The 142,537-nt window shown below is 37.3% G+C and overlaps 6 protein-coding genes, 2 long non-coding RNA genes and 3 pseudogenes across 10 annotated transcripts; 1 reads left to right on the plus strand and 10 right to left on the minus strand.

The window, feature by feature from the left end:
• Nucleotides 1–15,573: 15,573 nt before the first annotated feature.
• LOC127517778 (phosphatidate cytidylyltransferase 2-like) lies at nucleotides 15,574–17,700 on the minus strand. Its single transcript, XM_051903868.1, has 2 exons — nucleotides 17,692–17,700; nucleotides 15,574–16,474 (listed from the first exon to the last, which is right to left on the minus strand). Exons 1-2 carry the CDS (start codon nucleotides 17,698–17,700, stop codon nucleotides 15,731–15,733), a joined length of 753 nt encoding a protein of 250 aa, XP_051759828.1. The 3' UTR covers nucleotides 15,574–15,730.
• Nucleotides 17,701–21,511: 3,811 nt separating this feature from the next.
• On the minus strand, nucleotides 21,512–23,042 carry LOC127518159 (uncharacterized). Its single transcript, XR_007931471.1, has 3 exons — nucleotides 22,887–23,042; nucleotides 22,645–22,746; nucleotides 21,512–21,590 (listed from the first exon to the last, which is right to left on the minus strand). It is a non-coding gene; the product is annotated as an uncharacterized LOC127518159 (long non-coding RNA).
• A 5,214-nt stretch (nucleotides 23,043–28,256) lies between these two features.
• On the minus strand, nucleotides 28,257–30,801 carry LOC127517779 (phosphatidate cytidylyltransferase 2-like; annotated as a pseudogene).
• A 4,155-nt stretch (nucleotides 30,802–34,956) lies between these two features.
• On the minus strand, nucleotides 34,957–38,034 carry LOC127518158 (uncharacterized). 2 transcript variants are annotated; one of them, XR_007931470.1, is made up of 4 exons: nucleotides 38,008–38,034; nucleotides 36,344–36,380; nucleotides 36,104–36,205; nucleotides 34,957–35,035 (listed from the first exon to the last, which is right to left on the minus strand). It is a non-coding gene; the product is annotated as an uncharacterized LOC127518158 (long non-coding RNA). The 2 variants fall into 2 exon arrangements; XR_007931469.1 differs by lacking the exon at nucleotides 38,008–38,034 and adding an exon at nucleotides 36,702–37,205.
• A 4,605-nt stretch (nucleotides 38,035–42,639) lies between these two features.
• Nucleotides 42,640–48,718, minus strand: LOC127517780 (phosphatidate cytidylyltransferase 2-like; annotated as a pseudogene).
• A 4,952-nt stretch (nucleotides 48,719–53,670) lies between these two features.
• LOC127517781 (odorant receptor 131-2-like) lies at nucleotides 53,671–54,600 on the minus strand. Its single transcript, XM_051903869.1, has one exon. It carries the CDS (start codon nucleotides 54,598–54,600, stop codon nucleotides 53,671–53,673), a length of 930 nt encoding a protein of 309 aa, XP_051759829.1.
• Nucleotides 54,601–59,679: 5,079 nt separating this feature from the next.
• Nucleotides 59,680–60,651, minus strand: LOC127517862 (odorant receptor 131-2-like). Its single transcript, XM_051904015.1, has one exon. It carries the CDS (start codon nucleotides 60,649–60,651, stop codon nucleotides 59,722–59,724), a length of 930 nt encoding a protein of 309 aa, XP_051759975.1. The 3' UTR covers nucleotides 59,680–59,721.
• Nucleotides 60,652–64,354: 3,703 nt separating this feature from the next.
• On the minus strand, nucleotides 64,355–71,844 carry fmodb (fibromodulin b). Its single transcript, XM_051904073.1, has 4 exons — nucleotides 71,079–71,844; nucleotides 70,843–70,902; nucleotides 66,778–67,730; nucleotides 64,355–66,449 (listed from the first exon to the last, which is right to left on the minus strand). Exons 3-4 carry the CDS (start codon nucleotides 67,712–67,714, stop codon nucleotides 66,298–66,300), a joined length of 1,089 nt encoding a protein of 362 aa, XP_051760033.1. The 5' UTR covers nucleotides 67,715–67,730; nucleotides 70,843–70,902; nucleotides 71,079–71,844; the 3' UTR covers nucleotides 64,355–66,297.
• A 130-nt stretch (nucleotides 71,845–71,974) lies between these two features.
• LOC127517896 (MAP kinase-activated protein kinase 2-like) lies at nucleotides 71,975–79,349 on the minus strand. The gene is made up of 10 exons (XM_051904072.1): nucleotides 79,105–79,349; nucleotides 77,553–77,692; nucleotides 77,386–77,450; nucleotides 77,175–77,254; nucleotides 75,984–76,110; nucleotides 75,832–75,907; nucleotides 73,685–73,809; nucleotides 73,514–73,599; nucleotides 73,186–73,266; nucleotides 71,975–72,755 (listed from the first exon to the last, which is right to left on the minus strand). Exons 1-10 carry the CDS (start codon nucleotides 79,339–79,341, stop codon nucleotides 72,612–72,614), a joined length of 1,161 nt encoding a protein of 386 aa, XP_051760032.1. The 5' UTR covers nucleotides 79,342–79,349; the 3' UTR covers nucleotides 71,975–72,611.
• eif2d (eukaryotic translation initiation factor 2D) lies at nucleotides 79,335–98,050 on the plus strand. 2 transcript variants are annotated; one of them, XM_051904071.1, is made up of 15 exons: nucleotides 79,335–79,496; nucleotides 80,731–80,921; nucleotides 80,999–81,082; nucleotides 81,153–81,243; nucleotides 81,482–81,589; nucleotides 88,881–89,143; nucleotides 89,226–89,343; nucleotides 91,731–91,776; nucleotides 91,873–91,979; nucleotides 92,145–92,300; nucleotides 92,391–92,480; nucleotides 92,597–92,692; nucleotides 93,732–93,852; nucleotides 97,611–97,785; nucleotides 97,877–98,050. In XM_051904071.1, exons 3-15 carry the CDS (start codon nucleotides 81,025–81,027, stop codon nucleotides 97,945–97,947), a joined length of 1,500 nt encoding a protein of 499 aa, XP_051760031.1. In that variant the 5' UTR covers nucleotides 79,335–79,496; nucleotides 80,731–80,921; nucleotides 80,999–81,024; the 3' UTR covers nucleotides 97,948–98,050. The 2 variants fall into 2 exon arrangements, with proteins under 2 accessions (XP_051760031.1, XP_051760030.1); XM_051904070.1 differs by lacking the exon at nucleotides 79,335–79,496 and adding an exon at nucleotides 79,898–80,110.
• Nucleotides 98,051–99,237: 1,187 nt separating this feature from the next.
• LOC127517782 (transmembrane and immunoglobulin domain-containing protein 1-like) lies at nucleotides 99,238–113,514 on the minus strand (annotated as a pseudogene).
• Between the last annotated feature and the right edge of the window lie 29,023 nt (nucleotides 113,515–142,537).

Consider the following 142,537-nt stretch of genomic DNA (forward strand, 5'->3'; position numbering starts at 1 on the left):
CATAGCAATTGACTTAGGGATCCGCCATGCCTTATCTGAAATGCTGGGTAGCTTTTTCAGTGCCTCATTCAGAGTTTGTTAGCCACTGTATCAAATAAATACCTAGGGTTGTGTTTATTTTCTTCTGAAAGTTTTGAAAAATAAGCAGATCTAGCAGATTTTAAGGCCTTTCTGTACTCAATCATTCTCTCTCTCCACGAAATGCGAAATACTTCTAGTTTTGTTTTCTTCTAGCTGCGCTCCATTTTTCTGGCTGCTAACTTTAGGGCCCGAGTGTGCTCATTGTACCATGGCATTGGATTAATTTCCTTAATCTTTTTTAAGCGCAAAGGAGCAACTGAGTCTAATGTGCTGGAAAAGACAGAGGCAATAGTTTCTGTTACAACATCGAGGTCTTCTAAGCTTTCTGGTATGCTAAGGCGATGAAACTGATCAGGAAGATTATTTGTAAAGCGATCTTTAGTGGTAGAAGTGATGGTTCTACCATATTTATGGCATGGAGGCAGTTTAGCCGCCTTGACTAAATGTAGTATACACGAGACTAGATAATGATCTGAGATGTCGTCACTCTGCTGCAGAATTTCAACTGCATCAATATCGATTCCATGTGACAATATTAGATCTAAAGTATGATTACGACAATGAGTGGGTCCTGACACATGTTGTCTAACACCAATAGAGTTTAGAATATCTGCAAATGCCAATCCTAATGTGTCTTTTTTATTATCTACATGGATATTAAAATCACCAACAACAAGGACTTTATCTGCAGCCAATACTAACTCCGACAGAAAATCAGCAAATTCTTTGATAAAGTCTGTATGGTGTCCTGGTGGCCTGTATACAGTAGCCAGCACAAATGTCAACCTACATAATGTTACGTAAAGTACCATCACTTCGAAGGAATTATATTTGAAAGACTTTTGACTAATACTGTAAATATTACTATAGATTACAGCAACACCTCCCCCTTTGCCTTTCTGACGGGCATTGTGTCGATAATCATAACCTTGAGGACTAGACTCATTTAAAGTAATGTAATCGTCCGGTTTTAGCCAAGTTTCTGTCAAACACAGCACATCTAGATTATTATCTTTGATAATATCATTAACAATAAGTGATTTTGAAGAAAGGGATCTAATATTTAACAACCCGAGTTTTATCATTTGTTTAGCATTATTATCTCTATTTTTTATTTGTTGAACATCAATTAAATTTTTACCATTAAATGGGTTTGGAAGTTTTTTGTTTTTACTAATTCGGGGTACAGACACAGTCTCTATTTGAAAATATCTAGGTGTAAGAGTTTCTATGTGTTGGGAGTTATCTGAATTTTCTGACTTCTGTAACGTGAGGCAGCTAGCAGACGGTCGGTTTAGCCAGTCTGTCTGCTTCCTGACTTGGGCCCCAGTTTGTCATGTTTCAGTTCTAAGACTATGTGCCATATTACTAGAGAGAAGAGCAGCACCATCCCGGGAGGGATGAATACCATATCTTTTCAACAGGTCAGGTCTGCCCCAAAAGCTTTTCCAATTGTCTATGAAACCTATATTATTTTGCGGACACCACTTAGACAGCCAGCCATTGATAATCTGCTAACTATCTCATCACTCCGACGAACAGGAAGGGGGCCAGAGCAAATTACTTATCCTGACATTGTACTTGCGAGTTCACACACCTCTTTAATGTTAATTTTAGTGATCTCCGACTGGCGAAGTCAAACATCATTAGTGCCGACGTGAATAATAATCTTAGAGTATTTACGATTAGCATTAGCCAGCACTTTTAAATTTGCTTTGCTTTTGACTATGGTGGCTGGTGTCTCTATTTTCACGTTCCGTGTAATAGAATCGCCAATAACTAGGGCACTTTCAACAGGATTCTCAGTGGGTGTATCACTGAGTGGGGAGAACCTGTTTGATGTTCTTATTGGAACGGAAGAGTGGTGTTTTCCGCGGCTAGGCCGCCTCACCGTTACCCAAGTGCCCTGCTGCGCGGGCTCTACAGCCGGAACCAAACAATGTACAGAGTTCACTAAGCTAGTCGCATCCAAAACAGTATCTGAAGCCCTTGCATTCTTACTATCCTCGATTAAAGTTTGGATGCGTGTCTCTAATTCTGAGATTCTCTCTGTCAGCCTGACTATTTCCCTACATTTATGACATGTAAATCCCTCGTCGCTGACAGAGAGAGCTATGGTAAACATGTGGCAGATGGAACAGGTAGCAATGCTGGGAGAGGATGACATGACTCACCGTGTTTGTAGACTGATCCGACTTACCACAGCTGTTTGATGAACGCGTTGAAAAAGGAGCGCGCGAGACTAACAAGTTAACAAGCTAAGCTAGCGCTGTGAACGCAAAAACGCGTTGTAACAGCGATTTAGATTCAAAGATTACAAGCTAGCGACATCAGATTAGTGTGGTAGGCAATATTACATATAAGGTAATAAAAAAATAAGCAACAATGAATAAAAGTAAGAGATTCAAAACAAAGCTATACGGAGTTACAGACGCAAACCAATCTAAGTAAATAAAGCATTCTGGGGTGCATTTCCCGAAAGCATCGTTAGTCAACCATGGTCGTAAGTCCCATTGAACTCTATTGGTAATGACGGAACTTGCGACCATGGTTCGCTTTGGGAAATGCAGTCTAGACTAGTTAAAAGAACCCACAATCTACAGAATCTAATTCAACATAAGAAAGATCAAGCAGTGGTAAGAAGAACGATAAGACAAGCAAAGAGGTCAAGTTGGAGAAGTTTTTGTAATGAGACATATAGGGAATGATAAAGTGGATGGGAGGACACAGGAGGCTATGGGAATAACCAGTTTTAACATTCGAGGAAGAAATCGCTGTATCTGATAGGGAAAAGACAGAGGTCATGGTAAAATCATTCACAAAGGTTTACAGCTCAGAAAATCTGTCAGAAGAAGAGAGAAGAATAAGGACAATAACTTCAGTCAGTGTGGCACTAGGGTAAAGAAAAGTCATTTAAAAGGAAGACCCCCATTTAAAATTTGAGTTTTATATATTTCTATACTGAAGTGGTAATCTATCCAGACTAAATTTCTGATAATGCTCGAAGTGTGTCTTGGACTCCTGTTACTTTAATAGAGATCTGCAAGAATGTTATCTATTCATGTGTATACAGCGATGTAAATTATCCAAACCACTAGGGAGAGCTCTCGCCAAGGTCTGCTCAAATACAGCAGTTAATGCAGAGATGAGCAGGTAGATAATACAGAATTGAGACGTTCCACTTGTGATTGACTTTATACTGTCATATCTTTTCTTGCAGGTAAGAATAATTAAGTATATTTCAATTAAGGGGTCCATGTACAGTTCTAATTGTTATTTTGATGCTTTAAGTAGGTTTTGAATTACTCGTAGATGGAATGCGATCAGAAACAACGGTAGTGGAAGTTTGTATATGAACCAAAGATTGGTATTATACACAGAATTGATAATCTGTGGTAAAAAAAATAAGTGATATTTTGTTATTTTGATGGTTCAAACGGACCATTGAAGTGTAACGTGAGTTAAGTGGCGCACATGGAGTTCGCTGGTGTCCGCCATCTTATGTAAATTGTCTGCCGCTGTGGTTTAGAGAACCAACAACTCAAACAAGGTGATATGCTTGCCTATGAAACCAAATAGTCGTAAAATGTGACATGAGAAAACAGAGAATATACGTACCCTGAAAAGTGGTTAAACAGACAAAGAATAATGTATAGGTTCAAATTAAGTTTAAGATGGTTTATTTTTGATGTTATTGAGCCAAATTTGTGTTCATATGCGTGATATGCAAACTGTATTTGCAAATGAATACTTCTGCTCGTGAACAACAGAAAATGTTACACTGAGTTTGTGATAGTAATACTGCAATTAATGCAGAGAGAAGATAGATAACCCAGAATTGAGACGCTCCACTTGTTGTTTACTTTATACTGTCATATCTTTTCTTGCAGATTTGTATGCAAAACAGTCTTATTAAATGTGTTTCACCAGAAACGATGCCTGCTCCTTTCAATATGTGTAACATCAGCATTTACAGATGTTGGACAGAAAGGAAGAGTCAGGAGAAGCAATAGATGAACCATTCACTCTGGCAGAGATGGTAAGAGCAATTAAGAGAGCAAAACATATCTCCATAACATATCTCCAGAGAAAGATCGAATATGTTATGTAATGTTAAAACATCTAGGGAAAAGATCACTCTTAAAGTTGCTTGAGATATCCAATAAAGTTTGGAAGGAGGGAAAATTACCAAGTGAATGGAAAGAAGCAGTAGTGATTCCAATCAGGAAACATGGCAAGGATCCAACTAATCCCATGAGTTATAGGCCAATAGCTCTTACATCTAACTTGTGTAAGACAATGGATAAAATAACAGATAGATTGTCATATGAACTTTATAACAATAAAGAGCTTGTCATAAAGAAGCTTAATGACAAGCTGTCAGAGTGGTTTTAGAAAGGGAAGGAATACAATGGATTGGTTTTAAGATTAGAGACTGAGATAAGAAAAGCACAAGCAAATAAAGTGAGTGTAGTTGCAGTATTTTTTGAAATAGAAAAGGCCTACGACATGATGTGGAAGGAGGGATTATTAATTAAGATGAATAAGATGGGGGTAGGTGGGAGAGTGTTTAACTGGATAAAAGACTTTGTTTGGAAGGAAAATTCAAGTGAGAACTGGAGCAGATACGTCAAATCAGTATATGGTTGAAAACGGCACACCTCAAGGCAGTGTGATAAGCCCGTTGCTGTTTATCATTTTGATTAATGATGTATTTGTACAGGGTCCAGAAGACATAAGAAAGGTCTTTGTTTGCAGACGATGGGGCGGTGTGTAAAAAAGAGGAAGGAATGTGGAATATGTTATTAGGAAGGTACAGGAGGAAATTGATAAGGTGGTAGATTGGGAATATGAATGGGGGTTTAGGTTTTCAGTAGAAAAGACGAAGTCAGTCTTTTTACCAGGAAAATAATTCATGAAGGTAAGAGGTTAAGGATGTGTGGGAAAGAGTTAGAGAGGGTAGGCACATTAAAATTTTTGGGAGTGACATTTGATGCCAGGTTGACATTTGCAGAGCATATTAAAGGGTTAGTCTACTTTCAAATAAACTTCTCCTGATAATTTACTCACCCCCATGTCATCCAAGATGTTCATGTCTTTCTTTCTTCAGTCAAAAATAAATTAAGGTTTTTGAACATTCCAGGATTATTCTCCTTATAATGGACTTCAGTGGCCTCCAAACGGTTGAAGGTCAAAATTACAGTTTCAGTGCGGCTTCAAAGGGCTTTAAACGATACCAGACAAGGAATAAGGGTCTTATCTAGCGAAACGATCGGTCATTTTCGAAAAAAATGTAAATGTATATACTTTATATAAACAAATGTTCGCCTTCTAAGTGCTTCCACCAAAACCGCATTTCCGTATTCTCCAAAAAGTTTACGCTGTATGTCCTACGCCTTCTCTATTCTACTTACGGAAAAAATGACGCTGCGTTCGTTCCGTAAGTTGAATAGGGAAGGCGTAGGACATACAGCGTAAGTGTTTTGAAGAATGCGGAAAGCGGAAGCACGCGCAAGGCGATCATCTGTTTATATAAAACATATACAGTTGTGTTTTTTTCGAAAATGACCGATCGTTTCGCTAGATAAGACCCTTATTCCTCGTCTGGTATCGTTTAAAGGGTTAGTTCACCCAAAAATGAAAATAATGTCATTTATTACTCACCCTCATGGCATTCCACACCCGTAAGACATTCGTTAATCTTCGGAACACAAATTAAGATATTTTTGATTAAATCCGATGGCTCAATGAGGCCTCCATAACCAGCAATGACATTTCCTCTCTCAAGATCCATTAATGTACTAAAAACATATTTAAATCAGTTCATGTGAGTACAGTGGCTCAATATTAATATTATAAAGCGATGAGAATATTTTTGGTGCGGCAAAAAAAAAATCAGAGTGTCGAATCAGCGGTTCGGAGCGCCAAAGTCACGTGATTTCAGCAGTTTGGCGGTTTGACATGCAATCCGAATCATGATTCCATACGCTGATTCATAACGCTCAGAAGCTTCCTGACGCAGTGTTTTGAAATCGGCCATCATTATATAAGTCGTTACTTAGGTTTTTTTTGGCGCACCAAAAATATTCTCGTCGCATTATAATATTAATATTGAGCCACTGTACTCACATGAACTGATTTAAATATGTAATTTAATTTACAGAATTTTACTGTAATCGAGAATACATTAAAATTCTGTAAATTAAATTACAGAAACACTACTGTAAAAATTACAGTAACTGGCTGGCAACCCTGCTGCCAGTATTTTACTGTAAAATTTACAGTAACTTATATATTTTGTATACTGCATTTTTACAAAAAAATATATTGTATACTGCATTTAACATACTTTAAATAGCAAATACACACATTCAAGTAGTTTACTGTGAAAAATACAGCATTTTTTTTTTTTTTTTAAAAGCTGTATTTTTCACAGTAATCTACTTGAATGTGTGTATTTGCTATATTTAAAGAATGTAAGATGCAGTATACAATATATTTTCCCTATTGCTCACTTAATGACTGGCAGCTGAATTTTAAATTTAAACTATTAACTGCATAAGCTTTAAACAAATTTTAACTGCATAAAGTGTTGTATAATGCATAACTTAATTCACCCAAAAAAAATAAAAAAAATAATGCTTCTTAATCTTGAAAAACAGGTAAAAATGTAATATATAACTTTCAAATTTACATGAAAAATGCCATAAAAAGTGTATTATTTTGAATTTATTTTTTATTTAGAAAATCATTTTATTTTTTAAATGGACATAAAATTGTCATGAAAATGTTTTTAAATTACTTATTGGCCATCATGGCCCTTCACACAAAGAAATATGCAAACTGCGTTATAACTTGACCAGCATGGTAATATAAAAACCTTTCTTAAAACCCAGATCACTTTCATCACTTCATGAACAGACAAACATAGCCAAACAACAAGTCCAACAAACTTACGATCAAAAAAGAACAATTCTGCTCCAGTCTGTTCTGTTCTGTTCCATCCCAGGATTCAAAGAGAGGCTAGAAATATTGAAAGGAACAAAGAGGACAATACATTAGATATATTACAAAACATAATAATACTTTCAGAGACTGATAGAGGGATGACAGATACAGTCAGTGACAGAGAGGGATGATAGATACAGTCAGATACAGATATAGAATAATAAAAGTATATAATAAAAGGAAAAATAGATCTCCGTGTGTGTATTTCTTACATTTCAGAAATTCCACTGAAAATCCATCACTTTGCACAGAAGAGTGGCAACATGTAGGTTGACCGCAACCCGTTTCTTCTGAACTGTCTGGCCTGTTGTTTTAGATGGCACTTTTCCCTTTGTCTTTGTTCCTCTCTCCAGATAAATACCTACAAAGTGCCTAAAGGGTCAGGAAACAGACAATTCAGATTGGTTTTAGCTTTTGTGGCATGTAATCATGTTTTTGACATTGCACCATTAGGACCTCCCAGAATGTTTTAGATGTCCCACTAATCAAAACACCTTATTTAACTAATTTTTTTTTTGCCAGCGTCAAACAGAGAGACATCTAAAACATTCAACGTAAAAAATAAATGTCTAATCTAGTTGCGAAACATTGTGTTAAAGGCCTCAATAGATATAAAATGTATATCTAAAAGGCAAGTATACACGATGATCAGTTTCAAACCTGCAATAGAACTCATTCAGTTCGTCTGCCAGTTGTTGATTCACCACAGTGCTGGGGGATGGTGTCTTGTAGTTGGTGATGTCTTTCAGACCTTTCCACACTGATGAAGAGTCACAATTGGTTTCTTAATTTTTCGGAATAATTCATATTTGGCCTGTTTATACAAGACTCTGTCCCCATTCCTGTAAGAATCTTTGGCCTGACGGAGCTGTCTGAGTTTTGCAGTGAACCGCGGTTTGTCATTGTTGTAAGTTAGATGAGTCCTGGCAGGAATGCACAAATCTTCACAGAAACTGATATATGAAGTTACAGACTCTGTGAGCTTGTCTAGATCGGTGGCAGCAGCTTCAAAAACACTCTAATCAGTCCATTCGAAACAGACTTGTAAAGCCCGGTCTGTTTCATTGGTCCATCTCTTTACAGTCTTTGCTACAGGTTTAGCAGATTTAAGTTTTTGCCTGTAGGTTGGTATAAGATGAACCAGGCAGTGATCAGAGAGCCCCAAAGCTGCCAGTGGAACAGAGTGATATGCATTTCTTGTTGCTGTGTAACAGTGGTCCAGTATATTACTGTCTCTGGTGGGACATGTAACATGCATTTGTATATTATTTAAAGATAATATACAAATGCAAATTAATATTAGCAAAGCAGAGGTTAAAAGCATAATATGGGAGAAAATAAATCAAAGGTGGCAAGAAAGGTGGGATAGAGGAGAAAGGGAGACAGTTAAATCAAATTCAAAGAAATGTTAAAGGAGATAGGGTGGGAAGTGGGAACCAGAAAGAAGAAATAGTGATGATGAGGTTAAGGTTGGAACGTTGTACACTAAATAAAACATTTAAGATGATAGGAAAACACCAGACAGGATTGTGTGAAGGATGTCAAAAAGAGGAAACAGTAGAGCATATAATCATGACTTGTGGGAAATATGAAGCTCAGAGAGAGATGATGAGGAATAAACTGAGGGTGATAGGGGAGCAGGAGTTCACGGTAAAAAAGTTACTAAGCACGAAAGATAGGGCACAGATTAGAGTACTGATGACTTTTTTTAAGAGAATCAGGGGTATTCAGTAGGATTTGAAGTAAAATTATTAGAATGTGAGGATATTATAGGATATTAGTAGTGTACAGAAATACATAACTAGTTATTTTGGAGAATTAAATATAGTTTAAAGAGGTGGGAAATTTTTTGTGTGGGTAAAAATTAGTGGGGAATAGAGGGAATTAGACTAAACCTATTATTTAATCCACACTCCGGAGCAGAAGGAGGCGGTAATTAGGGTTGCAAAATTCCGGGAATTTTCAAAGCTGGAAACTTTCAATGGGAATTAACAGGAATAAATGGGAATTAACAGGAATTAATGGGAATAAACAGGGAATTTGCAAAATTGCAGGTTAGCCTATAACAGTAAGGTACTTAAATGTAGTTGAAAAAAAAAAACATCTTGCAGCATAATTTTAGTTAAAACAACCAGATTTCAGTTGAATTTTTACCCTGACATTCACACAGCACACTACTTACTGCAGGGCTATTGAGGCCACACCCCCTGCATGCACTGTGCATTCCCCCAGTCCATAACACACATTTGATCAAAAATACAGAAAAAACAGTAATATTGTGAAATATAACCACAATTTAAAATAATGGTTTTCTATTTTAATATACATTAAAATATAATTTATTTCTGTGATGCAAAGCTGAATTTTCAGCATCATTACTCCAGTCTTCAGTGTCACATGATCCTTCAGAAGTTATTCTAATATGCTAATTTGATACTCAATTATCAATGTTGGAAACAGTTGTGCTGCTTAATATTTTGTATAACCTGTGATACTTTTTTTCAGGATTCTTTGATTAAAAATTTAAAGAACAGCATTTATTTAAAATAGAAATCTTTTGTAACAATATACAATACCGGTCAATATTTTGGGGTCAGTAATTTTTTCCTTTTTTTTTTTTTTCTTTTTTTTGAAAGAAATTAATACTTTTATTCAGCAAGGATGTGTGAAATTGATAAAAAGTGATATTAAAGTGATATTGTTAGAAAAGATTTCTATTTTGAATAAATGCTATTCTTTTTAACTTTTTATTCATCAATGAATCCTGAAAAAAGTATTACAGGTTCCAAAAAAAGTATTAAGCAGCACAACTGTTTCCAACATTGACAATAACAGAGTATCAAATCAGCATATTAGAATGATTTCTGAAGGATCATGTGACACTGAAATAAATAACACATAATTGCGGCAATAAAAATATTTATTTTTACATATTTACTAAATTAGAATTAATTGAATGTGAAAAAAATTTCATGTTATGACTAAACAAAATGTTTATATTTATGTTTGTATATGATACATTTTATATAAATATTATGCATTTATATAAATTTCCCAAAATTTCCAATTAATTCCCATAAATTCCTGTAAATTCCTGTTAAGTTCCCAAATTGGAATATTTCCAAAATTCCCCAGGTTAAGTTCCCGTGGAAAGTTTAAAAAAAAACTTTGAAACTTTCCGCCCCTTTGCAACCCTAGCGGTAATGCACCAATAAGTTGGATGCCAACCGCCATATATAAAAGCAAGCATGAAAGAAGAGGCAGAAGAATGTGACTTTGTCATGTATTGGATTAATGTAACCCTGCTGTTGGTGAGTGTTTTTGTCAAGTCTGCTCATCGTCAAGTCTGCTTATGTTCAAGTCAAGTGGTTGCTTTGTTTGCTCACTCACTTTTGGATTATAAATACACTGCACATGGGTTCATCAACTCACCTTCAGTGGACTTAAATGTAACAGAATACACGACCAACAATATGGACCAAGCAGTTTCTCGGCTCTTGAATCTTCGTCAAGAGGGAAGGAAAGAGCTATTGAGGATTATGTCAAGGTGATTTTTTTTTTTTTTTTGTGTTTCATGGATCATGTACCCTGGGACGAGACTTATTTAAAATAGTACTTTCAATGTGGATTGGACAATGAATTCGCTGATTTAATGCCCTCGGTTGAGCACCCCTCTATGCTATGCCAGCAAATGGACTTTATTTTGTTTTTAAGTGGATCAAGTTTCACAGTAAGTGAGGCTGAGGCATATACCAAGCCTGAGCCTCTTAATGTCATGTCTGCCATGCCAGAGTTTGTTCACGTTATGCCTGCCACGCCAGGGCCTGTTCTGTAATGTCTTGTTTTGGGTGTTATGGTTCATTGTTCTTGTTTTCATGTTCATGTTTTATGTTTATGATTTCATGTCTTTTATTTTGTCATTTTGTTCATTTTGCTTCCCTTGCTCCTCTTGTGCTTCTTTAGTCTGTGTCATGTTCTGGTTCATTGTCTTGTCATGTGTTCCTGAGTTCTGTTTGTTCATTGGTTCCCTTGTTCCTTGTGTCACTAAATACATTTTCATTGCATAGTGATTATAAAATGTTATAAAAAAGTTTTCAGAAAGATATTTATTCCCTTTCTAAACAATACATTTTAGTTAATGAGAAAAGTCTTTTTATAATAATGAAATTACTGCAAATGTATTAGTTTTGTTTTTTATTACTTTGATTACATTATAGCAGCATGCTGTAGTGTATACATATATTCATTCATGGTAAATACACTGTCCCGAAAGCCATCGCATCAGCATTCTTCTTTATATAACATTATATACTTCTTTTCAGGAGTACTGCAATTCTGGAGGCAATGCTGGGATAGATGTTAGACGGTTCATCCCCCTTGAACGGCAGGAACAGCCTAGTGACGTTCATCCCTTAACTACCCAGTTGTAGAGCAGTTTAGTAAAGTGACAAGGCAGAACTAAACAATCCTCCATATAGGTTAGACCATCCCATTTAACAACGCACAGTCCGACCTTCGCTGCCTTCCAAGGATGCAGCCTCTGAAGTCTGAGTCCTTCGAAGGATGCAGCTTCTGAATTGGGACACAGCTATAGTCACTTTGAAACACTGCAGTAAAGATGGATGCCCTGCTAAGCATTCAGGAAGAAATTGGCAAGAGACTGTGTACATTATCAAGAGAAAAGTTAATTGAACTGAGTCAATTCCTTGAAATCCATGCAGAGGATGTAGCAAACATCACACACCTGTTCCTAGTCAGTCTTGTAATCATCTGTTACAAAGGGAACTAGTGACAGAAATGTTCACGAGTCTTTTATCTGGAGTCCGAGTCAAGTCTAAAGTCTTTAAGCTGGAGTCTGAGTCAAGTCTGGAGTCTTTTGTCACGAGTCCGAGTCGAGTCTCGAGTCATTAAAAAAAAAAAACAAATCTCATACTCAAATCCTATTTTTTATCCTAGTTGTATTATATAGACAAAAAAATATGATCTTTCTATCATCTGGTTTGTTTGTAATAAAGGTCCTAAGATGTAAGGGATAATGTACATCTAGCTTGTTACTTTATAATCCATTACAATGTACAAAACAATCGCCCTGGCAACACGAGTAGTCATTTTCAATAGTCGCTAAGCAGACGCAAGATGGCGCCAGTGAGTCGCTTTGTTATACAGCAGTTTGTTATACAGCTTCGTTGTTATTGACGATAGTCATTATCAGAAAATATCAAACCTCTGAATGTTTAAGAATGTCAATAGAAAACTGTATGCATGCTGTTTGTGATACCTTAAAATATGAGCTTTAAGTAATAAAATGATTAACATCTCTTTCTATCTCTTATGGACACATTAAGAAAGAGAAAAGCTGCATATACTACGAAAAGATTAATAAAACGTTAGGTTTAAAAGCTAGATTTTTATTTATTTTTATTTTTGTTCATATTTTAACAGGCTGGCAATCCAAATTAGCCATGCAGCTTCACCACAGTATATAGCTAGCTGTTTGAAATAATGTGACTACCTTTGTGGATGCGATGTCTCATAAAATTTGATGTTGTCGTTCCGGTGTCTCTAATTGGTTTCCCACATTCTGTGCATCTAGCCGATCTGACATGATGATAAACCCAAACGAAAGAACATAAGGCACAGTGGCTCCCGTCATGTTTCATTGGACTCATGACAATTCAGAGTTTACGCGCAATACACGGACATACGTAATCAAATTCTATGACAAGAGTCCAATCTACCACGACACGTAGGGAAATATCTGTGATGCAGGTATTATAAAACCATTCAAACACAACACAATTTTTTTTATTTATTATATCAGTAGTTAAGGGCAAAAGACTTGTCTTTTGTGTCAAGTCAAGTCTGAAGTCATTTCAGGTCGAGTCCAAGTCAAGTCTGAAGTCGTTTAAAAATGCGACTGGAGTCCGAGTCACTAACTTGAGTGCCCATCTCTGACTAGTGGAGCTGGAGGATAGAGGTGGTTACCTAGAGCAAGAGAGTGTCCATTAGGGCTATTACACCAGGCCTTCAATTATGTAGCTATTTAGAAGGAAAGACAGACTTGACCTTATCAATGTTGAGATGATTCCTCCGTTCCCATTACCAAGAGGAACATGCCACTGAGTTGAACAAGTAGCTGGCTGCAGAATCACAAATTGCAAAAGAAACACCCCAAAGTTTCCTCATGTGTGCTTGACTTGAGGCAGAAAATTCTCTTTGTGTCACAAGAAGGTGAGTCAGAGTTGAAACATGACCCAGCACTTGTGCAGAATATGTTCCTTCACACTGTGTTAACCGCTTTACAAAATGAAGTCAGAATTGCGAGGGAAAAAAAAAAGTAAAATTGTGTGTTTATATCTTGCCTTTCTGACTTCATATAAACTTACAATTGTTAGTTATAAAGTCAGAACTGTGTGATTTTGAGAAAAGAAAATGTGAGATTTAAACTTGCAATTCTGAGAAATAAAGTCAGAATTGCAGTTTATAGTTTATATCTCGCAACTCTGACATTTTCTTGCAATTTTAAGACAATGTCAGAATTGTGAGCTGACTTTTTTTCCCTCAGAATTGGACTTTATAACTTGCAATTGCGTGTTTATCTCATAATTCTGAGAAAATAAGTCAGAATTGCAAGATGTGCTCTAAATTCGCAATTGCAAGAAAAAAGTCTGAATTGTGTGATGTAAACTCACAATTGTGAGAAAAAGTCAGAGTTGTGAGATTTACACAACTCGGAATTCCAAGAAAAAAATCAGCATTGCGAGTTTATATCCCGCAATTCTGACTTTATTAACTCACAATTATGAGTTTTTATCCCGCAATTCTGACATTAGCCCTAAAGCTCACAATTGTGAGTTTATATCATGCAATTCTGTGAAAAAAGGTCAGAATCGCAAGATGTAAACTGTGACTGTGAGAAATGTGAGAAGTTAGTTATCGCGGTTCTTTTAAATTGTTTTTGTTCCATGGCAGAAACAGGCTTCAGTAGTCTAGGACCAGCACTGTTTTGATTATAAAGGGAGCACTCTCTGAACACTTTCTAGGCTCTATATAATCTATACAGAATTTGAATAAAAGTTTGCTTTTGCTTAAAAGTCATGCTTCTAAGAGGCCTTTTTTTCTGAAACGTTTGTGTGACATTCATCTAACATCATAAATGTTCCTACTTGTTTCAGAATGTCCATAGAACATTCAAAAGTAACATTCCCATAATGTTTGCATTGCAAAAAATATAAATTGGAATGTTCCCTTAACATTTGTATAACCAAGAAATTAAAAATAAATAAATAAATAAAATTAAAATAAAAAACTGGACATTTTGAGTGTTCAGAAATAGTTTTAATAATTTAATGGGAACATTAGCAAAATCTAAAAAATAATAACAAATAATTACTGTAACAACAACGCTGCAGTTACTGCAATGTATAGTATACTGCAAGCAGTATTGCTCTAACTTTGTATAACATACTTGCAAATGCATTTTTTTTTTTCTTGTAGAGCATCCTGGAATCTTTGCCCTTTTCAAAGATGGAGGCCATGAAAAGAGGCTCATCTTACAGCTCAAGTTCAAGCCCAAGTTCCAATGAACTGTGTCTTCCTGCATACTCAGAAATGGTTAGAAAAGACCTTATAATAATCACAGTTTTATAATTGGTAGGTCACATTTTATATTAGGTGGCCTTAACTACTATATATTTAACCAACTGATACAATTTACTTACTATGTACTGTACATACATGTTATACGTTGCAATTACATTTAAAGTCCATAATAGTCTGCAGTACAGATGGTAGGCTGTAGTCCTGAAGCTGGAAGAGATCAGATGGCTCACAGTTCACTGTGGAAGTGTTGAGAGTGGCTATTTTAACTCCAGTTAAAACACACAGAGTAAGAGTAAACTGTAGCCATGCAGGACAGTAGTATTACAACACAACTGTAACACAGTTAGTAGAACAGGGAAGGAGGAGGCGGGAACCAGCGAACATTCAACAACTTTTTAATCGTATAAAATTAACAAACAACAAAACGAAGTAAAAAAGTAAAAGCGGGGGTAAGGACAGACGAGGTGAGAGAAAAGAAGACGGAAGCATCAGGAGCGACAGAGACGAGAGAGGGAAAAAAAACTCTAAAAATAAATAGTCCAGGCCTGGTCCTCTCTCATCCTTCACTGTTGTCGCTCCTCCATTTATGCTTCCGGAGCTCCTCCGTGAGAAACTCGAGACGTACGGCGCGCAGGTGGCGCTCATCATCGATCACGCCACTGGCCTTGCCCCGTTCTCACGGCTCTCGCCCTCGTCCTGCTTGCCACATACCCCCATCGCCCCTCAAGAGCTGGGGAGGACTCCCAAGACTGCGCCGTACTCCCCCCTTCCGGGGGGACCTATCATGGCAGCCGCAGCACCTGGGGGTATGGACAGACGAGGTGAGAGAAAAGGAGACGGAAGCATCAGGAGCGACAGAGATGAGAGAGGAAAAAAAAACTCCAGGCCTGGTCCTCTCTCGTCCTTCACTGTCGTCGCTCCTCCTTTTATGCTCCGTGAGAAACTAGATGGTGCGGCTCGCAGGTGGCGCTCATCATCAATCATGCCACCGGCCTCGCCCTGTTCTCACGGCTCTCGCTATGTCTTATTAAGAGACAACTTAAAGGCTGCGACTGAGAATGAATCCAAACATGCAATCGATTATGTTATTACAAATAATACTGGAGATTGGCGCAATAAACCAGATCATCTCCTCAAAAAGGTTTTGAATGATTAAGTCCGAGTGAATCGCCACAATCAGCACGGTCAAATGAGTCCAGATGAACATGCAGAATGGCAGGCGATAGAGTTTCTTCACCAGACTCAAAACAATCATGCAGAATCCTACGAGGTACAGGGCAAAGGGAATGAAATGATGGTATTTGCTGAGCATGTGTACACACTCCTCCCTCTGCACCAGGGTGAAAAAATAATCTGTGATCTTTTCCTCATAGAAGAAGTAGCTCACGCACAGCAGGAAGTACAAGCTTAGGGTTCTGAACCATGGCATGTGGTAACAGTGATAGACTCTGTAACCAGTTGTGATGATCTGATGGAAGCACTTGATCAGAAACGGCATCATCATCAGAGCCATCGGACCCAGATAAACAATAAAGATGAAGAAGAACGAGGAGATCATAGCTGGAGTGAGAATCTCCCATGTGTATCTCTCCCACCAGTTCTTCAATCGTAAGGAAAGGCCTGAGAGGATTTTGTTGAGAACCTCTGGTGTGTCATCGGCAGGAACGGGAACTTCAGGAACCTCGGAGTCTGATTTAGTCTCATTGTCCGAGGCTCCATCTCTCTCCTTATCCTCCGAGTGCTGATGTTGCAGCTCCAATTGAAGAGGTTCAGAATAACCCTCCTAGAAGAAAGACAATTCTGATGATGGTTAGATGGAGACAGACATGTCAGTTTTCATAAATTAAATTCTAAGCATGTAAAGCAGGGGTGTCCAATCCTGCTCCTGGAGGGCCTCTCCAACACATCTGCCTGGAAGTTTTTAATGATCCTAAAGATTATTAAAAACTTATATTATAATTATAATTAGCTGGTTCAGGTGTGTTTAATTAGGACTAGAGCTAAACTCTGCTAGATAATGGTTGATTGCACACCCCTAATGTAGAGCATGTCTGATGGGTCAAGTGTTCTAAATTGTTAACATACAGTACGTATAAGAATATACAAATATAAGACAGGGAAAATAATTTACTATACAAATAATTTAAGTAAAAAAGAACTCACCTTTAGGCCATCATCCAAGCGAATCCCTGAATAAATGGTTCCAAAGCCGCCTTCAGTTAGCTGAATGCTGATTTTGTCGCTGCAAGCGTTGATGTCTGTTCAAAGAAAAATAAGAGTTGTTGACGTGAAATGTCAAGCGGTGTCCTGCAGAGTGACATAATTCTAAAACTTTTAAAACAACATTTATCTAATTCATACATTAATTGAGATACTACATTGGATAGTTATGCTTTTAGAAAATAATTTGTCACATTACAGGACTATTTATGTAATAAAAATATTTTTCTCAGTGTAAAATACAACTTCACTTCATACATACATACAAATTGAAATTAAATCTTGTTGAATGTTAAAAAAAGTTTATTTAATTCAATTCAATTGTATCAATTCTTGTATCAAACGTGTGTTGAGTTATGTTAGGGTTGTGGTAGCAAACTGACCCATTATTGTTTCCTCATCATCCTTCAGCTGGCTTGACTGAGGTGCCACAGTGTCCACTGCTGGATTATCCGAAGCTTGTGGGACGTCGACTCTACAGTCTGACACAGCAGAGACTGGAACCTGGGGGATGTCGATTGATTTGACATTAAACTCACACATGACACTGTTGAGAGCATGGAGGACCTCAGCACTCCATTCAGATGCATCACCAACAAAATCATAAAAGGCGTCATCATCATCAATTTTAGGGGGACTGGTGGGTTCTTCTTCAGTATGGAGGACTTCTGGGCCACTGGTGGTATGCTGAGAAGTCTGACCTAAAGAGGGTAATGACATCAACATAACCATATAAATAAATACTGCCGCTAAGCTTGCTATAAATTGTGGCATTCTCACAGGACACATTCTTGCTTTTCACTAAAAACAGTTAAACATGCCTTGAGGCCCCTATATTAAGTTCCATTAGTGAATTCTGTAGTAAAATTTCAGTTTTTAATTCATGCTTGTGCATATACATTGATTGTATTGTTTCAAATTAAGTTACAGATTAACTTACAGACTTCGACTGTGGCCCTAAATTTTTTACTGTCTTCCAAAACATAAAAATGTAAAGCCCTGTGCAGACACTAAGTGTTACATATTCTCATAACATGTACATTTATTTCATTTAGGCCTACCATCAGTACTACCCACGGGTAGTAGATCACTCTGGTCAACTTTTTCATCCTGAACTGAGTAGGTGTTCTTGACTTCTCTCCTTTCTCTCAGAAGTAAAGCAGTTAGTCCCAGTAAGGTAAATAGTACCATTTTGAATGTGGTAACTACCGTAAGCTGCCAGATGTGCAAATGAGTATCACTTTACTGAGCAACTAGCAACAAGATGTGCAAAGTGAGAATCCACGTATGAAGCTGCAAGATATGCAAAGTGAGATTCCACGTATGAAGCTGCAAGATCTGCAAAGTAACACTAGAACTAGAACACTAGAACTGATGCAGATTGAGTGTGAGTCTGTTTATGTCAGCATATTGCTGTGACGTCACATTTGAGCAAAGTGAGTCTGTTTATGTCAGCATATTGCTGTGACGTCACATTCTAAATGACATTCCAAAGCTGCTGCAAGAGCGCTGTTGGTGAGTCCCTACCTGATTGGTCCGTTTTGCAATATGGGCGGGGCGTCTGCGTTTATTTAGGAAAATCATCATACCGCTGTCTGTTTGGTGAATCAATGCTTATTTATTAATTGGTGCCGATTTCAGTCGTCCTCAGGTAAGAATTATGGTCTAATATTGTCTTTTGCGTTGTAAATTATTTATGTGGTGTAACTTTGGAGAGCGTCAAAGGTTTTTATTTACAACGTGTTTTTACAGCGTTGAACAACGTAAACAAAATGTAGACGATGTACATTAGTCGAAGTAAGACATTCGTTGTGCAGTGTAAACAGCTTCACTGATTATTACGGAAATGTGTGTGAGATCGCGATGAACTTAGATGTGTGACAGCTTTTTACAGCAGGCAGTGCCAAGTTGCGTGGGTCTCCCTTGCTCTCAGAGGATTAGCCTATCTATGTGTAATGTAAACATGACGGTAATTTACTGTCTTTAAATATTTTTACAACATGCAAATGTGAATGCGGATTCAACATTTGATGAGTTATGTGGATTTTGTTGTAATAACGTTAGTTAATGGTTTAATTTTTTTAAATTAATGTTTCGGCTCAGGCATCATGCCGTGCGACAGCAGAAAACAGAAAAAGCGCCAAGAACGTGAAGTAAAAGAGCAAGAAGTTAGCCTATGTATTTTTGTAATATTTTAAGTTCTCATTCAGTCTTAAGAAACCATGGAAAATAACAAAAACAATACTCCATATTCAAAATTACTCCACTGTTTCGTTAGAAATGCCCATGATTAAATTTAATTTTCAAGTTGTCAGTACACATCAATAGCTTAATCTAAACAATACGTGTTTTATAGGTAGAAGAAATAAACATGCCTATTTAGTCGTGTAAGCTGTCGTCTGACTTCTGTCAGTGCTTTAAAAACAATGTCCATTAGTCTAAAGTTTGCATATTTAGAGAATTATTGATGCATTTTATTGAGAAAACTATATTTGTCATGCTTTAGGTTTGTAAATCGCGCATTTGGATAATCATTTCAGCTGTACGTGTTATAACTTTTTCTGACAGCTAGATGGTGCCAGAGCATTACTTTCAGCTATCTGTCAACCAAAATTTGGACTTAATCTTCCTTAATTGCTCACTGCCAGTTTGATGTTTTGTTTGTCAGTCTTTATTCATTTATACTTGTTAAATGATTAATATACTGAAAATCATTGTAATAAATACTAATATTATTTGAAATCAACTGACACTGTATGTTGTTTGTTGACTGCGAAACTGTACTGAAAGAACAGGGATGGGGTCAGTCATTTTGGGGGTTTTATGAGCGTTTTATTAAGGCCTTTTTCCAAATTAATTGTTATTTATGAATCTGTATGATATGAAAGTATTTTTATAACATCTGCCAAATAGGACTGAAGCATAGGGACTAAAGGCGTTACACAGTGCTTAGAGGTGTTGCAGGTGTGCCTACAAGTAACCTTTGTGTTTCAGATGTCAGAATACCATGGCCACTCTCATCACCACCTACAACTAACCCTCGCTGTGCCGAAGTTAGACTATGGCTCCCAAAACACCACCTTCAAGAAATCTTTTTAAGATGTTTGAAAACATTCCTGATCATACTTTTCAGGAGTACTGCAATTCTGGAGGCAATGCTGGGATAGATGTTAGACGGTTCATCCCCCTTGATCAGCAGGAACTGCCTAGCGACATTCATCCCTTAACTACCCAGTTGTAGAGCAGTTTAGTAAAGTGACAAGGCAGAACTAAACAACCCTCCGTAGGTAGCTAGACCGTCCCATTTAACAACGCTCAATCCGACCTTCACGGGCTTCTTATAAGAAATGTGTAGAAAAATTACACAATGTGTAACACTCTAATTTTGTGTCAGTATTAACTAAAAATGTGTAGAAAAAAATAACCTCTTTTACACATATCCATGTGTAGTTTAAAAATTAACACAACTTGGGAATTTACTCGCAGCATTTAATACAATAGGTGTAGACTGATGTGCTTAACAAACTTAGTGGGTTTTTTTGTTTTTGTTTTTTTATAACATGTCCGTTTATTAGGTAATTGAACTGAACCAATAGCAACTAGGGACTTCGACTGAATAGAATCCAGTCAGCCGATAGTCTTTTAATGACAGCGACCATTTAGTTTTTACATCTATATTGTAATATACCATATCACTTAATTATGTTAATCTATTAATGGATTTCGCACGCAAAATTTCGCCAAGCAATGGTAACGTTAAATGTGACCGCTCCTGTGTATTGCACTCGGTTTACACAAAATGTCACCTGTAATGGCGTATTAAAAATGGTCTACTCCTTAGTGATTGTCTTAAGTAGTTGTAGTGGATTTGAAAGTTTGCTGAAATGATTGGCAATATGTGATAAGTGCTATGGAGCCATTGGTGCAGTGCAGGCTAGGTAACGTTAGCATACAATATATAAATATGCTAACTTTATAAGTGACTTTTGCATTATGTCTACAGTAAATGAACTAATCAGAAGATGGACCATTTTCTATTCAGTGAGTCTCACCAGATTGAATTTATTCAGGTAAGCATTGCAGTAAAACTCACTAATCATTAATTCATACCAAATCAATCATTCTAAACAACTGTAGTTTTTATTTTTGAATTCCATACGGTAAAAAATATTTTTTTTAAATATATTTCAAAATATACAAAAAAAAATGGCCAAATAATCGCTAAAATATATTTCTAAAAATATTTTCAAATATATTTACATAAATTTCTAAAAATATTTTTCAAAAGCATTTAAAAATATACTTTGCCCTACATTTTCAACCAAAGAAAATACATTCACATGTGACATTTGAAAAACTTTTATTTGTTGTCTATAACACGTGAACATTTGAATAAAAATCAGCAAGGAACATACTTTACAATGTTCAAAAAATATACAATATTACAATATATTCAAACAAATATAACTTTTTTGCTTTCAAGAAGTCTCCGTTTCCCCAGTTCAAATCCTCAAAGCCTCCTTGGACACATTTGGAAATCAGTTTTTGTTTTTTAGTTAACTAAATGTTTCTAGTAAATTTTCCTTTCACCAAGTATTGACTTACCTATATGGCTGCCATGGTTTCCTCGTCAAGGGCACTTCTTCTCTCTCCACCACTGTCAGTTTTGCTCTTAGCTCCTACAAAAGACAAAACAGAACATCTGTACAGGTATAGAGGACATGCACTTTATCTTCTGACTAGTTATGGATTTCCTGATATTTTTGTTTACACTGGAACTAAAACAATTACAGGTATACTGGATTTTAAAGATATTTAATGGGCATATTTTTGGACAGTACAGTAAAGAAACTGATGATTGCGGAGAGGTTGAATTAGCCTTTCTTTACACTTCTGCATTGCATTTTCACTTTTACAAATGAAGGGATAGTGGAATATCACAAAGGCACATTCATTTAAGCTAACTTAACTTAAAAGGGATAATCCACCCAAAAACAGAAATGATCTCATCATTTACTTGCCCTCATATGCTGTTCCACATGATTATGACATTCTCTTTTTCTGTGGAACACAAACAGATATTTTAAGAAAAATAATCCATCTCTGTGAGCTCACACAAGAAGGTCAAAAACCAAACAAAGTGAACATGATGGTAATCCATATGACATCAGTTGACGAATCAATGTCTTCTGAAGTGAAACAATAGGTATATTTGAGAAATACTATTATGGTAAATTTGTTGCCAACTGTCAAATTTGGGCTCAAACTCGGCATGTTGTAATTTGTGATGTGTGTTTTAAAGCTTGAGGAGTCATTTGGAAGCACAGACTTTAAAATATTAGTATTTTTCTAACACGCACCTATTGTTTCACTTCAACAAGGGTCATATTGACTACTGTTGTTTTTTTACTCTGTGGTTTTTGAAGCGTCGACTTTACACTTGCACTTACAGAGATGGATTATTTTCTAAAAATCATCATTTGAAAGTCATATTCTGAGAGTATTTTCATTTTTGGGTGAAGTATCCCTTTTTTTTAGTATTATCAGAAACAAAAACTTTATTTTTCTTCGCCAAAAAAAAAAAATCTGTAATTTGGCCTTTATATTTAAATACAACTTTTGAATTTCTACAGTCTTTTGAATTCTGTTTCTTCCATGTTTATTACCATGCAGCTGTTTTGTATAAAGTGTTACAGAAATGAAGATGATTTGACTATAAACACTATCCTGTACCTATGACTTGTGGTCAGAGGCTCTCCAGCGCAATCGTTGGGCTGGTGGGGCAGCCCGCATGTGGACAAAGAAGCGTCTTGACAGATGGGTTTGGACCCGCACCTGTTCCAGACAGACAGAAACAGATATTAACAAAGACACAAGTGCAGAGAACATATCAATTCATAAATTACACAAATAAAATAATTAAATACTTTTAAAAAATTATTCTACTTCTTAAAGTGTCTCATGATCATTCTCACCTTGTTGCTGTTGCACAAACTATCTCCACTTCTGCTTCTGAAAATAAAAAGTACATACAGTAATGAATGACACATGTAAACCTGTAGGTGGTGACAAATACGCATCTTTTGTTACAATCGACTTATTGAATCACTGGCTCAACTGGTTCATCGAAAACAGCTTGTCATTCAGCAAAAAGTGAGCAAAAACTACGGTATTATATAACCTAGGCTATATTAAAAAAAAAATTATAGAAAATTTGAGACAATGAAACGCCATTAATGCCAAACCAGCGTATGCCTGAAATCTAATAAGGAGCGAATAACGTGTGCCAAATTAACAAGTTTAGCAAAACATTTAAATTTAGCAAATAACTTACAGGCTCCACTATCAGTGACAGGATCACGTGAGCATCGTCGTTCAACAAGAGTACCCCGGGGATGAAGTGTTTTTGTAGGCCAACCCGGAAGTTAGCGGCGCACGGGTTCCCTCGATCGAAAGCCTATGCGTTTTTCCCATAGACTTTTGGAAAATCGCAAAAAATAAGCTCTGTGTTTAACAAAGGGATATGACACACGTTTTGTCTATCAAGATAATCTTTACAAGTTAACACAACATTTATACATTTTGAAGCCTAAATAAAGTCGTCAGATATAAAAAGCTAACAGTAGGCTATAAACGGACTACAGCACACCATGGTCGCGGATCAACGTCACCACCACCAAGCTTCCTCAAACTTTATTTAAAAAACAACTTTATTTAAAAACATGCTTGCTGATTATGATCTGCGCTGTGTATGAATACTTATCCACTTTTTCCATAAGAAATGCTGTCCAAATGTCCTGTTTGTCATGATGACGTCTAAAGTCCCCGCCAAAGGAAGTAGTCCCTTTTGGCAATTTCTTAGCAACCGCTGTTTTTAAGACACAATAAAGGTTTAAAAAATCACAAGCGGGTTATAACTGGTGTGTTTTATATCATAGATCAAAACGTGAAAATATTTAGAGGCTTTGTTAACCACAGACCTTATTTCAGGCGATTTAGCAAATACCCATTCAAAAAACCCATAGACTTTGGGGCGATGGAACCGGAAGTCCTAAAATGCTAACTCGCTTCCGGGTTTTGCCTACAAAAACACGTCATCCCTGAGGTACTCTATAGAGCTTGGCAAACTACGTCACTGCGCGTTGCATTTTGGGTAGTCGCCGCCATGTTTTAGGTCACGCTCAGGAGCGTACAATGACAACAAATACAAATCACCAAGTGAAAAAACGACTGTATTTACGTTAATTTTTTAAAGAGCTGCTTGTACTTGCTTAGAATAAATGGACTAATATTTGAATCTCTTGTGTTTCTCAGTCGAATCTCAGTCGTGTGGCCAGGAGACGATATACACACGCATAGAAATCATACTGCCGCCTTCTATCGTACCACACACAGGAGTGATTTCTCTATTGCAGTTTTTAATAACTAAGTGGTACCGATATATCTGCCAGATAAAATAATAAACACAATATAGATTGATCTCAGCCAGCATATCATCAAATCGCCCTTATTTCTTAATGTTAAAGCATTAAGGGATAACATAACAGCATGACCCTCTGTAATGCAGCTCTGAAATGAATTACATTGTGGAGTCGCTAGTAAGTTTTACTGGACTTAAATGGAACAAATGCATGATCTTACTGAGAGAAGCTGAACAATGAATCAAAGGTGTGCTGCTTTATGAACACGGAGAGTGATCGCAAGTGTTATTAACAAACAAAACGTAGTAAACACCAAACTAATAAAGCATGTACAGAAAAGCAGATGAGCAACGCAACACATTTAATTACACAAGCATTTTCCTCCCATAAAGAAAACGCTTAATGGACAGTGGAATAAAGACCAAACACTATACTAAAGCGTACTATACAGAAAAATTGGTGTGTGCAGAATTTGATCTTTTAATATCACTTATAGGCTACATTATGCGACGTTAAGCATTTTCTTTATAACGGTTTTATACGGATGAAAACGTTTTGTTCATATTCTGGGCTTTTGCTGTACATAGTTTCTATGCGAGGAAAACGTTTAACGTGAAATTAAACGCGTTGCGTTCAAATTCTGGGCTCAACTGCTTTTCTGCACATATTATGGTTTATTAGTATGATGTTTACTTACATTAAGCCACGTTAAGCGTTTTAGAATGTCCCGAAAATGGGATAAAATGGCGCTCCATTTCACATCCGTTTTCCACGCTGGTCAGTATATGCAGATAGTTTATAACACAGCCAGCGTTCACCATTCTAATATGTTTTTAACTGTAATATAAATTTTAACATCTACCTCTACTGTACTGTCGGTGACCTAAAGTCCCAGAATGCATTGCGTTGCTGACGTCACGTTCACAGACTCTATAGCAAGCGGCACGGTCTCCCAAACACTCTACAGCTGAAATTTTAAAAAATATTAAACATTTTGTGTGTAACGTTAGTTTTCGCTAGTGTCCAAATTAAAAACAACTAACGTTAAAACGGAAATCTAAACATCTCAGATGCGTCTCATGTGAGCAAATGAAACCAACAGGACATTAAATTGACAAATAAAGTTAAAAAAAAACCTTGACAATACAAAACATTATGCATCCAAAGTAGCAATTAACATTACATATGTGAAAAATGATGACTAAAAATACATTTATAACTCACCTTTTCCTCCGAGAACTCCCGATTACCGACCGTTACAGATCAAAGTGACGCGCATGCGCAGTACTCAAAGTCCGTGAACGCTGCTAGTGGTTTCCAATTCAAATTACATCAAAGTTATTAACATCGTACATCTAACGATTTTATTCATCTATTCGTTTTTTTGACGTGCATTTAAATGCTATATTATACTGACATTAAATTACAAATAATTAATTAAATAAATAAAGTAATTAATGAATAATAGATTAAAATACACATTTGTTAGGGTGTTTCTAATAAAGGCTGGGGATCAAGTGTCATGATCACCCTGTATTTTTTGGGAAGATCATGTGAACAAAATTGGTCAATGTGGAAAATATGGGGAAATTCATGTGTTTTTTTTTTTTTTTCTGTAAGTGTTTAAAATTCTTCTAACATTTAATGGAATGTAGTTTTGATCGCAATTCTTTCTTCCACCCACATTTGCATTGTCGACTGTAAGATTGGAAATGTATTTTCTTGCGCCCTGAAATATATTTTTAAATATAAATGCATTTTCTTGCCCCTGAAATATATTTTTAAATATATTTTAAGTATATGAAGGTTGAAACAATATATATTTTCAGTTTCAAAAATATATTTCATTGAACTTCACTGTTCACAACATATTATTACCATATATATATATATATATATATATATATATATATATATTATTATTATTATTATTATATATTTTTATTATTATTATTTTTTTTTTTTTTACCGTATTTTGATATAGGTTCAAGAGTCCCACCTGACCAGGAAGATGCCTAATATGATTTCAGCATATCAGCGCACAGGTGGGTTAACTACTGAGGGAAAGAAAAATCATCACATGGTGACTTCTTGCATGTGTCCTACTGTGCATTTATCTCAAACAGCTATCCCTTCACTGCAGACAAGCTGAAATGGGCCAAATTTCTTGATTACAGTCTTTACGTCTATGAATCATTTGAAGAGAAATAAAGCGATGTAAGTATTAAAATGTAATTGGCATAATTTACCATATTTTACCATGACTAATATCGATCTAGCTTACTGCAGTGTGCAACAAGTGTCTCATAGCAGCCGCCGAGTGAACGCACGAGTAGCACTATAACAACTTTCAACACACAAATGTATCTAATATGATAAACAGCGCCGCTTTACCCTATGATCTTCATAGATGAATTGGGACACAGCTATAGTCACTTTGAAACACTGCGGTAAAGATGGATGCTCTGCGAAGCATTCAGGAAGAAATTGACAGAGGATGTAGCAAACATCTAGTCAGTCTTGTAATCATCTGTTACAAAGGGAACTAGTGGAGCTGGAGGATAGAGGCGGGTACCCAGAGCAAGAGATTGTTGATTCAGTTATTCAAGCCATTACACCAGGCCTTCAATTACGTAGCTATTTAGAAGGAAAGACCGATTTGACCTTACCAATGTTGCCAACATGCAAAAGAAACACCCCAAAGTTTCCTCATATGTGTGCTTGACTTGAGGCAGAAAATTTTCTTTGTCTCACAAGAAGACGAGTCAGGGTTGAAACATGACCCAGCACTTGTTCTGCATATGTTCCTTCACACTGTGTTCACCAGTTTACAAAATTAAGTCATAGACTCCTAGAATTGCGAGGGGAAAAAAAGGAAAATTTCGTGTTCATGTTTTTTTTCTTGTAGAGCGTCGTGGGATTTTTGCCCCTTTCAAAGATGGAAGCCATGAAAAGAGGCTCATCTTACAGCTCAAGTTCACGCCCAAGTTCCAATTAACTGTCTTCCTGCATCCTCAGAAATGGTTAGAAAAGACCTTATAATAATCACAATTTTATAGTTGGTAGGTCACATTTTATATTAGGTGGCCTTAACTACTATATATTTAACCAACTGATACAATTTACTTACTATGTACTGTACATACATGTTATACGTTGCAATTACATTTAAAGTATTTGCATTTAAATAACATTTGTAGTTACACAGTTAAATGTACCCCTATCATTAAATGTCACAGGACCAGTTGCACTCTCACAAGGTCAGAAGATATGTTTCCATCCACCTATTTTTATGCGCATTTTGGGATATTGCATAAAAACAATGCTGGATGGAAATGCCAAGATGCGCATAAATTCTAAAAATGTGCATAAAAAAGTTAGGCGCTCAATTGAGATGGATACATTTTTTTTTTTTTTTTTAAGTGATAAGACATGCATAAACACATTTACAAATAAATCCCTTGATGCGCAACAAAAAACTCATGTGACTTTGCCTCAACAGTGGTTATATAACTGGACTAACCAGCGTATTAGTTTCATTGCACAACATCTCAAATGTTGTTTTAGATATTTTGGAAAGTCTGTCATCAAAATGATTTGGTATAATTCCCTTAATAATTCCCCTTATAAATTATTTAAGAGTGCTTTATTTAAGGTATCCTAACCTAGTTAGGAGTAACAAAATGGCAGCAGAGAGGAGGAGACCACACACTTTCCAACACAGATATAATGTATTGAAGTTATGTATATGTATTATGTTATGTAGCATATATTATGAAATAATGACAGGGAGTTGATAAAACGATACAGGCTTGATCGTAAAGGTATTCTTTTTGTAACTGACCTTGTGAGAAATGTAATAACTTCTCCCACTCTACAAATCAGTGCTCTGACTGCAGTAATGAAAGTAATTATGAAATTGCTCTAGACCAGCAAACTGCCAAAATTTCTGCTTTTATAGAGTTGGTACCCCATAATAGTCCAGCCCATAATAGTCTGCAGTACAGATGGTAGGCTGTAGTCCTGAAGCTGGAAGAGATCAGATGGCTCACAGTTCACTGTGGAAGTGTTGAGAGTGGCTATTTTAACTCCAGTGGACACACAGAGGAAGAGTAAACTGTAGCCATGCAGGACAGTAGTATTACAACACAACTGTAACACAGTTCGTAGAACAGGGAAGGAGGAGGCGAGAACCAGCGAACATTCAACAACTTTTTAATCGTATAAAATTAACAAACAACAAAACGAAGTAAAAAAGTAAAAGCGGGGGTAAGGACAGATGAGGTGAGAGAAAAGAACACGGAAGCATCAGGAGCGACAGAGAGACGAGAGAGGGAAAAAAACCTCTAAAGATAAATAGTCCAGGCCTGGTCCTCTCTCATCCTTCACTGTTGTCGCTCCTCCATTTATGCTTCCGGAGCTCCTCCGTGAGAAACTCGAGACGTACGGCGCGCAGGTGGCGCTCATCATCAATCACGCCACCGGCCTCGCCCAATTCTCACGGCTCTCGCCCTCGTCCTGCTTGCCACATACCCCCATCGCCCCTCAAGAGCTGGGGAGGACTCCCAAGACTGCGCTCTACTCCCCCCCTCCAGGGGGACCTGTCAAGGCAGCCGCAGCACCTGGGGGTATGGACAGACGAGGTGAGAGAAAAGGAGACGGAAGCATCAGGAGCGACAGAGATGAGAGAGGGAAAAAAAGTCCAGGCCTGGTCCTCTCTCGTCCTTCACTGTCGTCGCTCCTCCTTTTATGCTCTCTGAGCTCATCCGTGAGAAACTCGAGACTGGTGCGGCGCACAGGTGGCGCTCATCATCAGTCACGCCACCGGCCTCGCCCTGTTCTCACGGCTCTCGCCCTCGTCCTGCTTGCCACAACAACACTGGAGTGGAAGCCGCCGATAAACCTTTCCCATGTCTTAAGAGACAACTTAAAGGCTGTGACTGAGAATGAATCCAAACATGCAATCGATTATGCTATTACAAATAATATTGGAGATTGGTGCAATAAACCAGATGATCTCCTCTAAAAGGTTTTGAATGATTAAGTCCGAGTGAATCGCCACAATCAGCACGGTCAAATGAGTCCAGATGAACATGCAGAATGGCAGGCGATAGAGTTTCTTCACCACACTCAAAACAACCATGCAGAACCCTACGAGGTACAGGGCAAAGGGAATGAAGTGATGGTATTTGCTGAGCATGTGTACACACTCCTCCCTCTGCACCAGGGTGAAAAAATAATCTGTGATCTTTTCCTCATAGAAGAAGTAGCTCACGCACAGCAGGAAGTACAAGCTTAGGGTTCTGAACCATGGCATGTGGTAACAGTGATAGACTCTGTAACCAGTTGTGATGATCTGATGGAAGAACTTGATCAGAAACGGCATCATCATCAGAGCCATCGGACCCAGATAAACAATAAAGATGAAGAAGAAGGAGGAGATCATAGCCGGAGTGAGAATCTCCCATGTGTATCTCTCCCACCAGATCTTCAATCGTAAGGAAAGGCCTGAGGGGACTTCATTGAGAACCTCTGGTGTGTCATCGGCAGGAACGGGAACTTCAGGAACCTCGGAGTCTGATTTAGTCTCATTGTCCGAGGCTCCATCTCTCTCCTTATCCTCCGAGTGCTGATGTTGCAGCTCCAATTGAAGAGGTTCAGAATAACCCTCCTAGAAGAAAGACAATTCTGATGATGGTTAGATGGAGACAGACATGTCAGTTTTCATAAATTAAATTCTAAGCATGTAAAGCAGGGGTGTCCAATCCTGCTCCTGGGGGGCCTCTCCAACACACCTGCCTGGAAGTTTTTAATGATCCTAAAGACCTTTATTAGCTGGTTCAGGTGTGTTTAATTAGGACTAGAGCTAAACTCTGCTAGATAATGGTTGATTGCACACCCCTAATGTAGAGCATGTCTGATGGGTCAAGTGTTCTAAATTGTTAACATACAGTACGTATAAGAATATACAAATATAAGACAGGGAAAATAATTTACTATACAAATAATTTAAGTAAAAAAGAACTCACCTTTAGGCCATCATCCAAGCGAATCCCTGAATAAATGGTTCCAAAGCCGCCTTCAGTTAGCTGAATGCTGATTTTGTCGCTGCAAGCGTTGATGTCTGTTCAAAGAAAAATAAGAGTTGTTGACGTGAAATGTCAAGCGGTGTCCTGCAGAGTGACATAATTCTAAAACTTTTAAAACAACATTTATCTAATTCATACATTAATTGAGATACTACATTAAATAGTTATGCTTTTAGAAATTAATTTGTCACATTACAGGACTATTTATGTAATAAAAATATTTTTCTCAGTGTAAAATACAACTTCACTTCATACATACATACAAATTGAAATTAAATCTTGTTGTTAAAAAAAGTTTATTTAATTCAATTCAATTGTATCAATTCTTGTATCAAACGTGTGTTGAGTTATGTTAGGGTTGTGGTAGCAAACTGACCCATTATTGTTTCCTCATCATCCTTCAGCTGGCTTGACTGAGGTGCCACAGTGTCCACTGCTGGATTATCCGAAGCTTGTGGGACGTCGACTCTACAGTCTGACACAGCAGAGACTGGAACCTGGGGGATGTCGATTGATTTGACATTAAACTCACACATGACACTGTTGAGAGCATGGAGGACCTCAGCACTCCATTCAGATGCATCACCAACAAAATCATAAAAGGCGTCATCATCATCAATTTTAGGGGGACTGGTGGGTTCTTCTTCAGTATGGAGGACTTCTGGGCCACTGGTGGTATGCTGAGAAGTCTGACCTAAAGAGGGTAATGACATCAACATAACCATATAAATAAATACTGCCGCTAAGCTTGCTATAAATTGTGGCATTCTCACAGGACACATTCTTGCTTTTCACTAAAAACAGTTAAACATGCCTTGAGTCCCCTATATTAAGTTCCATTAGTGAATTCTGTAGTAAAATTTCAGTTTTTAATTCATGCTTGTGCATATACATTGATTGTATTGTTTCAAATTAAGTTACAGATTAACTTACAGACTTCGACTGTGGCCCTAAATTTTTTACTGTCTTCCAAAACATAAAAATGTAAAGCCCTGTGCAGACACTAAGTGTTACATATTCTCATAACATGTACATTTATTTCATTTAGGCCTACCATCAGTACTACCCACAGGTAGTAGATCACTCTGGTCAACTTTTTCATCCTGAACTGAGTAGGTGTTCTTGACTTCTCTCCTTTCTCTCAGAAGTAAAGCAGTTAGTCCCAGTAAGGTAAGCAGTACCATTTTGAATGTGGTAACTACCGTAAGCTGCCAGATGTGCAAATGAGTATCACTTTACTGAGCAACTAGCAACAAGATGTGCAAAGTGAGAATCCACGTATGAAGCTGCAAGATATGCAAAGTGAGATTCCACGTATGAAGCTGCAAGATCTGCAAAGTAACACTAGAACTAGAACACTAGAACTGATGCAGATTGAGTGTGAGTCTGTTTATGTCAGCATATTGCTGTGACGTCACATTCTAAATGACATTCCAAAGCTGCTGCAAGAGCGCTGTTGGTGAGTCCCTACCTGATTGGTCCGTTTTGCAATATGGGCGGGGCGTCTGCGTTTATTTAGGAAAATCATCATACCGCTGTCTGTTTGGTGAATCAATGCTTATTTATTAATTGGTGCCGATTTCAGTCGTCCTCAGGTAAGAATTATGGTCTAATATTGTCTTTTGCGTTGTAAATTATTTATGTGGTGTAACTTTGGAGAGCGTCAAAGGTTTTTATTTACAACGTGTTTTTACAGCGTTGAACAACGTAAACAAAATGTAGACGATGTACATTAGTCGAAGTAAGACATTCGTTGTGCAGTGTAAACAGCTTCACTGATTATTACGGAAATGTGTGTGAGATCGCGATGAACTTAGATGTGTGACAGCTTTTTACAGCAGGCAGTGCCAAGTTGCGTGGGTCTCCCTTGCTCTCAGAGGATTAGCCTATCTATGTGTAATGTAAACATGACGGTAATTTACTGTCTTTAAATATTTTTACAACATGCAAATGTGAATGCGGATTCAACATTTGATGAGTTATGTGGATTTTGTTGTAATAACGTTAGTTAATGGTTTATTTTTTTTAAATTAATGTTTCGGCTCAGGCATCATGCCGTGCGACAGCAGAAAACAGAAAAAGCGCCAAGAACGTGAAGTAAAAGAGCAAGAAGTTAGCCTATGTATTTTTGTAATATTTTAAGTTCTTATTCAGTCTTAAGAAACCATGGAAAATAACAAAAACAATACTCCATATTCAAAATTACTCCACTGTTTCGTTAGAAATGCCCATGATTAAATTTAATTTTCAAGTTGTCAGTACACATCAATAGCTTAATCTAAACAATACGTGTTTTATAGGTAGAAGAAATAAACATGCCTATTTAGTCGTGTAAGCTGTCGTCTGACTTCTGTCAGTGCTTTAAAAACAATGTCCATTAGTCTAAAGTTTTCATATTTAGAGAATTATTGATGCATTTTATTGAGAAAACTATATTTGTCATGCTTTAGGTTTGTAAATCGCGCATTTGGATAATCATTTCAGCTGTACGTGTTATAACTTTTTCTGACAGCTAGATGGTGCCAGAGCATTACTTTCAGCCATCTGTCAACCAAAATTTGGACTTAATCTTCCTTAATTGCTCACTGCCAGTTTGATGTTTTGTTTGTCAGTCTTTATTCATTTATACTTGTTAAATGATTAATATACTGAAAATCATTGTAATAAATACTAATATTATTTGAAATCAACTGACACTGTATGTTGTTTGTTGACTGCGAAACTGCACTGAAAGAACAGGGATGGGGTCAGTCATTTTGGGGGTTTTATGAGCGTTTTATTAAGGCCTTTTTCCAAATTAATTGTTATTTATGAATCTGTATGATATGAAAGTATTTTTATAACATCTGCCAAATAGGACTGAAGCATAGGGACTAAAGGCGTTACACAGTGCTTAGAGGTGTTGCAGGTGTGCCTACAAGTAACCTTTGTGTTTCAGATGTCAGAATACCATGGCCACTCTCATCACCACCTACAACTAACCCTCGCTGTGCCGAAGTTAGACTATGGCTCCCAAAACACCACCTTCAAGAAATCTTTTTAAGATGTTTGAAAACATTCCTGATCATACTTTTCAGGAGTACTGCAATTCTGGAGGCAATGCTGGGATAGATGTTAGACGGTTCATCCCCCTTGATCAGCAGGAACTGCCTAGCGACATTCATCCCTTAACTACCCAGTTGTAGAGCAGTTTAGTAAAGTGACAAGGCAGAACTAAACAACCCTCCGTAGGTAGCTAGACCGTCCCATTTAACAACGCTCAATCCGACCTTCACGGGCTTCTTATAAGAAATGTGTAGAAAAATTACACAATGTGTAACACTCTAATTTTGTGTCAGTATTAACTAAAAATGTGTAGAAAAAAATAACCTCTTTTACACACATCCATGTGTAGTTTAAAAATTAACACAACTTGGGAATTTACTCGCAGCATTTAATACAATAGGTGTAGACTGATGTGCTTAACAAACTTAGTGGGTTTTTGTTTTTTTATAACATGTCCGTTTATTAGATAATTGAACTGAACCAATAGCAACTAGGGACTTCGACTGATTAGAATCCAGTCAGCCGATAGTCTTTTAATGACAGCGACCATTTAGTTTTTACATCTATATTGTAATATACCATATCACTTAATTATGTTAATCTATTAATGGATTTCGCACGCAAAATTTCGCCAAGCAATGGTAACGTTAAATGTGACCGCTCCTGTGTATTGCACTCGGTTTACACAAAATGTCACCTGTAATGGCGTATTAAAAATGGTCTACTCCTTAGTGATTGTCTTAAGTAGTTGTAGTGGATTTGAAAGTTTGCTGAAATGATTGGCAATATGTGATAAGTGCTATGGAGCCATTGGTGCAGTGCAGGCTAGGTAACGTTAGCATACAATATATAAATATGCTAACTTTATAAGTGACTTTTGCATTATGTCTACAGTAAATGAACTAATCAGAAGATGGACCATTTTCTATTCAGTGAGTCTCACCAGATTGAATTTATTCAGGTAAGCATTGCAGTAAAACTCACTAATCATTAATTCATACCAAATCAATCATTCTAAACAACTGTAGTTTTTATTTTTGAATTCCATACTGTAAAAAATATTTTTTTTTAAATATATTTCAAAATATACAAAAAAATGGCCAAATAATCGCTAAAATATATTTCTAAAAATATTTTCAAATATATTTACATAAATTTCTAAAAATATTTTTCAAAAGCATTTAAAAATATACTTTGCCCTACATTTTCAACCAAAGAAAATACATTCACATGTGACATTTGAAAAACTTTTATTTGTTGTCTATAACACGTGAACATTTGAATAAAAATCAGCAAGGAACATACTTTACAATGTTCAAAAAATATACAATATTACAATATATTCAAACAAATATAACTTTTTTGCTTTCAAGAAGTCTCCGTTTCCCCAGTTCAAATCCTCAAAGCCTCCTTGGACACATTTGGAAATCAGTTTTTGTTTTTTAGTTAACTAAATGTTTCTAGTAAATTTTCCTTTCACCAAGTATTGACTTACCTATATGGCTGCCATGGTTTCCTCGTCAAGGGCACTTCTTCTCTCTCCACCACTGTCAGTTTTGCTCTTAGCTCCTACAAAAGACAAAACAGAACATCTGTACAGGTATAGAGGACATGCACTTTATCTTCTGACTAGTTATGGATTTCCTGATATTTTTGTTTACACTGGAACTAAAACAATTACAGGTATACTGGATTTTAAAGATATTTAATGGGCATATTTTTGGACAGTACAGTAAAGAAACTGATGATTGCGGAGAGGTTGAATTAGCCTTTCTTTACACTTCTGCATTGCATTTTCACTTTTACAAATGAAGGGATAGTGGAATATCACAAAGGCACATTCATTTAAGCTAACTTAACTTAAAAGGGATAATCCACCCAAAAACAGAAATGATCTCATCATTTACTTGCCCTCATATGCTGTTCCACATGATTATGACATTCTCTTTTTCTGTGGAACACAAACAGATATTTTAAGAAAAATAATCCATCTCTGTGAGCTCACACAAGAAGGTCAAAAACCAAACAAAGTGAACATGATGGTAATCCATATGACATCAGTTGACGAATCAATGTCTTCTGAAGTGAAACAATAGGTATATTTGAGAAATACTATTATGGTAAATTTGTTACACTACAAATTTGCCAACTGTCAAATTTGGGCTCAAACTCGGCATGTTGTAATTTGTGATGTGTGTTTTAAAGCTTGAGGAGTCATTTGGAAGCACAGACTTTAAAATATTAGTATTTTTCTAACACGCACCTATTGTTTCACTTCAACAAGGGTCATATTGACTACTGTTGTTTTTTTTACTCTGTGGTTTTTGAAGCGTCGACTTTACACTTGCACTTACAGAGATGGATTATTTTCTAAAAATCATCATTTGAAAGTCATATTCTGAGAGTATTTTCATTTTTGGGTGAAGTATCCCTTTTTTTTAGTATCAGAAACAAAAACGTTATTTTTCTTCGCCAAAAAAAAAAAACAATCTGTAATTTGGCCTTTATATTTGAATACAACTTTTGAATTTCTACAGTCTTTTGAATTCTGTTTCTTCCATGTTTATTACTGTGCAGCTGTTTTGTATAAAGTGTTACAGAAATGAAGATGATTTGACTATAAACACTATCCTGTACCTATGACTTGTGGTCAGAGGCTCTCCAGCGCAATCGTTGGGCTGGTGGGGCAGCCCGCATGTGGACAAAGAAGCGTCTTGACAGATGGGTTTGGACCCGCACCTGTTCCAGACAGACAGAAACAGATATTAACAAAGACACAAGTGCAGAGAACATCAATTCATAAATTACACAAATAAAATAATTAAATACTTTTAAAAAATTATTCTACTTCTTAAAGTGTCTCATGATCATTCTCACCTTGTTGCTGTTGCACAAACTATCTCCACTTCTGCTTCTGAAAATAAAAAGTACATACAGTAATGAATGACACATGTAAACCTGTAGGTGGTGACAAATAAGCATCTTTTGTTACAATCGACTTATTGAATCACTGGCTCAACTGGTTCATCGAAAACAGCTTGTCATTCAGCAAAAAGTGAGCAAAAACTACAGTATTATATAACCTAGGCTATATTAAAAAAAAATTATAGAAAATTTGAGACAATGAAACGCCATTAATGCCAAACCAGCGTATGCCTGAAATCTAATAAGGAGCGAATAACGTGTGCCAAATTAACAAGTTTAGCAAAACATTTAAATTTAGCAAATAACTTACAGGCTCCACTATCAGTGACAGGATCACGTGAGCATCGTCGTTCAACAAGAGTACCCCGGGGATGAAGTGTTTTTGTAGGCCAACCCGGAAGTTAGCGGCGCATGGGTTCCCTCGATCGAAAGCCTATGCGTTTTTCCCATAGACTTTTGGAAAATCGCAAAAAATAAGCTCTGTGTTTAACAAAGGGTTATGACACACGTTTTGTCTATCAAGATAATCTTTACAAGTTAACACAACATTTATACATTTTGAAGCCTAAATAAAGTCGTCAGATATAAAAAGCTAACAGTAGGCTATAAACGGACTACAGCACACCATGGTCGCGGATCAACGTCACCACCACCAAGCTTCCTCAAACTTTATTTAAAAAACAACTTTATTTAAAAACATGCTCACTGATTATGATCTGCGCTGTGTATGAATACTTATCCACTTTTTCCATAAGAAATGCTGTCCAAATGTCCTGTTTGTCATGATGACGTCTAAAGTCCCCGCCAAAGGAAGTAGTCCCTTTTGGCAATTTCTTAGCAACCGCTGTTTTTAAGACACAATAAAGGTTTAAAAAAATCACAAGCGGGTTGTAACTGGTGTGTTTTATGTCATAGATCAAAACGTGAAAATATTTAGAGGCTTTGTTAACCACAGACCTTATTTCAGGCGATTTAGCAAATACCCATTCAAAAAACCCATAGACTTTGGGGCGATGGAACCGGAAGTCCTAAAATGCTAACTCGCTTCCGGGTTTTGCCTACAAAAACACGTCATCCCTGAGGTACTCTATAGAGCTTGGCAAACTACGTCACTGCGCGTTGCATTTTGGGTAGTCACCGCCATGTTTTAGGTCACGCTCAGGAGCGTACAATGACAACAAATACAAATCACCAAGTGAAAAAACGACTGTATTTACGTTAATTTTTTAAAGAGCTGCTTGTACTTGCTTAGAATAAATGGACTAATATTTGAATCTCTTGTGTTTCTCAGTCGAATCTCAGTCGTGTGGCCAGGAGACGATATACACACGCATAGAAATCATACTGCCGCCTTCTATCGTACCACACACAGGAGTGATTTCTCTATTGCAGTTTTTAATAACTAAGTGGTACCGATATATCTGCCAGATAAAATAATAAATACAATATAGATTGATCTCAGCCAGCATATCATCAAATCGCCCTTATTTCTTAATGTTAAAGCATTAAGGGATAACAACAGCATGACCCTCTGTAATGCAGCTCTGAAATGAATTACATTGTGGAGTCGCTAGTAAGTTTTACTGGACTTAAATGGAACAAATGCATGATCTTACTGAGAGAAGCTGAACAATGAATCAAAGGTGTGCTGCTTTATGAACACGGAGAGTGATCGCAAGTGTTATTAACAAACAAAACGTAGTAAACACCAAACTAATAAAGCATGTACAGAAAAGCAGATGAGCAACGCAACACATTTAATTACACAAGCATTTTCCTCCCATAAAGAAAACGCTTAATGGACAGTGGAATAAAGACCAAACACTATACTAAAGCGTACTATACAGAAAAATTGGTGTGTGCAGAATTTGATCTTTTAATATCACTTATAGGCTACATTATGCGACGTTAAGCATTTTCTTTATAACGGTTTTATACGGATGAAAACGTTTTGTTCATATTCTGGGCTTTTGCTGTACATAGTTTCTATGCGAGGAAAACGTTTAACGTGAAATTAAACGCGTTGCGTTCAAATTCTGGGCTCAACTGCTTTTCTGCACATATTATGGTTTATTAGTATGATGTTTACTTACATTAAGCCACGTTAAGCGTTTTAGAATGTCCCGAAAATGGGATAAAATGGCGCTCCATTTCACATCCGTTTTCCACGCTGGTCAGTATATGCAGATAGTTTATAACACAGCCAGCGTTCACCATTCTAATATGTTTTTAACTGTAATATAAATTTTAACATCTACCTCTACTGTACTGTCGGTGACCTAAAGTCCCAGAATGCATTGCGTTGCTGACGTCACGTTCACAGACTCTATAGCAAGCGGCACGGTCTCCCAAACACTCTACAGCTGAAATTTTAAAAAATATTAAACATTTTGTGTGTAACGTTAGTTTTCGCTAGTGTCCAAATTAAAAACAACTAACGTTAAAACGGAAATCTAAACATCTCAGATGCGTCTCACGTGAGCAAATGAAACCAACAGGACATTAAATTGACAAATAAAGTTAAAAAAAAACCTTGACAATACAAAACATTATACATCCAAAGTAGCAATTAACATTATATATGTGAGAAATGATGACTAAAAATACATTTATAACTCACCTTTTCCTCCGAGAACTCCCGATTACCGACCGTTACAGATAAACGTGACGCGCATGCGCAGTACTCCAAAAGTCCGTGAACGCTGCTAGTGGTTTCCAATTCAAATTACATCAAAGTTATTAACATCGTACATCTAACGAATTTATTCATCTATTTATTTTTTTGACGTGCATTTAAATGCTATATTACACTGACATTAAATTACAAATAATTAAATAAATAAATAAAGTAATTAATGAATAATAGATTAAAATACACATTTGTTAGGGTGTTTCTAATAAAAGCTGGGGATCAAGTGCCATGATCACTCTGTATTTTTTGGGAAGATCTTGTGAACAAAATTGGTCAATGTGGAAAATATGGGGAAATTCATGTTTTTTTTTTTTCTGTAAGTGTTTAAAATTCTTCTAACATTTAATGGAATGTAGTTTTGATCGCAATTCTTTCTTCCACCCACATTTGCATTGTCGACTGTAAGATTGGAAATATATTTTTAAATATAAATGCATTTTCTTGCCCCTGAAATACATTTTTAAATATATTTTAAGTATATGAAGGTTGAAACAATATATATTTTCAGTTTCAAAAATATATTTCATTGAACTTCACTGTTCACAACATATTATTACCATATTATATATATATATATATATATAATTTTTTTTTTTTTTTTTTAACTGTATGGGTTATTTTGATATTTTATTAGGTTTAAGAGTCCCACCTGACCAGGAAGATGCCTAATATGATTTCAGCATATCAGCGCACAGGTGGGAGAGCACTACTGAGGGAAAGAAAAATCATCACATGGTGACTTCTTGCATGTGTCCTACTGTGAATTTATCTCAAACAGCTATCCCTTCACTGCAGACAAGCTGAAATGGGCTAAATTTCTTGATTACAGTCTTTACGTCTGAATCATTTGGAGAGAAATAAAGCGATGTAAGTATTAAAATGTAATTGGCATAATTTACCATGTTTTACCATGACTAATATCGATCTAGCTTACTGCAGTGTGCAACAAGTGTCTCATAGCAGCCGCCGAGTGAACGCACAGAGTAGCACTATAACAACTTTCAACACACAAATGTATCTAATATGATAAACAGCGCTGCTTTACCCTACGTGCACATGACCGGAAGAAGCGAAAGCAGCGACTGCAGCATAATAAAAGATCTGCTGCTGTTGATTCAGCTTTGATCACAGGAATAAATGAAGGCCCCGTCCACACAGAGACGAGTTTAGGTGTATACGCAACAATTTTGTATCGTATAGGCGTTTCGTCCAGACGGATCTGGTGTTTTCAGAACGTGAATCCGATATTTTTTGAAACTGCGTCCCAGAGTGGATAAATCTGAAAGCGGCGCCCTTTAGTTTTCGTCTGTACAGCCAATCCGTATATTTTGTGAAACGATCATGTCATCACCCCAAGTGTCGACCCTAGTCAGACACCACTTACAGCACAAAACAGCAACAACACCAATAGTGGACTACATGCTTGTGTTCGTGCTGCAGAAGCCTATTAGCTTTACTAAAATAAAGCTTTATTACTAAGCTTTACTAAAGTTTGTGTACAGCGCACAAGGTTTATGCGCATGCTCCAAGTCTTGTTCTCTGTTTTTAGTCTATCTCTGTGGCAGAATTACAGCGCCGCATACTGATCTGGCATGTATGCTACATCGTTTTGAGTCGGTTTCAGTCATTTCGTGTCTACGCAGATATTTCTTGAGACGAGGGGAAAAAAGATTGGATAGGGAAAGATCTGGCTTTGTGTGGATGTAGCCTAAATTTAACCTATATTCACTTAGAAAACAGTACATATTTCATAATATTACTGTTTTTGCTGTATTTTCTGGATCAAATTAAAGCTTTGGTGAGCAAAAGAGACTTTTAAAAACATTAAGATGCTTAGTATTTTTCAAAATTGTGTGAAGCCAAGGAAAGCACGTAATGTTACACATCTTGGACACGTTTACACATCTTTGTGTTAACCTTTCAGACACATTTACTGTGTTAAAATCATTAACACAGTGAATGTGTAGAAATCAACACAACAAACGTCTCTAAACTCACCCATTGATGTGTAAGAATTGAACACAGTTTGAGTCAGTTTTAACACATCCTTTTTAAGAGTGGCATGTTGCCTCTGAAGTCCGAGTCCTTCGAAGGATGCAGCCTCTGAATTGGGACACAGCTATAGTCACTTTGAAACACTGCGGTAAAGATGGATGCTCTGCAAAGCATTCAGGAAGAAATTGACAGAGGATGTAGCAAACATCTAGTCAGTCTTGTAATCATCTGTTACAAAGGGAACTAGTGGAGCTGGGGGATAGAGGCGGGTACCCAGAGCAAGAGATTGTTGATTCAGTTATTCAGGCCATTACACCAGGCCTTCAATTACGTAGCTATTTAGAAGGAAAGACCGATTTGACCTTACCAATGTTGCCAACATGCAAAAGAAACACCCCAAAGTTTCCTCATATGTGTGCTTGACGAGTCAGGGTTGAAACATGACCCAGCACTTGTTCTGCATATGTTCCTTCACACTGTGTTCACCAGTTTACAAAATTAAGTCATAGACTCCTAGAATTGCGAGGGGAAAAAAAGGAAAATTTCGTGTTCATGTTTTTTTTCTTGTAGAGCGTTGTGGGATCTTTGCCCCTTTCAAAGATGGAGGCCATGAAAAGAGGCTCATCTTACAGCTCAAGTTCACGCCCAAGTTCCAATGAACTGTGTCTTCCTGCATCCTCAGAAATGGTTAGAAAAGACCTTATAATAATCACAATTTTATAGTTGGTAGGTCACATTTTATATTAGGTGGCCTTAACTACTATATATTTAACCAACTGATACAATTTACTTACTATGTACTGTACATACATGTTATACGTTGCAATTACATTTAAAGTATTTGCATTTAAATAACATTTGTAGTTACACAGTTAAATGTACCCCTATCCTTAAATGTCACAGGACCAGTTGCACTTTCACAAGGTCAGAAGATATGTTTCCATCCACCTATTTTTATGCGCATTTTGGGATATTGCATAAAAACAATGCTGGATGGAAATGCCAAGATGCGCATAAATTCTAAAAATGTGCATAAAAAAGTTAGGCGCTCAATTGAGATGGATAAGACATGCATAAACACATTTACAAATAAATCCCTTGATGCGCAACAAAAAACTCATGTGACTTTGCCTCAACAGTGGTTATATAACTGGACTAACCAGCGTATTAGTTTCATTGCACAACATCTCAAATGTTGTTTTAGATATTTTGGAAAGTCTGTCATCAAAATGATTTGGTATAATTCCCTTAATAATTCCCCTCATAAATTATTTAAGAGTGCTTTATTTAAGGTATCCTAACCTAGTTAGGAGTAACAAAATGGCAGCAGAGAGGAGGAGACCACACACTTTCCAACACAGATATAATGTATTGAAGTTATGTATATGTATTATGTTATGTAGCATATATTATGAAATGATGACAGGGAGTTGATAAAACGATACAGGCTTGATCGTAAAGGTATTCTTTTTGTAACTGACCTTGTGAGAAATGTAATAACTTCTCCCACTCTACAAATCAGTGCTCTGACTGCAGTAATGAAAGTAATTATGAAATTGCTCTAGACCAGCAAACTGCCAAAATTTCTGCTTTTATAGAGTTGGTACCCCATAATAGTCCAGCCCATAATAGTCTGCAGTACAGATGGTAGGCTGTAGTCCTGAAGCTGGAAGAGATCAGATGGCTCACAGTTCACTGTGGAAGTGTTGAGAGTGGCTATTTTAACTCCAGTGGACACACAGAGGAAGAGTAAACTGTAGCCATCCAGGACAGTAGTATTACAACACAACTGTAACACAGTTCGTAGAACAGGGAAGGAGGAGGCGAGAACCAGCAAACATTCAACAACTTTTTAATCGTATAAAATTAACAAACAACAAAACGAAGTAAAAAAGTAAAAGCGGGGGTAAGGACAGACGAGGTGAGAGAAAAGAACACGGAAGCATCAGGAGCGACAGAGAGACGAGAGAGGGAAAAAAACCTCTAAAGATAAATAGTCCAGGCCTGGTCCTCTCTCATCCTTCACTGTTGTCGCTCCTCCATTTATGCTTCCGGAGCTCCTCCGTGAGAAACTCGAGACGTACGGCGCGCAGGTGGCGCTCATCATCAATCACGCCACCGGCCTTGCCCCATTCTCACGGCTCTCGCCCTCGTCCTGCTTGCCACATACCCCCATCGCCCCTCAAGAGCTGGGGAGGACTCCCAAGACTGCGCCGTACTCCCCCCCTCCAGGGGGACCTGTCAAGGCAGCCGCAGCACCTGGGGGTATGGACAGACGAGGTGAGAGAAAAGGAGACGGAAGCATCAGGAGCGACAGAGATGAGAGAGGGAAAAAAAAGTCCAGGCCTGGTCCTCTCTCGTCCTTCACTGTCGTCGCTCCTCCTTTTATGCTCTCGGAGCTCATCCGTGAGAAACTCGAGACTGGTGCGGCGCACAGGTGGCGCTCATCATCAATCACGCCACCGGCCTCGCCCTGTTCTCACGGCTCTCGCCCTCGTCCTGCTTGCCACAACAACACTGGAGTGGAAGCCGCCGATTAAACCTTTCCCATGTCTTAAGAGACAACTTAAAGGCTGTGACTGAGAATGAATCCAAACATGCAATCGATTATGCTATTACAAATAATATTGGAGATTGGCGCAATAAACCAGATGATCTCCTCTAAAAGGTTTTGAATGATTAAGTCTGAGTGAATCGCCACAATCAGCACGGTCAAATGAGTCCAGATGAACATGCAGAATGGCAGGCGATAGAGTTTCTTCACCAGACTCAAAACAATCATGCAGAATCCTACGAGGTACAGGGCAAAGGGAATGAAGTGATGGTATTTGCTGAGCATGTGTACACACTCCTCCCTCTGCACCACAGTGAAAAAATAATCTGTGATCTTTTCCTCATAGAAGAAGTAGCTCACGCACAGCAGGAAGTACAAGCTTAGGGTTCTGAACCATGGCATGTGGTAACAGTGATAGACTCTGTAACCAGTTGTGATGATCTGATGGAAGCACTTGATCAGAAACGGCATCATCATCAGAGCCATCGGACCCAGATAAACAATAAAGATGAAGAAGAACGAGGAGATCATAGCCGGAGTGAGAATCTCCCATGTGTATCTCTCCCACCAGTTCTTCAATCGTAAGGAAAGGCCTGAGGGGACTTCGTTGAGAACCTCTGGTGTGTCATCGGCAGGAACGGGAGCTTCAGGAACCTTGGAGTCTGATTTAGTCTCATTGTCCGAGGCTCCATCTCTCTCCTTATCCTCCGAGTGCTGATGTTGCAGCTCCAATTGAAGAGGTTCAGAATAACCCTCCTAGAAGAAAGACAATTCTTATGATGGTTAGATGGAGACAGACATGTCAGTTTTCATAAATTAAATTCTAAGCATGTAAAGCAGGGGTGTCCAATCCTGCTCCTGGAGGGCCTCTCCAACACATCTGCCTGGAAGTTTTTAATGATCCTAAAGATTATTAAAAACTTATATTATAATTATAATTAGCTGGTTCAGGTGTGTTTAATTAGGACTAGAGCTAAACTCTGCTAGATAATGGTTGATTGCACACCCCTAATGTAGAGCATGTCTGATGGGTCAAGTGTTCTAAATTGTTAACATACAGTACGTATAAGAATATACAAATATAAGACAGGGAAAATAATTTACTATACAAATAATTTAAGTAAAAAAGAACTCACCTTTAGGCCATCATCCAAGCGAATCCCTGAATAAATGGTTCCAAACCCGCCTTCAGTTAGCTGAATGCTGATTTTGTCGCTGCAAGCGTTGATGTCTGTTCAAAGAAAAATAAGAGTTGTTGACGTGAAATGTCAAGCGGTGTCCTGCAGAGTGACATAATTCTAAAACTTTTAAAACAACATTTATCTAATTCATACATTAATTGAGATACTACATTGGATAGTTATGCTTTTAGAAAATAATTTGTCACATTACAGGACTATTTATGTAATAAAAATATTTTTCTCAGTGTAAAATACAACTTCACTTCATACATACATACAAATTGAAATTAAATCTTGTTGAATGTTAAAAAAAGTTTATTTAATTCAATTCAATTGTATCAATTCTTGTATCAAACGTGTGTTGAGTTATGTTAGGGTTGTGGTAGCAAACTGACCCATTATTGTTTCCTCATCATCCTTCAGCTGGCTTGACTGAGGTGCCACAGTGTCCACTGCTGGATTATCCGAAGCTTGTGGGACGTCGACTCTACAGTCTGACACAGCAGAGACTGGAACCTGGGGGATGTCGATTGATTTGACATTAAACTCACACATGACACTGTTGAGAGCATGGAGGACCTCAGCACTCCATTCAGATGCATCACCAACAAAATCATAAAAGGCGTCATCATCATCAATTTTAGGGGGACTGGTGGGTTCTTCTTCAGTATGGAGGACTTCTGGGCCACTGGTGGTATGCTGAGAAGTCTGACCTAAAGAGGGTAATGACATCAACATAACCATATAAATAAATACTGCCGCTAAGCTTGCTATAAATTGTGGCATTCTCACAGGACACATTCTTGCTTTTCACTAAAAACAGTTAAACATGCCTTGAGTCCCCTATATTAAGTTCCATTAGTGAATTCTGTAGTAAAATTTCAGTTTTTAATTCATGCTTGTGCATATACATTGATTGTATTGTTTCAAATTAAGTTACAGATTAACTTACAGACTTCGACTGTGGCCCTAAATTTTTTACTGTCTTCCAAAACATAAAAATGTAAAGCCCTGTGCAGACACTAAGTGTTACATATTCTCATAACATGTACATTTATTTCATTTAGGCCTACCATCAGTACTACCCACGGGTAGTAGATCACTCTGGTCAACTTTTTCATCCTGAACTGAGTAGGTGTTCTTGACTTCTCTCCTTTCTCTCAGAAGTAAAGCAGTTAGTCCCAGTAAGGTAAGCAGTACCATTTTGAATGTGGTAACTACCGTAAGCTGCCAGATGTGCAAATGAGTATCACTTTACTGAGCAACTAGCAACAAGATGTGCAAAGTGAGAATCCACGTATGAAGCTGCAAGATCTGCAAAGTGAGATTCCACGTATGAAGCTGCAAGATCTGCAAAGTAACACTAGAACTAGAACACTAGAACTGATGCAGATTGAGTGTGAGTCTGTTTATGTCAGCATATTGCTGTGACGTCACATTTGAGCAAAGTGAGTCTGTTTATGTCAGCATATTGCTGTGACGTCACATTCTAAATGACATTCCAAAGCTGCTGCAAGAGCGCTGTTGGTGAGTCCCTACCTGATTGGTCCGTTTTGCAATATGGGCGGGGCGTCTGCGTTTATTTAGGAAAATCATCATACCGCTGTCTGTTTGGTGAATCAATGCTTATTTATTAATTGGTGCCGATTTCAGTCGTCCTCAGGTAAGAATTATGGTCTAATATTGTCTTTTGCGTTGTAAATTATTTATGTGGTGTAACTTTGGAGAGCGTCAAAGGTTTTTATTTACAACGTGTTTTTACAGCGTTGAACAACGTAAACAAAATGTAGACGATGTACATTAGTCGAAGTAAGACATTCGTTGTGCAGTGTAAACAGCTTCACTGATTATTACGGAAATGTGTGTGAGATCGCGATGAACTTAGATGTGTGACAGCTTTTTACAGCAGGCAGTGCCAAGTTGCGTGGGTCTCCCTTGCTCTCAGAGGATTAGCCTATCTATGTGTAATGTAAACATGACGGTAATTTACTGTCTTTAAATATTTTTACAACATGCAAATGTGAATGCGGATTCAACATTTGATGAGTTATGTGGATTTTGTTGTAATAGTTAATGGTTTAATTTTTTTAAATTAATGTTTCGGCTCAGGCATCATGCCGTGCGACAGCAGAAAACAGAAAAAGCGCCAAGAACGTGAAGTAAAAGAGCAAGAAGTTAGCCTGTGTATTTTGTAATATTTTAAATTCTTATTCAGTCTCAAGAAACCATGAAACGGATTTATTAAAAAAAAAAATGCCCGTTAGAAATGGGCATCCAGTTTCGTTAGAAATGCCCATGTAATTTTCAAGTTGTCAGTACACATCAATAGCTTAATCAAAACAATACGTGTTTTATATGTAGAAGAAATAAACATTCCTATTTAGTCGTGTAAGCTGTCGTGTGACTCCTGTCAGTGCTTTAAAAACAATGTCCATTAGTCTAAAGTTTGCATATTTAGAGAATTATTGATGCATTTTCTTGAGAAAACTATATTTGTCATGCTTTAGGTTTGTAAATCGCGCATTTGGATAATCATTTCAGCTGTGTGTTACAAATTTTTCTGACAGCTAGATGGTGCCAGAGCATTACTTTCAGCTATCTGTCAACCAAAATTTGGGTTTAATCTTCCTTAATTGCTCACTGCCAGTTTGATGTTTTGTTTGTCAGTCTTTATTAATTTATACTTGTTAAATGATTAATTTAAATTTTATATCAATATACTTAAAATCATTGTAATAAATACTAATATTTATTGAAATCAACTGACACTGTATGTTGTTTGTTGACTGCGAAACTGCTCTGAAAGAACAGGGATGGGGTCAGTCATTTTGGGGGTTTTATGAGCATTTTATTAAGGCATTTTTCCAAATTAATTGTTATTTATGAATCTTGTATGACATGAAAGTATTTTTATAACACCTGCCAAATAGGACTGAAGGCATATTTGAACGTTACACAATGCTTAGAGGTGTTGCAGGTGTGCCTACAACAAGTAACCTTTGTGTTTCAGATGTCAGAATACCATGGCCACTCTCAGCACCTACAACTAACCCTCTGTGTGCTGAAGTTGGACTATGGCTCCCAAAACACCACCTTCAAGAAATCTTTTTAAGATGTTTGAAGACATTCCTGACCATTATGCGTCATGCAGAGAAGAAGTGATGCAGGTGAGTAGATTGTAGTAAAAACTGTTAAGTGTAAATGTGTTTTTCAATCATCATCAGTCATTTTCTCAAGTGCATTTCATATTCATAAGGTGTTTTCTTAATTTTCTTATATTTCTAAACTTCCTTATTTGTTATTTTGGTATCATTGATATACTATTGTAGATGTTTTTAATATTTTGAATTAGATTTTATTTTTCTATTTTCTGTTTTCATTTTAATTTTAGTTAAAGTTTTAGTAATTTTATTGTTTGTTTGTTGTTGTTTTTTTTGTTGTTGTTTTTTTTTTCTTTTGTCATTTTATTAGATTTTTTTATGGGACCATACAGTTATTTATTTTTTATTTATTCATTTTAGTTTGTTTAGTTGTAGTTATGTACTTAGTTTTTCATACATGTTTTATATGTAATTTAATAATATCTGTGATTTCTGCTTTGCCAAAAAATGATGATTCCATCAAAACTTCCTCTTAAACTTTTTTTCTCTACCAGGACTGTGCTCAGCAGAACAGTCTTGGTGAGTGAAAAGACTACGTTCTCCATCGGACTAAAAAAAAAAAAACAGAGTTCTCCCAAACTTTTACAAGATCTCTCTTTATTTGCACCCCAAACCAGTCCAGTGCTTCAGAGGTGATTAATTATTAGTATTATATTGCTTGTATTATATTATAATACAATTATAATATGCGTATATACAAGCATCTTAAAGGAGGGTGGGTCAGAGCTCCTGTACCACATTCATGCTCTACTCCTCAAAGTCTGGGAAAAAGAAGAACTTCCCATCGAGCTCAGGAATGCCCTAATAGTGACCATATTCAAGAAGGGGGACAAGGCTGAATGTGGAAATTACAGGGGCATCTCGCTCCTGTCAACTACAGGCAGAGTCCTTGCTTGTGTTCTTGCAAACCGACTACTACCACTGTCTGAGGAAATACTCCCAGAATCACAATGTGGCTTCCATCCATCCAGAGGTACAGTAGACATGATTTTCACAGCACGGCAACTACAGGAAAAATGCTGTGAACAAAGGCAGCCTTTGTACATGGCCTTTATAGACCTGACAAAGGCTTTCGACACAGTAGACCGCTAGGCCCTGTGGAGCATACTATCAAGGTACGGCTGTCATGACAAGTATATTAGAATACTGAGGCTCCTACATGATGACATGTCAGTCACAGTGCTCAGCAATGGTGGCTCCGAGTCTGAGCCTTTTACAGTGGAAACGGGTGAAACAGGGATGCATTATTGCACCCACCCTGTTTGCCATCTTCATTGCAGCCATACTCCACCTCATTGGTGAAGAGCTGCCACAGGGGAATCCAATCATGTATAGAACTAATGGCAGACTCTTCAACCTTAACAGGTTCAAGGCCAAGAGTAAAGTCAACTACACCACCATTACAGAGCTTCAGTACGCGGACGATAACGTCATTGCTGCACACTCCGCAGAAGACCTTCAGGGCATCCTGAATGCTTTTTCCAAGGCAACATCAAGAAAACCCAGGTCTTATATCAATCTCCACCTAACCAGCCAGCTACCCAGCCAACCATAAAAGTGGACAACACCACTCTTGAAAACGTGGACCACTTCCCTTACCTCAGCAGCCTTCTTTCCACAAAAGCTGACATAGACATAGACATAGAGGTTAACCATCGCCTGAGTTGTGCCAGTGGAGCCTACGCCAGGCTCAGGAAAAGAGTCTTCGAAGACCGAGACCTATCAGCCCAAACAAAACTCCTGGTCTACAGAGCTGTTGTCCTCCCCACCCTGCTGTATGGAGCCGAATTGTGGACCACATACAGCAGGCACCTGAGAGCCATGGAACAATACCATCAAAGATCCTTACGAAAGATTCTGAGGATCAGCTGGGAGGACAGACGCACCAACATCAGCATCTTGGAGGAAGCTAACATGACCAGCATCACCACTACAATAATGCAGTACCAACTTCGTTGGACTGGCCATGTCATCCGAATGCCCAATACACGTCTCCCCAAACAGATCCTGTACTCCCAGCTGAAGGAAGGCAGTCGAGCAACTGGTGGGCAGAAGAAATGTTTTAAGGACAACATCAAGGCCATTCTGAAGAAATTCAATATTACATCGAGCAACTGGGAACACATTGCACTGGACAGAAGCTCCTGGAAGAAATCCTTGCAGGATGGTGCAGCACATCATGAAACAGAACTCTGCCATGCCGCAGAGACAAAGTGACAGCTTCGCAAGGAGAAAGACAAAAAGGCTCAACCACCATTAAAGATCACCACCCTCCCCTGCCCATACTGCACCAAAGTATGCTGATCGCGGATTGGCCTCTACAGCCATCTGAAGACCCACAAGTAGACCCAAAAGAGAGGACAGTCATACTCACTTCGAGTGACTGCCGATGATTATATTATATTGAGTATGAATTAAAAAAAAGAAAAAAAGATGAGATTTCTAGAACCATATTTACATTAAACAAATGTGATGCTATTCAGAACTTATGCCTACACCTACAATTGACTGACTCCTTCAGGGATCTTTCAACACAGCTGAATTTGTAAGGATAAATGTAAGGGAACAATGTAGCCTATATATATATTTTTTTTTTTCAGTTCAAATGTATCTGAATTGCATTTAATCATTATTTAAATTGTGTATTTGCATCTGTACACACTTAACTTCCCTCTTTGTTCTTTTATTAGTACTTAATAAAAACCATGAAGGACACACTGGACATACAAATAAAGGACATCTGCAAGAGAGAGACAGGGCTAAAAGAGGAGATTACAAATTTTCAGTCAAAGACATACTTTAAATGCCTGAGGATTGAAAAACTGTATACTTTTTCATCATTATTAAATGTTTAACAGATTAGTTCACTTTCTTCAGAAAAGAAAAAAGGGTTTTTGAGGAAAACATTCCAAGATTTTTCTTCATATAGTGGACTTCAACAGGGATCAACAGGTTGAAGGTCCAAATTGCAGTTTCAATGCAGCTTCAAAAGGCTCTACACAATCCCAGCTGAGGAATAAGGGTCTTATCTAGCAAAACAATCTGTCATTTTCTAAAAAAATAAATAAAAATGTATATACCTTTAACCACAAAAGCTTGTCTTGCTCTGAAAGAAAGACATGAACATCTTGGATGACATGGGGGTGAGTAAATTATCAGGAAATTTTAATTCTGAATTGAACAACTACTTTAAGCCTTTCTTTTGTGGATATTGTGAATAATGCAGTTTCATTATATAGGCTCTGATTGCCAGACACTGATTTTCAAGTTTTTTCAGGACTCAAAGGATGCGATCATGGAGGCGTTTGTTCTTCAGTTAGACACGGCCATTAATAAAGGGAACTAACTAATCTAAAATCTCTAAAACCTATGTGAATAGTTGTTGTTTTATTTCTGCACTTCAGTTTTCACACCAAACGGTGCAGATGTTGCCATTATTCACACATCTCTGTTTTGTATAGGTAAATCTTGGAGTTTGAGAAGATGCTAAAGCTGGGCAAGTCACAACGAGGTATTGGAGATTTTAGCAGACCTGGAGCAAGGAGGAAACTTCCAATATCAGAGCGACATTGAAGACAAGGAGGATATTTACTAGTGTCTAGATGAGGAACAAAGCAGAAGTGAGTTTGTTTTACACTGCAGGAGGACTGATTCCTTGAGAACTGAATATATAGTATAGCCATATAGTCATATATTGCAGGGGTTTTCAAACTGTGTGTTGCAGAGTGGGAAAAGGTGGGTCGCGCAAAGTCACTTGGCTGCAGCTACGTTTCAGTGAATGGCATACACGCACAAAAACAGTTTAGCAGAGTGCTGCACGATTTACCAGCATTAAACAGAAATCTCAGTATTGCTTGGTCTGATTTTCGAATCACGAAGGTTGCGATTTAATATATAAATATATCCGCCGTATGTTTTATAGTGAAGCGTGCATGTAACTTGTTAAAACAATGTCTGTTCATTCATCTCTGCCTGTTCAACTCAGCGCTGTTGTCTTTTAGAGACATGGTCGAGTGCATTCTTTACATCCCCCCAATGTGCATTTGGCTACCTACCAACACATAAAAAAAATATGTCTGTAAAAAAGCATTTCACATTCATAACACACACAGAACTAGCATGAGAGCGTTTTCTGCAAGGAGTTTAAAAACACTCACATCACGGATCAAAGTTCATATTCGGATCGGAGTCTGTATGGACATATTTCATCTACTCTAATGCTGATGTCTGATCATAAACACAATGACACAATTAATTATTTACGTAAACAGAACTTTGTTTTCACGGATTTATATTTTATTAAATTTGGGTCTTGACATAGATTATACTCAGGGCTTGACATTAACTTTTTTGCTCACCAGCCACTGTGGCTAGTGGTTTTCCAAAGTTACTAGCCACTCAGCATTCTCACTGGCCACAATTTTGCCAGTCAATTTTGCAAATAAAGACTACATTGTATATCAGCTGGTATGTACAGGTGGGCAATATAAGCATAATATGAGAAATTTTATATGTTATTTTTGTTAGGCTATATAAAAAGAACAAAGAAGCAAATTACAAATAGTAAATTAAAAAAAAATCTTTTTTTCAGATACAGTAGGTTTATTTAACATGTATACATTTATTTAACATCTTTTGTTTGATTAACTTTAATGACAGACAGGTATTTAATTGGGCTGCTGAATGCATGGACGTAATATACTGACACATATCCAGTTTCTACCCACCTGTTTACGTCCACTTAAGCCATAACCAGCTGTATTCACGCGATAGCCTACTCCACACGATGGGCATTTTGACATCTGTGTGTGCATGTATTTGACTATTCAGGTGCAAGGAGAACTGATCGCGCACGCGACAAAGAGCGCTTCTGTTGTGTGTCATTCAGCGCGATTCCGCCTATCCCGCCTTCACTAACAGCAAGTTAATCGATAAAGAATTGTGATTGAATTGTAATTTTATGATACAACAAGCTTGGCTACTTTTCATTTGGCTGTAGGCTGAAATTATATTCAGCCCGCCAAAGTGGCTAGTGGGAGTGGCTGTCCTACCCGCCACAGCTGAAATCTACCCGCATTTGGCAGGTGTTAATGTCAAGCCCTTATAGCCTACTTGTCTAGGTGTGCCCTGGAATGGAAAAGTTTAGGAACCCCTGATCTATTGTCATATACTGACAATAACAGTGTTTGACCCTTTTTGTATTGTTTTTTGTTCAGATTATGATTCACTTAAGAAAAGCAGAATAGAGGAGATTAGAACAGCTGAATCAATCTGAGTTGGTCCAATATAACTACACAAAGTTTAAAGATACATTAAGTACACAGTGTGACCCATCTAATTGACAATACAAGACATATGGTAGTGCCAAAGAGCAAAATGCTCATCCATAATTTGGTAGTGCTGCATCCACATCCATTGTCTCTAAAAGAAAGCATTTTAGGACATGCCTCAACATTGCACAATGCTTGGAGAAGAACTGATGCAGTAGGATGTAGGAAGACTGATAAGTCGATTGTTTTTCAACCATCATCATTTTATTTATACTGAATAACACTGGTTGAATGTTTCTTACTAATATTCTCCATATCTATGCTAAAATAAACATCATTTACAGAATTCTATAGAAAAATAATAACTTTTACTTATTACAGTGGACATTTTTTTTGTTTTTCAGCAGACAGAAAATGACAATTTTGCTAATCGGAAGGATCAACGGCTCTCTTTTCGGAGCCACACATCAGTGAACTCTTCATATACTTCTTAAACTTTTGATCCCTCATGCCATATATGAGAGGGCTCAGCAGACGTGGTAAAATGCTGGTGAGAATGAATGTGCAGAAGTAGATTACTGACTGATAGTAAGGAAAGAGAGCCGTTAAGGCCCCATCCAGGACCGTTGTGAACAGGGACAGTGTACAGAGCAGTAACTGGACCCCATGCAGTAAAATGGTTCTCCTTGCCTTCTGTGCTTGAGCTGGTTCTGAAGCCGCTGCTTTAGCAGAGAACAGCACTTTAAAGTAAGTGTAGAAGAGCAGCACCCACACTGAGCACATGTAGCCAATGTTAAAAACAGCATGGCTTATTATATGGTACTCAAAATTGAACACATTTTGCTGAAAGCACATGCGGCTAGTGGTAAAGAAGGAGAGTGGATGAAGAGCCAAAACCACAAACAGGTCCACTATGCCAGGCAGGGCTCCCACCAGCCAGATGATGCCGATCAGGATTTTGGTGTTTTGGACGGTGCATATTCGTGCATGATGTAGAGGGTAGCAGATGGCCACAAAGCGCTCAATAGCCATGCCGGCCAGGTTTAGTGGCGTGTTTTTGTAGACATTGCTTGCAATGAGGATGAAAATGCAGCAGATAGCAACATTCAAGTTTGGCACTAAGTACGTAAACACAAACAAAATCACACAGATAGACAGTGTAATGATGTCATTGATGATCAGCTGCATGTAGAGGATATAGCGGGGCTCCTGAGTGAAGACAGGATTCTTGAAGATAGTATATAGCAGCAAGCTATTGATAGAATTGATAATGACAGCAAATAAAACCACAGTGAGGTTTTTAAAAACAGCTTCCTCAAAAAATTCTTGCCGTTTGTTAAATTCTGAAATGTTCATTTCACAATCGTCAATAACTTTTTTTTTTTTTTAACTAAAAGTATTAATTAAATACAATTTAGCTTATAATTAGGATAACAATTAAAAGCAAAATGGCGGCTTTGCATGCTGCAGTACATCCAAAAGGTCTAGTCTGTGCTCCCCTGCAGTTAAAATCTGTACATCAAAGATATCAAATATGTTTCTCTGGTGCCTCTACTCTTTCTGTCACTTGATCTGTCCTTTATGTTATTGCTGCTGTCTCTTTGACATACTATTCAGGGGTTGCCATATTCTCATGAGCCTTGCTGTAATGTCACTACCAAGTCCCTAATGTCAGAAAAACAATGAGGTTGAAGCAAACAACACTCAAGTTAAAAACAGATTGACCTTTTGTTTGTTTTTGTTTTTACGTTAATCAGGTGGCCATTTACTGAGGATCTTCCCAGTGAAAAACAAGTAGTCTTTTATGTCTCTTTGTGTAGTGATATACGTAAACTTGAGAAACCTATTGTAACACAATATACAGGTGCTGGTCATATAATTAGAATATCGTGAAAAAGATCATTTTTTTTATTGTAAATTATTTTAAAAAATGAAACTTTCATATATTCTAGATTCCCTACATGTAAAGTAAAACATTTAAAAAAATTTTTTTTTTTTAATTTGTTGATTAGAGCGTACAGCTAATGAAAGTCCAAAATCCAGTATCTCAAAATACTAGAATATTTACATTTGAGTTTCATTAAATGACCATCCCTACAGTATAAATTCCGGGTATCTTTTGTTCTTTGAAACCACACTAATGGGGAAGACTGCTGACTTGGCAATGGTCCAGGAGACAATCATTGACACCCTCCACAAAGAGAGTAAGTCACAGAAGGTCATTACTGAATGGGGTGGCTGTTTACAGAGTGAAATATCAAAGCATATTAAATGCAAAGTTGACTGGAAGGAAGAAATTGGGTAGGCAAAGGTGCACAAGCAACAGGGATGACCGCAAGCTTGAGAATACTGTCAAGTAAAGCCGATTCAAACACTTGGGAGAGCTTCGCAATGAGTAGAATGAAGCCGGAGTCAGCGCACCAAGAGTCACCACACTTAGACATCTTCAGGAAAAGGACTACCAAGCCACTTCTGAACCAGAGACAACGTCAGAAGCATCTTACCTGGGCTAAGGAGAAAAAGAACTGGACAGTGAACAGTGGTCGAAAGTCCTCTTTTCAGATAAAAGTAAATTTTGCATTTCATGTTGAAATCATGGTCCCAGAGTCTGAAGGAAGACCGGAGAGGCACAGAATCCAAGCTGCTTGAAGTCTAGTGTGAAGTTTCTGAAGTCAATAATGATTTGGGGGGGCCGTGACGTCTGCTGGTGTTGGTCCATTGTGTTTTATCAAGTGCAAAGTCAATGCAGCCATCTTCCAGGAGATTTTGGAGCACTTTATGCTTCCATCTGCTGACAAGCTTTATGGAGATGCTGATTTCCTTTTCCAGCAGGACTTTAGCACCTGCCCACAGTGCAAAAACCACTTCCAAGTGGTTTGCTGACCATGATATTACTGTGCTTTATTGGCCAGCCAATATGCCTGAACTGAATCTATGGGATATTTTCAAGAGAAAGATGAGAAACAGTCGATCCAACAATATACAGATGATCTGAAGGCTCAATAGTGCCTCAGCAGTGCCACAGGCTGATCACTTCCATGCCACACTTCACTGATGCAGTAATTTGTGCTAGGAGCAAGTCATTTGCTGTAATATGTCCTGCCGATCAAGTATTGAGTGCACAAAAGAACATACTTTAAAATACTTGAACTTTACTGTTTTGCAAATCCATTTTTTGATTGATCTTAGGAAATATTCTAATATTTTGAAATACTGGATTTTGGACTTTCATGAGCTGTACGCTCTAATCATCAAAATTTAAAAAAAAAAACTTTTGAAATGTTTTACTTTACATGTAGGGAATCTAGAATATATGAAAGTTTCATTTTTAAAAATAATTTATAATAAAAAAAAATGAACTTTTTGTTGATATTCTAATTATATGACCAGCACCTGTATGTTACATGTCCGCTGTTTTGTGTTTCTTATGCCTAGTCCACACGTATTTTCCTCCTCCGTTTAAAAAAATAAATAAATAAAAAAAATAATTATAATTGTGTCCACACAAGCACGGTTTAAAAAAAAAATCCGTCCACATGAAAACGCAAAAACACGCTATGAAGCGCTGTCAAAAGCCATGTTGGCCAATCAGAAGCATGGAAAAAGTTTATTAGGCCTACCGTTCCGGTAGGCAAACAACATTATCATTTTATTACTACTATTATTAATAATAATAATAATAATAATTCCATAAACCAGAACAATACATTGAGACATTCATTCAAAAAAAAAAAATTGTCATAAACAGTGACCTGCATAATAAAGCATTCTGACGCCTTTGTTCTGCATTATAATGGGAGAACAGACAGTGCATGTATCTGTATAAGCCCTGTTAGCAGCACAATTTTGGCTACGTCCTTCATTGCACAGACTCGCCTCACGTCAACAAAGAAGATAGTGGCGCAGAATCTGACGTCAAACAAAGGAGATAACAGCGCGCACTCCGATGTCACTGGCCAAAATCTCCGGTTTCACCGGCTACACGACAACACTGTAACAGGAGTTTCTAAAAATCTTCACCCTGGCCGGAGTTTTCAAAAAAGTTCAGTTTCAGTTCTTGGATACTGAGTTCGCGTGTGGACAAACGGCCAAACCGCATAGAAAAAGCTGAAAAATACCCGTGTTCGTGTGGACAGGGCCTTAGTTTGACCTAGTTTTCCCCATTCATTCTAATTGGTAATTTCCTTCACCTGTGTCCTATTAATTACCTTGTTAACATCCTTTGTTTGCTTCATGTATTTAGTCCCTGTTCTCCCTCATTCTTTCTCCATTCTCGTCTGTTAAGGTGCGTTATGTCTGCTTCCCTGAGTTGTCCTGTTGTATAGCCTATGCTTGGCTTAAAGACTATATTGTTTGATAGTGATGGCGAAATGAAGCTTTGTGAAGCACCGAGGCTTTCCTCTCAAGTGTATCGTAAAAAGGTTTATTACTCGTAGCTTTTCAACACGGTGCACACTAACGACATCTTGTGGTCAAAAGGTGGGAAAAAACTGCATTTGCGTTCCAGACGACCCAGCTATTTTTGGACTGTTTCATGTAATAAATCAGTCTGTGCTATGAAAAGCGTATAAAACAATGTAAATTATTATTATAAATAAAAAAAAGTCTTTCACGTGTCATTTTACTTACACTATTTGAATAAATGAGTCTGTGAATAAATTCTTTGGAAGAAAATAGGCAAGCTTGGGCATATATTATCAAAATAAATGAATATTGTCATAGAATGAAGTATGAACTGGGAATAAATACAAACTGAACATGCACAAAACTGCAAATGTTAATATTTATTCGTATTATGACATATTTTTTTGCTAAAAAGCAAATGACACTTCACATCTGCGCAAGGGTTCACGTTATGTGAATCAGAATACGAAGCAGTCACGTGGTTGTGTGCGAAAACGAAGCTTCGGACGTCACCGATCACGTGGTTATGGCAAAACGAATCAAGTTCCGATACAGTGCTTCACTGTGAGATGTTTCGTTTTTTTGATACAAGCTTCGAAGCATCGGTGTCAAACGTCACATCACTATTGTTTGAATCTTGTCTTCGTGCGCTTCCTGCCAGCACCCGTGACAGTATATTTATTTTTATACATGTACATGCAGTATATGCATTTCTACACTGTATAAATGTGAAGTGGTGGACTGTGTCAAACATCATTGAGCTTTACTGACATACCGACAGTACTGGAGCTTTGTGATTTGGACATGAATTATTTTTACTTTCAGTCTGATTTTATAGCTCTAATATATACCATTGTTACAGTAACCTGACTTGCCTTGGAAGCACATGAATTTCAACCAGTGAAACAATACAGATTTAAAACAGTTCCTTCAGCTACATGTATGGCTCTTGTCCAAAATGGTGGCCTTAATGTGCACTTGCCTTCTTGCGATGGCTGCTGCGGTCATACTTGTAAAGTCCTCATGGTTTGTCCCATTTGTCAATTTAGGTCAGCCAAAGACAGTATTGCGAAATATATTCATAGTTAATATGATGAGCTACACCTTGTTGTTACTGTGCTAGTTGGCAGCTTGAGTTGCTTATAAGCCATTGTACAAAGTGAAGCTCTGGAAAAAAAGGTCTTTATACAAAGCTAATTATGCTAGACCTTTTTTGTCAGAGCTTCACTTTGAACAATGGCTTATAAGCAACAGTATGCCACTTGTTTTTATGTTTTGTATCGTAAGAAGTTAGATTTTCAAATGTAGCTTAAGTATCCAAATACCTTTTTATAAGGTTAAAATTTTGTAATCAAAAGTAGCCTTTGCTGGTAGACAGAACCTGTACTTGAGAGCCGCTAGTAGAAAAGAAAGATATTACGGAAGCAAATACCTTCTGGCTTTATAGCTACAGAGATAAATCTATAAATATTGTCCCTACAAGTATTTAGCCACAGTTAAAATTTAGAAAGTGAATGCAATAAATACTAAATATCAAAGCAAATGGCATTCATTTGATATAAGAAAGGCACTACAGTCACTCTTTTCAAGCAAAACATTTAATAAAAATTAAGTTAGTTTTAACTAGAACAATAGATAAACTGTTTAAAATTACAACAAAAAGTCATTGAAAACAAAAAAAGTACATGCTCATATTTAACATGATAGACTACATGTGTTTTTACTCTGCTAGGACAACCTGCTTGAACTGAGGAGACTCAGCACTCTGTTGGTTAAAAGAAAAGTTACGTGAGTTAAAGTTACATACAGATCTATTAAATAGATTGAACTCACATTGGGATAATTATGTAAAATTATATTTTTTTACACATGGAAGTATTATTTTGTGAGTCATCTTACATTTGAATACAATTTTAAATTTTGATGATTTGTGGATTTTATACAAAGTAACACTGGTTGAACATTGCTCACTATATAATCTACTACATGTCTATGCTGAAATACACATCATTTACAGATATTTTTTTTGTTTTTTTTGTTTTTTGCAACTGCAGTCAGAGAATTAATATTTTGCTAATCGGAAGGATCAACGGCTCTCTTTTCGGAGCCACACATCAGTGAACTCTTCAAGTACTTCATAAACTTTCGATCCCTCATGCCATATATGAGAGGGCTCAGCAGACGTGGTAAAATGCTGGTGAGAATGAACGTGCAGAAGTAGATTACTGACCGATAGTAAGGAAAGAGAGCCGTTAAGGCCCCATCCAGGACCGTTGTGAACAGGGACAGTGTACAGAGCAGTAACTGGACCCCATGCAGTAAAATGGTTCTCCTTGCCTTCTGTGCTTGAGCTGGTTCTGAAGCAGCTGCTTTAGCAGAGAACAGCACTTTGAAGTAAGTGTAGAAGAGCAGCACCCACACTGAGCACATGTAGCCGATGTTTAAAACAGCGCTGCTTATTATATTGTACTCAAAATTGAACACATTTTGCTGGAGGCACATACGGCTAGTGGTAAAGAAGGAGAGTGGATGAAGAGCCAAAACCACAAACAGGTCCACTATGCCAGGCAGGGCTCCCATCAGCCAGATGATGCCGATCAGGATTTTGGTGTTTTGGACGGTGCATATTCGTGCATGATGTAGAGGGTAGCAGATGGCCACAAAGCGCTCAATAGCCATGCCGGCCAGGTTTAGTGGCGTGTTTTTGTAGACGTTGCTTGCAATGAGGATGAAAATGCAGCAGATAGCAACATTCAAGTTTGGTATTAAGTAAGTTAACACAAACATAATCACACAGATAGACAGTGTAATGATGTCATTGATGATCAGCTGCATGTAGAGGATATAGCGGGGCTCCTGAGTGAAGACAGGATTCTTGAAGATAGTATATAGCAGCAAGCTATTGATAGAATTGATAATGACAGCAAATAAAACCACAGTGAGGTTTTTAAAAACGGCTTCCTCAAAAAAATCTTTGCGTTTGTTAAATTCTGAACTGTTCATTTCACAACTGTAAAGTTTTTTTTGTTTTGTTTTTTTCACCTAAATATCCTGGTAATTAAATATCATATAACTATAATTATAATTTAATAATAATTTAATATGATTCAAGCTATAATTGGGAAACCACTTAAAACAAAAAATGGAGGCCTTGCACAGCTGGCTGATCTGCACATCAAAGATATTGAACGTGTTTCTCTGGAATCTCTATAGTTCCTCTGGATGCACTTAAATGAAATATGGTCTTATATTATTGTTGAGCTATGCAATTTGATTGTTGCCATATTCTCATGTGCTTTACTATAATGTCATCACTGAGTCCCTTAAGTCATAAAAACAAGGACGTTGAAGCAAACAACACTCAAGTTAAAAACAAATTAACCTTTTGGTTATTTTTAATCTTAATCAGGTGACTGTCTACTGGAGGACCAGGAAAAAAAAAAAAAAAAAAAGTATTGTTAATGGGATACGTTAAACTGAGAAAGCTACTGTAAGATATTGGAACTTTTATGATGTTTTTTTTCTTCTCAAAAGAAAATAAAGCTGCAGTACAGATTTTTGGGTTAAAAAAAAAAATAACAAAAATAATACATTTTTGTTGAGCAATACCTAAAAAAAATCAAAACTGCCTCTGTCTTACTCTGATTCACAAAGGGAAGCTTTGTGAACCGGATTTATAATTTGAGCTCTAGGGTCAGATTTCACGGGAAATGTCAGTTTAACATCATTTATCTTTGCATGGTTACGTCACATCCGTAAACAGAGAAGATGGTCAAACTAACAGAGTGGTGCAGGAATGACGTCAGAACACGCAAGACTAACTTCGTCCACTCTCCTTCAAAGCATTTTAAACCAACCCAGATGGTCTTTTCTCACTCAAAGAGTAACAGTGTAAGGGACATTCATGTTCCATGTTTTGTCTTTTGTTGTGATCAGTGAATGAACACTCAACACATGCGCTCTTGTCTCGTGTTTTTGTTGATCGCCTGATCTGTGTTCATTTGTCAGCTGTTCTTGTGTTATGTTCTGTGTAGCACGCAGCTCATGTTTTTCATCGGCTGCATGATTTCATGTTGTTGTGTTTTTGTGTGGACACAGTCAGAGCTCTTATTGGCTGCGTGTTTGTCATGTTTTGTGTGAGTATTTTATGAATAATACCAGCAACACTTGTGAAGTGGAGATGTTTTATGTGAACACATGGCTTTGTTTTGTTTGTTTCTATGTGCCATGTGCTCCCCTGTCTATTGTCTTTACTCCGCCCTTCTTGTTACCTGTTTATTGGTTAATTTACCCCATCTGTCCTCCCTCGGTACCTCCTCATTTCCTTCCCTATTTATCCCTTGTATATTTTTGCCAGTTTGGGCCTCTAAATAAAATGGTTGTTTTTTTCCTCCTCAAGTATGAGCTATCTATTCTTGTATCATACTGAATGAGAAGAAATTTGTGTGTATATATATTGCATCAATATTATATATGTAAGGTTTAATCCGTGGCTAGCTGTGCATTAAATAGGGATGTGCAGGGGTGGTTGCCTCCACAAAGTGCATTAAAATCATTTAATGCACAGCTAGCTGTGGATTATCCTGCTTATACCATGGTCATTTACCAGCATTGACAACTTAAAACTGTTATTGATGTTTGCAGCACAATATTTGACCGTTTTCATCAGTTACGGCTCATTAGATCTAGCATTCTGCCTGCTTTGAATCAGGCAAGTAGTGCGTAAACTGACTTGGAACTACCTGTGCATTAAACAGTTTTATACAACAGTTCTTTCTGGTTCTGATTGGCTGATAGCCATGCAATATTCTAGTGATAACAGCACTCCTACCTTTTTACCGTTTGTATCACTCCGCTTGAAGCGACTGTCATGGCGGCCGAGCAATTCCACCATATTTTTTTGCGAATACTACACTTGTTGTACCATGAACTGTAGTTTTAAGAGTTTTTTTTTTTGGGGCGAGAATGTAGTTGTTTAGACCTTAAAATACGTGACTCATATTTAATCATAGCGCATATTTTACAATTTGTTTAGACTTTTTCAGAGATGCGAGCTCCAGGATCATCAGCGGCCGTTCAGGGGTTGTGTACACGCCGAGAACAGCTTCATCTTGGTTAGTGCTTCGAGGATTTGCCGCTGTGTCTTATTTTGGGTACATAAAATGGGCAATCTTTGGTCTTATTAATCTATTACTTGTTCCAGAGCAAATCGAATTGTACTATGTTAAATTTGATAATTTAATATCAAGGCTGTATTTAACTTAGATCCTCTATATAGCATAGCACATTGGCTACACTAGACGGGAAATATCAGACGAAGACTCTTCTCCACTCTTCGTAAGCAATAAGGTAAGAGAGGCTGTGCTGTATCGTGAATCCGCTCCGCTTCACATCGTGCCCAACAACGCCCTTCAGCCGTGACTTATTCACGATACAGCACTAGCATCAAGTACCTTATTGCTTTTATAAAATGGTTACCACACAATACAAATATTAAAGCCAGAAATATGTATCAATGCAACTTTCATGAGGTAAACTTTTTCTAAAAGCCTTCCTTCCACCAGAAAAAATAGTCCCTTACCGTGAACAGCAACAGAAGTTACATTATCACACCATTAGATGGCAGCAAAGACTGTCTAAATGAGTGTGTCAGTCAGTAGCGAAGACTTTTATTTTGAAAAGACTGAATTGTTGTGAACACGGAACAAAACTCACAAATGCTTTGACTAGCGCTATTAGTCATGTGAAAACCCCTTAAATGTTAAAAGGACAAGATAATACATAGGATATTTAAACAGATTTTTTATTATGAACATAGGACTGACCTGAAAGAAAATGCTAAATCTGAATGCAGGTAATAAACTCGCTCACTCAATCTTTTTCTCACAACACTCTTCTACATAATACAGTGAGCTTCAATGAACAATATCAATTGAGAATATGCAGTTTACGTTGCTAAGAGTAGTTGCTGAGGGTGTTGTGTAGTGATACACAGAACCGTTGAGTGAAGTGGTCATTTTTTTTTTCAAACATCAGATCTTTATGTACCTTTGCATTGCAAAGAAGTTGAGATCTCCAAACTGCGTGTGGCACTTCACGATGGAGGTGGGGAGGGTTTATGAGGATTGACTGACAGTTTGAGGATCCAATGGAGTTACAAGGTTTTGTCACAAGCTCTTTAAAATCCTTTTCATTCGTTAAATATTTGTAAAACCCACATACAGGCGTAAAGGGTGACCAATAACTAAATTAGGAAATACAGTTACGTGGTTTCTGCCTGACACTGACGATATATGCTTAACTGTGTTGAATTCGTGGCGGAAGGAAGTAGTTCTGCACGAAAGAGGATTTTTAGAGACACTCCATTGTTGTTGTTTTTTTTTATTTACACACTTGTGCCGTCGAACTGTTGCATAAACGCAATAGCACACTCGTAGCTGTGCGATATTGGCTGTATATCAGCACGGCTGTGATTCGGCCATAGCCAATCTATGGCCAAATCACAGCCGTGCTAATATACAGCCAATATCGCACAGCTACTCGTGTGATATTGCTTATTTATTGCACACCTTTCAGCCAATCAGAATCGAGAATTCAGACAGACCATGGTATAAATATATACATTTATCTGCTCTTGTGATGTATATGAAAGTCAGAATTACCTTTTAGTTTTTTTTTTTTTTTTCATTTTTTCTCAGTATTCACATTTTTGTACCTGAACATATTTGAATAATTTGTACTCCCCTCAGAGGTTAAACAAACATGTATGAATCAACAAGTATTTTTATTCAACAACATTTATTTCTTTTATGTATGTATGAGCTCTGCACTTTTAGATTTCTTGATATTTATTTAATGCACAATTGCTCAATGTTTGTCAAATTAGAGGTTTAGTAATGGTGGAGAGCAGCTTTCATGTCATACACAGTTTTTCAGTAATGTCAATAAGTTACACTGACTTTAACTGTTGACTTCAAATCAAATTAAAAAGGTTTATAGGGATTGGGACTGAATGTTTGGGTGAAGTTGCTCTCTTCGGTGTGACTGCTCAGAGACCCCAGAGCAGGACTTAAACTGAATGTTCATGTTCCGCCAGGTTATGTTGACATTTCATCAGCTCCTTTGGGCAGTGTGTGACAAACTCATCTCCAGTAATTAATGTTAACACTGTCCTCGCGGAGCCAGCTCCCCTCAGCTCTCATTGAAGGTCAAGGCTGTTTATTAAAGCTAATGAATATGACTGGGATTAGCACATTCTCAGGGGTAAATGCTAAAGTTCATCTGATTAAAGATAGCTCAAAAAATTCCCAAGCAACAATGCATCACCATAAACATATTTACTGTGACAAGGTGAGGTTTAGAAAATAAATTCCTTTTTTTTTCTTTTTTTTTTAAAGAAAGAAAGAAATCCCCTATTATTTATTTATTATAAATTTTATTGTTATTAGATAAATGGCAATGGCAGTGATGCAAGCTTTGACCAGGTTGTAGTGTAGATAAACTGTTTTGGTCCAGCTAGTCCATAAAGAGCTTCTCAAGGTCTTCATAACATTCTAAGAGGAATTGAATTTCTAAATTTAAACTTTCCTCAGTTTTCACGCACTTATATTTTTGGTCATCCTCATTTAACTTCTCAAATTGTGATCTTAATGCGATTAACTTTCAGGCATATTATCTTGTTCCACTGCCAGAAATCATGACATATAATTACAAAGCAAAGACCCCAAGTTTCACCATTATTTGTACCATGCATTTGCTATTATTTGTACCATGCATTTACTATATTTTAAAATAATAATAAAATAATCATGTCTCTTGCACCCAGTATACAAGTACGCTTGCTTCAAGCAACTACCCAGCTAACAAAATATGTTCTAAGAACGTTTTGCTAACATTGCCTTTGAGTTATGAAAACATTATTTCTGAATGTTCTCTAAACTTTTAAAACGTCCAGTTTTTTTTTTTTTTTTTTTTTTTAATTTTATGTTATTTATTTATTTATGGGTTATGCACACAGTAACACAGTGAGGGAACATTCCATTTTATCATTTTTCAAACATTATGGAAATGTTACTTTTGAATGTTCTCTGAAAAAGTAATAACATTTATAAAAAAAAAAAATTAAAAAAAAAAACAGACAAACATGCAACTAAAATGTTTCAGAAAAAAGTTCCATGAACAATGTATAAATAATGTTTTTGTGCTAACATTTTGAGAACATTATTAAACAGATAAGTCTGAACATATGTTCTGTTAACATTATTAGAAGAATGCTTGCTCATAACATTAGCTAAAGTTCTGAGAACGTTCCCTGTTAGCTGGGTAATCATTACATTTTACTGCATACCCATCACACCTACATTTAACATTCCTGTCATTATTGATTGAGAAGTAAAATGGATATAAACAGAACAGAAATTTACATTTAAAAAGGCTTGTTCACACCTAAAGAAATCAAATGACTTTATAATGTTATAATCGTTATCCTAGCCTTTTCTGTTGATATTGGTAGGGTGATTTCTTTATTAAAACACGGCAAAATCACATGACTATCAAATAGATAATACAAATGATACCTAAACTCTTATTTGCAAGATGTTGTCAATGGTCATATGACTGGAGGTTACTGTGGATGACTTGTTGGCAGGCCTACAGGTCGATGTTGGTTGCCAGACGCAGACAGAGTACAGCTTCAGTGGGTATGTCTTGGGCGCTGATTTCATTGGCGTCCAGTCGCAGTACACGCAGATTAGAGTAGTTCTTTGTGTCCACAACTCTGCAAAAACTGCTCACTGAAAATTCTGGGAAATGTAGGGAAAGCAGTATGTTATTGTCTTATCCAAACACAAACAGAGCCTAAATGGGGACATGAATGGTTTGCATTAGAATGACCATGTCAAATACTACAATGTAGGTAAAAACTGTCAGAGCAGTACATTAGTGGGAATGCAGTAGGTTTTCATGAAATGTGTGAAACAAATTATTCTTTTTGGAGACCATCTGTGATATTTTTCAAAACTATTTTTCAAAAAAAATATTTTTTGTAGGTTTCTTCAGGAGAAGATTTGGAAATAAGCCGCTCACATGCCTTATGGTCTTATGTGTAACATTTCCAGGTGTTTTCTGTACCTTTGATTTTGTTGGCCTGGAGATACAGATTCTCCAGACTGGTGCTGATAGTGGGAATCCTCTCCAGCTTGTTGAAGGACAAATCGAGTTCCACAAGTGTGCTGACATTGAAAGCGTTGGCTGGAATTCCCCCATTAGTGAGCTGATTGTGGGACAGCCGTACAAAGCGCAGCTCAGGCCGTTGGCTCAGAAAGTCAGCAGGAATGCTGGATATACGGTTGTACTCAAGGTAGAGTTGGCTCAGCTTTGGTGGGAGACTTTCTGGAATCTTCTTTAGTCGGTTCCCTCGCAAGTCTAACAGAGTCAAGGATAGCAGATCCTCAAGTGCATTACCGAGGTCTTCAATGGCGTTCATTTGGAGATACAGGGCCGTCAGGTTGCTCATTCCACGGAAAGAGTCGACCGGAACTACTGAAATATTGTTGTGATTCATGTGTAGATCTCGTAGGGAACGTGGTAAACCCTGTGGAACACGGCTCAGGTTGTTGTTGTGTAAAAAGAGGCGCTCAAGGTTCGGTAGTTTGGCGAAGACATTTTCACCAATCTTGTCAGAGCTCAGTTTATTGGTGTGCATGCTGATCCAAGCTAAATTTGGAGCATCATCAAAGACGCCATTTGTGATGCTTGTGATCTGGTTATTTTGCAAGTATACATACTCAATATGAGATGGTACGAATGGCACATGCTGTAGCCTGCGGTTGTTGCAGTACATTGCTTTGGGGTAGGTAGAAGGACATTCACACTCCAAAGGGCAGTCCAGCACAGAAGGCTCATCCTCTGTTCTTAGAGAGCCGAAATTGTTATTGTGACTACGGCCATAACCATGACTGTAGGCTCGGTTGCGCAAATAACTCAGCCAGGTCAAAGAGTTGGTCTGTTGTGTCATGGAAAAATTGACAAGCCTTGCCAGCAAAAGCAGAAAAATCCAGCCTCTCATTGTCACTATGAGTTGCCTGTCAGGACACAAATACAAATGCAAATACACTTTCTGAGACCACTAGTGAAAAAAAACTTCATTTTTACATTTTTTTTTAAATAATTAAATTAGTAATTTGTCATTAGAAATGATTCATAATCAATTCATAATTTTTCAATAGAAATTCTTTAAATTATTATCAAATAACAATTATTATTATTTTGTTTAACAATATTTACAATTAAATTATTTTTTTTCATTATAGATTATTCATAATAAATTCAGAATTCTTAATTAAAATTGTTTAAATTATTACCAAATAGTTACCATTATTATTTTTATATTATTTAATTTTATAATTAAATTCGTTTTTTTTTTTCATTAAAAAATGCATATTTTTATATGTAATTCACACTCAATTTATTCGTAATAAATTCATATTTTTTTCAATGCAAATTATTTAAATTATTATCGTTAACAATATTATTACTATAATAATTAATAATTGTTATTATTATTGATGATGATGATGATGATCTTGTTATAGAGCATCTGCTTCAATGAAGAAAGAACATTTGACTGTACAAACAATCACATGATCAGTGTCACATTTTATTTACTTTTTTATTAGTCTATGGACATGAACGATGAAGAACTGTTCAGTGTGATGCTATAAAGTGATCATTTTTTGATGTTCCTTTTTGTCTCTATCTGTTTATGTAATATGTAAATTTTCAAGGCAGCGGCTATTTACACTAAGTGCAAATAGCAACAGATTATATTTACACTAAGTGCAAATAGTGATAAATGCTAATTACGCTAAGTGAAAATAGCATATTTTCTTAGCGATAGATACTATTTACACTAAGTGCAAATAGCTGTAGATGCTATTTACACTAAGTGAAAATAGCAATATATCCTATTTACACTAAGTGACAATAGCAGCATTTTCTTAGCGATATGCTGTTTACACTAGGTGAAAATAACGATAGATTCTATTTACACTATGTAGGCTAAATGTATCAGTTCTTTGCATTAAGAATAAATAGGCTAGTAATTAGATGCTATCTATAGTTTATATTGGCAGATACTATTTGCACCTCAGTATTTTTGTACTTTAACAGGATGCAACAATATCATAGAGTGTAAATGATTATTAAATGGATGCTGTCTTATTGGGAGAATAAAAACCGTCCCTACACCTTCCCCTAACCCTACCCAATAAACAATTTTAATATTATTAAACATTATTTTCATTTTTGTTGAAAGTAAATGGGAGCTCGGCAAAAGGCGGATTCAAACCCGCGTTGATAGCGTTAAAAGCCAGGTCTGCAAGCCTTATGGCCCTTTCACACAGGATTCGGAATGCGCTGCGCTTGCTGCTGGGTTCAGGGTGAAAGGGCCATTACTCATTACTGCCGCGCCACTGAAGACGTTGAATTCCACGCATCTTTTTTTAAAACTTGAGTGGCCCAACCAAACATTAGTGGGTGGAGCTAGTGTAAATAGCTTTTGCCAACAAGGGATGCTATTTGCACTTAGTGTAAATAGACACTCCAAATTTTTTCAATGTAACCCTTTTATATGATGATGGAGATACAATGATGTATTACGTCACCAATTGTGATAATGATGGATCATCACAGTGATTGGTCATGTGTTGATTTTAAATGAGATTGTGTTTGAATAGATTGTTTGTATATGCCTGATTAAGGTCAAGGGACAGAAATGTGGTGAATAAAGCTATTTTGATACGTGTGCAAGTATTGATAGTGTGAGGGATTTTTTCGTTTTTGATTTTTGACTTGTTTTTGGTCTTTTTTCCTACGCACCTATCTATCACCTGCAGGTGTGCGAGGGTAATTGTTGATTGATTGATTAGTGACCCTGAACATTCTTTTTTATTTCGTGTCATAATATTTATTTATTCTAGAATGTTCAGAAGTTTAAAATCCCATCTCTCAGACTTTCGGCCCCACTATATGCAGTCAGTATAGGCACATAACATTTCCTTGTATTTCATATGAACAGTTTCGAAGAACATTATTACAGCTCACAAGCATCAAGGCACAGACATGCATCTTATATCTTCCTGACAATTGTTTCCATATACAAACTATTACAAGAAATCATCATCTTTATTTGCATGTGCTATGTTTTATATCTGTCAGAGCAGAGTTCTAGTTAAAACAGAAATCATGAAATTTCTCTCAGGTCTGGGCAAGTGTGCCACATGTTATCATTTTTTCCTTTGGGGAGAGAAGTGAGTTTTGCCTAAGGGAAGCTTCGGTACAGTTTACAGGATGATTGATAAATCCAGCTCTGGTGCTGGTGACAGATTCACCTCTTGGGGCGATATTAAAAAACACTACAATAATGTACAGTAATATGTCTGCTTACATTCTTGTTTGAACATGCATTGCGGTATTAATTTGGTTTAATGAGGGGGGGTATTGTGTTTATGGATTAAGCATATGTTTATGGATGTGTCTAATTGACTAACTTGTCAGACAAATGGGTCATACTTTATATTTGGTGTCTTTAACTATTATATGTACATCAAACAAAATAATTGCTAGATACAATTTATTTATTGTGTTGTTCATGTTGTATTGCAAAACACAGACACCTTAAAATAAGGGGTAACCGGAAAGGCTCAACAGTGTAATTACTGATTGCAAAAATTAATTACATTCAGGATTTTTTTTTTTTTTTTTAATGAGTACCATGAAAAAAATTTGAATGTACACAATAAGTGCATTGTATTAAATTATTCATTTAAATGTTAGCACATAGTAATTAAAGACACTTAATATAAAGTGGGACCTATCTTCAAAACCCATGAATAATATCAAAATCATAAAGACATTTTTATGTTGATTAGAAATAACTAGGCTATATTAACTTTTGCTCTCCCATTTTTTTTTTACATTGTTATTACCCTTCAAGTTTAAGTAACTACATTTCAGAGCAGACTAAATTTACTTAAAATGAGAGAAAGATCAAATAAAATACAGTTAAAGTCAAGTGTATATAAACTGCATGGACAAACAAAAATGCAATTATCTTCAGTAAAAAAAGTACATTTTTATCATAAATGCATTGGCTTTCATGCAACATATCTGCTAAAATAAAGATTAAACACATACCTATGATTGTAGCCTCTGTACTTTTCACTGTCTTTTTGTCTTTTGTGTGTGCTTCAGTCGCTTTGGAATGAGAAAAGTGTAGAAAAGAGGTGGAGAGAGAGTAAATAAAAAATCATGCTGCATGCAAACTTCAAAATAATGAAATGAAATCATCATCCTGGCACATAATGAATGTTTGTATTACACATGCACTCATTTCTGAACACACACACAAGAAAAAAAAACATTAACTGTACCTTGTATAATGTACCTCGTAGAGCCACTTTAATATACACAGTAGATCACATTCCAATAAACGAATACAGTTGCACAGCCCTCCAGTGCAAAGCCAATACAGTGAACCTTTGTCTAATGTCTCACCAACATGTTATGCTGTGTTTTGTGCCTGAGGCTTTGTGAGTATGAGTGCCATGTGTGAGAAGCCAAAACATCTGCATTTTAACAGCCTGGCTTCATAGATTCTGTCAGGACGGGACCCCTACCTTATCATTATCACTACACAGGATGAGCCTTTGTGTGCATGCATTTCTAGGGCATCTGACTTAGTATGATCGGCATGTTTTATCTTTTAAATTACAGTGGTTCTACAGGGTTGCTTATCATTAAACTATACTGTTTACAAATACCTTGTGTAGTTAAAACATGATGAATTTGAGTGATGTCAACATAGACCAACCGGATCTCTTGCAGTTAACTACTGGCTAGCAATCGTAAAGCTAAAACTTTATTATATAACTTACAAAAACAAAACAGGCAAGCCATAAATATCAAAAGGTTCAAAATTAAAAAGCCATTATGGACCACTGCGAGCGTTTTAAATGGTCTTAATGAATGGAAGGTGTTGTTCTTAAGTGCAAATCATTTCCATCACATTAAGAAATGCCCAGAATACTTGGAAATATTTATATAACCATATTAATGTGTTTTTGTTTTTATAAAAGACCATGGTGCATTTATTGTTGTCATGATGGCTGAACAAACATAAAGGGGAAAGTACTCATATGGAGTCAATTAGTCATTCATGTGTCACAAGGGAATGTTTAACCAGCAGTCATTTCTTGAGCTTAATGCAGATAAATTCATACTTGATTTAAATAATGCATACCGATGTGTATTATATAACATTATGATGTAATGGTTTAGGCTGCTGTTTATTAGTTTTTAATCAGTTCACTTTTTAACAGGATGCTAACATAATGCACACGCCTGCAGTATCAAACACAGCAAGCATTACAAAACAAGCATTAATGCTTGGCTAAAAAAGTGAATAATAAACTGGATACTATTGTCAAACAATATTCAAACGAATGATTGATTTCTTTTTCAAATAAATGCTGTTCTTTTGAACTTACTATTCATCAAAGAATCCTGAAAAAATGTATTAATGAGAACAAAGGAAACAGGTACAGGAACTAGAACTAAAATAAAACAACATACACGTGACAATAATATTTCACACATTTTAACTGTATTTTTGATTAAATAAATTCAGCCTTGGTGAGCATAAGAGACTTCTTTCAAAAACATTTAAACCTTTTACAGATCCCAAACTTTGAAACAGTGTATATGTGTGCACAATAGGCCTTAAAACTGTTTTAAGAACCAAAACTTCAAACACATATAAAATCATAAAACTATTGGAACACCTCAAACATCCTTCCAGACATTATTCAGGCTATAACTGCAAACACTGAATGATAAATGGAGAATAAATGGCATGAAAGAGAACATTTTTTTGACAATTATTGACCTACAGATGCATTTGTTTGTCACAGTCCTGGTGCTTCTTTCATTGCAGCCGCCATTTTCTTTCTTCTCTTTAAAAGAAGAGGATTGGACGAGTCCTCGATCGCTTTGATCTTTATTTGTTCGTAGTCCACTCTCATTGTTGCTAAGGCGTTAGACATCTCTTCCTGTGCATTTACACACAAAACAGACTTACCAAAAGCAATTACAGAAAATTATGACTATTGATTCTTATGGTCCATACGCTACTGTTCAATGGTTTGGGGTTGGTAAGTTTTTGTAATAAATTCTATTATATTCAGCAATTTAATATATAATATAGTAAAAACAGTAATATCGTGATTGTGAAGTATTATTATTTAAAGTATTATTATTATTCAAAATTATGATACTTTTTTTCAGGAATCAAAAGAACAGCATTTGTTTGAAATAAAAAATTAAATTAAATTGGTCAAAAGTGACCGTAAAGAAATGTATAATTAATTAAGCATTCTTGCAGATGCTTGTACTTACCCCCAAATTTTTGAACGGTAGTCTGTTTCATTAAATATTTGATTTTTGTTTTCATGAATATATGATAGCCAAAAGAAAACAGACCTTGACTTTATCCCAGACATCACTCTCTTCCATAAGGACTCGACTCGTGTGCAGATGTGTCGGAGGAACCGTCATTGACTTCTGCATAGATCCAAAGAGAGAAAGATGCACAAATTAAATATTCTTACTAAACTTTAAATGTGAAAATAATCATATAAGAGCAAAATGTTATGATGAACACCACTGTCCCCATAATTTATGATTTATCAATCAGCATGCAAATGAATCTCAAAAAACGTGGCCTTAATTGCCATTTACTTGTGTGCTCTTGATCCGCAAGACCTTTGCCTATTTAGTCAAAGATTATATATCAAATGTTAATGCTCACATTGATCCAAGAATGGTTCATGAATTCTGCGATGGTCATTCTCTCTGTAGGATCTGTTTTCAGCAGTTGGCAAATGAGCTGCTTTGCTGTAGAGTGAAAAAAATGTCTTATCACATAATGTATGTGTGTGATGTTGAACAAAATGCACCATTATAAGTGTTGTAAAATTACCTTCCTCTGACACCTGTGACCATTCAGGATTTGGAAATTCATACTGGCCATTCCGTATCCGTTTTCTCATTCCCGGTGAGAGTTGTAAGCCATGGTTTGAGTAGAATGGTGGATATCCACACAACCTAAGAGCATATGTGTTGGTTGTGAATTAAAACGCAGTAACATACACACTAAGAAATAAAGGTTCCAAAAGTTTCATTTTCACAGCAATGCCAGAGAAGAACCATTTTCTGTCATGACAACTCTCAAGAGTATTTGGCCTGGTAATGGATATGACAGTGTTAAAATGTTTGGTATTGGCAGAATAGATCTGCTATGCTGCTGCTGTTATTGCTGCTGCTGCAGAGAAAGTATAGGGCTTGCTACTGGCAATACATACATGCTGCTGTAAGAATGACATGCTGCTTCTGCACAATATATCATACATGAATTACCCATAGCAGATCAATACAGGTGGAGCTGGGGTAGGTGGAGGTTTCCTGAAAGTGCACTGCATGCTGCTACAGCAAACACTGACCAAGTATTTGAAAGTTGAGCAGCAAGTACATTGGCTGCTGATGCAACAGGAACCAATCAGTTGTGCCCTATAGAGAATGTGATTGCTAGCAAATTGAGTTAAGGACCTATTAGCCTTCGCCATCAAGAGTTTTATGACAGAACTTTGAATTTGGCTTCCACAAAGAACCTTTTTCTTAGTTCTTAAAGGCACAATATGTAAATTTTCGCCTCTAGAGGTTGCTTATTCAAAACAAAGACGTAGCTCGATGAGGCCTTGATTTCGCGGAATCACGGGAGGTATTGTCTTCACATCTACAGCTGGTGGAAAAGAATCTGACAGGACTCGGGCAGAAATCATGTATATGGATGAGATTATTAACATTACTGCAGTATGAAACAGAGCAGGGCCGAGTGTTGTGCAAGCAGAAACTAGGCCGCTAGAGTGATTGCTAATGAGAGACGAGCACGACACGCATCTCGAGAGCAGCGGAACTTTTACCATGCCGCAGTCGCTTCTTCCGCTCAAGCGTATGTGTGGTAAAGCAGCGCTGTTTTATCATATTAGATACATTTGTGTGTTGAAAGTTGTTATAGTGTTACTCTGCGTTCGCTCGGGGGCTACTATGAGACACTTGTTGCACACTGCAGTAAGCTAGATCGATATTAGGCATGGTAAAACATGGTACTCGCTGTAAATCAAGAAAACAAGATTTGAACAATAAGACTTGCTGTGTTGAGCTATATAACATGATTAGTTTTCTGTTGATGAATGTATCCATCCAAACAGTTGCTTACCTGTCTAATAAAACACATAATATATTAATGCGTCTTTGGTGTTTCCATGGTTTCTACAAAATAAACCGGAAACCGGGGGTAATGCCGGGTATGATGTCATTGATAGGCGACGCACGGACACGATCCGTGCCCTGGATAAAATTGGTTATTTCTCTGGATTTAAACATTCTTGGAAACATTTGTGACCCTGGACCACCAAACCAGATTTATAAATCATTTGAAAGCTGAATAAATAAGTTTTCCATTGACGTATGGTTTGTTAGGATATGACAATATTTGGCCGAGATACAACTATTTGAAAATCTGGAATCTGAGGGTGCAAAAAAATCTAAATATTGAGAAGATCGCCTTTAAAGTTGTCGATAAAGTTGGAAAGAATCGATAAAGTTGTCCAAATGAAGTCCTTAGCAAAGCATATCCACTCATAAAAATACATTTTTGATATATTTACGGTAGGAAATTTACAAAATATCTTCATGGAACATGATCTTTACTAAATATCCTAATGATTTTTTGGCATAAAAGAAAAATCAATAATTTTGACCCATACAATGTATTGTTGGCTATCACTACAAATATACCCGTGTGACTTATGACTGGTTTTGTGGTCCAGGGTCATATTTGGTATAATGTAAGTACACAAGTCAACAAAATATATAACATTGTTCTAATGGTTTTTGGATATTATATTGTGCCTTTAGAAGAACCGATTTTTCTTCAAGTGAAGAACATTTTTATAATCTAAAGAACTTTTTGTTGAAAGGAGAGGTTCCATGGATGTTAAGGGTTCTTCATGGAACTATAAATGGAAATAAAGAATATTTTATAGCAATCAGAATGTTCCCACTTACAGGATGTACATGATGACTCCTAATGACCACATGTCACATGACTTATCATATTTCTCTGGACCAAGCACCTCTGGGGCTAAAAGAGAAGGATTCACTTTAGCGTCCTTGTATTATGATACCAAATGAAACTTGAAACTGACTTGTCTTCTTACCCACATAATACGGTGTATAGCATGGGGTGGTCAAGCAGTTGTTGGATGTGGTCTCTTTGGCGAATCCAAAGTCTGTAAGCTTGAGCTGGGCGTCCTGCTGTTTTGATGTGTATAGTAAATTCTCTGGCTGACAATTAGGAGAAGATTGAAAATTAAATATAAAAAGATTCTTGTGTTTATATACATGGGAATTTAGCTTTATGATGTGTGTTGTAAAAGTCCTACATCGTTAACTATTAATATATATAGAAGCACCTGGATAGAAACCAATTTCTCATTATCTCTTTTTGAAGCTTTTATATTATAGGACTCAACAAGTAATAAATGGGGAAAACCTTCAGGAGGGGTTTTAAATGGTCTTAAAAATGGTTCCACTTTTATATGATCTGTACATGTCGAGTGTTCTCTTGGCTTCCAGCAGTGAGCAAGTATAAGATTGCAGAATGACTGTTCTTCCATAAATCTTTTGTAAAATGTATCTTTAGTTACATCATTTGCAAGGTTTAATGCAGTGATTAATTTCCCATGTTAAATTAAAGTCAAAAATCTTACTGAATGCATTTTAAATTGGAATCCACTGCAGGATTATGTACAATTACATAACACATAGGATAGGGCAAATGTCCACAGGAATTTACAAAGTCGCAGTATGGGTATAATAAAGTTATGCCTTAATTATTCTTAAACATGAACCTCAGCCTTTTAACACTAACCATTCAGCAATGTTTGTGTGTGTCATCTTTCTGTCCTTTATCAAAAAGGTTAAGTTTTAAATTCAAAGAATCATTTGAGTAAACCAGATATAGAAACGGTAATATTGTGAAATATTATTACAATTTTAAATAACTGTATTCTGTTTGAATATATTTAAAATATATATATTTTATAATTTACTCCAGTGATGCCAAAGCTGAAATTACAGCAGCAATTCCAGTCTTCAGTGTCACATGATCCTTCAGAAATCATGCTCAAGAAACATTTCTGTTGAGCATTATTTTTATTTACTTATTTTGTGGAAACAATTATATATTTTGTAATATTATAAATGTCTTTACTGTCACCTTTGATCAATATATTGCATCCTTGTTGAATAAATGTAAAAACTTTTGCTGTCCCCTTTTGAACAGTATATAATATAATATAATGCTGTCTGCCGTGCTGATGCATAATGATGGCTGTACAGTAGCTCACCTTGAGGTCTCTGTGAGCAATGTTAATACCATGCAGAAACTCGACAGCTTCTCCTATGCTTCTCATTATTTCCGAGGCTTCTGCTCATTTTGTGGAGTGAAAGGGTGAAAAAGGAAAAAACAAAAATAGAGAATTAATAACTGGGATGTGTTCACTGTTTTCTCATCAATGGAGTTGAATGAGTGTATGTGTTTGATGTGAGGATCTGTACCTCTTTCAGTGAAAGCTTGATCACCACGTTCCTGAATGCGGCGAAAGAGTTCTCCCCCTTCCATACTGTTTAAGTGACATAGAATTTGAAGGCACGTTTATCTGGCCTGTTATAATACCAATATACTATTTATGACAATTTGATTTAAGTGTGTTAACAAGCCCTACCACTCCATGATGAGAAGCAAACACTTTTTGCCTTGGTAGTAATTCTCAAAGACATCTTCAATTTCTACGATACGTGGGCAGCTTGATGCCCTGCAGTGAAGTTCCACTTCCCGTCGAGCCTTAGGGGTGTCCCGCAACATCTGAAAGTGAGCGAAGAGCATCAAGAACAGCCGAATTCACAGTCTAAAATAATGGAATGATTTTTGCTTATTTGCCTCTATTGAATTTATTGGAACATGCTTGACCCCCTACTACTGTGGGTAAATTGGAGGGCCTGCAGTATGTCCTGAAATATCTCAACCTCAGAGAGTCCCTAGCATTCTGTCTGGATAAACCTACTCTCAGCAATGCATGTTACTCAGCACATCTGTAAATGATTCTGTTTTCTCTTAGAATGGACCCTCTGTATTTACTGCTTAGTAGGGGTGGGGGAAAATCAATACAGCATAGTATTGCAATATTTTGCATGCGGATATTGTATTGAAACACAAAGACGGCAAGTATCGATATTTTCAGGGCCCGAATTTCAGCTTGGGATTATAAGTATTAAGAATCATGACAATATTGTGTCGTGGGGCCTATTTCCACCCCTACTGCTTAACAGATCCTAATGTACCAGTTATTCTGGTTCTAATTCTGATTTTGTGCAAAATTTTGTATATTTGTCATTTTTCAATGTCATTAACAGAGCAGATGATAATGGTTCCATGAAGAACCCCAATGGAATCTTTCCACTGCACAAGATAAAGATTCTTTATAGAAGAAAAGGGTTCTATAAATTATTAAAATGTTCTTTACACAAAGAAAATAATTGTTTTTTTTAAGAACTGTAAAAGGTTTTTTTGAGGATCCCAAAATGGTTCTTCTAAGCATTGTTGTGAAAAAATGGATTTGGAAATTTTTTAAGAGTGTACTTAGATTTCATGGGGGATATATGGGTAAAAGTTAAAAGATTGAGGCTATATTTGGGGTTCCTCAAATTACCACACTGGCAGAGCCCTTGGAGAATATATTGGCAGTTTTCTAAGGAATTTACAAAGTCTATAGCTTAAGTGCTTAATGGATCCCACATAGTTCCTGGCAGAACTGAAAAGACTGTTAATAGCTCCTCCAGTAACCATAATGGAAAACGTTTTGAGGCACCTGAAATATTCAAAGTTCATTGAGTACACAATACAATATCTGAGACACCTTTAGTTTTTAAGATATGAGTTTTTATATATAGATATTTTTATAGTGTGGAAATGTCTATTTTCAGGAATACCAAATCTCATTTACCAAAGCGTTTAGGTCATGTGGAAACTCAAAACTGATTGATACATGGACTCATAAGGGACCATGTACAGTATGAGTATAAGCAGGAGAGAAATTAATTTAATGAACAGTGAATAACTGGTAGGTCCTTATCAGTCATAACACTGAAACTGTAACCAAGATTGACACTGATGATTAGAAACATTCACCCTTTTTACCTTCTCTTAATTTGCTTCAAAATGTATATAATAGTTTGGATAAGAATGTCACATAAGCATGAACAAAATAGATAGCCTACCTTTAAGGCATAGTGTTTGCCGTTTTTCTTCTGGAATATTTCCCAGACCTTGCCATTAATGCCTATCCCGAGCACTTGTCCTGCAAGCTTATACTCCTCAGTTATTACTTTCTTCTTTATCTTCAGGGAGGATTTCAGTGTCGACTCTGGAGGCACAGTTCCAATCTGATCATGTTGACTCTCTTGCTGCTCACTGGAAAGCACTGAATCATTTTTACTTTCTGTATTATCTAACATAGTGGTAGACTGTGTTCATCTCTGTCTGTGCAGCAGTGAAGACTTCTTTAGACCAGCTTAAAGGATTTTAAAAGGATCCAATTAACAGGGCTGGTTTGAATATATTTACCTGCATGAAAGGAGACACAGACATCTCTAAATAAAAATGAAAAAAGGTAATTTTTATATCACTGTTCTGTTTTTTTATATACCGCCATTCTGACTTTTTTCTCTCAGCATTGAGATATAAACTCGCAATTGCGAGTGATAAAGTCCGAATTGCGAGATATAAAAAGTCGCAATTATCTTTTTATCTTTTACTTAGCTTCCATAGTGGTTAGTCCCGTAAATTCTGCTTAACATCTTTTTATGCTACGGAAGAGGAGGTTTGGAAATACAAATGATGTTGAGTATAGATAAATAATGCACAGTTTTTATTTTTGGGTGATATATTCCTTTAAAATTGACAAGTCATAATGCGTTAATATTTTTCTTTTAAATATATAAATCAGTTAAAAGCTTGAATGATATTACTTTTAGAAGTCTGGCGGTCACTTCAACAGACGCCGGTAATTTCCCGTCGGACATGTTTCGGCGCTGCACGCGCATGGTGCTCAGAGCACAGCAGATGGTTGAATTACTGTAATAGTTTTTTTTATAATATGGGGAATTAGAGAACAGTTCGTTAGGTTATTTTAAGCGGCTTCTTGCAAATACTTCATCAGAATACCAATATGTTTGCAAAAGCGTTTCGTGTGAAATCAAACACCGTTATCAAGGGATCTGACAGGTATTCAACAGTTACATTTTTAAAGATAAGTTAAAAGAAATACACTTGCAAAGTAAATCTGATTCAGTATTGAGTAAATCATCAACTGTCTAGACAAATTCAGTTTTATTGAACCCTGCTTCGTGCACATTGTATTTTCAGGAATCAATGTCAGATTTAATATTGAATAATATGTAGTTTAAATGTTGTGATTATTATGTTTTCTTTTTACTCATTCGAGATCATCTACTGTATCTTTACATAAAGTGCCTTACAAAAATATGTTTCTTAGTCATTTCATACCCTTTTATAACAGGCTATTGTTGTATTGCTCTTGTTACTGCATTGTTTGCTTTATGTACATCATAAAGAACATCTTGGTCAAACCCTGTGATTATCTTCACTTTTAAATTGTCTCTTAATACATAGGAATATTTCTAAACTCAAGATAAATTTGTGTAGTTGTTAAAAGAGACAACTTAAGATTAGCATGATTATAAGCAGTATGTCTCCCATGATTTTCAGATAAATATGTAATTTTCAGCATTTTAAATGTCTTAGAATGTGAGATTTATATATATACACACACTTACTGCATTTATTTTGATGCCTTGTCATTGTGGTCTTTTCTTCCCATACAGGAGGAAGCTGAGAACAGATATCTCAGCTGCTTTTCCTTCTCTGTCAGTGCAGGAACTAAATGAGCTCATCCCAAATAAAGAAGAGCTGAATATTGTGAAGATTTACGCACATAAAGGAGATTCAGTCACTCTGTATGTCCTCCATAAAAATCCCATATTCTTTCAGCTGGAGAAACAGCTGTTCCCAACAGGTGAGTCTGCAGCTCACCATCAGTCTTTGTTGTGAATGCTGCTGATGTTTATGCTAATTTTTGCCCATTTTTCTTAGTGTACACACTGTGGCGATGTCCCACCATGCTTCCGGCATTCACCACATGGCCACCTGTCCTGCAGAAGTTATCTGGTGGAGCAGGTCAGCACCTGTTTGTTAGTGTGCGTCTGTGTATCTCAGAGAACACGTCTGACTCATTTCTCTCCTGCAGATCTCATGTTGCCTGGTGTAGTCGTATCCGCTAGTGGCCTTCCTGAGGTACATCAAGGCGATTGCTGTGCTGTCACTCTTGTGATGAACAGGTAACACTGGGCATGCCACCACATTTCACTCTTACAGATGATTCATATTGGACTTAAAATCTTGAATGATCTGAAAGATACCACAACTGGATAAAGATTTGCAACTTTTTGTTATAGCGATTATAAACTGGATTTGGAAATTCTTACTCATCAGCAGTATGTGTAGCATTTTGAATGATGTTGAGATGTGTTAACATGCATGAAAACAAGTTTATTTTGTGGCTTTTTGGTGTTAAAGGGCACCAGTGGCTGTTGGGACAGCAGCTGTGTCGAGTGCTGAGATGAGGAAGAGTGGAATGAAGGGGAAAGGAGTGAATATTTTACACGCATACATGGACCAGCTATGGTGAGCTTTGCATTACAGCATTATTCTGTCTTTGTTCATTTAGACTTCCATTTCCCCACCACTTTGTCAAGTCAAATTTATTTGTATAGCGCTGTTCACAATACACATCGTTTCACAGCAGCTTTACAGAAAATCATGACATTAATGTTATATCTTAATATCTTTATGCCTTATAGTCGCATTTAGCTAATTATAGCTGGGCGATAATATTGTTTGCATTTTGCAACAATATAAAAAACAAGCAGTAGAGATATGCAATGTATTATATATCACCCTATGTGAATACAGGTCCGTAGCCAGCCTATTGAAAGGGGAGGTTCTTTTTTTCAAAAAGTGGACCTTTTTGCAGTTTTTCTCCTTCTTTTGTATTTAATTATGAGGTTCAAATACTTCATTTTGGTGACCTTTTATGCACTAATTTGTGCTGGATAAGCTTGTCTGCTGGTATCTTAACGAGCACGCTTTTTGATGCACCTAAAATATTTACTGCATTGTTGTCAAATTGCTTCCATATAGGCTGTTATATTGTAGACTATTGAGTGGATAAAATATAGAAATCCTTTTAATTAAAAAAAAATATATATATATAACCCCTCCCCCCCATCATTCAGAGGCGATGCTTCTTCACCGTTGCTTTGAAAAGTGTATTGCGAGAACTCTCTCTGAACTGCACGCGCGGCACACACACACACACGTCCAGCTACAATAATGTATCATATTAATTTAAAACAGCAATCCAGAATATTTGTCACAAGCATTGATTAAAACAATGATGACAATAATCACATAAAAAAAAAAAAAAAAAAACGACTTGAATTCTGGACCTTTGGCAGTGAGGGGGGGTTCGTTCGAACCACCCGAACCCCCCCTGTCTATGGGCATGGAATATATGTATGTGGATAAAGTTGGCATGTTTGAACACAGATGTGTGTAAACAACCAGCCTATAATGGTAAAAATCCACCCACTCCTTTTTTTTTTTTTAATCCCCATAAATCATAAACAGTTTCTCCAAACGCACGGTTCCAGATTTGCCCCCTACTCTTACGTAAGAGTAGGAGGAAGCCCCGCCCATGACTGGTGACGATCTGTCCTATTAGCATATAGAGGGCACTGAGAGAGCTGCAGCAGTCCGCCATTTCTGTTTCCTCACTGTAGCAACTGGAGATGTACAATATCTGCGCCAAAACATTAGAAATGTTCTGTTATTGGATGTACCAATCAGAGATGGGCACTCGAGTTAGTGACTCGGATTCGAGTCGCATTTTAATAGACTTCAGACTCGACCTGAAATGACTCTACTCAAAAGACTCGTGAATATTTTAAAAACAACAAGTCTTTTACCCTTAACTACTGATATAATAAAGAATTTGTGTTGTGTTTGAATGGTTTTATAATATCTGCGTCACATATTTCCCTATGTGTCGTGGTAGATCGGACTTTTGTCATAGAATTTGATTACGTGTGTCCGTGTATTGTGCATAAAGTCTAAAATGTCATAAGAGTCCCATGAAACATGACGGGAGCCATCATGCTATGTTTTTTTCATTTGGGTTTATTAACATGTCAGATCGTTTAAATGCACAGAATGCGGTGAAACGATTAAAGACCGGAGCGGCAACATCAAATTTTATAAGACATCGCATCCACAAAGGTTAGTGACATTAACTCACACAGCTAGCTATTATACTGTGGTGTAGCTGCATGGCTCATTTGGATTGCCAGCCTGTTAAAATATGAACAAAAAAATCTAGCCTTTAAACCTAGCACTACGTTTTTATCAATCTTTTCATAGTACAGGTGCTGGTCATATAATTAGAATATCGTGAAAAAGTTCATTTTTTTATTGTAAATTATTTTAAAAAATGAAACTTTCATATATTCTAGATTCCCTACATGTAAAGTAAAACATTTCAAAAGTTTTTTTTTTTTAATTTGTTGATTAGAGCGTACAGCTAATTAAAGTCCAAAATCCAGTATCTCAAAATATTAGAATATTTACATTTGAGTTTCATTAAATGACCATCCCTACAGTATAAATTCCAGGTATCTCTTGTTCTTTGAAACCACACTAATGGGGAAGATTGCTGACTTGGCAATGGTCCAGGAGACAATCATTGACACCCTCCACAAAGAGAGTAAGTCACAGAAGGTCATTACTGGATGGGGTGGCTGTTTACAGAGTGATGTATCAAAGCATATTAAATGCAAAGTTGACTGGAAGGAAGAAATTGGGTAGGCAAAGGTGCACAAGCAACAGGGATGACTGTTGAAAAAGAACTGGACAGTGAACAGTGGTCGAAAGTCCTCTTTTCAGATAAAAGTAAATTTTGCATTTCATGTTGAAATCATGGTCCCAGAGTCTGAAGGAAGACTGGAGAGGCACAGAATCCAAGCTGCTTGAAGTCTAGTGTGAAGTTTCTGAAGTCAATAATGATTTGGGGGGGCTGTGACGTCTGCTGGTGTTGGTCCATTGTGTTTTATCAAGTGCAAAGTCAATGCAGCCATCTTCCAGGAGATTTTGGAGCACTTTATGCTTCCATCTGCTGACAAGCTTTATGGAGATGCTGATTTCCTTTTCCAGCAGGACTTTAGCACCTGCCCACAGTGCAAAAACCACTTCCAAGTGGTTTGCTGACCATGATATTACTGTGCTTTATTGGCCAGCCAATATGCCTGACCTGAATCTATGGGATATTTTCAAGAGAAAGATGAGAAACAGTCAATCCAACAATATACAGATGATCTGAAGGCTCAATAGTGCCTCAGCAGTGCCACAGGCTGATCACTTCCATGCCACACTTCACTGATGCAGTAATTTGTGCTAGGAGCAAGTCATTTGCTGTAATATGTCCTGCCAATCAAGTATTGAGTGCACAAAAGAACATACTTTAAAGAACTTGAACTTTTCTGTTTTGCAAATCCATTTTTTGATTGATCTTAGGAAATATTCTAATATTTTGAAATACTGGATTTTGGACTTTCATGAGCTGTACGCTCTAATCATCAAATTTTAAAAAAAAACTTTTGAAATGTTTTACTTTACATGTAGGGAATCTAGAATATATGAAAATTTCATTTTTAAAAACAATTTATAATAAAAAAATGAACTTTTTGATGATATTCTAATTATATGACCAGCACCTGTATATGCAGATTTTTTCTTTCTTAATGCGTGTCCATAAGCAAGAGATAGAAAGAGATGTTAATCCATTTATTACTTAAAGCTCATATTTTAACGTATCGCAATCAGCATGCGTACAGTTTTCTATTGACTTAAAAACATTCCGAGTTTTGATATTTTCTGATAATGACATCGTCAATAACAACGAAGCTGTATAACAAAACAAACTGCTGTATAACGGACCGTGACTCACTGGCGCCGTCTTGCGTTTACTTAGCGATATTAAAAATGACTACTCGTGTTGCCAGGACGATTGTTTTGTACATTGTAATGGATTATAAAGTAACAAGCTGGATGTACATTATCCCTTACACCATAGGACCTTAATTTCAAACAAAACAGATGACAGAAAGATCATATTATTTTGTCTATATAAAATAACTAGGATAAAAAAAAATTATATAATTAAATTTATTGTCTTTGTAAAATACAAAGAGATTACATTAGAGCATCAATCGATTTCATGAAGTGCAAAAGATCTACAATAGCACAGTATATAACCCGGACAACATGTGACAAACAAAGAATGTAATATATAAGATAGATAAACTCTAGTAACCAGAAAAATGCATATAGTTAAGGGTGCTGCAGCAATGCAAAGTCCAGATTTTCAGTTATTGCAGTTATTGGAAGATGGTACATGATAACAGAACAATACAACATGTAACAGACAAGGAATGTAATATATAAGATAAATAAACTATAGTAACCAGAAAAATGTGTATAGTTGAGTGTGCTGCAGCAATGCAAAGTCCAGTTTTTCAGTTATTGAAATATGGTGCATAATAACTACAAATTAAGTGAGTGAGAGGGGGAGAGGGGAACAGTGTTTGTTCAGCAGTCTGACTGCCTGGGGATAGAAACTGTTGGCCATTCTGGAAGTTCTGGCCTGAAGGGACCTATACCTCCTACCCGAGGGCAGCAGGTGGAACAGACTGTGTGCTGGATGTGACCGGTCTCTTATGATGTTGTATGTCCTGCGCAGGCAGCGGGAGGTGTACACAGTAGAAATCTCCGGGAGAACAGTCCCGATGATCTTCCCAGCATTTTCCACCACCCTCTGGATCCTCTGCAGTTCAGCTATAGTACAGCTAGAAAACCACACTAACAGCCCATAAGTCGGCACACTTTGGATTGCACAGTTATAAAAATTTATCATGAGCCTCTGGGGGAGTTTGGCTCTTTTCAACTTCCTCAAGTAAAAGAGTCTCTGCTGGGCCTTCCCTACAGCTGAAGTGATGTTACTGCCCCAGGACAGATCCTCCGACACAGTGAGACCCAGGAATTTAAAGCTATTCACTCTCTCCACTGCCTCTCCATTAATGTAGAGAGGGGAATGTCCAGGATGATTTGGTTTACGAAAGTCAACTATGATTTCTTTTGTCTTTTTGATGTTAAGAGCCAAATCATATTTTTTACACCACCCTGCCAGTAGTTCAGTCTCCTCCCTGTATGCTGTCTCGTTGTTTGTTATGAGGCCAAGCACAGTTGTGTCGTCTGCAAATTTAATGATGTAATTAGTGGGGGAAGAGGCAGAACAGTCATGTGTATAAAGTGTGTAAAGTAGTGGGCTGAGCACGCAACCCTGAGGGGCACCAGTGCTGATGTATATGGTGTTTGAAATGTGCTCGCCTATTTTCACACATTGAGAGCGGTTGAAAATAGGATTTGAATTAGAATTTTTTTTTTTTTTTTTTAATGACTCGAGACTCGACTCGGACTCGTGACAAAAGACTCCAGACTTGACTCAGACTCCAGATAATAGACTCTTGAACATCTCTGGTACCAATGAACATGAAGAGTCTCCATAGATTCCCGGCATCTGAGCCACTGAGGACACCGTGGTTGAATTTCATTTATGAAGGAAATGTGCTGAACAAAGTCGGCAAAGTGTGATATATTTGAACAAACCATTTTACGCAAGTGTGACAATTTGTGCTACCCACTCTGCTTTTGCTATCAGTAGGTAGCACAATGCAAATATAGTGTTGATAGCACAATCTAATAATGATAGATAATGATATAGCACTTTATTGTCAGACGAGTCTAATTTTTCTTGCATGACAGTATCTGTGTTTACAACAATCAACATCCCTTAAACATCAACATGCACTTAATCCACACAAGAATAACAAAAAAAAACAAAACAAAAAAAAAACACCACGTTATACATTACACTCCCTTAAACATACATTACACCACTAATAGGTAGCATTATTCGTCAGAACACCGGACTGCTTCATAAATGAGGGTTAGTTTAATGTTGGATTTGCACGCTACATGCTAGTCGATGAGCTTAATTTAATTTAAAGGGTTAGTTCACCCAAAAATGAATACCTCCCTATATACAGCAACATCATAACCAATTTCAAGACCTAGAAAGGTAGTAAATACGTTGTTAAAATAGTCCATGTGACTTCAGAGGTTATGAAGTGATGAGAATACTTTTTGTGTGCAAAAAACAAACAAAAACAAGACGACTTTATTCAACAATTTCTTCTCTTCCCTGTCAGTCTCCTACGCTGTTCACGTTGTAAACACAGTGCAGTGCTTCCTGGTTCTACGTCAGAACTCATTATTGGCCAGCTCCTGCGTCAGCAGCACACATGTGCGTTATGCTGCCCACATGTACAGCATCGTCCAATACTGAGCTTGTTTTCTGACGTAGAACCCAGAAGTGCTCCACTGTGTTTTGCCGTTATGGCTTTGCTGTATATAGGGAGCTCAGAAAGCTCTCGGATTTCATCAAAACTATCTTAATTGGTCTTCTAAAGATGAACGAAGGTCTTACGGGTTTGGAACGGCATAAGGGTGAGTAATTAATGACCGAAAATTCATTTTTGGGTGAACAAACCCTTGAACTCCACAATATATATTTATCCACTTACCATTCAGAAATGTCCTGTTGCATTCTACAACATGTAACTTCTTCCTGAGTCTTGGTCCTGGAGGGCTGCTGTCCCTGCATAGTTTTGCTCCAACACTAATCAAACACACCTGAACCAGCTAATCAAGGTCTTCAGGATTACATGCAGGTGAGTTTTTTAGGGTTGCAGCTAAACTCTGCAGGGACAGCGGCCCTCCAGGACCGAGTTTGCCCGCCTCTGCTCTAATCTAACAGTCTCTAATACTTTAATTAGAGTTATTTGACATGTAGTTGCAAAGTTACTTTTTATTAGTAGAGTGTCTAAACTGGACCATCAGTGTAACCTTTCTTTCATATCAAAAGTAGCAAAGCACAAAACATTTTTTTGGTTTCAAATAGGTAATCGATTCAAATCGATTCTCCCACGATTCTGAAAATACAACCAAACAAAATAACATATAATTTACTAGAGGTTCTGACAAAATATAAATTGCTGACTCTAATTGCTGGAAAATGTTTGAATGAATTATTTAAAAAAAAATGGTTTTGAATGAATTCAATGACTCATTAATAAATACTTGTTTCATTGCTGGATGAATCAGTGTTTTTGAACGAATCTTTTGAATGAACGATTCAATGACAAATACATTTTTTAACAGTTGTCGCCACCTAGTGGAATTAGATGTAATTGATACAACAGTTATTTGATGTGCCAAGTTCGTTTCAAAAGGTAGTTTGCTCTATTTTGATCGCTATCATAGACGGTGTTTAAATACTAACTTAAAACTTATATCTCAGTACTTCTGTGATCATGTGAATATTTGTAACTCAGAAATAACTAATGTGTGATTCAAAACTGCTCTCTCTGGCTCTGGCAGCACGAGCACAGATTTGAACGTTCCGGGATGATTTTGTCAAAGATTTAACAGACGCGGAAGAATCGTTGTCATTAATAAAGTAGGATCGTGTGGGTGCTTGAATCGAGATCGCGATCTTTTTACGATTAATCCTGCAGTTTAGTGAAGTTTTGTTCACTCATCAACTGAAAACAGCATAGGCCAAAAAAAAATTATTTCTGGGATTTAAGAATTGAAATCAGTTCATCAAAATGAAAATCAAAAATTTTATTTTCAACCCAGCCCTAATCACTGGGCAATTATATAGTTTACATTTTTAGATGATATAACATCAATTATGCATCAGATTAACTTTATACAGACATCTTTCTCAAATTCTGTGTAGGGCATTTGGTGATAAGACACATCCTCCGGTTATACCGGTCACAAACTCTCCAGCACAGGTGGAGGGAGAAACAGAGGGAGAGGAATGCGTGGAGAAAGAGGAGGTGAAGGACGGCTCTGAATCAGTTGCAGTGGAAACATCTTGTCAGAGCATGCAGGAGCTGAGGCTGGATGAGCATGAGGTGCTGAAGGAAGAGCAACCAGTTGATGATAAAGAGGGTGAAGACACTGACGGGGAAGAGCACGACTCTAAATCTCCACAGGGTGAAATGTCTTTGACTTTTTGTCACATATACTTTTTGTAGGCGCTTTCTGTATGTTGACGTTCATGTCTCTCTTAATACAGAGCAGATGGATGAGTTATTGCTGCAATGTTTTCTCCATGCACTTAAGACTAAAGTCAAAAAGTCAGACCTCCCACTACTGACCAGCACCTTCCTGAGCAAGCACATGGTGTCCTGCTGGTAATTTTGCCTCTTTTATTATTCTTCTGACATCTTGCCTATATTTCCTAAGCTCAACCTTTTACTTTACGGCAAATATTATAATTTTTGACCTTGCCTTTGTTTGAGATGTACCGTAAAGCTTACGTGATAACATGTTGGTAATAGGCATGTAACTGTCTGTCATTTGTTTATTTGCCAAACGACGTTAATTTTCTTCAAATCTGCCAGTTACAGAGGGTTTTGGTTAATTGGATCCACAACAGATTTGGCGCCTACTCCTTGTAATGCATCGTCATCATTGTTCCGCATTCTCATTGGTTTGCTGGCAGATGGGGGATTTCATGCGCAGAGAAAGCTGTCCGTGAATCACTCTCCCAAGCGGAAAAATTATCTTGATCACCGAAAATCACATTGTATTTGATACAAAACTAACTAGACTAAATCAAATGGGGGAAAAAAGGTTAATATTTCATTTTCTCCATAGGGAGATTTTTTTTTTTTTTTACAAAAACTTTTAAACTGTTAAAGACAGATGTACTGTAAGTAGACATACTGTAACCATCCAAAGTTGTTAATCGATAATCAATGCATTTGTTAGTCATCAATTTGCATTATTTCAACTTATTTTTTTAAGGAATACTCATGTTTTTGTGTATGTAATACTCATACTTATATAGTAAATATATTTTACTTATATTTTATTAAGCTTAAAATAGGCTACTAATATTTATGTTATACTTATTTTTTATTCTTATCTAAAAAATACTTCTAGCTTATAATACGGGGCTGTTAAATGCTCAAATCTGTTTGGTTGACCAACGTTCTAAGGTGTGCAATTATTTTCAGGGAAACGCACGGCTAAAGTACTTCTAGCAGGTCTTGACTGCATTACAGTTCCATGTCACTTCTCCAAATGTTTTCAGTTATTTCAGTAGGTCCTTACAGCCTGCAACCGCAAAAGAAACAAAACCCACAATGACACCAACCAAGCAAATAAATATAGTAAACAATAGGATGAAAACAATAAATTATTGTCATGGTTTTTGCCACAAAATACGTTTTATTGTGTCCTGATACTCTCTCGCGCGCTCTCTCTCTTTCAAACGTACACACGTACTGTATTGTACGGAGACACACACGCAGAGAAACGTTTGGTCAGCGCTGCCCTGACGAATTACTCAGTAAAATGGTTTAGCAACTTAAGATACATGAATCACCAGCAAGGTAATAACTGTGCGGTTCTTGAGATAAAGTTATAGTTTCGCTATTAGTAGACACTGCTGCCGTGAGAGACGCAGACTCAGGTAGGCTAATTCACATATGCTGCTTATTCTCTTTCCCTCTCTCAACTGTGTTAATAACTGTATCAACTGTATTATTCTGTTATCAAGGCTCAAGCCTTCGTTACTAGTTCTGAAATGACGTTTTGGAATTAGCAACAGAGGCTTGGGATGAGATGAGTAAGAAATTAGTCCCACACACAAGAGTGTTTTAAGGACAAAAACCTGACAAATGTCTTGAAATACAACATTGGAACAATGTCTTGAGGTGTGGTAACCGTAGTATAAGCAGAATAATTGACTCCCAGGTGGTAATGCAAAACAATAAAACAATCTTTGTCAGAAGATATCAAAAGCTGGCGTGCCAAAAGAATAGAGAGCAGAAAAAGGCCCACTAACAAAGACCAAGGTCAGTTAAGCATAGGAAAAACTTACATTCCACTTAAAGGTCTGTTTGGACAGATAAGAAAGTTCAGCCTAAACTCTCAGTAATTTATGTTTTCCTGCTATAAGAATTGTGGCTGGTTGTGCCTGGTTCCAGGACAGTTAACATTAACCAGAAAGTCAAAAATAACCACCCAAGATGTGGGTTTAACACCTTTTCGGAACAACAGGAACGCAAAGTTTGCACATTTCAAATATCAAGTCTTACGTTGTGCACAAAATATTATTGCAGGAAAAAGTTCAAATGAGCACAAATTCTGAGAACATCATCGCTTCTGCAGTAGATGGCAGGCATCCAATATTAACCACAAGTGTCAACAACCTGTCACATTGGAACATTTGAAGAACAATTGAATATAACAAACATACTCTCAAACAAGAATACTTGAAAAGAAAAAAAAAGAAGATACAATGAAGAATAACCATAAATGAGAAAAAATAAGGAGTAATTACTTGAATATATGATGAGGAGTAATATAATTCATGTAATCCTACTTCATATATGAAATGGAAAAAATAATATTGCTAAATCATAAGCCATACATGATTAAATGATTAATGTGAAATGTGAATAAAATGCATGAATATGGACCATTTTTGATCCACCTGTGTGTGTGTGTGTGTGTGTGTGTGTGTGTGTGTGTGTGTGTAATGTCACAATCTCTACTTTCTTCCCCACAGTCCTAGAGGAAAGCAGCTAGATATCAAGAAATCAAGTTATAAAAAGGTACACTGGTCACAGATTGTGAGGTTTTAGTCAATGTCAGTGTAGCCTTATTATCTTTGCTTTAGTAGGTCACAACTTTTCTCTCTTCCTTTTCAGCTGTCTAAGTTTCTGTTGTGCATGCAGAGAGATCACAGTCTGGTTCAGGTGAAGGAGCTGAGTAAAGGTGTGGAGAGCATTGTGGAAGTTTACTGGAGGAACCCTGAGTAAGCAGTCAAACCATTCACTACTATTATCTCATTCATAAGCTTAAAAATGATTTTAATACAACTGAAATAGTAAAAGCGCATAATATAACAGAAATAGAAAATATGTTTGTTGATGTTTGTTGAATTGGCTGTTTTCTTGAACAAGTTGTTCTACTTTTTCAGATTGTGTTCTTTCAGCACACCAGAGGATTGTGGGCCAGAGAAAGAGTCTGTGGAGGGGAGCGGGGCTTGTGAGGTCCCATACCAACCCCCTGAAATCACACAACTCTATGGGGTCACTGCACGCCTGGAGCCTCTTTTTCAGGATGCCAAGAAAAAGTTAACGAGTGGAAACATTTTGTTGTGATTTTTTTTTAAAAGTGTGTTAGTGGGAGTGTTCAGGTTTTGAGCATTTTTTTTGTGTTTCAGAAAGGGGACGCCTCTAAAGGCCAGTGAAGTGAGGAATATCATCACAGATTATGTAAAGAAAAATGATCTCGTCCATGAAACCAACAAAAAGTGAGCTTAAGTACCATATGGATCTATGCAAACTACTGCATGGTTTCAGTACTATACTAGTGCAAATTTCACAAGGTTTGGACTGAAGTGACTTCCTCTCTTCTCTTGTTCATCAGTTATGTTAACATTAACCCTGCACTTTGTGACTGTTTGCTGGAGAAGTCTGAGTACCACGAAGTCGAGACACTGAAATGGGATGACCTCTTTAGCAGGTAAAAATGCATAAAGTATATCATCACATTGTGTATTTTTTCTTCTTCTTTTTTTTGTGTATGTGTGTGTTTTTTCACAGGAAGCACATAATTGTCTTAAAAGGTTCAACCAAAAATGGCTCAGTACATATATCTTTATAGATGTCAAAGTAAATTAGTCATGTGCAGCAGGGGCTTCTTTTTGTTTTCATAGGGGGGCACACTTTTTATGATCTGAGAAACAGAAATTCACCAAAACAATAACATCCCATATTTATTATAACTGAAACAGACCAAGTTCTATATTAAAACATCAATATAGCCCATTCACAACTACACCAAAACATTATGCCTATACACTTCGTAAACAAAGTCACAAAAGCTCTTTAATTGCACCAACAACACAATAATATTAAAAACAATACATACCAAATAGCAATAAAAATATGTAGCCTACATCTGTAGCATATTGACGTTTACCATAGACTTTAGTGTACTCAACATTAAAATAGTTGAGGGCGGCCTGTCTCCAAGTTATCTCACAAAGTTCCGTTCTGACTGCACAATGCATCTCTTATTTACATAAATGTTTGTTATAATGAGAGGATTTGCGAGCATGCAGTTTTTGTTCAGTACTAACTTAAACACCTCTGATTGGGCATTGTGTTCAAGAAATCAACAGATATGTTAGTGATTGGCTACATTGCTCAACACTGCAAAAACAGAAACCTTTGACATTTTCCAGAGCCCAAACACAGATACGCACTGGATCGTTTGCCAAATATGTTTCGCCAATATGTTATTATTATGTAGAAAACCAGTATTTATGGGCAGCTTTTCCCTCTAAAAGCAATCAGAAGCAGCAGCAGGCAGTGGTTTGAGAGAGAAAATTCCAGGCTAGTCTTAAGTCTGTGCCCAGGGGATGCCTCTCCCAGCCTTACACATGCTGTGCCTAAGATAAGATAATGTGTTAAAGTTACCACTGTAGACAGAAATAACACAGAAATAATGTTTTTTGCTTTTAATAGTAAGTTAACTGAATGACCATATGATCCTGCAGGACTCTTATCAGAATGCAGGCGTGCCATGAGGTGCTGTTTCCAGGTCAGCCTCCTGTGGTTAAGAAAGGACAGATGGAGCCTATAGACATTACTGTAGCCTCCAGGGGATCCAATAAGAAGGTATGAAGCCATTATAAGAACATGGCTATATATATAGTTGTTCCAAAAAAAGTATTTGGATGCTTAAAGACACAATATGTAAGATTTTTGGATTAAAATATCCAAAAACCAGTAGAACAGTTGTTAACCAGTGTAACTACCCTCGTCATTGCATCGCCTGTCAATGACGTCATACCCTTGCTAACTTTTCCTTCTGTAGGAACCATGGAAACACCAAAGACGCTTTAAAGGGGTCATGAAATGAGAAATCAAATTTTCCTTGAGCTTTTAATATATAAGAAGTCATCATACTGTAAGAATATCCTGTAAGTTTCAAAACCAAAAACTTCCTTGTTAGTCCAAAAACAGCATTTAAAGTTACCAAGCCCAGCGAATGACTGTGCCTGTTTATAATGTAATAGATAGGTGAAAGGCCGCCTCTGCAGAAGAAAATCAACACCTACTTCACCATTGCAACTTTAGCCCCGCCCACTGGTGTTAGTGAGATGAGGAAGAGAGAAGAGCACAGGATTACTCACTGGACTAAACTAATACCTTCTGCATCCTAATGCTAGGAATGTGGTTATTTTATTTATTTTCAACAATGTGAATGTCTCAGGTTTTTTTTTTTAAGTTTTTTTTATGTGGTATATTTCACTGTGGATTCTTTGGTAAATCAGTCGCAATTTTGGAGCAGTCTTTGCAAACATTTACGATACGGACTCAACAGTAATGCAAGTAACCGTATTAATTCTAATGCCTAATCTGTGACCAGTGATTTCTGATTTGTAGAGACCTGAAAACTCCGTCCCGCGCCCACCCGCTCCCACAGGATTCTGTCCCGCTCCCGCAAAAAAATGTTATATTGTCCTGCTCCCGCCCGCAACATTCATGTTTTGTCCCGTTCCCTCCCACAAAATCCTGCATAAAAGTAGCTTATATATTTTTGTCCGTACATCCATGAAATATTTAGTTATGTGTCTCCCCAACATCCCAGCATAAACGCTTCCGATAAAATATTTGCTATTAAAGCATCAACATTCACAAACCACAGTTAGTTTTAACCGAAAAACAAGCTGCTGCATGCATTGGTATGTCAGAATGCGCACAAAGAGTGCTCCCTTTATGACTAAAAAGCTGACATCTCAGTTCATCGCGATCTCACAAAGCTCTGTTATAACACAATGAATATATGAACAATGAATCTTTCATAATGTTTACACTTTGTGTGTTATAATAATAGGATTCGTGAGCGCGCAAATTTCAGCACTGCATAAAAACTCAAAAAACGTTTTGAGTGGTGAGAGGATTCTAACATGTTGCGTCTCCATTGCATCTCAGAAATCAACAAATATGTCTGTGATTGGCTACATTGCTCAACACTGCAAACAAGTGTTATACATAGAATCTCACATGTGCTTGCGACTGTAAATCGTTTTTATTTTATATTAGTTGTTCTTGTTGCTCAAATGATTTGTGGGAGTCCCACAAATCATTTGATTCTCCCGCAACCTGCACACGAGTAGCGTCTCACCACACATGCCCATCAAATCTTGTCCCACGCCGCACTCTATTGCGTTGGGTCCCACGGGAGTGCAGGTCTCTAGTCAGAAGTGCCAGTAAATCAAACCAGTGATTACTTAATGGTCAACTTCACATTGTTTCTCTTAGTAGAATGAAAATAATCTGTTATTTAAACTGTGATTAAATTATAAATAGAAAGTGATCAAAGAACGCTCCCTTTGCAATCGCTGGAGCTGTCAATCAAACAGCGCAAGTTTATCTGTGACGGAGTTCTGGACTCATGCCAAAACTCCCGTAATAATAAACACTATATAATCAACGTATAATCAACACTTTACATGATTAGTTAACCTTGAGAGCTGTAATAGTAAAAACATACTAAAAGTTTTCGAGAGAGTTAAACATGTAATACTTAGCTATTTCATATGCAAAGATGTTAGCCAATCACAGCAGTCTCACAGCAGACACGCCCCTTAAAACAGAGCATTGAAATCAGAGGTCTAAAATCAGGGTAGGAAAATTGCCTTTTATTTCTAAATGATGACAGTTTTTGATGTAAAAATCATTACTAACTGTACTAACAGTATAAGTGCACCACAGGAAACATTCTAAAACAATAAAACAATGCAGTTCATGACCCCTTTAATATATTATGTGTTTTATTAGACAGGTGAGCAACTGTTTGGATACCTTTATCGACAGAAAACTAATAATTGTTATAGTATTATTGTTTGAATCTGTTGTTTTCTTGATGTACCATAAAGGCTCGTTCACACCGGGATGATTATTGCGCGTTTTTAGCCGACGTTTAACGCCTCGTGACTAAACAAAGGGCGCCAATGTGAGTGTGCACACCAACGCGCAAAACGCCAGGCAAAAGCGTCATTTTTTTTAAAAAAACGCCTCGGGTTTGTTTTTTTGGTTTGACGTGCCGCATTAAAAACTGCCCGACCAATGAGACTGGCACTTTTGGTCACGTGCCTGGAGCTTCTGAAGTTACAGTAAAACACGACTTGGTGGCGCTCAAGCACAAAACGGTCTTGCCGCACACATATTGATACCAAGATGAGGAAGTAAGGAAGAGGAAGACCCCTACAAACTATGGGTGCTCTGCCAGTTCTTGGCCACACCAGATGTGTATTATATGCCATTTTATTTCTGTATTTTTATTTTTTTTATTTCTATTTTTTTTATATTCAAGAAATATAGTTGAGAATGTCTTTCATAAATATGTTTATTTGCACTACCGTTCACTTGCACTACTGTCATTGTGACTTATTTGCACTACCGTTTCTGACTACCATCTCCTCATGTCATGTATATGTCATATGTCATATGTCATTTTATATCTGTATTTTTATCTTCTTTAATTTTATTAATGTCTAATTATATGTTTATTAGAACTACCGTTCACTTGCACTAAGCACAAGCGCCATATAGTGTCAGGGAGTGAATTTGCACGTTAACTCGGCGCATCGCCAGTGAAAATCGCTTGGGTATGAACACAAAAAACATCTTGAAAAACGCTGGCGATAAGCGTGTGCGATAATCGTCCTGGTGTGTATGAGGCTTAACATGTTTGTACCATGCCTCAGACAACACTATTTTGTCAAGTGGCTAACATAGCATAATCAGAAAGAGCATTATTTGTGGTAACAGTAATACTGCATTTTCTCCACATTACAATAAAATTATGCCATTTAGGCTTGAGGGTGAGTAAAGCTTGGGCTAATTTTCATTTGAAAGTGAACTAATCCTTTAATATTGAGTGTGTTATATCGCGATCAATCGCAATTAAAAAAAAGTATCTATTGACAGCCTGGTAACACTTCAGTATGGGGAATAATTATCACTTTTAACTAGTTGCTTATTAGCCTGCATATTGACTGTTTATTAGTACTCATAAAGCGCATATTAATGCATGACCATATTCTACATCCATTAATCCTACCCAATACCTAAACTTAACCACTACAACAACTCTACCTTATTAACTATTAATAAGCAGTAAATAAAGGGATAAGATTTTTGAGGGGAAAAAATCATAGTTATTAGTGAATGTGTTCCCCTTGCTAAGGTGAGCCCTTCTTTTTTGAGAAATGTTATGGCCCTCACTCTTTTTTAAATGTGAAAATATATCTTGTGGCCACTGTAAACAACCCCATTTTTTTTTTTTTTTTCAATATTACTAGAAAGAGACTGCCTTTTATCTAATGTGAAATAAAGTTTTGTCACTCATTCTCCCATTTATTAAGGTTACAGTAATTAAGAATCTGGAGGCGTTTGGTTTAGATCCAGCTGTGGTAGCAGACACTCTGCAGCGTCAGGTTCAGGCCAGCTGTGTCCTCAACGAGTCCCCTGGGGCCAAAAACAGAGTCCTGGTGCAGATCCAGGGTAACCAGGTCCAACATGTTGGCAAACTGCTGCTAGGTACAGTATAGTACAGTGCAATATGACAGCCTATATCTGTACCTGCAATCTTTTGCTTATGTGTGAGTGAAAATTTTCTCTTTTATTACAGATCGTTATCAGATCCCACGGAAATATGTACAAGGTCTTGATAAAGCTCCCAAACCAGGCAAGAAGAAATAACAGATGACATCTCCACAGAAGAGCCATATGTTGCTGTAACATTTTGAATAATATCTAGTCTAACCATAACATCATCATCATCAATAAAACAAATCTGATTTCATTCTGAATGATCTCTTAAATTAATCTCATACTCGGCATAATGTTGCCTCAAAAGAGCCTAGTTCAATAACAGCTATAATGCACAGGTTCATTCAGAACGTGACATGACGGCAGTCACTTAAGCACTAGTTTGCCATTCCGATTTAGCAGATAGAAGTAACCACACCTCCCTCTCTTGATTGTCATCTTTATAATGATCTATTGTCAAGCATCTGTAGAAGAAAAGTATACACTGTCACAGGCAGTGAATTACAGCTGAACTTTAAGGAATGTTGACCAGAAGTCAACTTGTGCATTTTTAAAGCACACAATGGTTCAAAAATTCAAGGTAGGACTGTTGTTTATTAATTCTAATAAAACCTATTAGAAATTGGAGCAAATGGCTAGAACCTGTGGCTACAAACTGCCCCTCTTTCTTGATTTTTGAACTACAAACCAGTGTTATTTTACTGTTAAAATTTGTATTAATATTTTGAATTCCTTTCTAAAAAAAAATTCATTTTCATTTAGTTTAGTTTCATTTTGCCATTTTTATTTTTTTATTTCTAATTTTTATCAATTTTTTATTTCAGTTTAAGTTTGTTATTTTAGATTATTATCTAGTTAAAATAAATAATAAAAAATGTTGGCAACTAAATGGGAAAAAAAAAAAATATTTTATTTAATTTAATGTTAATTTTATTTTAAGTAACAAAAATGTTTTTCATGGTTTTAGTTTTGGTTAACTATTAAAAAAAAAAAAAAAACCTACAATTGTTGTATGATTTATTTCAGATAAACAGCAGATAAAAACAACACAAACCTCTCTTAAGTGGGCAGTTCTTGGCCATAGTAAGCTTATTGTGGGTTAAACCTTTTAAAATAGAGCTACTTTTTTAAAAGGGTTCACCCAAAAATGAAAATTCTGTCATTAATTACTCACCCTCATGTTGTTCCACACCCGTAAGACCTTTTTTATCTTCGGAACACAAATTAAGATATTTTTGATGAAATCCGAGAGGTACATGACTCGTCCATAAACAGCAATTTAACTTTCAAGGTCCAGAAATGTACTAAAAACATCGTTAAAACACTCGACGTGACTGCAGTGGTTCAACCTTAATTTTATGAAGCAACAAGAATACTTTTTATGTGCAAAAACAAAACAAAAATAACTTCAACAATCTCTTCTCTTCCTTGTCATTATCCTTACATAGCAGTATGCACACTGAAGGCTTCGTGTGAGACAACGTATAAGAATGACACAGAAGAGAAGATATCATTGAATAAAGTCATTATTTTTGTTTTTGCACACAAAAAGGATTCTCGTCACTTCACAAAATTAAGGTTGAACCACTGCACTGCAGGAAAGGGGAAACCAGCTATAGATGTTTAATGTCATAATATAATTTTATGTTGTTTTGTAACTTTGAAAAATCCATAAGTGACTTTATGAAAAAAAAAAAAAGCTCAAATTTGCTTAAAATAAGCAGACATGGCAACACTGTTTATACAACTCTTTTAATAGTTGTCATGAGACTCTTTTTGTCTCATGACTACTATCATACTTTCACTTGACCTGATGGAACAACACCTATGCCAGTAAAGCCCCAGGATCAGATCAGTGTTACCACACATGAGCTGAATTAATAAATTTTATTCAATTAGATTTAAGAAAGAATCAATTGATCGATCAGTTTTTATTTTTTTTTATTTATTTTTTTTATTTTACCCTGACTTTCTTACAAATTCCAAAGGAATATGAGTCATTTTAAATTTTACATTTTAAACAATATCTCAAAGAACACAAAAACAATTTCCAAAATTTTGACAAGACTAAGTTTTATGTAACATCTGTTTAACTTATAACATGAAAGTAAGGTTAATAATATAACTTAGAGAACAAAATTTTCAGTTTTACTCTAATTAGGGTGATGCAACAATGAATCCACCCCACTGAAAGTCTCTGGAGCAAAGCTAAATTTTAGACTACAAATGTCTAATTTAACAAGAATTCAACCACAGGTGAATCTAATTATTCATTACACAGGTGTCCAGCAGACAGTTGACTATAAAAGGGTGTTAAAACCCCTTCACATTTCATGCTGTCAGCAATGGCACCACATGGAAGAAAAATGTCACAAGACCTGAGAAAGAAAATAATTTCTTTACACCAGAAAGGTGAAGACTACAAGAAGATCAGCACAGCTTTACTTATCAGTCAGAATACTGTAGCAAAAGTGGTACAAAAACTAAAAAAAAACATGGAACTGTAACCATCTCACAGAGACGTCCAGGTCGTCCATGGAAGTTAACACCTCAACAGGAGCGTCTTCTGATGAGAAGGGTTGAAGAAAATTGGCATGCAAGTTCAATGCAGTTATCTAAAGAAGTAGAAAGCCAAACTGGGGTGACTATTTCCCGTGACACAATACAGCATACATGCCTGGCATGCATGGGTGCCGTCCACGAAAGAAGCCTCTCCTAAAGCCCAGGCACAAAAAAGCCCGCCTGGAGTTTGCCAGGGCCCATGCTGACAAAGATGAAGACTACTGGGACTCCAAACTGTATGGCGTCGCAAAGGTGAGGAATACAAAGAAAAATGCATGGTGCCTACAGTGAAACTTGTTGGTGGCAGTGTCCTTATGTGGGGCTGCATGAGTGCTGCTGGTGTCAGGGAGCTGAATTTCATTGATGGCATCATGAATTTACAGATGTACTGCTCTATACTGAGAGAGAAGATGGTACCATCACTCCGTGCCCTTTGTCGTCGTGCAGTTTTCCAACATGACAATGATCCTAAACACACATCTAAGGCCAGTGTTGGATTTCTGAAGAAGAACAGGGTGAAAGTGATTCATTGGCTCCTGATCTGAACCCAATCGAACACCTATGGGGAATTCTGAAGAGACAAGTTGAGCATCACTCTCCATCCAGCATCCAGTCTCTAAAAGAGGTTATTCATGAAGAATGGAAAAAGATAGATGTTGCAAAATGTCACCAACGTGTTCATTCCATGCCTAGGAGACTTGGTGCTGTCCTTAAAAATCATGGAGGCCATGCAAAGTACTAGATGTAGTAGTTTTTGTTGTGGGGTGTACTCATTTTTGCATCACCCTAATTTGAGTAAAACTGAAAAATGTGTAATCTAAGTTATATTATTAACCTTACTTTCATGTTATAAGTTAAACAGATGTTATATTATACTTAGTCTTGTGAACATTTTGGAAATTGTTTTTGTGTTCATTGAGATATTGTTTAAAATGTTACTTTTCAAAGGGGGTGTACTCTTCAAAGGGGGTGGTCCTAAGTATTCAGACCCTTTGCTGTGACACTCATATATTTAACTCAGGTGCTGTCCATTTCTTCTGATCATCCTTGAGATGGTTCTACACCTTCATTTGAGTCCAGCTGTGTTTGATTATACTGATTGGACTTGATTAGGAAAGCCACACACCTGTCTATATAAGACCTTACAGCTCACAGTGCATGTCAGAGCAAATGAGAATCATGAGGTCAAAGGAACTGCCTGAAGAGCTCAGAGACAGAATTGTTGCAAGGCAGAGATCTGGCCAAGGTTACAAAAAAATTTCTGCTGCACTTAAGGTTCCTAAGAGCACAGTGGCCTCCATAATCCTTAAATGGAAGACGTTTGGGACGACCAGAACCCTTCCTAGAGCTGGCCGTCCGGCCAAACTGAGCTATCGGGGGAGAAGAGCCTTGGTGAGAGAGGTAAAGAAGAACCCAAAGATCACTGTGGCTGAGCTCCAGAGATGCAGTCGGGAGATGGGAGAAAGTTGTAGAAAGTCAACCATCACTGCAGCCCTCCACCAGTCGGGGCTTTATGGCAGAGTGGCCCGATGGAAGCCTCTCCTCAGTGCAAGACACATGAAAAAACACCTGAAGGACTCCAAGATGGTGAGAAATAAGATTCTCTGGTCTGATGAGACCAAGATAGAACTTTTTGGCCTTAATTCTAAGCGGTATGTGTGGAGAAAACCAGGCACTGCTCATCACCTGTCCAATACAGTCCCAACAGTGAAGCATGGTGGTGGCAGCATCATGCTGTGGGGGTGTTTTTCAGCTGCAGGGACAGGACGACTGGTTGCAATCGAGGGAAAGATGAATATCCTGGATGAAAACCTTCTCCAGAGTGCTCAGGACCTCAGACTGGGCCGAAGGTTTACCTTCCAACAAGACAATGACCCTAAGCACACAGCTAAAATAATGAAGGAGTGGCTTCACAACAACTCCGTGACTGTTCTTGAATGGCCCAGCCAGAGCCCTGACTTAAACTCAATTGAGCATCTCTGGAGAGACCTAAAAATGGCTGTCCACCAACGTTTACCATCCAACCTGACAGAACTGGAGAGGATCTGCAAGGAGGAATGGCAGAGGATCCCCAAATCCAGGTGTGAAAAACTTGTTGTATCTTTCCCAATGTAGCGTCTGGATAGATCCGGCTAGTCAATCAACTTTGGACATTTCAGAATGCTTTTAGCCTCCTGAACTGTGCATGTAAATCACGGATCGGCTCCGGCAAGTCCGGGACCAATTGCCCCATTGGCACCTTTGTTACCCCAGTAAAGAAAAACAGAACACATTCTCACCAGCTCCAGAGACTTCAAAGAGTCACCCTGGTGGGACTAAAGGACATATGGTCACAGACACTGGCCACAACCCCAATACACACACACATACAGACACTCACAAACACGCATGGAGATTGTGAATGTACATTTATCCTCCAAATATGACTGTGCCAATATGTACCCGTCGCTGTATTTAAAAGTGGCATGTATTTATCTCTAGTATATAAGCTTAGCTATGACTCTAGTTGTATTAGTTTTCTTCTAAACGATAAAACTCAAGTATAAACTGTATCTCATCTTTTATGTCTTTGCCATCTGACAAGTTTGGTCTCATTGTAAAGCTTTCGTTATGCTCTAATTGAAAATGTATGTCACATGACTGTAAAATGCATTCTTCTATTTTTAATGGTACTTTGAAGAAAATGTACTCAGATCGGACACTTCGTAAACCATGCAAATTAGGTCATAAATGGAGACAAAGAAAGAGTTTGCCCGCCAAAATCGCACCCTCATCATTGGCTGATGTATCCCAGGAGGCGTTCTGGCCTGTTGTCCTTAAAACACAACGACACGCATCTCTCATTGTCTCTCGATTGTCTCTCGCCATTTAACACACGTCTCTCCCGGACGTCTCGGCGACCGCGCTTCCATCACGCGCCCCCTCTCCTCGGGACGACCATCTTTTGGCAACAAGTTTCTTTGTCAAACCCTCTTCATCCGTCGCCCTAAGTCTTCTCTCTTCATCGCCTAGGAGACGGACTCTTTTTCTTTATTTTCCGGTTATCTTACTCTTAAGTTAAACCCTTGTTTGAAAATCCCGCCGAAGAACACCTTCTCGGAAAAGGACCAATCGCTTCAGCCGCACGCACCGAAACTCCTGCAGAAACACGAAACGACCACAGCACCTGAACCTATGCAAGTATAGAACCATTCTTTCCAAAGCGTTTTAAGCTCGATGTGTAAGCTGAGTTTCCTTGCTGGCTCTCAAAGGTTTTAACTGTTAGTAAGTTGCCATTCCTTTGATCACCTCTGTTTTCTTGACTTTACTTTCGTTTTCTATATATGTGTATTGTTTGTGTATGTCTAGTAGTATAGTCTCTGTATCCGTAGTTTCATATATTAAATACATTATATTCATGCTCGATTGTTTTTTTTGCTCATGCAACAAACCCAGGTCACTTTAACGTTTCGATCCAGTATCCTTGCTTTACGCATTGATGCTAGAATAGGAAGTCTTTCTCGTGGCCAGAGAAAAACCTTCCTTTTATAATCGGCTATGAGGAGCTAACGGTTTGCTGGACAAACTAATAGTTTCTCTAAATTACTATCAAACCAGAACTAATCATATATGTGATTGATTATAATTCGTTGTAATTAATTCACAATATATGTATAATTCCCTCTCGGGTCGGTATATGTATTATAATTAATCATAAAGCTTTATGATTTATTATATTCATATAGTCCACCCATAAATTAATTAAATACCTGTACTGATTCGCTACACCAAAAAGACTCATGGCTGTATTAGATCAAAAGAGTGCTTCTACTAAATACTGAGCAAAGGGTCTGAATACTTAGGACCATGTGATATTTCAGTTTTTCTTTTTTAATAAATCTGCAAAAATGTCAACAATTCTGTGTTTTTCTGTAAATATGGGGTGCTGTGTGTACATTGAGGGAAAAAAATGAACTTAAATGATTTTAGCAAATGGCTGCAATATAACAAAGAGTGAAAAATTTAAGGGGGTCTGAATACTTTCCGTACCCACTGTATATATATATATATAATGTGTGTGTGTGTGAGAACCCCTTGCAGAATCTGTGAAAATGTTAATGATTTTAACAAAATAAGAGAGATCATACAAAATGCATGTTATTTTTTATTTAGTACAGTCCTGAGTAAGATATATTACATAAAAGATGTTTACATATAGTCCACAAGACAAAAAAATAGCTGAATTTATTATAATGGCCCCAGTCAAAAGTTTGTGAACCATTGATTCCTAATACTGTGTGTGGTTACCTGGGGTGCGTTTCCCGAAAGCATCGTTAGTCAAGGTTGTAAGTCCCATTCAACTCTATTGGTAACGACAGAACTTGCGACCATAGTTCGCTTTGGGAAATGCACCCCTGGATGATCTACGACTGTGAATTTGAAGATCAAGGGAAATTGTACTTAATCTGTCTTCTGGGAAACATGCAAGTATCTTCTGTAGCTTCCGAAGGGCAGTACTAAATGAAAAAAAATATATATATATATATATTTAAACAAAACAAGAAAAATTTGGACATCTTCATCCTGTTCAAAGGTTTTCTCGATAAGACTTGATAAGAATGCAGATGCGTTTATGAATTATACAGACTACAAGCGTTTCACAAAAATGAAAATAACGACATGGCTCTAATCTCTGTGAATACAGTAAGAAACAATGGTAACTTTAACCACATTTAACAGTACTTTAGCGTACATATTAATGATCCCGACTGTTGCATCACAGTCGGTGTTATGTTGAGATTCGTCTGTTTTTCAGTGGTCTTTTGCATGAACGAGATTTACATATGAATGAGGGAACTATCGTGTTTGAGGCTCACTGTATGTCATTTCCATGTACAGAACTCTTATTATTCAATTATGCCAAGGTAAATTCAATTTTCAATTCTTTGGCACCTTTAATGAATTGTGTTTCATTCTGTCATGGTCAGTCACCGTGTGCATTTCCTGCATCAACCCCCGGTTTATAACTACCCTCGTGCAGTTCTTTGGCTGAATCCCAAATGGCACACTTCTATGCACTTTCAGTCTTGTGGACTTACAATAGCTGCTGCGTGCGCGTGTCCGTTAAGTCCACGAGACCATAGGGTGTCCCATTCATCATTTTAGGTTTCAGAAGGGTGCTCGCGAGCGCCCCCTTTGTGGCCGCTATGCGCCCTCGATACGCACTTCAGCGGAGCCCGCAAGTTTGCGAGCTACGCAGAGGACTTTACCCGGCAGTCAAAGCAGCTTTACGTCACAAAAGTGTGGACGCAGAGGAAGACCGTGAGGGTTTAGGGTGCCATTTGGGATTCAGCCTTTGAGCATTGGCCCGATGGACTTGCAAGATAATTTAATTGTCATAATTTTTTTCCAGGTTAGTTTCCTAAAAAATATTTTATATTTATATTATATCATTGTGTGTCCTTTTACATGACTTCAAACAAATAATAAACTGTTCACATACCACACAGTGATAGTTTAAAATGAATAGAAATTTATTAGAAAGTTTATTCTCAAATTTCTAGAACTAGGATGAATCTAATTTTTCAGTAGTTAATCTTAATTATTCCCTAATTTTGACCAAGATAGTTTTGCTAATATTTTTATTTGTTCTCTAGGTGTTTTTGGTGCTGTGAAAGTGTCAGTGAAGAAGGGAGAGTCTGTCACTCTGAACACTGGTGATACTGAAATATCTAGAGATGATTTGATACTGTGGACATTTGGAGCTGAGGTCATCCTCATAGCTGAAAGAAATGAAACAATGGTTTCATTGCATTATGATCATGATGAGAGATTCAGAGACAGACTCCAGCTGAATGATCAAAATGGAGATCTCACCATCAGAAACATGAGATACGAACACTCTGGACATTATCAAGTAAAGATTATCACCAAAAGAGCGACCATATACAAAAGATTCAGCATTTCTGTCAGTGATTAAAGTAATAAACTTGTGTTCATATAAAACCATGGTAAACATACTGTTGCGAATTAGCTCAAAGGGGAAATATTAATAATTATTCATAACTCATTATCATTATTCATTATGATTAACTGTTTCAAATATTCATAATTAATCAGCTTAACATGATGTAGCTACATTAACATTACAATCAATCAATCAGTTCTATGATTATTAATTAATTCTAAGAGAATGGTATTTTTCATGGCCACAGAAAAATAATTCTTTCTTAGCATTTTAGAGCTTAGAGCACTTGTTACAAGATTGATCATTTAAGTGACAGTTTATTCGCAGACAGGGAGTCAGAACCAAATATGTATTGTGCACAAGTTTTATTGACTAAATCACAAACACATAACTAAACTAACAAACACATACATACACACAAGTCACACGTACATTGGTAAAATGAGAAATGATAGAGTGAAACCGGAGGTGGGAACAGGAAATGGAGCTATGGAGAAGAGTCAATAACCAGGAAAGAATCATCAGCTTATCATTACAAATCTCATTTGTTAACAAAGGGGGTTCGCAACTTTAACTAGCTAGTAGCAATTTAGTATATCGTACGATACTCGAGGCCTGCCGGCCTGGAAGGCCAACAGACAGCAGACTGCAGATGCAGTGTCGGTCACAGCAAAGTTTACGATCCTTTGTCTAGCAGATCGTTTGCATATGTAACTGGATTGGTTACAGATGGAGAAGAAACTATTAAAGATTCTTGTAATACTGATATGTTGCACAGGTATCGACATATCATATACATTTAAATCTTCAAAATACAAACTCATAGACACCAAACTTGGTATATGTGAGTTTATGTTAACCATTGGTTCTTATCATAAAATATGCATAAAACAAAATACCATACAAAAGACACTACACAAAATCATAATCATAAACACAATGTCCTAGGATGCATGTTCATTTATATATCAGTTCATCTATAAATGAATGCAGGAAAGTCTGTTTTGTGGGCTATGGGTTTTTTTCTATGGCCTCTGCTTTTCCATGTGGCTACATAGTTCAGAGCAATAAAACATCTTGCCCAAGTTGGTCTTTCAGGAGATGGGTTCACAGACCTTTGTTGGGAGCTTGAGTTTGCTGGATTATTCATTAAATATAATGAATAATTTGTGGGTGTGTGATTGGTCCAGATGCTACAATTCACCAGAGCTGTACAGGTTGTTGTTGGGATCCTCCTCCATAATGACATCACAGAGCTGCTGGATGTTAGGCACATGGTGCTTCTCCACCTTCCACTTGAGGATGCCCCACAGGTACTCAATAGGGTTCAGGTCTGGAGATATACTTGGCCACTCCATCACCTTTACCTTCAGCTTCCTCAACAAGGCAGTTGTTATCTTGGTGGTGTGTTTGGGGTCGTTATCATGTTGGAAAACTTGCCGTTTGGGCGAGTTTCTCATGTTCTGCTTCAGAATGTCACAGTACATGTTGGAATCCATGTTTCCCTAATGAAGCGCAGCTCCCCAGTACCAGCAGCACTCATGCAGCCCCAGGCCATGATGCTACCACCACCATGCTTGACTGTAGGCAAGACACAATTTTCTTGGTACTCCTCACCAGGGCGTCGCCACACATGCTGGACACCGTCTGAGCCAAACAAGTTTATCTTAGTCTCATCAGACCACAGGACATGGTTCCAGTAATTCATGCTCTTGAACAGTTTGTCTTCAGCAAACTGTTCGCGGGCTTTCTTGTGAGCCAGCTTCAGAAGAGGCTTCCTTCTGGGACAACGGCCATGCAAACTCGCTTCTGCAACCTCTAAACCAATGCTGGCAGCACTCATGCATCTGTTTTTTGAAGCCAGCTTCTGCACCTGACACACAGCATGAGGATTCAATTTCTTTGATCGACCCTTGTGAGGCCTGTTCCGAGTGGAACCCGTCTTGGAAAACCTCTGTATGACCTTGGCTACTGTACTGTAACTCAGTTTCAGGGTGATACCAATCTTCTTATAGCCTAGGCCATCTTTGTGGACAGCAACAATTCTACTTCTCAAATCCTTAGAGAGTTCTTTGCCATGAGGTGCCATGTTGAACATTCAGTGGTCAATATGAGAGAATTGTACTCAAAGCACCAAATTTTAACTGCTCTAATAAACAAATTTGTATGGTACTGTCAAGCAGACAAAAACATGAACATGATGAATAGGACATGTGGCTTTGCATGGTTAAACGACGTTACAGCTACGATGGTTACAGCTTTTTTCACTTTTGTTGCCAGCTATTTTGACAATAATGGCTGTATGTTAAGTTATTTTCAGAGGACAGTAAATCTATACTGCCATACAAGCAGCACATTGACTACTCTAAAATATATCCAAGTTTCATTTCTATATGTGATACTGCTCTTCCACCTCTTCTTCATCTTTCACAGACCGAATCAGCAGACATTCCTTCCGAGGGGACCACTCTTTCAACAAGTTTACATGCAGCATTCTGCTTGAACGGGCTTGTCCTGGAGTTAGAATTTCATATGTTGTTGGTCCCACTTTCTTTTGTACTTTAAAAGGCCCTTGCCATTTGGCTAAAAGCTTACTGGACGCTGTGGGTAACATTACAAGTACTTGTTGACCTGGCACAAATGTACGAGTTCTTGCCGATTTATCATACCAAGACTTTTGTCTCTGTTGAGCTTCTGCCATATGCTCTTGAGCCAAATTTGTCATTTTCTGCAATTTTTCATGCATGGCAACTACGAAGGAAGCAACGTCTTTTCCTTCCCCCAGTTCCTTCTGGCCGGCCCATGTCTCTTTTAAGAATGACAATGGTCCTCTCACATCATGGCCATACAACAATTCAAAAGGGGAAAAACCTGTTGAGGCCTGGGGGACTTCACGATATGCAAAGAGCAAATAGGGCAACCACTGATGCCAGTCTGAGCCAGTCTCATTTATGAATTTCCTGAGCATACTTTTAAGGGTTTGATTAAATCTCTCAACTAATCCATCTGTTTGAGGATGGAACGGTGTAGACTTTAGGCCCTTAACTTAACAACTGATAGAATTGCTTTAAAAGCTTTGAAGTAAAATTGGTCCCACAATCTGTAAGAATCTCCCTAGGAAATCCTAGTCTAGAAAACAACTGAATCAAACAGGATGCTATTTGCTTAGCTCCAATCGTCCTCAATGGAAACACCTCTGGATACTTGGTAGCGTAATCACTCACCACTAACATAAACCTGTGGCCTGCTCTACTGTTCTCAACTGGACCAACAATATCCATAGCAAGTCGTTCGAATGGAACTCCAATAACTGGAAGAGGTTGAAGGGGAGCTTTAGAGGGTAGTCTGTTGGAGGTCAGCTGACACTCTGGGCAAGTTTTACAGAATTGTTTCCTAATTCGGGCCAAAGATTTCTGCCTACCCAGGTGGCCTGCCCAGGGAATGGAATGACCCAAAGAGAGGACTACATTTTGAACTGCCTTAGGTACCACCATCTGCAAATTATCTCCCTGTTGCCGATATAACACCTCCTCCTGAAGGACAAACCTCTCACCTACTGTACCTCCTACTGCCTTCTCACCTTCTCCCTGACTTGTCAGAGTAGCTTGCTGGTACAACAAAGACACAACAGGATCTTCTTTCTGCATTTCAGCCATATTACTGGGAACCTTAAACCCAATCACTTCATCCAGCTTACCACCCTTTCCCTTACCATCAGCTTCAAGGTATCTATACTTATCTTGCCTCCTCTGCCTTCTAGATTTCCTTACCTTAATTGGTCCAGCCTCCAACTCAGAGTCAAAGAATGGGAAACCTTTAAGAGTTTCAGATTCATCAGCAATCTGCTTAACCTGAGCCCGGGTCATCACCATACTAGAAGCAGAGTTAAAAGGCAACAAATTCAGCAGTGAAGGAAAATCTTGTCCTAGAATAACAGGATAAGGTAATTTTTCTACTACTCCTACTCTCAATAAATAGGGTAGCTCGTGTACCACTACCTGCACTTTAACTGTAGGGTAAGTCTGCTCCTCACCATGGACACACTTAATGATCACATTACCTTCAATCTCTTCTAAGTGCTCTGGGACCAAATTACTTTCCACTAGCGTCTGCATACTACCAGTGTCTATCAATGCAGTTACAGTTTCCCCATTCACTTCCACAGGAATGGTCAGACCTTGAGGCGGAGGCAACAACTTTCCTACCCCTGTTTTTGGTACAAAACATATTTGAGAAGTTTTAGCAGTTAACTTTGGACACATTGGCTTTTTATGCCCATCCTGTCCACAATAATAACAAATGGGCACCTGACTAGCCTGATGTAAAGGCCCAGAAGACTGATTTTCTCTTTTAGGCTTCTTACTAGAAGAATTACATTTTAAGTCTCCTCGACTATAGGTTGACGAACTCCTATCTTCCCTAATTCCCTTATGAGCAACACCCCAAGAGTGTGAACGAGACCGGGCGGCTACAAAAACATCAGCCAAGGAAGCAGCCTGACAAGCTGTACTAGGGTTGTGTTCTCTTACCCATACCTGGAATTCTGGTGAAAGCATTCTCAAATACTGCTCTAAAATAATCATTTCCCCCACAGCCTCTACAGTCTTTCCCTTGGGTTGCACCCACTTTTCATAAAGTTCTCGAAGTCGTACATAGAGTTCTTTTGGAGACTCAGCAGGCTCAATCTTTAACGAGTGGAATCTTTGACGGTAAGTTTCAGGATTGATGGCATACTTGCTTAAAATGGCAGATTTAACTTTTTCATATTCTAATGACTCCTCAGTGTCCATATGCACAAAGGCACTCCTAGCCTTACCAGTCAATAAGGAAACTAACCTAAGGGCCCAATCACTTTTTGCCCACTTACAGGCCAGAGCAATTCTTTCAAAAGTGGTGAGAAAATGTTCAATGTCATCTGAATCTTGCAATTTTTGCAACTTGGGCTCAATCATACTTCGAGCAGAATCTGGAACAGGGGGCACAGAGGCATTGGACAGATTATCAGGCATTTCAGAAGGCTGGTCAGGTCCTGACAAACTTTCAGGATCAGGGGTGGTACGAAAATCCACTTCCTCCCTCAGAAGGTTGAATTGATGTTGCATTGTTTTCCAACGTTGCTCTTGCCGAGCTGCCTCCCGCTCCATCTTGACTTCTTGTCGTTGCTGAACCTCCATATTTTTGCGAAACATCTCTGCCAGGTCCTGCGGAGTCAGTTGTCCCGGGTCATCAGCCACCTGAGGACCTCCTCCTACTGCTGCAGGCTCTTCCTCCAACTCCTCCACCGAAACTGCTTCATCTTGTTGTTTGAACTTTGCCACTTTCTTTGGAGCCATATTGCCACTACTCAACACTGTCCTTTACTGGCCGATCCCACCGCTGCCACCATTTGTGGTGGTCGGGCAAAGAACCAGCTGGACAGGTAGTAGGCAAAACGAGAAGGGTTTATTTAAACCAACAAATAAAATAATCTTAACAGGGAAGTTGAAAATCATTTCCAAAGTATATACAAAGGAATAAGAAAAAAACAAAAACAAAAATTAAACAATCAAAGAAAAATAACTCCCCTGTTAACAAGATAACAAAAAACTACAACTAAGGTCAGTTGCCCATGATGTTACTATGACTGGACAACCCCGACTAACCTCTGCTCATCTCATCATTGCTATAAATACCCATTTAACACATACCAAACCAAGTAAAGGTAAATATCAAATAACTAATAATTCTTGCGTTCCGATGGACCACGACACCCTACGTTAAATGGATTGTGTCAAAATCCGGCTGATATCGTGCAGTCTGAAAATGGTGCTATGGAGATCACTTTCATTCCATTTATTCCATGCACACACAGAATGATAATTTATGTAATTCACTTCCACATTGAAACGTGCTTCTCACTCCCAAAACTTATAGGGTACGAGGGAAATAAACTCTAACTTTGGCTGCAGTGTTTCTCTCTGTACAGATATTCTCATCTGATGCTTTTAATTTCCTTTCTCTGAGACAGAACGGATGTGGATAACACATTGAAATACTGGGAGTGAGATGGAAGCTCTTTAGATACTTTATAGAAACACAAATGGACCAGTTCTTTATGTAAAATTCCTCAAGTGTGTTGTAATGTGAGTTGGGAATGGGGGGATTCAGTGGGATGGGTTCCAGATGTGACTTAGAGCCTCTTATTTCAAAGGGTTTAAAAAGGTTCAAGTATTCATAGGATGTGGCTTTTTTTGTGACTTTGTGCTGATAAGATGATGAGGTTGTTGGGAAAGTCCTGGGGTTTTTACAATGTGAGCACAAAAGCATATTTTAATGGCATAAAATAACACAAAATAGGGATGTAAATTAAATAATTTAACATTATAAAATCGTACCTGAGCACAGCTGACACAGATCAGTAATGATGAGATGTTTAGTCTGGTTTCTGATGGGATTGTTCACCACACAGCTGTAGGTGTTGTTATCCTGATATTTCACCTCCAGAGGTAAAGAGAGGGTGCTGATGAGATCAGAGACACTGATGGAGGAGAGTAAACTGTTTCCTTTGTTCCAGGAAAGAGTTACATGTGTCACATTTAGCACTGAACACAATAACACACATCTGGTGCTTGATGATTTTTCAGATGATGAAAAACACAGTGGAGAGTCACGGGTGATGACAGGAATGGGAAGAGGAGCTGGAAAATATGAGCAAACAAATAAAACCTAACAGAACATAAAAAAAGAAATTGCACTGTAACACAACTCACCATGAACAGCAACACTAAATCTCTTGGTTGACTCCTTATCACTCAGCATGACACTTAGTTTAGAAAGTCCAGTGTGTTCAGTGCTGATGTTTGTGATGGTGAGAGATCCAGTCTGATGATCCAGCTGCAGTATGTCTCTGAATCTCTCATCAAGACCATCCTCATATGTAGAGAAGACACTGATCACTCTCCTGATTTTAGCTATGAGAGTACCATTATCTCCAAACCTCCATTCAGTGTTACGGTGACTGAATCTCCGTCCATCACTGACACTTCTGACTTCTCTCCATCTGCACCAAACACACCTGGTGAACAAGATTAAATTACAGTTAATGGAAATACTCTAATTAAATAAAATAGTCCATTATTACTCTGTACTAAAACTGAAATCATAAAACACATTTATAACTCACCAACCAGACACGGGGAGCAACAGAACAAAACAAACGCGTGAATCATTTTCTTCAACAGTTTAAAATCACTGGACAAGTCTGAAAAAAAGAGAATGAACCCTATTTAAAACATGTCAGAAATGTGACATTAATCTCTCAAAAGTCCTTATCTGTAGTTAGTTAATCTGAGGTTATGAGTTAAAAACTATTCATTCTGTGAGAACAAACCAAACCCGTTCGTTTACGCTTTTAAGTTTTCGATGTAAATTATTTAAAAATGATAAATATTTATGATAACCATAGTGAAAAATAAATAGCTGTAATAATAATAATAATAAATAAAGTATGCCCTAGTCATTTTTATTTTGTTTAACATTTGGAAAGGAGACCGGGGGGGGGGGGGGGGGGGGGGGGGGGGGGGGGGGGGAACAGCCTACTGTTTTTGCTAAGCATGAAATGAGAAGTAAAAACTGTTTTTACATGACATACATGACAAATACTTTTGACGTTTAAAAACAGCGCTAGAAAATTTTATAATTAAGGAAATTAAATCTATCTGGACAACAGGCTAATGAGTCTAGGCCATAACAGCAAAAAAAAAGAAAAGAAAATGATAAAGAGAAGCATCGTAACTTAAAAGAATTTTATTCAAGACATTTGCAAAATACCCTTACAAAGTATATATCAAGTTCATTTTATTAAGTAAAGTTCAAGTATATTTTTAAGTCGCCTATACTTAATGAAGTAAGTATAGCCTACTAATAAACTAGTTTACTTGTGTGCAAGTAATTTCAATACTACAAAATTGGTCCACTTTTTCGTGTATAAATGTATAGTTTTCTTTAAGTGAATTTATATAGTATTTATTTATTTTATATATATATTTATATATTTTACTATTTATATATTATTTTTACACTTTAAAGGGTTACTCACCCTCATGTTGTTCCACATCCGTAAGACCTTCGTTCATCTTCAGAACACAAATTAAGATATTTTTGATGAAATCCGAGAGGTATATGACTTGTCCAGACAGCAATTTAACCACCACTTTCAAACTCCAGAAAGATACTAAAGACATCGTTAAAACAGTCGACATGACTGCAGTGGTTCAACCTTAATGTTATGAATCAATGAGAATACGTAAACAGTGTATGAGAATGACACAGAAGAGAAGATATTTTTGAATAAAGTCATTATTTTTGTTTTGTTTTTGCGCACAAAAAGTATTCTTGTCGCTTCATAACATTAAGGTTGAACCACTGCAGTCATGTGGACTGTTTTAACAATGTCTTTAGTACCTTTCTGGACCTTGAAAATGGTGGTTATATTGCTGTCTATGGACGAGTCATGTATCTCTCGGATTTAATCAAAAATATCTTAATTTGTGTCCTGAAGATGAATGAAGGTCTTGTGGGTTTGGAATGACATGAGGGTAAGTAATTTTCATTTTTGGGTGAACTAACCCTTTAAGTATGCTACTTTACTATGTTCCTATTTAGGTAGGCCTATTAATTTTTAAACTTGAAATACACCTTTAACTGTACTTTAAGTAGATTTTAAGTAAATTCCAATGTACACTACCAGTGGACTAAAAATTCACATACTCAGAATTAGGAACATATCTGTTATCTTTATAAATCAATATTTGCAAACAATTTAAGTTTATAAGACAGTGTGTAAAACTAATTGCAAAAAAAAAAATAATAATAATAAAGTATTTAATAGGCTATTCAATCAAAAGAGTAAACACAACTACAAGCCAAGTATACTTAGTACACTTAATTATACTTTTAAGTCTATTTCGATCAAAAGATCGAGTACAAGTATAGGCCAAATTTAGATTTGTCTGTCAATTTTAAGTATACTTATTTATATATAAATTAAATTAACTAAACTTAATAGTGTTTTTGACCCACTTAAGTATAAGACTTAATTTCATAATAACCCAGCTTCTGTTGTCTTTGAAATATGGTTAGTGTACTGCTGAATGTACTGACATGCATTTATGGTCATAACTGCGAACTAGTTGCTTTTTTCGGTGAAATTCACAGTTTTGAATCAAAATATCATGAAGACCTGAGGCCTCCATCTATTCAGAAAATGATGTGGTGGTGCTGGATGTTGAGAACACCTTAATCTGTGGTGTGACTGGACTATCCCCTCCACCTGTCATAGATCTGGACAAAAAAGAACAATAAGAACGTGACAAAGAATATCAAAGCCAGTATCGACTGAAGAATGACGGCACCTTCAACATCTTTTCCAATCTGAAGTTCACGCCAGCAGAGGGAGACATTTACAGCTCCACTGTGTACCACAAAGCTCTCGAACAATTCTGAAACTAATACATGCCGTTCATGAGGCAGTTTTTGTGCAGGTTCTATGGTTATCAGACTCATATTCTGTGACCTATGCATGACATCATAGGTAAATGTCATGGACCTGTGCTTGTGTGTTTCAGAAATGGATGTTGCCATGCCCAGTGTTGGTCCAGCAGTGTTTTGTGGAGTGGGTCTGACTTTGAGGCTGCTGGGAGTTGCTGCTGGAACATTTTTCCTCATTAAAGGAAACAACTACAACTGACAGCTCTGATTTACAATAAAATATATTGATGAACTTCCGTTTTAGGGGTATTGAAGAATATCAAAAATAGTCAGCTGACAAATGTTTATATCCCAAAATCTGCTTAAATTTAATGCTGACTTTTTTCTATATCATAATTGTAAATTTTTGATTTATGAACAATTTATTTTTTGACTTTACTAAATCATTTTCTCATTACATCTTTAATTCCAAAATGATGTAATATACAAACCCGATTCCAAAAAAGTTGGGACACTGTACAAATTGTGAATTAAAAAGGAATGCAATAATTTACAAATCTCATAAACTTATATTTTATTCACAATAGAATATAGATAACATATCAAATGTTGAAAGTGAGACATTTTGAAATGTCATGCCAAATATTGGCTCATTTTGGATTTCATAAGAGCTACACATTCCAAAAAAGTTGGGACAGGTAGCCATAAGAGGCCGGAAAAGTTAAATGTACATATAAGGAACAGCTGGAGGACCAATTTGCAACTTATTAGGTCAATTGGCAACATGATTGGGTATAAAAAGAGCCTCTCAGAGTGGCAGTGTCTCTCAGAAGTCAAGATGGGCAGAGGATCACCAATTCCCCCAATGCTGCGGCGAAAAATAGTGAAGCAATATCAGAAAGGAGTTTCTCAGAGAAAAATTGCAAAGAGTTTGAAGTTATCATCACCTACAGTGCATAATATCATCCAAAGATTCAGAGAATCTGGAACAATCTCTGTGCGTAAGGGTCAAGGCCGGAAAACCATACTGGATGCCCGTGATCTTCGGGCCCTTAGACGGCACTGCATCACATACAGGAATGCTACTGTAATGGAAATCACAACATGGGCTCAGGAATACTTCCAGAAAACATTGTCGGTGAACACAATCCACCGTGCCATTCGCCGTTGCTGGCTAAAACTCTATAGGTCAAAAAAGAAGCCATATCTAAACATGATCCAGAAGCGCAGGCGTTTTCTCTGGGCCAAGGCTCATCTAGAATGGACTGTGGCAAAGTGGAAAACTGTTCTGTGGTCAGACGAATCAAAATTTGAAGTTCTTTTTGGAAAACTGGGACGCCATGTCATCCGGACTGAAGAGGACAAGGACAACCCAAGTTGTTATCAGCGCTCAGTTCAGAAGCCTGCATCTCTGATGATATGGGGTTGCATGAGTGCGTGTGGCATGGGCAGCTTACACATCTGGAAAGGCACCATCAATGCTGAAAGGTATATCCAAGTTCTAGAACAACATATGCTCCCATCCAGACGTCATCTCTTTCAGGGAAGACCTTGCATTTTCCAACATGACAATGCCAGACCACATACTGCATCAATTACAACATCATGGCTGCGTAGAAGGAGGATCCGGGTACTGAAATGGCCAGCCTGCAGTCCAGATCTTTAACCCATAGAAAACATTTGGAGCATCATAAAGAGGAAGATGCGACAAAGAAGACCTAAGACAGTTGAGCAACTAGAAGCCTGTATTAGACAAGAATGGGACAACATTCCTATTCCTATAACTTGAGCAACTTGTCTCCTCAGTCCCCAGACGTTTGCAGACTGTTATAAAAAGAAGAGGGGATGCCACACAGTGGTAAACATGGCCTTGTCCCAACTTTTTTTGAGATGTGTTGATGCCATGAAATTTAAAATCAACTTATTTTTCCCTTAAAATGACACATTTTCTCAGTTTAAACATTTGATATGTCATCTATGTTGTATTCTGAATAAAATATTGAAATTTGAAACTTCCACATCATTGCATTCCTTTTTTATTCACAATTTGTACAGTGTCCCAACTTTTTTTGGAATCGGGTTTGTATTAAAGATACTGTGTGTATCCGTGTATGTGTGTCCGTGTTTGGGCGGATGTGTCTGCGTGTGTGTCTGTGTTTTGACTATTCTTGTGAGGACCAAATGTCCTTACTTATATTGTGAAATACATTATGAAAAATGTGATTTATTTAAATCTAGTGTTTTGCACATGTTTCTGTGATAGGTAGGGTGGGGTTGGGTTAGGTGATAGAAAATATAATTGACCTGATATAAAATGGAAGTCAGTGCCCTCACTAAAATAGCAAAACAAACCTGTGTGTGTAAGTGTGATTTGTTCCTGTTAAACCCCACATTATGGGGATAAAATGCCCCCACAAAGCCGGCAATATCTGAAATCCTTGACCTTGTGAACTTTTTTTTTTTGTCCTCATGAGGAAAACAGCTTATACATCATATTAAGTGATGTTTTTGGAAAATGTGAAAATGCAGAAAGTTTTCTGTGATTGGGTGGGGAATAGAGTATACAGTTTGTGCAATATAAAAATCATTTTGTCTATGGAATGTCCCCATAAAACAGAAGAAATATATAACATGTCTGCTCTTGGTAACTAAAGTTGCTATTATGCAGAGACAAGAAAGCTAGTGGAACAATACTAGCTAGGTGTTCTCAAAACATTGCTGCATTTCAATATTGACTCTTTAAAAAAAAGTTTGGGGTGGGACTATGAAAAAATCTGCAAGATCTCTCATCTTATAAGACTTTCTACTACTTTCTAAATGCTATGCTTACTGTATTCTGGGTTCAAGGAAAAGACAGCCTTCCTGCAACAGCCACATGTGTGCATCTGTTATCAAGTCTATCAAGTCCAGTTTTGCCACAGGCACTAATCTATCAGAAAAGATCATTTCTGGCACCGGCCCTCTGTGTCTCCCTAAGAAGCTTAGCCTGAAACATTGACTCTTGGAATGGTTTCGCTTGTAATCCGCGTCATCAGATATTCCTGACCATGAAAAAAGATCAAGGTTTTGTATTGCCTGTGGGATATAAACCGATGCTTGGCCAAAATAAAGCCAGCAGGTGAAATGAAATCCAGTCATGCTATTTCTTTAAATCTGAAAACTGCATACTAGCACTGTGAAACAGACAGTTGAATGCATTAGCAAAAGCTATTTGCGTACAGATATTTGCATATCTCTCACAGAATTTGATTTAATTGAATCCACATGATTTTGATCAATTAATGAGTTGAGATTTTCTGAATTATATGAATTGCAACAGATCATCATTCAGAACATTAACCAGCAGGTGGCATCCTTTGAAAGTATTATATGATTATGGCTAAAGGGTGATCAAAGGACTCGGCACACAAAGAGGATAATGGAACAGACAGGCAGTGGAGGATTTGAATGTTCTCAGACACTGAGGCCCAGTACACACTATATGTAAAAGGATCAAATATCAACTTGAAAGCTGTAAGTTGATCTCATACCTGAGTTCAAGGCTATAATGCATTCTGTAAAAGAATTGTAGGAGACATACCTATTTTATATAGACATAGGCCTACTTTTTGCCAACGTTATTTCCCAAGAAAAAGATCCATTTCATTGACCAATAGTAAATTATATGAGGTAGGTTGTCACCTGTCATTATATACTGTATATACATTTGTATATACATTTTTTCGTCTTGAGCCAAGGATTCCAATGTTATAATATGAAAGAATTACTATATAGGCTATGTAATAATAGGCCTATGTATTTACGCAATTTTTTTGTAACTGTATTTTCATACTGTGACAACATACGTTGAATAGGTTTCCAGGAGATTCTATAGAGTCACTTTCAACAATAGCTACAGAGAGAGAGAGAGAGGAGGGTGACTAGAGCTGATTGGTATTCTGTGCGTGTGCGGATGCGCTGCAGCTTTCCTCAGCTCGAGCAGCACTCCGCTGGTCAGCTGATGCGCTAAATGACCCCATGCACACACTAATATGGGGTTGTGCGCGAGGGAATTCCATTCAGTGATAGTTCCTCTGGGACACTTGCTGTCCTCGTGGATGCTGCTGCTGCATAGCCGTGCACTTACAATACCCAAATACACTTACTACAAAAATATCTATCATGGTCATTACATCCAGCTACCCACAATTGTCCATAATGTAGTATATTAGCTCTATATATATCCATATTAGCTCTACAGATTTCAAATGTGTAAAATCATGCTGCTTGAATCTTAAAATAAATCTGTGAGACAGTGAAGGCTGACCAATCATGCCTTTGTGAAAAGCATACTTTAGCAGCATACTTTTAAAAGAGTAGGCTATAGCCTACTTTAAAAGAATATATTTTAGGACAAATAGAATGCATGTTTTTTGGACACTTAATTGCATGTAATTCACAGCTAGCCTAATGAAAATGTATTATAGGCCTATATAGTCTAGGCCTACATCTTTAGGCTATATATAATTTCATTATTTACTTCTGTTTAAAGTGTAGGCTACTGCCAAATGTATAGCTGGGTCATTCCTGGGATTCGGTAGTATTTCAACTTTTTTTTTTTTTTTTTTTTTGAAGTACATGTAATTAATTTTTTAAAAACCCCATATCATATATCAAACCTCCAGCAAATCATATTTTCCCACCTCAGTAATTAAAGACCTTTTATTATTTTCAGTTGTTTTTCAGATTTAAACACCTTGTATTCTCAACTCCAAAATTGGTCGAAACTGAATTGGTTTAAAACGGATTTTACACAAAACTTGCTATAAAACAAACATCTACCTACTGCTCATATGTCCCTCATAGTTGCTATTATGCAGAGACAAGAAAGCTATTTGTAGGTGTTCTCAAAACATTGCTGCATTTCAATATTTGTGACTGGGTTGAGTGTGATGGAGTTGAGGTTTTTGCTCAAAATGGTCTACTCTCCTACACATGTAGTGCAATAATTATTTTTTATTCATTATAATGGAAATACATTTTGGTGAACCACCACTTTAAAAAGTCTGGGCGACTGAAATATTACCGAATCCCACCCAGCTACTGGCGGATCTACCAGAGCAGCTGCACCTTTAAACATATCTGCCAACCCAGAATAAAGTAGCCTTTAAAAAGGTATGCTTAGTTTACTTCTTTTTCACAATTGAATTTGAGCCTAATCTAGTCAACTTCATGATTCTTATTATTTTTGGTCAAAAACACAGTACACAACCCAATTCACGAACAAATGGATTGTTTTACCGTTTGTTCGTGAATCGGAAAATTACAGATTTTCAGAATTAGGCTAATTCAGAAATCTCTGAGAAATCTAACCCCGTACGGATTGCGGTATTATTTTTCCACAACGCTTTTCCTCGTTTATTTTGACCTTTGTTGAGTACCGTAACTATGTTCTCGTGGCGCGTGGATTCTCCCAACCCTTTTGCTCCACTTTTTTTTTATGGATATACAGACCTAATTGCAGAGTTAGGTAAGAATCTTTCATTAACTACATTAATACATGAAAGACAAATTTATGTTTGCTTGTCAGAGTCTTATCTTAAAATGTATTTTAGATAGATAGATAGATACTAAGCGGTTGATAGGGTGCTCTGGGTAGTTGCTAAAGTGTTGCTAGGTGGTTGCTAGGGTATTCTGGATGGTTGTTAAGATGTTGCTATGCAGAATACTGTCTTGCACAATGACACATGTGCAAATGCTTGTCAGTCAGGACAGAAACATATTTATAGTATAAATAATTTTCTGGATCTGCCACTGACTGATAAGCATTTATGGTAGGCTAAACTAAATACTTTGTGTAATTTCCATTTAAGCATGTATGTCATATGATATAATTAAATATATTTGTAATTGAACAATTATGGTGAAGCTGCAATTTAGTACATTTAAAATATATTAATTGTAATATCTACACATTACTGTTGAAGTTATAATCAAGCCGCATGTGCTTTGTTAGTCAACACAGCATAAATAGGTGTACTTAATTAAAGCATGACAAAAAAATTTAAAACATTGATTTAAAATGCTCTTTAAAATGAAACCTTTAATTTGACATAAATGCTAAGTGCTCCTTTTAATCGTGTACTGAAGTGTGCTTCAGTGTGTGTACTTTAAGTACACTTAAGCGGCCTTTTATTCCTTTAATAGTCTCTGTAAGTACAGTTTTTTATTTTTTTTAAATATATACTTTCATGATTTTAGTAGGAGCACCAGCACAAAAAGTATCCAAAACACATGTTGCTGACTAGCAGTGCTGACGTTTTCAACAGGAATAAGAGAGGTACAGTGAGGTGAAGAGATATACACCCTCTCATCCATCCAGCAGATTATGATTGTGGTACCGAGAGGATTGCTGGACAAAATGGATTACAACATTTATGTTTTTTTTTTTTTTTTTGTCTGTTTCCCAAAACTGCTTAAATGATTGTAAAAAAAAATGGAGAGAGAGAGAGAGAGTCAAATCAAATGGCCTAAAGCAAAGAGATCAGGTTTTGGGCCCCTGTGCTGTTTGGGTTGGTGCTCTTGAGTCAAAGATAATTCCTGACGGCTGGACAGCCATCCAGACCAGATGTGCGGGAAGGATAGTGAGACAACGTTATCCTGTAGCTTTTTTTTTTTTTTTTTTACTCTAGATATAAACATCTGTGATATTTAAAATAGTGAGCTTTCAATCATATCCTCTTTTAATTTTCCTCATTTTGCCTGGCAGAAATCTCGCGCTGAACTCCCAAAGCCTGACTAATTGTCATGACTAAGTGTCTTGAAAAAATTCATGCATACCTCCATAGGTTTGAGTGCATGCATGACTGCAAAATTTCAAAAGCAGTTCAGTTTACTGTAAACCTACTGCACTGTATTAAAGGGATAGTTCACCCAAAAATGAAAATTTAATGTTTATCTGCTTACCCCCAGGGCATCCAAGATGTAGGTGACTTTGTTTCTTCAGTAGAACACAAATGATGATTTTTAACTCCAACCGTTTTTTAACTGAAAACGCGCTCTGATGACGGAAGTGATCTCTCGCGTATATGTCAGTGAGTGCGAGACATCACTTCCAGCATCAGAGTGCATTCAGACCTCACCAACCGGATGCTCAAGGCAGTTGGACATAGTGGTGTATTAGAGGTAAAAAATGATATAAATACTGTTCGGTTTCTCGCACAAACCGATCGTTTCGTGTCTTAGGACATCAATGTGTCGTCACGAACCGTGAGTTTAATTTGGATTTGTCTGTGCATGTTTTTTTGACTCTTATAGATGGAATTCCCATTGACATGCATTATATGACTGACAGATCGCAACGGTTGGAGTTAAAAATCATCATTTGTGTTCTACTGAAGAAGCAAAGTCACCTACATCTTGGATGCCCTGGGGGTAAGCAGATAAACATCAAGTTTTCATTTTTGGGTGAACTATCCCTTTAAGTCAGTTTGTCCTTTTTATATATATAAAAACCTTTTTGTCATTTTTAATTAAATGTTTTATTTTTTTAAGAGTCTTAAATTATTTTACAAAACTGATAGTTCTGGTCCTTCATGCTGAATTGTCAAAAGTCACAGTAAAGACATTTATAATGTAACAAATTCTATTTCAAATAAATGCTGTTATTTTGAACTTTCACTGAACTATGTCTGTTTCTACAAAACTATTAAGCAGCACAACTGTTTTCAAGTTTCTTGAACAGCAAATCATCACATTAGATTGATTTCTGAAGGGTCATGTGACACTGACTGAAAATTCAGCTTTGCCATTGCAGGAATAAATTACATTTTTGAATATACATTAAAATATAAAACAGTTAATTGAAATTGTAATAACATTTTACAATATTATATTACTGTTTTACTGTATTTTTAACCAAATAAACAATTTGATTCAGTGAGCACATGAGACTTATTTTAAAAACAATCTCACAGACTCCAAACTTTTGAATAGTAGAGTATACTTTCCATATTTTTTTTTTTTTCAAATGCGTAGTCAAATTCTCCAAAACATCCTGTACATTCTTGTTTTGGAGTTATTAAAGTTCAGTTCATGTGTCACAAGCTAATTTAGGTCAAAGTCCCTTTCAAGGTAAGTCTGTTCAATCAGCGGCCATATTTGCAACTCCACCGGGCAGCTATTTACAAGACCAGGTCCTATGTATTTGATTGGGAGAATCCTGAAATCTCAAAAATGGCTTAGCGAACTCACAATTAAATAACATATTTCAAATCAGCAACAAAATCTGACATGAACTATGCCATAAATGTTATTTCTTATGCTCAAATAGCGTTAAAAAAGCTTATTTTTCAGGCTAGACGAGCCAATGTGCATGTGCAGTCCTAAGCGCGTCTCTCAGCTTTCTATGGGAACTGGAGCTTCTAATGGCAGCTGCAGTGACACAACGACTTTATCAATCAGCTGCTGGCTCTTGTACTTACAAGGCGGGATGTATTCCGCCATATTGCGCGTTGCAGTTTCTCTCATTCATAACTAATAGGAGTGAACCATCTTTCTAGGGTGCCAGTGAAAGTTTCTACCTTAAAACTGCAAATAAACACAATAAGCACAAATGTGTACTGTGTAATAAGTGTTAAATGCAGATGTGTATGTTTGTGCATGTGGAGAGGTGTGAAGTTGTGGTGCAGTGTTCATGGGTCATGAATGATTCATGTAAAAGGCCCCTGGCGGTGTCCTCCATTAAGGATCTGCATGGCTTGAGGGGAATTCAGTCCTCCTCAGCTCGCCCATGTCGGCCCTGAGGCTGCGGTAGCTACCTTTTGAAATGCCCCCCACCACTCCCACCCATTCAAAGTGAAGCCCATGCTCTGCTGCCGAATGCTTTCTAGTAACCACTCTGCCATGTGTTCATCAGTGATGCGGATCATGGTATAATTTTGCAGGCATTAGTGCCTGTGACAGGCCTGAACTGGTCACTGCCACTGTAACTAATGTGTCTTCTTGCACTGCAGCAGTTCCAGATGATGGATGCAGTTCACCTTTATACACATGTGCCTGGACCTGCTTGCTCATTCTCACTGAGGGGAATCTGACAGAGATGGAGGGCTTTTAGATGAATGCTGCTTCAACAGTCTTCCCACTACTATGAGGTGAATTCAGTAAACAGTTGCATCACTTTTGCAACACATAGTTAAGCTCAAAATCCTGCTAAATGCACTAAATTAGCACAGCACGGTATTTAAATCAAGTTTTTGTCATTCCTTTTCAGTGCACACACATACACGCCTCTCTCCTTATTCATATAAATGTAAAGTGCTTTATGATAACTAGTGTTATTTGATATTACGTAATACATTTAGAGGTTTGTTGATTGCTGAAGTGTAGTTCTTTTTCACAAGGGTAGGTTAAGCTAGAATACTATGCTCTAAGTATGCTATGCTAGTACACTGAATAGCTAGCTTGCAAAACACAAGCTAAACAAAAACACATAAACAATGAGAAATGTTTAATTTTCTGATCTGTATAGAAATACTATTAGGTTATATTTAAAGGGTTAGTTCACCCAAAAATTAAATTTCTGTCATTAATTACTCACCCTCATGTTGTTGCACACCCGTAAGACCTTCGTTCATCTTCGGAACACAAATTAAGATATTTTTGATGAATTCCAAGGGTATCTGATCCACACATTGGCAGCAACGTCATTGCACCTTTTGACATCCAGAAAGGTAGTTGAAAACATGGTTAAAATAGTCAACGTGACTACAGTGGTTCAACCTTAGTGTTATGAAGTGACGAGAATACTTTTTGTGCGCAAAAACAAAATGAAAATAACGACTTTATTCAACAATTTGAACCGTTGTCATGCGTAGTGAACTCAGTGCAGGCTTCCTTGTTTACGTCCGAATGCCGGCTCATTATTGGCCGGATCCTGTGTCAGCATCACATGCATGCGTCATGCTGCTTTGTTTTTGTGCACAAAAAGTAACATTAAGGTTTAACCACTTGTTAGATTAAAATCTCAATCATACGTAGAATATTTGTAGTCTCAGTCATCAGTTTAGAAACAGGTGCCTCAACCCCTGTGATGTGTGGCAGCAGCAGCACGAGATCTCGGGAGAATGACCAAGCAGACACAGTTCAAGTGTGGTACAAAGCATTCTCAGATTTATTCAGGAAGAAGGGTCACATTTATAGACATAGGTCAAACAACAATCTCCAGGATGGCTTGAGCATCCAATCATATGACTTAAGAATCAAACCTTAACATTTATGGCATTTCAAGAAATATAATAACAAATAAGAAATGTATGTGCGTAAATATGTGTCTGTCTTCAACTTCTGGTTGCGTGTGAGAGTGTCAGTGTGTCCAAGGACTACTACTTCTTGTTTTGTCTAGGTAGGTACATGATGTGCACAATGGAAAAATCCCAAGACACAAAGAAAGTCAAAAATTGAAGCCCAAGAAATAAGAAATTATTTAACACCACTGTAATCACGTTGACTATTTTAACTATGTTTTCAACTACCTTTCTGGATGTCAGAAGGTACAATGACTTCAGAAGGTACAATGACTTTGATTTAATCAAAAATATCGTAATCTGTGTTCCGAAGATGAACGAAGGTCTTAAGGGGGTGGAACGACATGAGGGTGAGTAATTAATGACAGAAATTTCATTTTTGGGTGAACTAACCCTTTAACGTCATTTCAAATACATGGTTGTTTAACATGGTTCAGACCTCGTACATCATAAAGCAATTTTGATTTAAACAAACACTGACTAGTACCCAAACTTACTTGAGCTAATTGATGCACTTGATTCAAAGGGTGGACCAAATAGTTTTTTAAACCAGATTTTGACAAGAATGATGTCCGTTCAGCTGCAAATCATGGTCAGTGTGAACGCCTCATTAGTGAATCTGCCTTTAGCTCTCATGTTTTGCAGCTTGTAAAAGTGAATATTTATGGCCATAATTAAGGAGTGTTCATATAGATTTTACTTGCTTTATTTATGAGTACTTTCCACCCATTGTGATTGAGGGTGTTAATTTAGCTATGTGATTATGCCAGTCTGCACACAGCTGAATCACAACAACATACATTAAATAGCTTTAGTGCTGGTGATGTTTTGTTTTATAAATAATAATTTAAAAGGTTGTTACTGCATAATGAGCATTTGCTAGGAGCTGTTTGGGCTGGTGAGAGTGAGCAAGCATCGTTTTGCCATCACTGTTCTCACACACACGCACACACAATCAGTGGGATTTACTGCAGTGATGCAATGGTTATAATCTTTACAAGGTCATTATAAGGTTGCATGATATACGTGGACATATGTGCAGTTCATATGAATTACCGGATCTGCAATAACTACCAGCGTTCGTGGTAATGACATAAAAATTCACAAATGGGGCATTCAACGTTCACATGCAATATTCATGCTCAACGTGACTGCAGTAGAGAGGAAGACTGGGTCTACACTCACAGCTCATATACTGATAAAAGGGGTCCTCATTCTAATTCTTCATGATCTGACCCTTAAAATGGTGAAGGAGCATACCCACAAGGTGTAATCAATGAACTCAATCAGTCAATCAAACCCTCCTTCACTAGCAGCATCTGGTCAAGGATGCCATCTATGTCACAATTCCTTGATTAAATTTGAGTACTCGATTTTAAAAAATCCTCGAATTGCAATTTACCCATGTCGAGTAACTGGCAAAATACAGGAAGTGGTGGATTCCACAGACGAGAATCCATGAACCACATTATGAGACCATTTTCTAAGGCTGCACAATGGCTGCACTATGTACTAAACCAATTAAAACCCATACAACAGCATAGTACTATTGTGAATTCACAAAGGCTGCTATTCAGTTAAATAAATATATGCACTGTGGGTTTAATATATATATTCACTTTAATTATTTACATGCTTTTAGGTTACATACGTCTCATAGCGGCTCCGTTCACTGTAAATGCTGCTCCACCCACACAAACTGTTATCATTTAAATGCGTGGTGCGTGTCTCAAACTTATAATGTTCATCTGGGAACAAGATTTGTAAGGTAAATCATTTATAAACCTATGCCAACACAGGAGAATACATCAATATGTTTCTAAATATTCAAACGAACTGTTAAATAAAAAAAAAAACTAAAAATTAAAGTTTAAACCCTCACGTGGAGTTTGCATGTTTTGATGTCCACATATTCTTGTTCAAGAAATTACAGTGGCTGTAGCATTTCTAGCATAAAGAAGTGGCCAAATATTTAAAAATCATGTGGACATTTGAATTAAATATAATTTGGCCAATATTAAACAAGGATTTGATCTGCTGTAAAGTGGGAGGCTGTGGAGCCCTCAGTAGGCATTTGTTATAATTTATAGTGTACTTAAAATGATTGTTTATATTATTGTAAAGAGGTTTTTGTTAAGGGAATAAGGATGTGGGCACCGGTGAATGTTCGACATAATACTTTAATCATAAAATAAACAAATAACAAAACGAAAATAAAGCGGCAGCCCCTCATGGACAACTGCTGCATATAAACATTATAAAACACAACATAAAGTTCAGGCCTGGTCTTCTCTCGTCTTGCACTGTCATCACTCCTCCTTTTATCCTTCCAGAGCTCCTCCATGAGACTCGAGGTCGGTGTGGTGTGCAGGTGATGCTCATTAGCACTCGCGGCACCGGCCTTGCTCCTTTTCCATGGCTCTTGGTCCAGCCCTGCTTGCCACATACCCCGATTGCTGTTCGAAGGCGGGGGGCACCCACCCCTCTGGGGGTGGCCATCATGGTGTCCACAGCACCTGGGGGTAAGGGCAGATGAGGCAAGAGAAAAGGAGACGGAAGGATGAGGAGAGACAGAGAATTGGGATCTGGGGAATTTAAAGGGCAAACACCTCAAACTCATTGTTGTGCTCCTCAAACCATTCCAGAACTATTTTTGCTTTGTGGCAGGGCGTATTATCCTGTTGAAAGAGGCCAGTGCCACCAGGAAAACCGTTTCCATGAAAGGGTGTACATGGTCTGCAACAATGCTTAGGTAGGTGGTACGTGTCAAAGTAACATCCACATGGATGACAGGACCCAAGGTTTCCCAGCAGAACATTGCCCAAAGCATCACACTGCCCCTGCCGGCTTGCCTTCTTCCCATAGTGCATCCTGGTGAATGTGTTCCCCAGGTAAGCGATGCACATGCACCCGGCCATCCACGTGATGTAAAAGAAAACGTGATTCATCAGACCAGGCCACCTTACTCCATTGCTCCGTGGTCCAGTTCTGATGCTCATGTGCCCACTGTTGGCACTTTCGGCGGTGGACAGGGGTCAGCATTGGCACCCTGACTGGTCTGTGGCTATGCAGCCCCATAAACAACAAACTGCCATGCACTGTGTATTCTGACACCTTTCTAACAGAACCAGCATTAACTTCTTGAGCAATTTGAGCTACAGTAGCTCATCTAATGGATTGGACCACACGGGCCAGTCTTCGTTCCCCATGTGCATCAGTGACCCTTGGCCACCCATGACCCTGTCGCCGGTTTACCACTGTCTTGATAGATACTGACCACTGCAGTTTTGGAGATGCCCTGACCCAGTCATCTAGGCATAACAATTTGGCCCTTGTCAAACTCGCTCAAATCCTTATACTTGCCCATTTTTCCTGCTTCTAACACATCAACTTTAAAGACAAAATGTTTACTTGCTGCCTAATATATTACTAACAGGTGCCGTGATGAAGAGATAATCAGTGTTATTCACTTCACCTGCCAGTGGTCATAATGTTATGCCTGATCGGTGTAAATAAGCACTAACACACACAAGATAAATACGATAACCAACAAAGACAAATGTAATCACAGGGCTTTATGTGCCAAGACAAACACAGGCAACTAAACAAGACAGAGGTGTAAATCATAGGTAACCGTAATAACAAACAAGGATAAGTAACCAAGAAGACAGAACTAAACTGCAATGAAGCACAAGAAACGGAAACACAGAAACAAAAAGACAACTAAACCAAACATAACCCTGACAAGATGTAGACAGGAAAAGTTATAACAAATAAAACTTTAATTTAATTGTCATGTTTTACTGTTTTGTCCATGGTTTTGTTGTCTGGCTTACATGATTTAGTATTTCATGCCTATTCTGAACTGCTGTATGTTATGTATATACAGTATTTACTTGCATATTATGACTGAGGAAGAACCTGGATGCATTTCTGCACAGGAGCTGTTAATTGGTCCCTTAATTTTCAATATATCTGTTTTAAGGAATGGCCTTTGACTTCAGGACTTTTTTTTTTTTTCCTTCGGTTGCTACAAAAAAACTCATAGAGACACATTTAGGGTGTTTGTTGGATGTGAACATAATTGTCATCCTGAATATGCCTCAGCTCCCTACTGCATAATTTATTTGCCAGGACTCCTTCCTTCCTTGATCTATTTATAAACACCAGTCTTTGTTCATTACTCAACTCTCTTGTGTGCACACACACACATACACACACACACACACACACACACACACACACACACACACACACACACACACACAGAGTACAGTATGTCTTTCTCGAAAACATCCAACCTTTTCTTTCTTTCTTTCTTTCTTAAAAATCTTAAAAATCACAGGCTGTAATTAACCACTATAGAGTGCAACAGTGCCCATCCACTTTTTCAGGGGCCTTGGTTCCCATTCATTTTTCCCATGGGTATTTTTAAGAAGCCACACACTTTGATTTAAGGCAAAAAGTATTTGAAAATCAGACAAAAAGACAAAGGTACAGGACTGTGTACTTAAAGGCTTTAAAGGTCAGTCAGCTCTGAGTCAGTAAGGCATGGCCAAAGCCAGCTTATAGTACTTAAACAGCTGTAATTTAGCATTTATTAGACAGAAGCAGTCAAGCAACAAGAGGATCTACATACTATAAGTGTTTTTGTGACTTTTGTAGTTTGATTTTAGTGCTGTGTCATTGCTAGTAAAGTTTGTTTACTGTATTCACGTGGCAAGTCGCGTTTGTTCTCGTTTCGCTCTGAGTCAGTAAGTCGTGGCCTGCTGAACTAATTAACGTTGTATCAAGTGGGTATAAAGCTGTGTAGTATACTGCGGCAGTGGACGTGGCAGCTCTCGTGTGAAGCCCTCATCGTGTGAAGACCAAAGAGTGTAAAGACCAGCGACTCTACCTGCGCGACTCCACGGAGCAAGGACACCGACAAGGCACTTGAGTATTGCTCTTTTCTTTTTCCTTCTTTCCTTCCTCTTTTATACCGTTTGTTCTTGTCTGTCTATCTTGCGACCTGTTTTAGAAATGTGCTTCCAAATTCCCACTATTACTAACACTCGTAAATCGCGTGCCACACGTTGGAGGCAGTGCAATCATAACAACCTGCGTATTTTACCCATGTCATCTATTACATTACTTTCAATTTCTATTGGTCTCTGGTATTGTCAATCTGCTGTAAACAAAGCAAACTTCATTACATCTAATGCTACTTATTCAGGTCTCCATCTCATGGCTCTGACTGAGACATGGATCAAACCAGAGGACACTGCCACACCGGCAGCCCTCTCCTCTAATTTCACTTTCTCTCACACCCCACGCCAAATTGGAAGGGGTGGTGGTACTGGTCTACTTATGTCCAATGAATGGAAGTTCAATCCTTCACCATCTCTCTGTGACAATAGCTCATTTGAATCACATGCAATTACCATCACCTACCCTGTTTAAATCCATGTTGTAGTGCTTTATCGTCCCCCAGGTCAGCTAGGTAACTTCTTGGAGGAGATAGATGTGTTACTCTCATCCTTCCCTGAGGATGGTACTCCTCCGCTAGTACTTGGAAATTTCAACATCCATCTAGACAAACCTCAGCCTACTGACTTCCACACTCTGCTTGCCTCATTTGATCTCAAGCGAGTGTCTACTATAGCTACCCACAAATCAGGTAACCAATTGGACCTCATCTACACATGCTGCTGCTCCACTACACACCTCAGACCATTTCCTCATCACTGTTAACTTCAACCTGACCTCTAACTCAACACACACTCCACCACGTTACTTTTTGGCGAAACCCTCACTCGCTCTCACCTTCCCACCTATCCTCTTTGGCCTCATCCACACTTCTTCCCCCTAATCAGTTCTCATCATTGGACACTAACAATGCTACTGACACTCTTTGCACCACTCTAACATCTTGCTTAGATGTCTTCTGCCCCCTCTCATCCAGACCAGCCCACGCCACCCCCTCTGCCCCCTGGCTATGCGATGTTCTCCGTGAGCATCGGTCTAGACTCAGGGCTGCAGAGAGGAAGTGGCGCAAATCTAAAGATCCTACTGATCTTAGCTTCTATCAGTCACTCCTTTCTTCTTTCTCTATGAATGTCTCCAATGCTAAAACCACATACTATCACAATAAAATTAACAATTCTACTGATTCCCGCACACTTTTCAAAACATTCTCTTCTCTTCTTTGCCCTCCTCCCCTCCCTCCCACATCAGCTCTTACAGCTGATGACTTTGCCACATTCTTCACACATAAAATAACAACCATCAGCGGCCAATTCTCTACAACACATACTGACAATAACATCTTAACGGAAAACACACATATTCTCCTCTCCTTCTCTATGCTCTCTGAGGCAGATGTTTCCAAACTCATCCTTTCCAATCACCCTACTACCTGTCCGCTTGACCCTATCCCCACTCATCTTCTTCAGGCCATCTCCTTCTCAATTGTACCTGCACTCACTCACATGATCAATTCTTCTCTTCACACTGGTACATTTTCCACAGCTTTTAAGCAGGCTAGGATTACCCCACTGCTTAAAAAACCTGCTCTGAATCCAGCACTTTTAGAAAACTATAGACCGGTATCCCTTCTTCCATTCATTGCGAAGACACTTGAGAGAGTTGTGTTCAACCAACTGTCTACTTATCTCACACAGAACAACCTCCTTGACAACAACCAGTCTGGCTTCAAGAGTGGCCACTCAACTGAGACAGCCCTGCTCTCAGTTACTGAAGCCCTGAGACTGGCATGAGCAACTTCAAAATCATCAGTACTCATCTTGCTGGATCTGTCTGCTGATTTTGACACAGTTAACCACAAGATCCTCCTGTCAACCCTCATGTCGAAGGGCATCTCAGGAACCACACTCCAGTGGTTCAAGTCTTACCTCTTAGGTAGGTCCTTCAGGGTATCTTGGTGAGGTGAGGTGTCCAAGTTGCATCATCTTGCTACTGGGCTTAGTGCTTGGACCACTTCTCTTCTCCATCAACATGTCATCACTAGGATCTGTCATTCAGGAACACGGTTTTTCCTATCACTGTTATGCTGATGACACACAACTCTACCTCTCATTCCAACCAGATGATCTGACGGTTGCTGGTCGCATCGCAGCCTGCCTGACAGCCATTTCTGCCTGGATGTGAAGGACCACCACCTTCAACTCAACCTTGCAAAAACGGAACTGCTTGTGGTCGGTTCCAACCCGACACTTCATCATAACCTTTCCATTCAACTTGGGTCGTCAACCATAACTCCTTCCAGGACAGCCAGGAACCTTGGTGTGGTGATGGATGATTGTTTAAGCTTCACAGATCATATCGCTACAACGGCCCGGTCCTGCAGATTTGCCTTCATTAAAAAATAAAGTTCATCCACTCTTCCTAATGTTGGGATCAGTCATCTTTATCGTTTAGACATGCGTTTGCCTCTCTCGCGCGAATTGCTGGGCGGGGCTAAACAGGTAGTGATGTAGAAGCAGGAGTTGATCTTCTTCTGCGGAGGCGGTCTTTAGCCATACTATTACGTAATAAAGTGGCACTTTCAAGAACCTGCCATTTTGGGAGATTGGCTTCAATATAAGCTGTTTTTAGACTAATGAGAAAGTTTTGAGATTTAATGATTTACAGGAATATATGTGTGTGTAAATGTGCAAAGATTTCAAGTCCTCACCTTTATTAATATAGTGCTTTATACAATAAAGATAGTTTCAAAGTAGCTTTACAGTGATTAACAGGAAAATAATGATTCAATGATGCGAACAGAATTCAACTCAAAAAAGCTCAAATAGCTCAAAAAAGCCAATAGTAAACAGTCATTATTCAGTTGAAATCAGTTCAGTGTTGATTTATTTTGATAACTGTGTAAAGTACATCAATTATGAAATGAGTTAAATTTAGCTATAAAGCAGCTCTGCAGAAAACAGTAATGTCATCATCCAGCTCAGTTCAGTTCTCATCCAATAGTGTCAGTGCAGTCAAATCAGTAATATTGCTGAATATTAAGTGTCCCCAACTAAGCAAGCCAGAGATAACAGTGGCAAGAAACCCAAACTCCATCAGGTGACAGAAATGGAGAAAAAATCCTTAGGAGAAACCAGGTTCAGTTCAGGGGCTAGGTCTCCCCTGGCCAACAAACAAACATGGTGTGATTATGATTCAGGCTGCATCACAAGTCAGAATCAGATTGTGAATCTGTAGCATTCAAAGCATATCAGCATATTTAAGTAGTCTCAGAGCATCATCCGCAGTGCTTCATTGGAGTGGACGGGTACTACAGAGCTCTTTCGCTGCGATTTGCATATGGTGATTCTGTAATTGGTGGAGATTTCTTTTCTGAATCATGGGTAAAGTTTTTCAACAGGAATTACTGTCTATTATTATAATGGTTATTAAACAACAGATTCTTAAATGTTTACATTTGGCCACGTTTTTAATTTTTGGTTACATCCTTAAAATACACCATAAATAATACGGCAAACTCAACTATAGACAAATGTAGACATGGATATATTGTTCGGATCACACTAATAGAAGACACAAAAATATTTTCTTTCTATTAGCATCGTAGAATAATCTGAACTGGCATCAGATCAGTCCTGTGAGGTATACAGTTAGAGACACATTTCCCAAAACAGCTTTTTAAAAACCCCACTATGAGTTAGTGACATGCTGTGTGATGTTTTGGTTTATGTATGCCTGTTCATTACTGCAAGATTATATGCATGCATGCTTTTTTCTTACTGTAACTTTCAATCGGCCTCTGTGTTTTATAATTCTGTTTTCTCTGTAGGTTTTATGTGAACACTGTTTCCTATTCATTTCTTTGTTCATGATTTATACATGCATTGCTAATGCTTCAAGCCTGCACTATGTCTGTCCTCCACTACAGTTAAAATCTCCCAAGGTCTTCTTTTGAGGGGTGATATAACTCTTAGGGAAACCGAAAGCCTGTGAGAAAACCCTCCATACTGTTGCTTTGGTACGAATCCTATGGAAGCTTATTTCTGCCATGGAATAAAAATGCTACTTACCTTCAGAATTAAAAGTCAGAATTGTGGGATATAAATTCACAATTACAGAAAAAAGTCAGAAATGTGAGATAAAAAGTCGCAATTAACTTTTTTATTTTTATTCCATGGCGGAAACAAACAAACAATAAAAACAGAACTGTTAGATGTAAACTAAAAATCCTGAGAAGAAAGTTCAGAACTGCGAGATGAAGCACCTCTACAAACTAAGTATGACTCAAATGGCTTAGAAAATGCACAACGATCCTGTTTATTTTGTGATCATCAGCCTTCTAGATTTAGAAAAAGTTGATGTTAGAAACAAGACACTCGATATACATAATATTCATTACAATAAATGTCTGTATTATCAAAATGCAAATGCTAACAAATTATATCAGATTATAAATTGTCACTGATTCCTAATAAGATGGGTGGTTTGTGTGATTCACAAGAACATCATTGATTTTGAAAATGATGTAAATAGCTTGAGTCAAAAGGTCATTAACAGAGGTCAAATATTTCCTTAGACCCAAACAGAACACATACATTCTTAAAAATAGAGGTTCTTTAAAGGCATTGATGGTTCCATGAAGAATTTTTAACATCCATGGAACCTTTCCAAGGCACAAAAGGTTATTTAATGGAAAAAGTTCTTCAGATTATTAAACTATTCATCACACTAAGAAAAAAAAAAAAAAGTTATTTTAAGAACTGTTAACATTTAAGGTTCTTTAAAATCAAAAATAGTTCTATTGCATTGCTATGAAAACCCCCTTTTGGAACCAATATTTTTAAGAGTGTAGTATAGACAATCTTATCCCAACACTTTTTATCTTGTTTAGAGGCATTTAATATTCATTAGATTGATCAAACTTCAATAGATAAATATTCCAAATTAATTTGGAAGATGTTTAAAGCAAATTTAAGGTATACGTTTTTATAGCAGCATATGTTCCTTGGAAACTGAACCCATGACCTTGCTGTTGCTTGCCTACGGAAACAAAAAAAACAGAAACAAAAAAATTGTATGAGCTCACATGATGAGTTCAATGATCGATGGATCGTATTGAATTAAGTGTCAGGGTAAGTCATGGATACATGCTGCCATGTTGATTCAGGCATCAGTGAATGAAAATCACATTTCAGAGTGATCTCCCAAATACACATGCACAAATCCTTGCCAATAACTAAGCAGCACACTTAGCAGTTTTTTTCTTTGCAACAGATAACACTTAATTTAAGGTCAGAGTACCTGCAAGAGTGGAATGAAAGATTCAATATGCCCTTGACATCCTCCAGGGGTGCATTCAGGACAGGCTCAATTTCTCTTTCTGTCTTTTCTTTTAAATCGTTGCTCCTCTCTCTCTCTAGCTGCTCATAAATCTCAGCAGTTCTCGCTGCAGTGCCAATAACGGTTGCAGACTGAGGTTATAGCAAAAGGTGAAGTCAATATGTTCTGTGCTGTTTTTACCCCCAGTAAGTAGATTGTACCCAATAAAATGAATATGTTCTGCAGCTACGATCATACCTGTATTGTAAAGAACTGTACAGACAGGTTATTATAACATATAGACACCAAAAGCGCATATCCAAACCCAAACTCACACAATGTAAATATAATTGGATTTTAGCATTAACATAATTTAAACTAGGTCAGGGCTCTGTGTGGGCCAGTCAAGTTCTTCCACACCAAACTCATCCAACCATGTATTTATGAATCTGATTTGTGCACTGGGGCACAATTATGCTGGAATAGAAAAGGGCTTTCCCCAAACTGTTCCCCCAAAGTTGGAAGCATAGCATTGTCCAAAATGTCTTGATATGCTGAAACATTATGATTTCCCTTCACTGGAAGTAAGGAGCCTAGACAAACCTCTGAAAAACAGCCCCATATCTTTATCCCTCCTCCACCAAACTTTAAATTTGGCATAATGCAGTCAGGTAGGTAACGTTCTCCTGGCATCCGCCTAACCCAGACTCACCCATCAGACTGCTAAACAGGGAAGCGTGAATTGTCACTTAACAGAACATGTTTCCACTGGCGTGCTTTACACCACTCCATCTGAATCTTTGCATTGTACTTGGTGGTTTGTGGCTTGCATGCAGCTGCTCGGCCATGGAAACCCATTCCATGAAGCTCCCGCCGCACAGTTTTTGTGCTGGTATTAATACCAGTGGAAGTTTGGAACTCTTCAGCAATGGAATCAGCAGAGCATTGGCGACTTTTACGCGCTATGCGCCTCAGCACTCGGTGACCCCGACTTTATGTAGTCTTCTGCTTCGTGGACATTTGTTATTATTATCAATGTTGAATATAAATATAAATATAAATATAAATGTTGTGTAACAATGTAAACGTCTTTACTGAAACTTTTGATCAATTTAATGCATCTTTCCTGAATAAAAGTATTAATCATTTATATAAATAATTTCTTTAAAAAAAAAAAAAAAACATACTGACCCAAAATGCTTTAATGATAGTGTATATAATATCAATGATTCTACACTGTAAAAAATATCACCTTGGTTTTACTCAAAAAACTATTTGCATCAGATTTCTAAATATTTTGAACTAATTTGTGTATGACCAAATAGACTTTACAAGTCTTCAACATGCACCCTTAGGTAATTTCAACTCAATTCAAATACTCACAACTCAAATACTTTGTGTAGCAGAAACATAATTCAACTGAGTAAGCACCAATGAAATTAGTTGTAAAAAAACTCAAGTGAATACACTTTGGTACAACATGCATTAGTTCTATTTCACTATATGTAATAAGCAGTATGCAGTAGAGATGAACCAAAATACTGCCATAAACAGCTCATTGAGTAAAGCATTTCACATTATGCACTGTGTGTACACTGTAAAAATTCAAAAGTTGAGAAAACTTAAATGTTTAAGGCAACCAGCTGCAGGAGATTTTTGCGTTTTCTCAACTTGTCGTAAATTGAACTTGTTATACAAGTTGAGAAAACTCAAAAATCTCCTCCAGCTGGTTTCCTTAAACTTTTAAGTTTTCTCAACTTTAATTTTTTACAGTGTACCTGTTGTCAGCCTAATGTTAGGCTAAGTCCCAACTTAATAGAACATTAAACAATAATAACAAGCCTTCTTCTTTATTTATATTGCTTAAAAACACATGAAGATAAATAAATTCAACATTTTCTTTTCCAATTAAATCCAATGCAAAGCATTCTGGGAACTAGAAATCTTACCCCCAGTAGGTAGATTGTACACAATAAAATTAAGTTGTGACAAAATGTTTATTTAAATATAATATTGAACAAGCAGCAAACATCCTCATTTTGAGTGAGTGCTTCCATTTAGCAAAACTAAAAAAATCCATGACTTTTTTCCAGACAATGAAATAAATAAAGACAAGATTACAGAAAGATGCGAGCAGCGCATCGCAATGCGTCAAAAGCAAGAAATGCGGTGGATGCAATGTAGCACGATGAGCAAGTAAATGAATACATGCCTTGTAGTATGTCTTGTAGTATACCTGAGGTAATACACGCGGTTGTGAAGCTTCCAACATCAGAACTAATGGATTTGGAAAGTTTGCTTTGATGCTTTCAGTGTAGTCCACCTCAAGCTGTTGTGGTGCAGTGCGAAACAACAACAACAACAGTCAAGCCTTTTGTAGACAACGCTGTTATAAAATTACCCTAATATATGAAATATGAAAAAAAAGATACATTTGTTGCAATATGGAAAAATATGTCATCAGCGTGTGAAAAGGGTTCATTGGATCAGCCAAATCCAGCAGTAAATATTTTAATAAATATAACTTAAATAGTATGTTGGAAATGCACGTCTACAAACCCTTGTCTAGATTACTCAGGACAAGAAGTGCGATATATAATTATACAAAATATGTTTTTGCTACAAATCCAAATTAAGTGAGCTACTCAAATTATCCAAGTAAAAAACAAAGATTTATTTGTAAAAAAAAAAATGATTTTTTTTATGTTACACTTAAAGCCTCAATGATTCATTTTTATCAGTGTATAATGGTACTGTAATCATGTCAAATGTACCTACGTCTGATTATGAGTCCTTTACTTAAACATTTACTTATTTACTTAAAATATTTATAAGCTTAATATAATTATCATCCATGTAAACCTCTAAAAGGCTTTGAAGCCAAATCATGACATCATGAGATTCAGACAGTTCTTGGAATTCCATCTTGTCCTTTGGCATTTCACTTTACGCAATATCAGTTAATGATAACCAGAGAGCACTTTGTGAATGATCGTCACCGGAAAGGTCATTTTCTGCCCCCGATTTTAATCTTCACCCCAGTACAGCTGCTGGTGAACCTAGTGCTTTCTATAATCCCAGTACACAGGAAATGTCCTTGGTTGTCCTGAGGCTAAATGGACAGTTCAGTTCAATTCCATTAAAACTCTGGCTAGCCTTGATTAAAAAATGAGAATCCCAAACTGGTAAGCACAAAGCAAATGTACAATGAAGGATACTGTAGCTTATTAGGAACTCATATCCATGTCTTATGCTGTGAAATCGAGCGAGATGACTCTTACATTCTTGTTTCATTTTTAGCTGAAATGAAAAAGCAAATTGCAACATTTCTCTATGGCCTTAATCTGTGGATTAGGTCAGCTTTTGCAGTCTGTGAGGGTTGTGTGTATATGTGTATGCGTAAAGATGGGAGGTGCCCCCTGGGTTAAGCGCTAAAGCCGCTTGGCTCAGATGAAAATGGTATTCTGGATGCCAATCATGGCAGGAATTTCAGATTCCAGCAAACATGAGGAGGTCGGTCCACATCTGGACCACGCCTTTCAGTTTGCACAGCACATAAGATCTTTGCTGATTCGGGAAGCAGAAAATATTTTGTCAGCCTTGCTTCTGTGACTATTAGAAGATTTCAGCTTCTGGTATTATTTGAAAGTTTCTGATAAATGAGAATAGCCTGTCCATAAATAACGTTGACTGGCCTTGTAAAAAAAAAGGAGTGTGCTTAATTGTATTGAATGTGCACTTGTAGTGTACTTCAAATCTTAAAGTATATTAAAAAAACTGTACTTGCAGTATTTTATTAATGAAATAAATAGCCACTTAAGTATACTAAATGAGAGTACACTTCATGTTTCTTAACGCACTTAAGTATACTTTTAAAAAATGCACTTTGCATTTATGTCAGATCTTATTGCCTAGTTTCAATAGAACTATATTTGAGATTGCCATAAATGCTTGTCAGTGCATTCGGCAGTACGCTTCATATTTCAATGACACTAGAAGTAATTATGAAATAATACATAGATGTACTTAAGTCCTACTTGCGTTGGTCAAAAAAGTACTCAAGTTCAAATAATTGTATTAAATATAAATTTAAACTATAGTACAGTACATTTTCATTTAATATGCAATTAAGTATCCAAAAACATTACATTCAGTTCATACTCAAGTATGTTCTTTTAAAGTATATTATTTCTTTAAGAAGTAGCCTACTCTTTTTAAAAGACTTCTTAAGTGTACTTTTTTTTCTTTTTTTTTTTTACAAGGGTGCAATTGATCAATATGAGGAAATATTAGCATTGTCAAACATAATTAACATTCTTATTTTTCTAAGACTAAACATCTTCACATAATTACCAGAGCATTTGCCAAATATTATTAAAGACCCCTAAATTGTGTTAACTCATTATTTTGAGGTATTTGATGCCTAATTGGGTGAAATGGTGCAGTGACTGTGAAATATAATGCAGTTTTCAATTGATATTTTGGGCTCTTCCTAGAGAGAGATATAACTTTTTTCTTTTTTAATTTTTAATTTGAGCTTTTTCTAAAAAACTAAGACCATGGACATGCAAACAAACAGCATTATACTTTTTTTTGACAAGGATTTAGGCAAACATACAATATTTTTTTTAGTTTTTTTCTCCAGCCATGATATTAGAACCATATCCAGAAATATGTCTTTACACTTCAAAAATATAGACAGATATGAGAGCAGATTCCTTAATCACAGAGAAATCTTCAGAGTTCAGAAACATTTTCTGGGGCTACTGATGCTAAAAATAGCAGAAATGCCGCACTTAAATGCTTTTAGGAGAAAAAGTGCCAGTCTCAGTGGAGATTCACTGCATGAATACAGCCAAGCCAGCATGTTCTGATACTTCTCAAAATCTCCTCTTCTTCACTCTGGACCTTGGTACCACATATCTGTAGAAGGTTCTTTGATTCATGTTTTTTTTTCTCTGATTCTCTCTGTCTCTCTTATTTAGTTTAAATAGCATATTTATTTGGTAGAACATTTGTCAATTTTTAATACATTTAATTAAAAATCAGCATTTTAAATTATAAAATTCAAATTTAAGAACATTTCAGTACACATTCCTCCTTATGTTTTAAAGACTTGAGCTGCATGAACTCCGCTTGATCTGATAATCAAGTTATTCATATAGATATATTTATTATTCATTATATTTATTATTATTCAAGTGAGGTTTCTTTCTTTAAACTTGTTCAAAACTTTTATATTTCTAGGTTTAAATTAGATTTTGAATTCAATGTGGTTTTATACTTTTAGACTCTACTGTACATGCACATATGATATATTTTACATGTTTATAAAAACATTTAATGCTTGTTCCGAAGCCCCATATTTCTATACATACTTTGTTCTCCCCAGCTTCACACAGTAGCTTTTATCCATCAATGTTTCTTTTTTCCCCCCTCTCTGACTCTGAGCAGATCCGTAAGTGCATTCTATCATTTATGTGTCCAACCATTTGTGTTCCTTGTTCCTGTGTGCACTTTCTCACCATCCTGCACTTTGGAAAAAAACCTTTAAAATCTCCCATACCTTAATTTATTCTCTGTATTTATAGAAAGCTCTCAGAAAGGAAGACTCAGTGGAGTTTACCTCTGAGGTCAGAAGGAAAGTGTGTATAAAAGACAGCAGAAAGCAAGATTTCTACATCACTTACTCTCACAAGCATTCCAGAACCTGTAGCATGACATAGAGCCTGTAAAAGCCTTTGGCAATTATTCCTTACATGGCTTTTGCCTCCATAAGTATTTCATCACATATAGAAACATTATGGTAGAACGTCGAGGTGTTTGATTGATGTTTTTCATGAAATGACAGAGTTAAAATATCGAACCCAGTTTTCTAGAAAAGAAAGGCAAAACTCGGTTCACATGGTTCAGTTAACATTAGTTAATTCATTAGGTATCCTGAATGAACAAAAAACAATTTTAAATAAACAAATGATATGTATACAATGTAGGGGTATGTACATAAATACAAATACATGCAATGTAATGGTGCATGTATTTGTCTCGAACCGCCACGGTACAGACATCACGGTTCGGTGCATACAGTCAGATGACGAATACAGTCAGTCAGAGGCGATCCACACTCCAATCCAGAAGGGGGCGCACGCAGTAATGCAACACTGTTTGCTAACTGCCACAACAGGAAAAAGAGCAG

Source organism: Ctenopharyngodon idella, chromosome 8 (assembly GCF_019924925.1).
Source record: "Ctenopharyngodon idella isolate HZGC_01 chromosome 8, HZGC01, whole genome shotgun sequence".
NCBI lineage: Eukaryota > Metazoa > Chordata > Actinopteri > Cypriniformes > Xenocyprididae > Ctenopharyngodon > Ctenopharyngodon idella.

Bases quoted from the DNA above. Each gene is read 5' to 3' on its own strand.
- LOC127517862 (XM_051904015.1), bottom strand. From the start codon at position 60,651: ATGAACAGTTCAGAATTTAACAAACGCAAAGATTTTTTTGAGGAAGCC.
- LOC127517781 (XM_051903869.1), bottom strand. From the start codon at position 54,600: ATGAACATTTCAGAATTTAACAAACGGCAAGAATTTTTTGAGGAAGCT.
- fmodb (XM_051904073.1), bottom strand. From the start codon at position 67,714: ATGAGAGGCTGGATTTTTCTGCTTTTGCTGGCAAGGCTTGTCAATTTT. The intron at 66,450-66,777 runs GTACAGAAAACA...TACATTTCCCAG, and splicing joins CCAGGCCAACAAAATCAAAG to AATTTTCAGTGAGCAGTTTT.
- LOC127517896 (XM_051904072.1), bottom strand. From the start codon at position 79,341: ATGTTAGATAATACAGAAAGTAAAAATGATTCAGTGCTTTCCAGTGAG. The intron at 73,600-73,684 runs GTAATTTTACAA...TTCACTCTACAG, and splicing joins GTCACAGGTGTCAGAGGAAG to CAAAGCAGCTCATTTGCCAA. The intron at 73,267-73,513 runs GTGAGCATTAAC...GGATCTATGCAG, and splicing joins TGAACCATTCTTGGATCAAT to AAGTCAATGACGGTTCCTCC.
- eif2d (XM_051904070.1), top strand. From the start codon at position 80,055: ATGTTTGCAAAAGCGTTTCGTGTGAAATCAAACACCGTTATCAAGGGA. The intron at 81,083-81,152 runs GTCAGCACCTGT...TCTCTCCTGCAG, and splicing joins GAAGTTATCTGGTGGAGCAG to ATCTCATGTTGCCTGGTGTA. The intron at 91,980-92,144 runs GTAAGCAGTCAA...CTACTTTTTCAG, and splicing joins GTTTACTGGAGGAACCCTGA to ATTGTGTTCTTTCAGCACAC.